The sequence below is a fragment of the Cyanistes caeruleus genome, chromosome 20 (assembly GCF_971803275.1).
Source record: "Cyanistes caeruleus chromosome 20, bCyaCae1.hap1.1, whole genome shotgun sequence".
Taxonomy (NCBI): domain Eukaryota; kingdom Metazoa; phylum Chordata; class Aves; order Passeriformes; family Paridae; genus Cyanistes; species Cyanistes caeruleus.
In genome coordinates this window covers 7,146,225-7,273,186 of record NC_141720.1, presented here as the reverse complement: position 1 = coordinate 7,273,186, position 126,962 = coordinate 7,146,225, and the positions used below count along the sequence as shown (strand labels likewise).

At 54.6% G+C, this 126,962-nt stretch overlaps 1 protein-coding gene and 3 long non-coding RNA genes across 5 annotated transcripts; 1 reads left to right on the top strand and 3 right to left on the bottom strand.

The window, feature by feature from the left end:
* Window positions 1–6,258: 6,258 nt before the first annotated feature.
* LOC147649719 (uncharacterized) lies at window positions 6,259–13,145 on the bottom strand. The gene is made up of 4 exons (XR_015278226.1): window positions 13,004–13,145; window positions 12,041–12,200; window positions 11,004–11,505; window positions 6,259–7,940 (listed from the first exon to the last, which is right to left on the bottom strand). It is a non-coding gene; the product is annotated as an uncharacterized LOC147649719 (long non-coding RNA).
* A 358-nt stretch (window positions 13,146–13,503) lies between these two features.
* Window positions 13,504–117,056, bottom strand: RXRA (retinoid X receptor alpha). 2 transcript variants are annotated; one of them, XR_015278122.1, is made up of 10 exons: window positions 116,639–117,004; window positions 48,634–48,899; window positions 43,614–43,764; window positions 42,659–42,838; window positions 32,366–32,535; window positions 27,946–28,075; window positions 23,890–24,683; window positions 23,435–23,526; window positions 21,746–21,851; window positions 13,504–18,477 (listed from the first exon to the last, which is right to left on the bottom strand). XR_015278122.1 is itself a non-coding variant. In XM_086857890.1 (10 exons), the coding sequence occupies exons 1-10, from the start codon at window positions 116,664–116,666 to the stop codon at window positions 18,330–18,332; spliced, it is 1,404 nt and encodes a 467-aa protein (XP_086714016.1). In that variant the 5' UTR covers window positions 116,667–117,056; the 3' UTR covers window positions 13,504–18,329. The 2 variants fall into 2 exon arrangements, 1 of the variants encoding a protein (XP_086714016.1); XM_086857890.1 differs by having other exon boundaries at window positions 24,551–24,683; window positions 116,639–117,056.
* Window positions 112,615–116,171, bottom strand: LOC147649718 (uncharacterized). The gene is made up of 2 exons (XR_015278123.1): window positions 113,305–116,171; window positions 112,615–113,175 (listed from the first exon to the last, which is right to left on the bottom strand). It is a non-coding gene; the product is annotated as an uncharacterized LOC147649718 (long non-coding RNA).
* Window positions 117,057–119,718: 2,662 nt separating the features above from the next.
* LOC147649717 (uncharacterized) lies at window positions 119,719–125,254 on the top strand. The gene is made up of 3 exons (XR_015278121.1): window positions 119,719–120,099; window positions 120,319–120,443; window positions 121,362–125,254. It is a non-coding gene; the product is annotated as an uncharacterized LOC147649717 (long non-coding RNA).
* The last annotated feature ends 1,708 nt before the right edge of the window (window positions 125,255–126,962 follow it).

Genomic DNA, 126,962 nt, shown 5'->3' with positions numbered 1-126,962 from the left:
ACCTTCTCTTCCCTTTTCCTCTCCCTTCCCTTTTCTCTTCCCCCCCATTTTAATGTTTCTCGCTCAGCTCCCAGATGTTTCCTGATGAGAAAAAGCAGAAGAAGCAGCAAAGCGAGGCCCAGAGTGAGATGCTGGAGTGGGAAAGGCCACGTGGCAGTGGGAGCTTCCCAGCCAAAGGAGGGAAGTGCTGGGAGGTGCAGCCTGAGGCTGTTGGGACACAGATCTGGCTGGACACTCACCCCCTTCACATCCCAATCCCATCCCAATCCCATCCCAATCCCATCCCAATCCCAATCCCAATCCCAATCCCAATCCCATCCCAATCCCATCCCAATCCCATCCCAATCCCAATCCCATCCCAATCCCACTGGGAGCTGCCCCAGCCTCTCGGTGCTCTGGAAAGGAGCAGAGCACAGACACGCCCTGGGCATAGCCAGCCTGCACTGCTGAGGAAATTCCAGAGCCAGGCAGGACCTTCTGCAGCCCCGTGGGATCGGGAATGTGGGATCCAGGATGGGGGATGCAGGGTGTGGGATATGGGATGGGAGATGCAGGGTGGGGAGTGTGGGATGAGGATTCAGGATGTGAGATAGAGAATGCAGATGCTGGGTGCGGGATGTGGGATATGAGATATGAGATAGATATGGGATGCGGGATGTGAGATCAGGGATGAGGGATGTGAGATATGAGATAGGTATGGGATGCAGGATATGAGATAAGGGATGCGGGATGTGAGATCAGGGATGTGGGATATGAGATATGGGATGTGGGATATGAGATAAGGGATGTGGGATATGAGATATGAGATCAGGGATGAGGGATATGAGATCAGGGATGAGGGATATGAGATCAGGGATGTGAGATATGAGATCAGGGATGCGGGATGTGAGATAAGGGATGCGGGATGTGAGATATGGGATGAGGGATATGAGATAGATATGGGATGTGGGATATGAGATAAGGGATGTGGGATATGAGATATGAGATCAGGGATGAGGGATATGAGATAAGGGATGTGGGATATGAGATATGAGATCAGGGATGAGGGATATGAGATCAGGGATGTGGGATATGAGATATGAGATCAGGGATGAGGGATATGAGATAAGGGATGTGGGATATGAGATATGAGATCAGGGATGAGGGATGTGAGATGAGGGATGTGGGATATGAGATATGAGATCAGAGATGAGGGATATGAGATCAGGGATGTGAGATATGAGATCAGGGATGAGGGATATGAGATAAGGGATGTGGGATATGAGATATGAGATCAGGGATGAGGGATGTGAGATGAGGGATGTGGGATATGAGATATGAGATCAGAGATGAGGGATATGAGATCAGGGATGTGAGATATGAGATCAGGGATGAGGGATATAAGATCAGGGATGCGGGATGTGAGATCAGGGATGCGGGTGTAGGGCCGGTACCCACGGCCGGCCGTTGCCATGGAGACGCCGGGGATGCGCGGGGTTCGGGCGCCACCCGGTGGGGGCGCGGGGACATCGCAGCCCCCAAAATCCCGATCCCCCGGGAATGGATCCACGGGATCCGCACAAAATCCCGAGGGGTTCCCGCACAAAATCCGAGGGGTTCCCGCACAAAATCCGAGGGGTTCCCGCACAATCCCAGACCTCAAGCTGGGCTTTCACGGCAGCCGCTTCCTCAGCCAGCGCAAGAGCAGAGCACCAGAACTGAGGAATTCTTTCGTCTCCTTGACCTTGCTGGAGCCAGTGGGAACCTGCAGAGGCAGTTTAAACTCTTCCTTCCTCGCGTGATCCCGCTTAACAAGCCTCAGCCTTCCTCTCCCCGCCCCAAAATCGCTTCAATAGGGCCAAGCTGGGACTTGCTGGCACAAGGAAGTGAAGGTGGTCAATGGGAACTTCCCGAGGCTTCCTGAGAAACCCGTCCATCCCACTGCCTGCTGATCCCAACGCTGCTTCCATCGCCTTATCCCTTTCAGATCATGCAAATCCCTGAACGCAGCGGGCCCAGGGAGACTCCCAAGTTGATGTGCTGGATTTTCCTTTCAGGTTGGATTTTTCCCATGGGAAAAAGGAAAATTATCTTTATTCAACATAGAAGCCCTGCACACACTCCTGGCACCAAGGATACTGGAACTAAAAGTGTGGGAGAGGGACTCTCCACAGCACCAGGCACTGAAATGAAGTCTCTCAGCAGAGCAGAGAGAATTTGGGCAGTTCAGAGCTGTTGTAGGCAAAAATCCACAGCTGGAATTGTGAAATCTCACTGGTGGGAAAGAACTGAATGTGCATTCATAGGAGAGGAATGGCAAATTTTGGAGCTCTCAAGCAAAAGCCAATCTGCAAACAGAGCAGGGGAGTTGTGTATTTTGATAAAATAAAGTGGAATATCCCAAGTGATGCAACTAAAAAAGAGCCAAGAGACAGAGCCATGGACTAGGAGACTGCTCACACACTGTGCTCCTGCAACACGGACTGTTCTGAGCAGGAAAAATGAGGTTTTACCTTTCTGGAGAACAGAATAAATGATTCTCGAACTGAAGATTTGGGAGAGTAGGAGGGGGGGTCTGGGGAAAGAGGAATTTCCTCATGGCTGGAGGAAACCTGCTGGGGTCGGTGAGGTCCTGGAGATGAGGGGAGGAGCAGGGGATGCTCCGGGAGCTGGGTGAGCGCACTGGGGGGAGACAGAGAGCCGGAGCGAGGGAAGGAGCCGGGAGCAGCTCGGGTGTGTGACACTCCAGAGAGCTGTCCTTTGCTCCGAGACAAGGGACATGTCACACCCCTGGGGCTCTCCCGTGCGCTCAGCTCCGGCCTCCAAAGCCCTCGTGATGTTTTCTGCTCGCACAGGGAGGTGAAAAGCTCCTCTCTCTGCCCTGCTCCTCCTCAGCCAGCCCTGGCTCCCAGCTCCCCGCTTTGTCCCGGCTCTCTGCTCAGCCCCTCACCCCAGGTGGCTGCCCGGGGGTCCTGCCTGTCCCCAGGGTCCCCAGGCTGAGCTCAGGGATGGAGAATTGCTCCAGTGGGACACACCTGCCCTGCCAGATCTGAGCTGTCACTGAGTTCATCTCTAGCCAGGCCTTGCTGTGCTGATGCTCGGGCAGGAGGAGTCCCCAGCCTCTTGGTTATCTCCTTAGGACCCAGATTTGGCTCTTCAGAAACCACTTTTCTAAAACTCTATAAATAAATCCCATTCTGCGTGCTTGAGTTAACATTAGCCTAAAAACCACCCTCCTTACAGCTCATGTCAGGCAAACAAGACAGGCTTGATAAGTGGAGAGAGTGATTTATAAAGGCACCATATGGGAGCTTGTCTAAGAATCATAATTGATTAGTGAGCTGCAGAAATATTCGGTGGTGCAGACACCAAATCCCTCACAGGTTCAGCTCCTCCTGAGGCCTGGCACCCATTCCAGCACGAAAATCACCCTGAGCCAAATTCCCTGAGGGGCTGCTCAGCCCTGTCCCACCTTTCAGGGGTTCTGGAAGCATCCTGAGAGCTGGAGGACACGATGCATCCGCGGGTGGGTGTGAGTGCTGCCATCCATCTGCCAAGTCCTGTGATTTTCTCTGTGCTCCAGGAAGAACTTCTGGCCTGGGATGTGTCTGGACCCTGCAGGCAGGTCCCAGGCCACGAGGATTCTCATGGCAAGAGCTCCCAGTGCTGACAGACAAGCAGGGAAACAGCCTGGGTTCCCTCTGCACCAGGGATTTGGGGCTCAGCGAGAGCCAAGAGGATCCCTCAGCACACAGAGTGCTCAGGACACTGAAACAAACATTGGGTTTGTTCCACACCAGCCTGCCCAGGGCTGCCCTGAGTCCCAGCATGGAGCTCTGGGGACTCTCAGAGCTCTCTGTGCATAAAAAGGGTCCTTACAGGCTCACGGCCTCTCTGTGTCACTGGGCATGAAGGGAGACATAAAATACTCCATTTAGAGCCTGAGCCAGAAATCCCTATTTCTAGCAGCAGGCAGCATCCAGTGCCCATTAGCCAAGAGTTGTTGAGTTAATTAGAAATGTATATTTGATACCGGGGCTCCGCACGCCGCTAAGGTTTAATAATTGATTTGTAATTTATTTGCCCATTAATTCTTCCTCTTTCAGAGCCAAGCCAGGAGCTGGTGCAGGCTCGTCCATCATCCCAGGCAGCAGCAGCAGCAGCGCAGCCCCTGCTCCCCCTGAGCTGTCGGGGGTGACAGACTGGAGCTCGTGCAGGCTGTAATTAGTTACTGACTTCAGAAGCTTTTTATAGGAGCTGCGTGTGCCTCTCGAGGAAGATTAACAAAGGGTTCCTTTCCCACGGACTCGGGCCGCGTGTCAGCACGAGCCAGGCTCCAGAAATTATTGATTCCCTTTCCATAAGGTTTGCATTTCCAAGGTAAGTGATTTGGCTCTCACAGGCGGCGGGTCCCAGGGCTCCATCCATCACGGCACAGCAACGGGGCTGACCCAAGCACCGGCAGCAGGTTCAGCCTTAAACAGAGCCTGCAACACTTCCCCTCCCTGCCACCATTTATTATGACAAGGAGAAGGGTTTCTGAGGTGCCCATTCCCAGTTAATCAGAGGGAAAACATAATTACAATCCCTGAGACCCCCTCTCATTTCTCCTGTCACAGGATCAGGGATCATTCCTGTCTGCTCATTCCTTTTATTTGCCGTGTGTTTTCTGAAATCTCACGGTTGTGTCTGACTTGGAGTTTTCAAAGCCACCAGAGGAAAACAGAGTTTCCCAAACTCCTGGAACATCCTGGAAACCATGAACAGTCTGGATGGACCAGAGGACACTGAGACACCCACGAGCAGCAGGGCAAGCAGGCAAAATCCCAGCAGGATGGGAAAGGGCCCTGACAACAACAGCTGGAAAGCAGGAAAATATTATGAGTAGTCAAGAAGAGCATTTCGCAGAGGTGAAAATCCCATTTTTAATCAAGAAAATCCAGCCCACACTCTTGCTAGGAAGGAGAGGCCTGTGCCTGCCCAGTGCTGACTCCCCTCTCATCTCAGCAATCCTCATCCTCTTCTGGAAACCTCTGGCTGTCAGAACATGCCCTGAGAGAGGAATAAGGATGGGAAAAGTGGGTTGGGATGAGGCAGGAATGCCAGCTCCCCACATGGGCAGGGCAGAGACAAGACAAAAGGCTCCAGGAAGGTTGGGAGGCCCAGGGATGATTTTGGCAGGAGGGAGGCCACAGAACAAGCCAATCTTCATGTGTGAAATCCCACATGGAGCTGCTGCTATAAATAAGGCTGACGGATTGATTGCCATAAATCATAACCCTGCTGACACCCCGGAGCTCTGGCAGGCAGCAGGGATGCTCGTGGGGCTGGTTCTGGTCCCTTGGCAGAGGCAGGAGAGAGATTACTCATTCCTGTGTTTCCTGAATCCACCTCCTCCCTCCCCCACTGGACGAGGGCTGGAACAGAAGGATGGATTGAATTTCCTTGGGAAGGAGTTGGTGACATCTCTTCATCATGGGGGTCCCCAGATTTGCAGGATCAAGTCCTTGTAGTCCCAGGGACAGTGATGCTTTCAGCACAGTCACAGCTTGTTTGGGGCAGAAAAAAAATAAGAATCCAAATCCTTTTCCTTTGAAGTTAAACCCCTGATTTACACGGAGCTGTGCGGGAGCCCTGAGCTCTGGAGCAGATCAGCTCTCACCACAGCCAGGTTTGCCCTCAGCCTCAGCCTGGCCTGCTCCAGAAATGCTCCAGAATGAAAGCCAAGGAGCAGGACCAGCCCAGGATCAGCTCACACATTCTTGCATGGGAATGATCCTCTGGGAGCACAGAGCACACCCAGGGCTCTCCCTAGAAATGGTTTAGGGCAGCACAAAACCACCTGCTTCCTTTGTCTGATCTGCCTGTAACTTCCCTGGCTCCAGCAGAATTCCTGATTTACACCCCTGGGAAGATACCAGAGTTTTCCCTGGATAAAGACCCCCAGCAAAACCCCACACCCCCAGCCAGCACCAGAGTCTGGAGCTTGTCCTTCTCATTCAACCCCTTTTCCACAAACATGCTTCCCTTAAAGTTCACAATGTTCTGGGCATAAATCCTTCCCCTCCCTTCCATGCTGCTGGAAGTTTGCTACCAGCTATATATTTTTAGATTTTAAAAATGTCACCCTCAAGTGCTCCGAGCGCACGTAACTACCGTAAGAAACAAACCCATATAGACTTGCTGTCAATAACCCGGCCTCAGATGGACTCCCTGCAGCCCTGGCACAGTAAATTACAGCCTTTCCCCCCCCCTCAAATGATGGCTGGCTGCTTATTATTGGCTTTCATCTTTATTGCCTCGTCAGGTGGAATGGTTGGAGTGACAACAGCAAATAGCCAGCCACAAATTGTGTCTGCTGCCAGCCTTGCTGCTGCTTGTCTGCAGGCTGGGAGCCTCCAGAATCCTGCTGGGATGGGCTGGCCACACAATACCGAGCAGTCCAGGTGGAATTCCCAAATCCCAGCATGAGGATGCCCTGGGCAGCTGGCCCTAATTCACCCTCTCATTTACCCCACTACAAATTTTTCTTCTCTGGGAACATCCCATATCAGACCCCAGTGAATCCACAGCTGGCTGGATGAACCAATGGCTCTGGAATTGGAGAATATTTCCTGGGGCTGATCCTTTCTCTGCCACAAATTGGCCCCCAAGTGTCTCTGCTGTCACCAGAACAGTCTGATTTGTGCCTGGAGACGTGGGGCTGTGTCAGGCCAGAGTTAAAACCGGCTGAACTGAGCTGTTGTGGCTTTGAAACTCGTGGGGAGCACTTCCATGGCCTGGCAGGACTCTCCTGTCAATGCTCCTCTTCCACAGGGCCAAGCAGAGAGTTGGGAAGGAGAGAAGGGGTGGGAATTGCCAGCAGAGGAAGGCGGCTCAGGCAGGTGCTCCCCTAAAAAGAAAGAAAGAAATCTATCAGCACATAAAGACCAGAGCCTTCCAGGCAGGGGTTAATCCAGGGGGGCCTTGGGAAGCCACCCCCACCCTGCAGACAGCAGGAAATTCTGTTCTTTGCCATAAGGAGGGGAACAATCCCGGAGCAGGAACAGACAGGCCAGAGCAAGCTTTTCCCAGCACACCGGAGGCTGACAGGAGGATCCAGTTTGGGGATCAGGCAACGCCCCGGGAGCGGCCAGGAACCCTCGGCCCGAGGGGTCTGCTCGGGAGGGGGCCCGAGGGTGATGGAGACTGGGAACAGCGGGAACAGCGGGAACAGCGGGAACAGCCTGCCCGGCCACTGCCCCATGGCCTGCAGGGGATGGGACAGGGATGGGACAGGGACAGGACAGGGACAGGACAGGGACAGGACAGGGATGGGATGGGACAGGGATGGGGATGGGGATGGGGCAGGTACAGGACAAGGATGGGGCAGGGATGGGGCAGGGACAGGACAGGGATGGGGCAGGGATGGGACAGGGACAGGACAGGGATGGGATGGGACAGGGATGGGACAGGGACAGGGATGGCACAAGGATGGGACAGGGACAGGACAGGGATGGGACAGGGACAGGACAGGGATGGCACAAAGATGGGACAGGAGTCAGGCAGTGCCGGAGCAGAACTAGGGACGACTCAGGCTTGGAGCAGGGATGGAATGAGGATGGGCCAGGGCTGGAACAGGGGTGGTGCACTCTGTCTGGTGGCTGATGGGGGCCAGGACCCCTGGGGCAACAGGACAGGGCCGTTCCTCTCTGCTCATCCTGTGGCATTTGGGATCAGAATTCATCTCAGCCCAGGGCTGAGGAAAGGCTTTTCCCTTGCTCTGGGCTGGTGGGACATTGCAGGGACAAAGGTTTCCTCTGTCTGCAGTGTGGTTTAACCCCTTCCCAGGCTCTTCCAGGGCACTGGAACCACTTCCCTGCCATGGAGATGAAGCTGCAGCTCCTCCAGCCCCTCCTGGTGACACAGAGCCCTGAGGGTCACCCACTCTCCAGTGATGTGCTGTATCCCTTCCCTGCTCCCTGGAAAGCAGGAAAATATTTAGCATAGTCAAGAAGAGCATTTCACAGAGGTGAAATTCCCATTTTCAATAAAGAAAATCCAGCCCACACTCTTGCTAGGAAGGAGAGCCTTGTGCCTGCCCAGTGCTGTCTCCCCTCATCCTCTTCCACCTCTGGAAACCTCTGACTGTCAGAGCATGCCCTGAGAGAGGAATAAGGATGGGAAAAGTGGGTTGGAATGGGGCAGGAATGGCAATTCTCCTCCCAGCACAACCAGGACGAGTGGACAGCAGCCCCTGAGTGGGCAGGAGGGAGCTGGGAGCCCCAAGAAGAGGCTCCAGCCTGCAAAGCTCACCAGCAGCAAAGCAGGAGCACACTCAGAGTCACAGAATCAGCCAGGCTGGAAAAGAACTTTGGGATCATGGAGTCCAACCCTTCCCAGCCTGTTCCTGACTCCATGGCCAGCCTTGAGCCAGGAAATTCCCCCTCCATCCCTCATCTCTCTCCAGTGAACTTACACAAGGATGGGGCTGCTCTTCTTACAAGCAGGCTGCTTTTATGTTATAAATTAAAAGACCCTGACAAAAGGAACCCCGAGAGCTGAGTCCTCAGGAGTCACAATGACTCAAACACCAGCTTTTCACAAGAAAATAAATTCAATGTCCTGGCTGCTTTAATCATCAGGCTTTTTCTACCTTTACCAGCACCCCAGCAAACACTTGTGCCTTCATTTAATGCTCTTCAGCCTAATACCCACCACAAAAGAAATCCAGCAGAAAGCCTGGCTGATAATTCCAGCAAATTTCCATTAGACCCTCCCCTTGGGTTTTGGGGTGAGTGTTGAGTGAATGAGCTTTAAAAGCATCTTTTCATTTAGCAGAGGCTCACCGAGCCAAGAATCATACCTCACCCTGACAGAAGAAAAACAAGATGTGGGCTTAGAGCAAGCGAGCAGCGCTGGAGCCCGGGATGGAAAATCTTGCCTCCAAAGCCAAACAAGGTTTCACTGCCAGTGTTGTAAGGCAGAGAGATGCAAAATTTTTGTGGCTGATATTTCTCGCCCGTGCCTTGGGATCTGGGGCTCTTTTGGAAATGAAAGGTTTAGGCGATGCTTTAAATGAGAATTTGTTAACCCTTGTTCAGGCTGCGAGGAAGAGCAGGCACGGGCAGCCCCTGAAGGGAAAATGAGTTAAAATGTGTCAAGATTCAGTGCTTGGGCTGCTGCTCTGTGCAACTCACCTCAGCAGGAAATTTCAGAGTCAGGACAGGAATTTTAGGGTCAGGACAGGAATTCCTGAGCTGGGGCAAGGAGGAGGGAAGGAGAGAGAATTGATTGAGAGCCAGGCATCTTTAGGGGACAGAAAACTGCTCAGGAGCTGATTTGGGGCACTGTGGAGTGAGAGAGGCAGAGCTTTGCTTCCTCCTCTCTGCAGCCTTGCAGGGTGAGGGCAAAAGAGAATAAACAAAAACAAAACAAAACAAAACTAAACTAAAAACCCCCCAAACAAACCCCGCTTTTTTTTTTTTTTTTTGCTTTTTTTTTTTTTTTCCTACAGATTGTTTTATTCCAGCCCCAGGGCTGCTCTGGGAGCTGGGTAGGGGAGGAGGGAGCCGGGAAAGGGAGTGAGCATCCCAGGAAGGGAATGGGATCCCGGGAAAGAAATGGGATCCCGGGAAGGGAATGGGATCCCAGGAAGGGAATGGGATCCCGGGCAGGGAATGGGATCCCGGGAAGGGAATGGGATCCCGGGAACAGAACGGGATCCCAGGAACAGAACGGGATCCCAGGAAGGGAATGGGATCCCGGGAAAGGGAACGGGATCCCAGGAACAGAATGGGATCCCGGGAACAGAACGGGATCCTGGGAAGGGAATGGGATCCCAGGAACAGAACGGGATCCCGGGAAGGGAATGGGATCCCAGGAACAGAATGGGATCCCGGGAAGGGAATGGGATCCCAGGAAGGGAATGGGATCCCAGGAACAGAATGGGGTCCCAGGAACAGAACGGGATCCCAGGAAGAGAATGGGATCCCAGGAACAGAACGGGATCCCGGGAAGGGAATGGGATCCCGGGAACAGAACGGGATCCCGGGAAGGGAATGGGATCCCGGGAACAGAACGGGATCCGGGCAGGGAATGGGATCCCAGGAACAGAACGGGATCCGGGCAGGGAATGGGATCCCAGGAACAGAACGGGATCCGGGCAGGGAATGGGATCCCAGGAAGGGAATGGGATCCCGGGCAGGGAATGGGATCCTGGGAACAGAACGGGATCCCGGGAAGGGAATGGGATCCCGGGAAAGGAACGGGATCCCGGGAAGGGAATGGGATCCCAGGAACAGAACGGGATCCCAGGAACAGAACGGGATCCCAGGAACAGAATGGGATCCCGGGAACAGAACGGGATCCCGGGCAGGGAATGGGATCCCAGGAAGGGAATGGGATCCCGGGAACAGAACGGGATCCGGGCAGGGAATGGGATCCCGGGAAGGGAATGGGATCCCGGGCAGGGAATGGGATCCCGGGAACAGAACGGATCCGGGCAGGGCTCGCTGTGGTCGGGAGATGGCAGCAGCACTTTGCTCTTTGCTCGGCCGGGCCGGGCCGGCCCCGGGGGCTCCCGGGCCGCTGTTCCCGATCCCGGTGGGATCAGCCCCGCTCCCGGAGCCTCTCGGCCCTGCTCAGGAGCGCTCACCCACGCTCGCTCCCAGGGAAAATCCGCCCAGAGTCCCGCCTGGAAACGCCTGGAGCGCTGTTCCCACCCCGGCCCGGGGAGCTGGGGACGGGACAGCATCGGCTGAACTCCCGAGTTTTATCTGAGACTGTGTGAACCTGAAATCCGGGTCCGCGGAGCTCTCCCATCTGCTCCCGGCTGCCGGCACTCGGGACGGGCCCGGGCTGGGTGTCTGTGGCTGCCTGGAGCCAGGGGACACCCATGGAAATGTCACTCGGACAATGCCCTGCGCAAGGCCAAGGTGCCCTCGGTGGCCCCGGGGCCAGCTGGGGTGAAAAGGCTGCTTGGGAGAGGTCAGGAGGAGAAAACCAACCTGCTTTTCTTCGGCAATTATGAAGTGACAAATTACCAGTGAAAGAGCTCATCTGTCTGGATTTGTTTGGAGAGTCCCCTCCTCGCCGCAAACCCGAGGCATGGACAGGGCCGGGATCACAACCTTTCTCCTAAGGATTTCCAAAGGCTCTGCTGACACCCCACTCCATCTCTGTCAGCATGGGAACGCTCAGAAATTCAAGCCGTGCCTTTCCGAGAGCCAGCCCCGCATCCCCAGCTCAGCATCTCCCCCTCCCCATTCCCCTCCGGAGCACAGCAAAGGCGTTTGGAGGGGGAGCTGGGGTCCCCCTGCCGATCCCAGCTCTCCAAGGGCTCGGGATTTGAGGGATTTGTTCCTGATAGAGAAGCCAACCCGGAGCTCTGTGTGTGCCGCCGCTCCCGGGGCGAGGGTGAATCCCCAGCCCGGAGACACAACAAAAGCCACGGCATGGCTGAGAGGTTTAATTGCATTATAATCATCTGCTGGTATCAAGGAATCGGGAGGAGAGTCAAAACAGGCTCTTTGATCCCTGCAGAAGCTGGAAAAACAGCAAGGACTTGGCCAAGGTGCAAACCTCCTCCTCTTCCTCCTCCTCCTCCTCTTCCTCCTCCTCCTCCTCCCTCGCAGAGGAGGGAGAGCAGAGCCCTCCCCCGGGTTTGGGGGTCTGGGAGTGCCCCCCAAGCAGAAAACACAGCAGGAACCAAACACAAGATTAAAAAAAAAAACCAAAAAAACACCAAAAATCAGTGGCCAGCTCAGCTCGGCTTTGCTTTCTGTTATTAGCATGGTTAAAAATAGAGGCAAACCCGATTTTCAAAGCGAAATGCGGTTTCGCAGCCAGCTGGCAGCCCACGGAGCATCCCATCCAGCGAGAAGGGGCACAGGAACCCTCGGGAGGGAGGTGAATATTTCCTCTCCAAACAGCAGGGGCTGCCCGGAGGTTAACGGGGCACACAAGCGCCCTGCTCAGCCGGAGATGCCAGCGTGGCCCCGGCTCCCGAAGAGGGGCAGGGAGTGGGAATGGGCAGCCTGGGGGAGCAGCAGGTAAATGACCCCCTGTGTCCTCCACAAACCTCCTGCCGGCGCTTCCCCAATGGAAAAAAACTCGTTTTTCCCCCAAGGAGAAAACACGGATGGGCGCTAACCGAATTCAGCCTCTGATTTTCCATCTCCCTCCGCCCGCCGGGGGAGGATTTATCCCTCCTGTAGAGCCGAGATCAGTCTCGTTTGTACCTGGCAACAAATCCAGGTTAAGCGCAGGCTGGAGGCTCCCGTTCCCCCACCCTCTGCTCCGGGGCCACTCAGGAGGGATCGGGGCTGCCCAACATCGCCCTCATCCCCGGCTGGAGGGGCTGGCAGCCCCCAGACCCCAAAGCCCAAAGCCCAAAGCCCAAAGCCCAAACCCCAGCCCCCAGCCCCCAAACCCCAGCCCCCAGCCCCAAACCCCAAACCCCAGACCCAAACCCCAAACACCAAACCCCAAACCCCAAATCCCAAACCCCAGACCCCAAACCCCAAACCCCAGACCCCAAACCCCAGCCCCCAGACCCCAAACCCCAGACCCCAAACCCCAAACACCAAACCCCAAACCCCAAATCCCAAACCCCAGACCCCAAACCCCAAACCCCAGACCCCAAACCCCAGCCCCCAGCCCCCAAACCCCAAACCCCAGACCCCAGACCCCAAACCCCAGCCCCCAAACCCCAAACCCCAGCCCCCAGACCCCAAAGCCCAGCCCCCAAACCCCAAACCCCAGCCCCCAAACCCCAGCCCCCAAACCCCAGACCCCAGACCCCAAACCCCGCTGTGCCCGCAGCCCCCAAACCCCAAACCCCAGCCCCCAGCCCCCAAACCCCAGACCCCAAACCCCAGCCCCCAGACCCCAAACCCCAGCCCCCAGACCCCAAACCCCAAACCCCAGCCCCCAGACCCCAAACCCCAGACCCCAAATCCCAAACCCCAGACCCCCAAACCCCAGCCCCCAAACCCCAAACCCCGCTGTGCCCGCAGCGCACCCAGGGATGAGCGCAGCTCACCGCGGTGCCACCCGGGCAGGACACGGCTCTGTCACCGCGGTGCCACCGGGGCAGGACACGGCTCTGTCACCGCGGTGCCACCCGGGCAGGACAGGCCGGCACGGCTGTGTCACCACCCGGGCAGGACAGGCTGGCACGGCTCTGTCACCACCCGGGCAGGACAGGCTGGCACGGCTCTGTCACCACCCGGGCAGGACAGGCTGGCACGGCTCTGTCACCACCCGGGCAGGACAGGCTGGCACGGCTCTGTCACCACCCGGGCAGGACAGGCTGGCACGGCTGTGTCACCACCCGGGCAGGACAGGATGGCACGGCTCTGTCACCCCTGCGGCTGCACAGGGACTGGGAAATGTCCCATGGAAAAGTCCTGGGGAGAGTTGGGGTTCGGTTTCTCCTCCCTCACATCCAGCCGGGATTTCCTTGGGTGCACCTGGGGACAGCCCCCCACCAATGAGTGACTCAAGACACACCAAAAAGAACAAACGAGGACTTGGACTGGGTTATATTTTAAAATGCTCATATATTTTCTTTTTTTTTTTTTTTTTTCTCCTTTTTTCTTTTTCTCTTTTTTTTTTTTCTTCTCGTTTTTTTTTTTCCCCACAATTCTAATACAATTGTTCTCAAAATACTGGCGTTTCCAGCAGCAGTTCTTTCTTTTTTTCTTTTTTCTTTTTTTTTCTTTTCTTTTTTTTTAACCTTTTCTGTTGTTTTTGAAGTGAATAATAATAATATACGGTAGTGATTTCACAGTAAAACAGACCTGCGGGAACGCCAGAGATACGTGACAAAAGACACCCCCAGACCAACCCTCCCCCTCCCTCCCACCCCTCTCCCATCCCCAAAAAGATTTTGGAAGTGGGGAAAAAAAAAAAAAAAATAAAAAGTTCATTCAAAAAAATTATTTCAAAAGAGATTTCATATAAAGCCTTTAAAACACGGTCAGAAGTTTCTCCCTCTTCTCCAGATCCCTGTGGCTGAACATTTACAGAGAGAAAGAGAGAAAAAATAGAGAGAGTTCATAACAATCTCTGTAGAAGAAACAAAACAATCCAGGAAAGAAAATATCCAAGGATACGGTAAGGGATAAAATTACATTTGTACAAAAATAGATTTTAACTTTATTGATGCTTTAGATATTTTTTTCCTTATCTTTTCTCTTTTTTTTTTTTTTTTTTTTTTGTCATTCTAAATTTTAATGTCTTTTTTTTTTTTTTTAATCTATGTATCCCATAGCCAAGGCATCCATCACTAAGTATTGGGAATTGCTAAAGCTATTCTTTTACTCCAAACCACCTGCTTAAAAGAATGAAAAAAACCCCAAAATAAAAGAAGAAAAACAAAACAAAACAAAAAAAACAAAACAAAAAGGCATCTTAAAATAGATGCAGTTCCTTTGTCTCGAGGAATAAAAATCCAGATTTGGCATCTGCCAATTTGGAAAGGGATTCAGATACAATGGAAGCAAAACAAGGGAAAAAAAAATGAAACAGAAAGCAAGGAGGAAAAACAAAAAACAAAAAACCAAACCAGGAAAAAGAATCGACTTAAACCACAAAAAGCCAGGAAAAGCCTGTAATTGCTACAGTTCTCTATGCGTATATGTGAGTGGGTATTATACAGTGTCGATATCTACAGTACATACACGGACACACGGACACCCCGAGTGATGATGGGCTGTCCCTGCACGGCTGGGGACAGCACAGCTCTCCAGCCTTTCTGTGGGATCAGCTCCCAGCCAGCTTTGGGATCAGCTCCCAGCCAGCTTTGGGATCAGCACCCAGCCAGCTTTGGGATCAGCAGCCCAAGCCAGGGTTTGGGATCAGCTCCCAGCCAGCTTTGGGATCAGCAGCCCAATTCTAGATTTGGGATCAGCAGCCCAAGCCAGGGTTTGGGATCAGCAGCCCAAGTCTAGATTTGGGATCAGCAGCCCAAGCCAGGCTTTGGGATCAGCCCCCAGCCAGGCTTTGGGATCAGCAGCCCAAGCCAGGCTTTGGGATCAGCCCCCAGCCAGGCTTTGGGATCAGCAGCCCAAGTCTAGATTTGGGATCAGCCCCCAGCCAGGCTTTGGGATCAGCAGCCCAAGCCAGGCTTTGGGATCAGCAGCCCAAGCCAGGCTTTGGGATCAGCAGCCCAAGCCAGGGTTTGGGATCAGCCCCCAGCCAGGCTTTGGGATCAGCCCCCAGCCAGGCTTTGGGATCAGCCCCCAGCCAGGCTTTGGGATCAGCAGCCCAAGCCAGGCTTTGGGATCAGCCCCCAGCCCAGGGCTGTCCCCGCTGCAGGGGAGGGGTCAGCAAGGCCAGGGGTCAGCTCTTCCCACACCCACCAGCCCCTAAAGCCCCCAGTGCCACTCCTGGACAATTCCAGCAGCAAGGGGAGCTCGGCATTCCCACGGAGGGGTTTGGGATGTGCTGGACTGGGTTCGGGGTGGCTGGAACACGCAGCGAGGGGCAGCGGGGTGGCTGAAAGGCTGATGCTTGTGCTATCTTTAGAAAATTAAAGATTGTCCCACCAACAAAAAGGAATTAAAATAACCATTACAAACAGATCACCTGAATCAAAGCAGATTTTTGCAGGAGTACTGAGAGCTGGTTAAATCCACATCCTACCTCTCTAGGGAATAATGTGCCTTTTGTTTTCCTTCAGCCACGGCTCACCTCTCCACACTCAGCCTCATCATGATGGGGACAACAACAACAACAACAAAAAGCCCAAAGTGGAAAGAACACAAAGACTCAAACTCATGCAAAGCTCGTTGCTTTAAGGCTGCTCTGGCTGTTCCCAACACACAAAAGCTTCTCCTTCCCACAGGAAGGCTGGGATGAGCATGGAGGGGCTGGGCTGGGCTTTGGGGGCTCAGGGAATCCCAACTCACTTCCACCAGCTGAGAAGTGAAATCACAGGACAAGGCTCAGCTTTTCCCAAAATCCCCTCCACCACAGGCATGGATTGAGGCTGTGCTGCTCCAGCAGGGAAACTGAGGCACAGGGATGATCCTGACAGGGAGTTTGGAGCCTGCAGAACCTTGGCCTTGTAAGGTGAGATGCTAACAGGGATGGGATGGGATGGGATGGGATGGGATGGGATGGGATGGGATGGGATGGGATGGGATGGGAGCTCCCCCTGTGCCACCCTGCAGCCACCACAGCACCCAAGAGCCCCTTCCCAGCCATTCACCAGGAAAAAAGCAGCTCCATCCACCACAGAGCAGCGGGTTTATCCTAGTGCAACATCCACCAACTTCTCCAAAGCTTTTCCTCTGTGGCAAGCAAGTCCCAGGCTCCTGGCTGCTGGGAGAGCCGGGCTGGGGCCTGGGGGCTGCCCAGGGGCTGGGTGGGCTCGGGGCTCTGGCTTCTGCCACCTCCCTGCACCCCCTGGGGCTGTGCCAGCCTCCCTCTGGCAGGGAACAGCCTGCTCGTGTTTCCTGGCACCCTTGCCAGATTTCATTTCTCCTGCCTCGTTTTCTTGGCAAATTCTTGCAGGGTGAAGCTGTTTAATAATATTTTCAGCGGCTTGCAGGCTGCTGGGGAAACAGAGCCAAGGCACTCTGCCTGCCTCTGCCGATTCGCCACTTTGGGCCAGCCCGAGGGGGAGCCATCACCTGAAATCCCCGGTGCTTTTGTGTTTTGGAGCTGCAGGGGATGGAGCTGGGCACTCCAGCTGGGATGACAGCAGCAGGGTGACAACGGTGTCCCCTCCAAAGCAGAGGTGGGAGTGAGGTGGTGGGTGCTGCTCCATCCCCCTCCAGGAACAAAGGAGGAGTTTTCAGCCAGCTGCAAACCATGGGGAGCAAGAAGAGGATCTTTGGGACCTCATCCTTTGCTTTTTAAAGCACAGAGCACATGGAAGTGGAGGGGAAGCCCTTGGGTGCCTCAGCACAGCTTGCTTGGGATCATCCATCCTGCCAAGGGGGGAGAACCCTTCCCAGCATCCCTCATCGTTCCCTCTGCTTTGTTTCTTCTCCAACCTGTGTTTTTGGTGGGGCACTGGAGACACCTCATGGGGTGAAACGGGGAGGTGAAGGGGGATCACTCCCTCTGGCCACACACTCCAGGAGAATCCCATCCCGTGGGCACATTCCTGGGACTGTGTCCCTAATCCCCAAAATCCTGTCCAGCTCTGCACTGCCACACCGAGACTCAAGGAAAGGGTTGTGCAAAAGCCAAGGTGCTTTTGGTGCTCTCAGAATCCTGGAGAGGACAGGGATCCACATCCCCCACCCAGCCAGCCGTGCCCTCCCAGCCCCCACAGCCCTGCCCCACGGGGGAGATCCAGGGGAGGGGGAGCCCAGTTCTTGCTTCACCACTAATTAACAGCTGCAATTAACCAGCCAGGCCGAGCACTCCCACTAATTGTTGCCTTGCAGTGTTCTGCAGGGCTGAAACAACCGGAGCAGCCTCCTGGGTGAGCCGAAACCCTGGCGTGGGGTCACGGCGGGATGCTGGGGCAGCACTGGGATATACTGGGACAGCACTGGGATATACTGGGATGCTGTGCTGAGGGCAGGGGTCCCAGCAAGCCCCCAGGAGCTGGGGAAGGGCGATGGGGAGTCCCTGGCAGCCTTAAAGCAAGTGCTGCAGCTGGCTCATGTCCACACCTCTGGGGTGGGCAGCGATGCCCGGCCGCGCTCTGGGGTGGCTGAAGGGCATTTCCAGCCATGCCAAGTGTTCTCGGGGGGATTCAGCTCCATCCCAAACCCTCTGCTTTCAAGTGGAAGGAGAAGGCTCTGTGCAGCCACGGGTGACTCATTCACGGGGCACGGCCTCTCCCTCCGCAAAGTAACTACCAAGACTACTAAGAATAGTTAGAAACCAAAAATAGAATTTTTTTCCTTTTTTTTTTTTTCTTTTTTTTTTTTTCCTTTTTTTCTTTTTTTTTTTTTTGTCTTCTTCTTCTCTTTTTCAAAAACTCCATCCTCTGAAAATAGCCCAGCTGCAATCCGGCAGAGTCCAACCACTCCCCTCGGCTGGTCCAAACCCCACTGGCCCGAGGGCTGGCACCGTCCTTGTCCCCAGGGGAGGGCTGGGGGTGACGCCAGCTGCGGTGGCTCATCCCAAACCTCATGGCACGGCGGGGGCAGGGGTTGGCAAAGCTCTCTCCGCTCCCACTTCTCTACAAGTAGCACAGGGAAGCAGCGGGCAGGCCTGGAGACGCAGCAGTGACAGCGAACGGACAGGGGGGCAGGAGGCCGGGACGGCCGGGGGTCCCCCGGATCAGACGGTGCCTCCAGGGCTGGGGGCAGCAGGGAGGGACGGGCTGGGGTGGAGGAAAGCAGAGGAAGGGCCCCGAGGGAGCCCGGCCGGGCGAGGGACTGACCCAGCAGAGTTCTCTAAGTCATTTGGTGCGGCGCTTCCAGCATTTCCATCAAGAAGGTGTCGATGGGTGTGTCGCCTATTAGCTTGAAGAAGAACAGGTGCTCCAGGCATTTCAGGCCGATGGACCGCAGGGCTGGGAGGCGGAGCAGGAGCTTGGCAAACCTGGGCAAAGGGAGACACGGCACGGTCAGACAGCCCCGGGTGCAGCCCTGCTTCGGCCCCGGCCCCCCGGTCTGGACAGACACGGCCTCTCGCTATCAAACCGTGGGGCTACACCCGGAGCTGGGCAGGGAAATCCGGAATTACAGCCCAGCCTGGGAGATCAGGCAGCCAGGGGGGAGATTGACAACAAACCCGTGCTGGGAACTGAGCTGGAAGAGTGAAAATCCAAATGCAGGGTCAGCCCTGGACTGGGGGACACCCCGAGATGTTGGTGGCACTGCAGCCGTGCAGAGGAGGCACCATGGGATCAGCCCTGGCACTGGCAGTGCTGCAGGCAGCCCCAGCAGCTCCGTGTTGGTCAGGGAAAAGGGCTGGAGGAGATGGCCAGTGGGGTGAGCTGGGTGATGCTGCTTTTCCTGCAGCTCTGGGCACCTCCTGAGCAGCTCCAGCCCTCTCTTGGGTTCTGAGCATCCCCAGCTGAGCCCTGGGGCTGCTGGCGAGGCAGGAACCCGGCTGGCAGCCAGGGGTGAAGCCCAGGCCTGTGACACAGAAGCTGCAAACAGCTGGGAAAGGGCTGCTCCCCTTCCCCAGGCACAGAGCTCTGGGGAGGACAAACCAGAAATCCCTTTCTCCACAGCCTGCCCTGCCTGCAGCAGATGGCTCCAGGTCACACAAGGCAGGAGGGCTGGGGAGAGCTGGCAGCTCTGCAGGGCCCAGCCAGGATGGAAATGAGCCACCCAGGCCAGGGAAAAGCTGCTGGCTGTTGGGCTCAGGGGGTGACAAGAGCCAGGAGAAAGCCACCAGCTCCTGCAAGGGTGCTCTGGGACACCCCAGGTGCCACTGGCTGCCACCTCCTTGTGTGAGTGCTCCCTACCCAGGGAAAAAGCCCTTTAATGGGCACAGCAGGGTTATCTGCTCTTCCTGCTGCCAAAAATCAGGGCTTGAACAGCAGCAAAGGGCCGTGGAGAACGGGACCTTGCAGAAAACACAGAGGCATGCACAAGCACACAGATATTCTACATGCATGCACATTTCCCTCTCCCTGGGTTTTTGTTGGGGTTTTTTTTTTGTTGGTTTTTTTTTTTTGTTTTGTTTTGTTTTTTAATTTTTTTTTCTGCTGAGCTGGCGAGAATGATGGGAGCAGAGCCAGGAAAAACAAATCAGTCCTACCATCCCATTCAGGAAGTTTCACTTTAAACCAAACCAGATGATGGCTCCAGCCCTGGGATATGTTTAACTGTGAGATAACCAGCCCAGAGCACAACGTGCCAGGGCTGGGAGGGGAGAAAAGAGCCCTGATTCCTGATTCCCTGCGGCTGCTGGGTGTCACGTAGGCACCCAGCCCTCCCTGGGGAGCAGCAGGGGCTGCAGGGGAGGGAGCAGGGCTGGCTTTTTCCTGGGAATGCCTCTCTCTGCAGAAAAATTCCCTTCTGGTGTTTCCAGGGTGCTCCCAAGCCGCTGCTGGAAGGGGATTTGGAGAAAGCCCCATGCTGAAGGGCACCTGAGAAGGTGGGAATTCCAGAAATCCCACAGCGTGGAGCAGGGGAAGGCCCCAGCCGTGGCTCCAGCAGGGCTTTGCTCAGCCACAGGAAGAACTTGTTTGCAGCCCCAGCTGGGGATCACGTTGTGCCACGAGGACAGGAGGATGCCCAGAATTTGGGAGAACTTTGGGGAGCTCTTGTGCAACCCTCCCTGCCCACGGGCTCACCCTCCTGAGGCACCTGGGGTGGTGGCACCACTGCCCTGCACCACTGAGGGAGGCAGGGAGGGCAGCAGGGCACAGCTCTCAGGACATCCCTGAGCGTGCAGAACCCCTCAGGTCAGTAAGGATGGGTGAGAGCATCACACAAGAAGGTTCCCAGCCTGAGATCATTCAAAACCAGTGAGAGATTAAATTCCAGAGCCCCTGGTGCAGCTTCTGGATGTCCAGCAGTCCCTCAAACACCCAGGCAGAGCCCTGGGGAACTGGTGTGGACTGGTGGCTCAGTGTCTGTGCTGTCAGGCACGGTGGCTTGGTGGGGTTTGGGGAGTGGGGCTGTCCCTGTGCCACCCCCTACCCACCCCTGTGTGTACCAGGCCTGCAGATCCTGCGAATGTGCACAGCTCAGCCCAGCAAGGGAACAGTGCAGGAGAGCTGCTGGCCAGGATTGCTAAGGCAGCTCTCCTGGTGCCAGGAACAGCTCTTCTGCAACACCATAACAGCCAAAGTCCAGGGTCTGCTCTGGATTTGCTCCAGAAATGCAATTTAATAAAGCATTCTGGAAGAGGAGGCAGCTTGAGAGTCGGCCTGGGGTGCACACAAACCCCCTGGGAGAGGAGAGGTGAGAGCCCTGCTCCGTGCCCTGCGCTCATCCCTCAATTCCCCTGCTCACTGCAAACCAAACACACCCCATGGCACCCTCATCCTCACTCTGCCTGCCTCAAGCCAACCAGAAGCATCCCAGAAATCCCTTAACAACACACCTTTCTTCATCTGCCAGCGCTCTGGGACCCAAAGTGGGGGAAAAACCAAATCCAGCATCACTTCTGAGGGCACGCTCTGCCCGCTGCACTCAGTGCTGTGAAAGCATCCTTTTTATTTCACCATCCACACAAGGCCAGGAATGCAGGTGAGATGCAAATCCCAGTTGCCTGGGCTGTTTTTCCCCAACATTCATGCAGCAGTAGCAGCTTCCAGTGCTTTGCTTGGTTTCTCAAGAAGCTGTCAGTAACTTAACTGGCAGTTGCCAGCTCCAGGCTGTAACTGGGAAAATGCGCCCACTCAGCTCCAGAGCGGTCCAGGAACGCATTCCTAATTCCCCCTCCCATTCCCAGCTGGATTGGGGGAGGCAGGGAGGGGAGAAAAAGAGCATCAATTGAGGCTTTCACTTCCCAGCAATGATGCTCATCTGCCACCGAAAATTAACTCCATGTGAGTCCTATTTTTGCTGCGGTTTCGCTCGCCGCGGTTTCCAAAAGGGAAATGATACCCCCTTCCCACATGTGCTCATCCCACTGCTGGGGCTGTGGGAGCTGGGGCTCCTCAGGTCTGCCCACCTTGCTGGATTTCCTGGCAGGGGAACAAGGAGCTCTGTGCACTGCACAGGGGAGGTTTTTTAGGGATGCTCACAGCTGGAACGGGTAGAAACGAGAAGTTTTTCTGCAGGGAACCACTGGAAATGGAGAGCCCAGAGCAGAAGGGACCCAAGGAGAGCCTGGGAGCTGCAGCACCCATTGCAGGGGGTTTGCAGGGGGGGAGGCTGCAGGAGGAGGGGCACAGGGAGCTCACCTGCCGGGCTGGTCGGGGTATTTGTGTTTGCAGTAAGCCTCTAGCGACGCGTACACCTTCTCCCTCAGCGCCTCCACCTCTGCCGGGTTCGAGAGGCCCTTGGAGTCTAAAAGGCAACACAAAAACCATCAGGCAAACACCTCCAGGCTTTCCAGGCAGGCAGGAACCCCTCTGTGCACTCTGGATCTGCCAGCCCCACCAAAGTGTGGATGCGGGCTCTGAGCTCCAGGGATCTGGGGAGCACTCAAAGGGGTCTACCCTGCAACTACAGATTTTTCCTCACCTCATACCCTAACCCTAAATGTTCTGGCTCATTCCAATGGTCCCACAGCCTCATTTAAAGGGGTTTCATTCCCCCTCCAGCCCTGGGCTTGTGGGATTTCTCCCCCCAGCACTGTGGTGGGGCTGAAGCAGAAGCCCCTGCTCTGGCACAGCCACCAGGACAGGACACAGCGAGGATCTGTTTTTAGCAGGGTGAAAGGGACAGTGCAGAAATCGATATCCCCAAGCACATGTACCACGGGAACCTCTCCAGATTCCCCTTCTTTGACCATATACGGCTAATCCCAAATTACAGACAATAAATTACTGCTGATTGCAAGGAGAGGGGGACTAAAAAAAACCCAAAAAACTGGTCAAGAAGAAAAACAAACCCAAGAAGCTGTAATAAACCCTGTTGGAACAGCCTGGCCTGCCTGTGGTGGGAAAATGCAGGCAAGGAGCTGTGCTTGGGCACAGAGTGTGCTTGGTGAGGGCAGGGAGGGAGTGGTGCTGGATGGGGAGGTTTGTCCTTGGCTGCCATCTGCTTCTGCTCTGGGCTGATCCACTCTGAAATCCAGAGACCCCTCCCAGAGAGCTCTGCAGGTATGTGCAGCCTGGCTCCTGCTGCACAGGGATTTGCTCCCTGGAATGCTGGAGGAAAACCCTGGCACTGAACCTTCTTCTTCCCTTGGGCAGCTGGGGCTGAGAGGGAAAAGGGAGCAGTGTGACCCTCCTGGAGCATGTGAAACTATGGTCAAAAAATTGAAGGTTTTGTGTATTTTATGAGCACATTTCATGTTTTTCTGCCTCTCCAGGTCTGCAAAGGGCTTTTCCACAAATGCAGTTAATAAAAGCCCTTGGATGATGAGGTTGGGAAGCAGAGACAATAATCTCTATACTCAGATGTTGCCCTAATCCATATTTTTCTCATCAACAACATTTAGATTCCACACTGTTCCAGTTCAGGGACAACTCCCTCAAGCACCTGAACTTTCTTTTTACAGTCACTCTAAAAGGGGGAGAGCTGATAGGACCAGGGGGAGTGTCTGTAAACTGAAAAGGAGTAAGGCTTAGGTTGGATTTTGGGAAGAAACTCTTCCCTTTGAGGGGGGAAGGCCCTGCACAGGGTGCCCAGAGCAGCTGTGGCTGCCCCTGCATCCCTGGAAGTGTCCAAGGCCAGGCTGGATGGGGCTTGGAGCAGCCAGGGGTGGTGGAAGGTGTCCCTGCCATGGCAGGGGGTTTGGAACAAGATGAGCTTTAAGTTCCTTTCAAACCAAACCAACTTTCACCCCTGCCTCCCTTCCTGCCCTATCCTCGGCATCTGGGTGCCCTCTGCTATTTCCAACAGGGCTTTTTTGGGGAAGAAAAGGAGCCAAAAGGACAGAAAAGCAGCCAAGGGGGGCCAGGAGAGCAGAGCCGGGCCCGTACCGGGGTTGAAGAGGACAATGGCTCGCAGGCAGCCCAGCTCTGTCTTGTCCATCAGCATGTCCCGCATTTTGGACACCAGCTCTGTCAGTACTCTGCAAAAGGACAGAGAAAGCACAGAGTCAGCATGAAAAACAAAGGGAATGAAGAGCCCCAGGTGTCAGAGCCAGAGTGAGAAGCTCCGGTCACGTTTAACGAAGGTGGGGATGGTGCTGGCCTGTACCAGCTGAGGATGTGGCCTCATTTTCCTCCTCCATCAAAAATAGCTCATTAGGAACATCAATAGTTCCTGTGAGACACAACAGGGACCATAAAAACCGCCTTCATACATTCACCAAGAGGCTCTGGCACCTGAGAAAGCTGCCTAAAAATAAAAAATAACAATAAAAACCCACCCCAACAGGTATCTAAAAGTAATTTCCTCTGCCGGTAATTTTTATTGCTCCCTTTGCTCTTACTGCAGGTGTCGGTCTTGAAATATTTTCCACTGATTGCCCAGTTTTTCATGTTAGATCCTGCAGCAAAGTCATGATCTTGCACTTATGACCTCACAGGAACAAATGATGTCACCCAGGTCCGAAGAACAATTTCCTCACAGAGCAGAGCAGCAAAGGTGATTTGGTTTCAACTCAAGATGAATCTCAGGGAGAGAAATCAGCATTTCAGCAGCGTCTGGAGTCACACTGTGGGTCAAAAACCCTGCAAGCCTGCCTTTAAAACACTTTCCCAAAGCCTGAGATTAAAGAGCCCTCGGGACACGCCTGTGGAACCTGCTGAGTATTGCTGGGGCCTTTTCATTGTGCAAATAAAATCGCGTCTTGGTCCAATTAAAGATGAAAAGGAACGAAGGAGTGGCCTCCTCGTAACATTGAAGGCATCTGGACCCCATGAAAGGGGCTTTGATTTGCAGGGGCAGGCTCCTCCCTGGCTGGGGCCGTTGGGTTTCTGCAGCTTTCAGAGGAGGGGTTTTCTTTCACGGACACCACGGGATGGACTCCCTCATCCCGGGCTCCTCCGGCCCCTCACGCAGGAATGGAGGCGGTTTGGGGTGGAGACAGGGTTGGGGATGTCCAGGCAAGGTGGTTTGAGATGCAATCCCATCCCTCCAGCCCTGCCCACCTGTCGAAGATGGCCCCGACGCCGGCGCTGTGGGCGCTGTTGCGGTGCACGTGCAGCCCCGTGGCCAGCAGGATCCCGTCCTTCACGGCTATGGAGCGGTGAGAGAAGGAGGCAATGAGGAGCTCGTTCCACCCTGAGGAGGAGAAAACCACCGAGGCTGCAGGTTAGAGCCATGGCATCCTCAGGAAGATCGGGAATGGGTGATGTCACCTCTCTAAAAGGAGAAGGACACTCTCCCTGTGGTTGGATATGGGAAGGAAAGGGGAGCCAGCTTTTCCTTGGATGTCATGGAAGGAAAAAACCATCAAGAACCCAAGGCACTAAAAATAAAGCTAATAAGGGGAGCAGTTTCCTCTATAAACCGTGCAGACACTGAGCAAACATCTCTGGCTGGAGCTCCCCGTGGCTGTGGAGCTCCCCTCTGCTCTCAGCCGCTGCCTCCCAGCAGCTCCAGCCCTGGCAGCTCTTGCTGCCGGCTCTGCAGGCTCCTCCTCACGCCACAAAAGTTCATTTGCCAGCCCTGAGCCCTGCCAAAGGGACCATGGAATCTCTGCCTTTATTTGTGAGTTTGTTGCTTCTGCCATGAGAGTACTGGCAGGGATTGGGTCTGTTCTCAGCCCCATGTCTGTGACTGCTTCCACAGCTGCTTGGAAAATAGATTTGAGTCTTACTAGCTGGACAGGCTGCTCTGGGATATGGGAAGGGCATCCTCTGAGCCCAGACCTACAGGGAAGGGGAAGGGAGATGTGACCTCCACGTCTTCCAGCTCCCCCTCCCAATCCAACACCTCTTCAGTTCCTAAAACCATCACAGGCTGAGCTCAAGGATTCCTGAAACAAAGCCCCAACGAGAGGAAATGCTGCCAAGCTCAAAGGGTGGAGATTTGGGTGACCTTCAGCCAGGAGCAGCATCTTCAGAAAGACAAGATGGGGTCTTTCTGCAACACCCCTGGCCTGTACATGTTCTGGAGTTCTGGCCCAAAAACTTCAGGATATTTGGATTTAGGGATTTTTTTCCCAGGCTGGAAAAGCAACACAACAATATCCTTCACCTCTCCTGCCACAAGAACACATCTCACTGCCTGGAACAAACACAAGGCCCATGTGTGCTGTGTTTACCTTCTGCTGCAGCCATGGGTTGTGCCATCAGAAATGTTGACAAGGAATAAAGTTCACTCTTTCCTAAGTGGCCACAGGATGTTTCCACCCCAGCCACGGGAACATTTCTTTGGCTATTTACTGGGTGAGGCCTGGCACTTTCACAGGGATTGCAACACTGTGAAACCCAAGGAGGAGAAGGAGCCTGCAGAAACCCTGTTCCCGTGAGGAAGAGGAACTCCCAGAGCCAGATCCACGGGAAGCTGTCCCACACAGCCCCACAGCAGCTCCACACGTAGCTCCAACCAACAGAAACCACAGCTGGCTCTCCACACCCACTCCAAGCTGGGCTTATTCCTGTGAAGGAGTGCTGGATTCATCAGCATCCTCCATCTGGATTATTCCCATGTAGAGTTGGGATGTTTCAGCTGAAATGGGTGAAGATTTTCCTACCTTGGCTTTCACCAGAACATCCCTGAAGAGCTGCCAAGACAGAGGCAAGCAGGGAAAATTCACTATAACCAGAGGCAGCAGACTGGAATTAGAGACCAACCAAGTCTACCCTGAGAGTTCTGCATTTCAGCCCAAGTTCTGGAGTGGCAGAGCAGAATCCTGCGATTCCTGGGACTCCTTTTCCACCAAGCAGGGTGGCTGCAGCCCCCAGGGATGCTCTGGCTCCTCTGGGGTAGGCAAGGCACTTTGGCAGAGCAGTGACCATCATGTCAATCCAACTCCCTGCCACATTTCCCCACCAGCCCTACAAAACCAGCTGCAGGGATCAGCAACCTCTGCCAGGCCGAGAAAACATCAGGTTATTCCTGTCTCAGCTTGGAAACAAGAAAACTGGTGGAAAATACGCTTAAAAAGTCAGGATTCCTTCCCTCCCAAACAGCTCAGAGAGGGAGTATTTTTAAATGATTCAGGATGTGAGGAAAGCTGCTGCCAGCCCATCCAGCACTGCTCCTCCAGAGCTGTGTGCTCCACTTGTTTTGCCTCCCAGGATGCCTGACTGAGGCTCTTAGCTGGATTTTAATGCTTCAATATTTCATGGGCAGCTGTTCTCAGCAGGCCACTCAATAATACATCGAGCCTCTGGTTAGAAGCTGGGGAAGGTTATCTGAGGCCCTGGCAGAGATCCTTGGAGCAGGGAGCTCCAGGGAGCTGCTCCAGGTGTTCAGCAGTCTCAGGGCTGGAGCCACCATGAAATCTGGGATGTGATGGGGTTTGCAGACCCTCTCCTGCTGCCCATGAGTGTGGAGTGAGTCACAAACAGAGAGCACAGTTCTGAATTCTCCAGTTCCAGTTTTAACCAGCTGCCTGATAAAGAGAGAGGAAAACCTGGAACTGCCATGGTGGGCTTGGGTTCCACTTCCCAAAAGGAAAAAGCAGAGCTTTGTCTGAATCCAGCTCTTTGCAGAAAGCCCTCAAAGATCTCTACAGAGAGGCTTCCCTGCTCATCCACTCCCACAAGAGGCTCTAGAAATCCTCTTCAAATCCACACTTTGGATGTTCCAAAGGGCCCAGAGCCAGCTCTGGAAAAATCCACAGAGCACCTTCACCTAAGGGCTGCAGGAGCCATCCTGGAAGGGTGCAGGACCTGGGCAAAAGTGAATTTGGGGGAAATAAAAGGAATTTAAAAGTACCAAAGACTTCAAAGTCCCTGGCTTCCAAAGAGCTTCATGCCTCAAACACCTCCTCCCCAAGCTCTGCTCCTGATTTCTTGCCCTCCACGAGCTTTGTACAGCAGCAGGAGCTCGAATTCACTCAACAGGGAAAGACCCTTCCCACAGCCAACTGCTTTCCACCTCCCAAATCCTGCTCCTGCAGCCCCCCTGCTGCACAAGGAAATATAAAATAAGCCCTCAGAGTTCTATTTTCATCTTGGTGGGTGGGAGAAGAAGTGAGATGTACTTTTCTCTCCTTTCTGGTTTTAATTATGATCAAACATTTCAGTTGGATGAAATTTCATGGGTGCTTGAGCCCGCTTGGTCTTTCAAGCCTCAGTTTGGGAGGAAGGCAGAGTTTAACTCCTTTGGTTTAAGTCACCCAGCACCCATCTCCGAATTCCTCATGGATCAGGGAGGAAGCTGGGCCATTTTTCAGCTGATTGGCCACATTTTGGATCCAATTCAGCAGCACATCCCATGGAAGGCTTTTAAAATCCTATTTAAAAACCAAACGATCAGAATCTATCAAGAATCAATTAAAGATTTTCAAGCTGCCAGGACCTACATCTGAGGGTACAACCTGTCCCAGGGGACACCCAGCTCTCCCCACATGGGGACAGATGTCACTCACCTGCTCTGAGCAAGATGACCTGGTCATCCAGGGGCAGCTCGGAGAAGTGGGGGATCCTCTTGGCCCACTCCACCAGGGTGAAGAGCTGTTTGTCTGCTGCCTGGCAGATGTTCGTCACCGGGTCATTGGGCTGCCAAAAAAAGGGAAAAAAAAAGGGATGGAAAAGCTTGGAAAGGACCAGAGAGGCTGGAGGAGCAGCCTGCCTGCCATCCCTGAGGTGGATGTTATCACTCACAGGCAAAGGAAGTGATTTGGCTGCTCCACCACAAGGGTTGTAATAGTTTTTAGCAAGCCCCAGAATGGGAACTGGGAGTGCTCAGACTCCATATCCATCACCCTGACTGATGCATCCAAGCAGCTCCAGCCTGGGGAAGGGCAGACTCCAGCATCTCCCAGCTCGAGAAACCAGCACCAGAGAGGGCATTACAGAAAAAAAGGAGAAAACCCCTTTCCTTTGAAATATTATCCACTAACAGAAACCATCTGCTCTCAAGGAGGACAGTCAGCCTAAACACACCAAATCCCTGTTTAAAGGAACTGCTCACAGCTCAAGTGGATTTGTGATTAGGAACTGGAAGAGCCTGTTTAACCCTGGGGAAGGCTGAGCTCGCTGGTCCAAGTGTGTCTGCAGGGTTTACCTGTCTGGACAGGGATGTATGATCCCATCCCATCTCCCTCTGTAATCCCTGCTGATATCCAGCAGCTTGGGTTGTACAATTAGCTTCTTTCCATGTCCTTAAAAGAGCAGTTTCCAAACTGGAGGAGAAGTGTTTACTTCACCCCTGGCTTGCAGGGGTAAGGGGTGTGAAGTCAGAGGAGGAGCAGACACGAATGTCAGCGTAACCCGTGGCAAAGCCAGGCTGGGCAGACCAGGACCACGCTGCCAAGTCACCCTCGTGCCCCTCAGGGCTGTGATCCACACCCCTGCCCAGTCCCCTGGCAGCTAACCCAGAGCTCTGTGCCTCAGTGGCCAACGTTTCTCATTCTCCAGGCTTAAAATAGCCAGGATTTGGCAAGCTCAGGGCACCTGCCTTGGAAGTATTTCCACCTGTCGCGTGCAGAGATGGATGGGCACAGGCTGGCACCACCACAGGGATGTGTCCCCTGTGTCCTGCCCCCTCCAGCAGCTCCCCCAGGGGTGCAAGGACAGGGCAGTCTCACTCCCAGGGAGTTGGGGCTCTTCCCTCAGGAAGGAGATGTGAGCAGGAGCTGGGCTTTTCCTGGGAGAAGAAGATCAGATGGGATTTGCTCTGGACAACGGGAAAACCCAGAAGTGCATGTGAGGAGGAGTGAACATTGATATTCAGATGAAGGAAGGGGGAGAAGGGTCACCAGAGGCCCTGAACATCCCCAGCCTCACGTTATCCCAGTTTGCTCAGCCAGGTGGAGGATCCTGGCATCCTGGCGAGGTGGGACAGGGACCACAACTTATGGGAGACCCCCAGCTCCAGCAGAACCCAAGCCCTGCAGCAACAAGTGCCTGCAAGGCCCCAGAAAACGGACAGTTTAGGTAAATTAGATGTTTTTTGCCAAAGCTTTCATCAGGGCTGGCTCCTGGGGCTGTCCCCATGTGCAGAGGCTCCAGGTGCCCCAGCCCTGGCTGTCCCTCCATGGGCAGCACAAGCTGTCCCCAACCTCTGCTGCTCCAGAACTTCATTCTCAGCCTCATTTTACACCTCAGATGGCAATTCCTGGAACCACCACAGCTCTTCCTGGCAGAACCTGATCACTGGAGTGTGAGAAGCAGCTAAAAGTGTCCAGAGGGCCCTGCCTGGCTCCAGGAGGGGAATGGCAGCACCGTGCATGGAAAGCAAATCCTGTTCTGCAGTAAATAGCAAGGGCACAGTGCCGGGGTGTGACAGAGCCAAAGGGCACCTGATCCTCCTGCAGAACTGGAGCTTGGAGGCATCTTCCAGAAAATGGTGACTTGAAACCAGACATTCACAGGCCAGTTAAGAGCTACTGGGGAGGACAGCTCTCAGTTACAGGCTTTGCCTTTCCGTGGCCAGGAGCCCATCCCAGGCTGTGCTTCCAGGGCAGGAGCCCAAATTCACAAGGCATGGGGCAGAGGCAAAGCCACCCCCTGGGACAGAGACAGGACAAGGGGGAATGGATTCCAACTAAAGGAGAGTGGGTTTAGAGCAGGTATTTGGGGGAAATTCCTCCCTGTGAGGGTGGGCAAGCCCTGGCACAGAGAAGCTGTGGCTGCCCCTGGATGCCTAGAAGTGTCCAAAGCCGAGCTGGATGGGGCTTGGAGCAACCTGGGATAGGGGGAGGTGCCCCTGCCCATGGAAGATGATTTTAAGGTCCCTTCTAACCCATTCTGTGTGGGAGACAAGGGTGCTAATCCCTAAATCACCCTGCCACCCCCACCTCGGCCTGGCACGGCCAGCTGGAAATGTCCCAGCAGCTGGCCTGAGGTGCAGAGGCACAAATCAAAGCACCCAACACACGAGGCCAACAGCAGACAGCTTGTGTTTCCCCCGTGTTTACCAGGGCCTCGATTTGTCTGCCTTTCCATCACCTGGGCTCTGGGGGAGGGCTGGGAGGGTGGCAGCTCCTCTGTCTTCCCTCTCCTCATCCGGTGGTGGTGGCCTCGTCACCGTCACCGGGAGCTGCTGATCTCATCCATCTGCTAAACCTGCTACAAATGTCACCTCGGTTTGACAATAATAGGGCATTTCAACAAGCCTCCTGCTTCTATTTAGATGCAACACACATCCTTGTTCACAGTAATGCCTGTTGAATTATGCAGGAACCGGCTTTCAATTTGCTACAAGAGGCTGAGGAGACGAGGTGCCAGACGAAGCCATTTATTTCAGCTCGCTCTCTGGGGTTTGTTTTCAAGTCAGCACAAGGCTGGCTCCAGCTCCCCTGAAGGATTTTTAATCCTGAGAGCAGTCAGAGCCTCTCTGAGCCCCTCACTAACTCCTCAAAAAAAAAGTCCTTCACACCCTCGTGGTGGTGGGATCCTTCTCTTAAATGCAGGTGAGGATTTGTACCTGATTCTGTACCTGATTCTGGAGAGTTTCACCGAGGGATTGGCTCTGGCCATACCATGAAGCCTAAGAGCCACCTAAGGAATCCTAGGAAAAGCTGTCTTTGCAAAAAGAGCATCCCAAAAAGCCAGTTAGACTTCTCCTGACTCCCAGATCCCTCACAGACTCACAGTGACCCTAAAGATGCCCTGTTTACAGCCCCCTGTATGGGAAGGGATTTCTGGCTCAAACCCTCCGAGCCTCATCTGAAGACAGAGATGGAAGTTTTGCTATAACAGAAAATAAACACTGCAGAGTCTTTGCACTTCTCAGAATAGCTGCATTTCATCTGCTCAGCCTCACAGCCACCCAACAGGAACTGCACAGGGACACTTCAGTGCATGAGCCTGCTCTCTTGGCTCAGCCAGCCCAAATGTTGGCAGAGTTCAGCCTCTGAGTTCCTCAAAGGACTTTGTGGCAACCAGGAGATGTTCCCCACTCCAGCCTCAGCTGTTTTTCAGAGGAATTCCTCTATTCCCACTGCTTTCACAGGGAAAGGGGCTATGGAGGAGTGGGGACTGAACCCTAAATACTGCCTAGGCTGCAGAGGGTCTGTCCTAGAGATGGAATTTCAGAGGAGGGTTTGGCTCTCACATTAAGGTTGCTGCTCTGCAGGGAGATTTCTCCCTTTTGATAAGGGAATCTCATAGGAAAGAGTCCAAAACACTTCTCCTCATTCTCCACAGAATCCCAGACTGGTTTGGGTTGGAAAGAACCTCAAGACCATCTCATTCCAACCCCCTGCCATGGGCAGGGACATCTTCCACCAGCCCAGACTGCTCCTGTCCCATTTCCCTGTCACCCCTCTCTTGTGCACACAACATCCTGATACAGCCCAGGTGCTCCAAGCAGGCCCAGTTATAATGCAAGTTTCTAACTGGGAAAAGAACTTGAAAGCCAACTTCTAGGCAAATTTCTCCAGGTTCTCCAAATTCCTCCAGGTTTTCTCTCCTCAGAGCCAAGCATAATTCTGCACCTGAGAAGTCACACCCCCATTCTCCATCTCTCTGCACTTCAGCCACACAATTCTGTTTATTGCCTCAACTGGACTCCAAGCTCTGCAGAGCATGGAGTGTCTTCCTGCCTTTTAGCACTGAGGGCTGTTATTTACAACAAAATCTTCTCTGTGAGCCCTTTTAATTATTCCTCACAGCATCTCTTACTTCCCTGCGGCTGTGGGACAGGAGAACCAAACACTGGTGGCTGCTGGCCCTGCTTTCCTGCTGCTGAGCTGACTCCCAGAACCAAGAATTGCTTTTCTGAGCTGGTTCTTTTGCACCCAGGACAAGCCCTCCCTGCCCCAGCTGTCCCCATGGTCACTCCTGATGTCCCAGACCACCCCTCGTGTCCCGAGTGCCCGGGCTGGGGCAGAGCTGTCTCACCGAGCTGGGTGTCAGGCCCATGTTTGCCTCGATGTACGTCTCTGTCTTTGGCTCCACGGCCAGCTCAGCCTCCAGGATCTTTTCCACGGGCATGTCCTCGTTGGCGCTGCTCGTGGACTCCACCTCGTTCTCGTTGCGGTCCTTCCCCCGCTGCCTCTCCTCCTGCACGGCTGGAGGGGACACAGAAGGGACAGTGCAGTGTCAGTGCCACCCCCAGACCCCTCAGGTGTCTATGAAACCCCAAAGCTTCCTGCAGCATCACCCCCCACTCTGTGTGGGCACACTGGGATATCCCAGGGAATGGGAGGTTTGGGGAAGGCAGGGAGCAGCCCCAGGCTGGGAAATCAGCTCTGTGTGTGTGTGTGTGTGTGTGTGTGCTGCCCTGGGAGCGTGTAGAGTGATGATCCTGCTTGGACAGGGCCTCTCCTGGAAAAGCCCCTTCTTCAGGTCCTGCAGATAAAAAGGGTTAAGGACAAATGATGGAAAGCACCACAAAGGAAGCAACTCCTTGAGTCTCTGCGGGAGAGGGAAAGGGGTGGGTGAAGGGACAAAATCAGGGAATCCTAAAGAAAAGAGAAACATCTCAGCTTGAAGCAGAAATCCAGAGTTCAGCCAGGTCTGAGGCTGGCAGTGCTGGATTTCCCTGGAGGCTGTGTCATGCCCTTCCCCAGCTCCCGTGGGACAGGAGCTCCATGCAAAACTCCATCCTGCCTTTGGCTTGGGGCAAGCCCCAGACAGACAGGAGAGACCTGTCCCGAATCCTGTGGGATGGGAATGATCTTGCCAGCAGCCTGTCACATGCTGCTGAGTTGTATCTGAGCAGCTCAAAGATGAAAAACACTTATTAGATGTTAAAAACATAATTATTTTTATTAATGACCTCCTAAATCCTACACTTTTCCACACACCACTGTTTCCCACAGCACATTTTATTAGCCCACTCTGCCTGAGAACAGCCCAAGCATCTCTGGCCATGAGACACAACTCTCTGAAGTCACCCTGCTCTTTGCTGAGGCACTCCAATAATGTAAAAACTCTGCTATTTATTGACAATTACCCCAGCACTCCCTCCCTGCTGCATTTGGAGCTGGTTGTGGGATGTTCAGGCAGAGCAGCAGGGGCACAGGTATTGTCGGGGGAAACCAGAGTTGTCTGTAACACAACGAGGCTTTTCAGACCATTGGTGGGACCAGCTCTATGCCAAGTGCAAAACCAAACCCTACAATACAAAACTCCAGGCAAATAAAATGAAATAAACCTCAGGAAATTGAGACACAGGCCAAAGGAGCCCTCTCTGGCCGTTGATCCCATTAACCCAGCTCCTGGGGCTGATTCCCAGTGCTCCCCCCTCTTCCCTCAGCACTGCTTTTTGCCGCACATCAGCAGAGCTCAGACTCCTCCACGTGAAAGCTGTTATGCAAAAAGGAAAGAGGTTCCTTTCTGCAAACTCCTCTGAGCTACAGAGGCTCCCCAGGCACACCAATATTGTCTGCTGGGTTGCCAGAGCCATGTAAACTCAGATTTGTGTCGTGGCTTTTGTCCATCTGGTGTGGATTCTTCTTTTTCAAGCCATCATAAACCCCTGCTTTAATTTCACCCCTCCAACCCCACTCCTGCTTCTCCAATCATCAGAATGAGGGAAGTTTTTGCTTAATGCCAATGCATCTTCAGCAGCACAGATGCACCAAGATTCCTCTGGGCACATCAGAGGAGATGAAACACCTACTGAACAACACAAAAGCCTGAGAGAAAGGCAAACCCTCAACAAATGGGATCTTAAAAAAAGACTTAAATGCCAAAGTGCTGACGGAGATTGGCAGCAGCTCTCAAGGATGAAGGTGCAAAGTTGGGATCACTGGGGTCACTCCACCATGGTGTTAACCCCAAAATCACATCCTCATGCTGGACACTGGGATTTGTGGTAAAGCATTGCCACAGTAGACAAAGTAGACAGGGGCTACTTAAAGCCTTCAATCTGCAAATCTCAACTTCATCAGTGCCACATTCCTGGCCTGAAGAGCCAGACAGATTTCAGGGGTTGTAGGAGAGGATCTTACAGCTCGACAGCACCTGCCTGTGATCAGGCTGAACCCAGCTGATGCAAGAGACAGATGGGCAGAGATCAGACACGTAAGGAGTTCTTTCTATTGATCTGAGCTCGGAGCTGCTGCAGCAGAAAATGGGTGCTGCAGCTCCCTGCAGAGCTGGTCAGGGGACAGCTGACTCATCCCAGCTCAGCCCCAGCACAGCCGGCACTCGGCCTGGCCCAGCTGGCTGCCAGCAGCAGCGACATCCTGGGCACAGCAGATGGCACAGGCCCAGCCAGCAGCCAAACATAAACCCAGCCCCCAGCAGGGAGTGTTACCTGCTCTGCTACACCCCTGCTGCCGAGCCCAGGCAGCCTCCTCCAATGGCAGGACAAGTGTAGAAGCATTTTCCTTCATCTCCATCCATCCATCCATCCATCCATCCATCCATCCATCCATCATCCATCCATCCATCCATCATCCACTCATCCATCATCCACTCATCCATCATCCATCCATCATCCATCCATCATCCATCCATCATCCATCCATCCATCCATCCATCATCCATCCCTCCATCCATCCATCCATCATCCATCATCCATCATCCATCCATCCATCCATCATCCATCCATCCATCATCCATCCCTCCATCATCCATCATCCATCATCCATCCATCCATCCATCATCCATCCATCCATCATCCATCCATCATCCATCCATCCATCCATCATCCATCCCTCCATCCATCCATCCACCATCCATCCATCCATCATCCATCCATCCATCCATCCATCCATCCATCATCCATCCATCCATCCATCCATCATCCATCCATCCATCCATCCATCATCCATCCATCCATCCATCATCCATCATCCATCCATCATCCATCATCCATCCATCCATCCATCCATCATCCATCCATCCATCCATCATCCATCCATCATCCATCCATCCATCATCCATCCATCCATCCATCCATCCATCCATCCATCCATCATCCATCCATCCATCATCCATCCCTCCATCCATCCATCCATCATCCATCATCCATCCATCCATCCATCCATCCATCATACATCCATCCATCATCCATCCCTCCATCCATCCATCCACCATCCATCCATCCATCCATCATCCATCCATCCATCCATCCATCCATCCATCATCCATCCATCCATCCATCCATCATCCATCCATCCATCCATCCATCCATCATCCATCCATCCATCATCCATCCATCCATCCATCATCCATCATCCATCCATCATCCATCATCCATCCATCCATCCATCCATCCATCCATCCATCCATCCATCCATCATCCATCCATCCATCCATCATCCATCATCCATCCATCCATCATCCATCCATCATCCATCCATCCATCATCCATCCATCCATCCATCCATCCATCCATCATCCATTTCCCAGTGCTGAACTTGGATCCCCATTATCCTCCCTTCTCCCTGGGATGATGCCTCATGCATAGGTCTTCCCCTCGGAGTGCAGCTGCAGGAGCAGGGGAAGCTCAGCTCCTTCTTGTTCTCTCCACACCACGTGGAGCTTGTGAACACAACCTGTCCCTCCCTTGGGAATGATGCAGGACACCTGCCCAGCCCTGGGATAGATGCAGCCTTTGGGAATGCCTGCTGATCCTATTTTCTGTCCCTATAGGCAGCTCCAGGAATGGAGAACACGTGGGAACAGCTTCATTCCTCACGTGTGCAACAGAACTGTCCTGCAGCAGCTCTTGGGGTACACAAGAACTCCCCTCCCATAATCATCTCCCTGGCACCTCATCCTTCCAGCTGTGGCACTCCCAAAGTCCCTCTGCAGGATCCACTGAGTTCCAACCTCGTGTCTCCCCTTTCCTAATTCCAGGTACACTCTGAAGCTCCCGAGAGCCCCAGGGCTGGAGAGCCCAACACAGTGTCCTGAAAGGTGCAGGGATTTGCAGCTGGAGCTCCAGATCCATGGATTCTGTGGGTTCCAAGACTTGGGCTTTCCTGCAGGTGCTGCCATCCCAGCTTCAGAAGCTCAGCAGAGCTGAGAAGACATCCAAGGAGCAGGGAGAAGTCAGAGCTGTCAGTCGTTCACAGTCACACGCTTTTATGAGTGTCCTCTACATCCCCAAACTCTACAGGCACAAGCCCAGTGGAAAACATCTGGATTTCCTGCCACCAGCATTCCCCTGGAGCTGATGAGGACCTGACAAGCTGTTGGTCCTTCTTAGCAGAGGTGCTGAAGAACACATCACCATCCTGGGAAAAAAATGGGGACTGTGTTCCTTGAGATGTAGGAAGAACACAACACATGGAATAGAGAGAAGGAAAGACGGACAAGTGGTTTTTTTTCCCCACAAATCTGAGAGAATCTCCAGCAGTGAGCAGACCCCTCACCACACAGACCTAGGACCTCATCCCTGGAGTCCACTCCCCACTCCCACTGGGGATTAGTCAAATAAACCACAGTGGAAATGATAAAAACACATTTTTCAAATGGATCTGGTTTGAGAACTGTTTTTCTTTGTGGGTATTATTTATGTTTTTAAGAAGAGAAACACCAAGGTGGCAGCTGCATGGCAGCTTGTCTGCTGACACCAAAATGGGAATAACATCATTCTTCTCAGCTTCCCAACAACTCTGATTTTCCTGGTCCTGAGGGTGACACAGATTTTGATCAACAGCGGGGGTCTATCCACCTCAAATGCAGGAGCTGAGCCAGGAATATGGCTTGCTGCATCCCAGAAAACCTTCTCCTGCAAGGCAGAGCCCTCCCAAGCCGTGGCCATCCCATGTTTCCAGAGCTGAGCTTCCCAGCCTTCTCCTCCACGCTGAGGGCTGTGCCAATGCTTTTATTTTTCTTCAAGGAGCCTCGGATGGCTGAGAGCTTTTTCCAGGCTGGTTTTCTGAACATAAGGGAAGCATTTGAACCTTGCAATCCACTTGAGGAGAAAAAAAGATGCAGTCAGAGAGCTCATAGAGGCAGCCCCACCTCCTCCAGCTATGTCTGAGCCGAGCCAAGGACAGAAGCCTGTGTTTTCCATGGCACCTGATGAAGAGCTTCTCCTGTTATTCTGCCTGATTTGGTCTGTACTTGCCTCAGGCCAGTTGCTGTCATGTTTCATCTTGAGCTTCTCCAGCCCATCTGCACTTCCCCAGGGCATGGTACAGCAAGACATGGAGCCCCATGTGCCCATGCCACTCCTTGGTGACCTCTTATGTCTTTAAAATCCAAAATGTCTCATCCTGTGGATTGCAGATGAGCCTCAGCTGTCCAAGCCCGAGGGCTGATGTGCCAAAATGCCAGATCCATCCTCTGCAGGTGTCCACCTCACACTGGACACCTTGGCTTAGCTCATGGGGGAGCATCTGATGGCTTAAAAAGCAGGTTTGGGTCCATTGCAAAGTGCCACCCAAGCCAGTTCTGGCGCCCAAACCAAGACCTGTGTGTGGCCACACTCATGGGCACTGCACTTCTGTGCCAAAGGAATGTCAGTGGAGGGAGGGAGAGGCCCAAAGGAAAGGATTTTCCACAGGGCAATGGTGTTTCTGAGAGGGCAGGAGCAGCACAGGTTTGTTTATTTGCTGGGAGAGACCTGGAGGCTGCAGCAGCCCCAGTGACACTCACCCATTGTCAATACAGAGCTTTTTGGGATGAAAACCCATCCCTCCAGGAGCAACAGGGTGGGGCTTGTTACTTTTCATGGGGAAAGGATCATTCACTCCCTGCAAAAATGAGATTTTCCCAGGGAAACAGACCCAGTGTGCTGAGAGCACAGGGGGAAGGCACCAAAACTCAGCCTGGAGAGCCCCAAACCTGCTCAGTTTTAGTTTTCCCCATCTGCAGGTGGGTGGCTGGTTATTTACAAGGAACTGGGTGGGGGTTATTGGGGATTTCTGTTTCTCTCACACTGGAATTTATTTGGCTCTGCTGCCTTTCATGAAGCCAGTCTTTGCTGTGTATCATCAGCATCTTGAAGCGTTTATGCCCCAGGTACCTGTTTATATCCAAAATGCCAAGACAGCTGAGAAAACGAATTCAGACAGTGTTTCTTCTGCTTTGCTTTCTCATGTCACCTTTTTTTTTTTTCTCTTTTTCAGAGGTGCAGCTTTCTGCTACTGTAAACAACCTCAAAAGCTGTGACACATGAAATAAACGGGTTTTTCTCCTCCAACATTTTCAACTGAACGCCGTAATTTTTTTAAGGGATGCAAAATACCATCGTGATAATTAAGTGTAACTTCAGAGTGTTAAAAAGTGGATTGAAATGTTTGCATGTAGTTAGTTCACAAGAGGAAAAACAACAGCAAAGAATCTCTAGCTCACTTCACTCTCTGGACACTGAAGTATAAACAAACAGCAACAAAAGTAGAGTAAACCATAAACCAAATCCATTTTCTCAACCTAAGAGCATCCTTTAAAACAAAAAAAACCCCAAACCCAGCATCATTTAACCAGCTGGTTCAAAGAGCAACACTTTAAAAGGATATAAGAAACAAACTCATTAAGCTGGAAGACATTTTCCATTCCAAAATTACTCCTAAAAATAACTGTGCTCTTGAACTCTGCCCCTTCACTAGGCTGTGGCCACTTTTCTGCTTTCACATTCACTCGGACAGTGGGTTGGAAACCTGAATTCCTGCTCTTTCTCCCCAGATTACTCGTGCTCCTGAGGGATGTTCCAACAGCTGGGATGACCAAAACTCCAGGGGATGCACAGCTATGGCAAGGGATCAGGCACTCCATGTGAGAATTTTCAGTCCCTCTGGAGTCTCTCAGCTCCCTGGAGACATGGGAAGCTCTCTGGGCTGTGGAGACGCTGCAAGTCCAACCCTTCCTGGGCTGAACCCCTCAGCTTGGCAAGTGAGAGGGGAAAAACCAATCCACAAACACGGGAAGAGGAAGAATTAACTCAGGCTGTGAAGTTTAATGAAGGCCTGAAGGCAGAGAGCAGGCATGCAGCTGGACAGATGTCCTGGATGCTCCGAGCACGGCTCCGGATCTGGCACAGCAGCTGTACCTGCACCTGGATTTAGGAACAACTTTGGGATCAGCCACGCAGCCTGAGCTGCAGGTGCTGCAGGGGAACAGCTCTCTGCTCTCCAGATGGGGTCCAGGATGCACCAACATCCACTTCACCCATCTGGCACCAAATCCCAGCCTGCAGCCCGGCACGTGCAAGCCCTGCTCCCAGGCTGGGCAGCCCAGCAGGGCCTGCAGAGCCGGCCTGGCTCTGCTGAGGAGCCCCTCAGATCCGGGGGCAGGCTCTGGGAGCCGGTTCCCAAGGGCTGCTCCCTGTGAGGCGGCCAAAGGAGCATGGGAAAGGGCTCCTCGCTGGTATTTCCTGCTCCCTGTGCGATCCCGAGGCGCTGCCAGTGCTGCCGGCGGCACCTCCTCACACGGGACAGCCCGAGCTGCACCACGGCCCTGTCACCTCTGCTGTCACCCCCTGCCACGCAGGACCCCCTCAAACCAAGCCCCTCGGTGTTCACTCCCACCTCTTCACAAGAGCTCCCTGATTCCAAGGCAGTTCCCAGTTTTTCCCTTCCGAGCCCAAGGCTGCTGTGCACAGACACCTCAGACCCCAGTGAGGAACAGATCCAGCAGGGAGAGTTCAGCTCCTGGATGCAAACAGCCACCCCCACAATAATAACCCCTGCATTAGTCAAGATCCCTGATGGTAATCTTAATTTTGTTGACTATCCGGTATTTAATGGGAGACAGAAGAGAAAAACCAAAGCCTTACACAGCTGGCAGAAATTCATAGGGGAAAAATGTTGCTTATTTATTATGGCTGCAGTATCTCAGGGAGCGTGAGGCCCATTCAGCATGAGCTTGGGATCTCTCTGACGTGTTTCTGACAGGGAACAGCGAGAAGAGATGCACTCAGCAGGAGGAATCCCCTGCTCCTGGAGGCTTTCCCCACTTTAAGCCAAGGGTTTGTGGCCCTGAAGGGTACGTGTCCCCCAGCAGGGTATGCACACCTCTGGCTCTGCTCTTGGCATGCTCACCTGGACACCCCTCTGCTCTTGGGATCAAACCCTTCCAAACCTCCAGCAGGTTGATTTTACTTCTCTAATCCAACTTCTCACCTAATAACCCCTTTCCTTTTACCCTCTTTAAACTGAGCACAAGCTTGGCTCTCACTCCTCCTCCCAGCATCACCCTGCAGGTCCCAGCACTGCTCCCCACCCCAGCCTGCCTCTCACTGCAGCTCCAGCACTCACTGCAGAGGCTTTTGCTGTGCTTCCACCACATCCCGGTACCTCAGGGCTACAGGAGAGATGCTTCCCAGCAGGAATCTATAAATTAGGTCTCCAGAGCAAGATGTTTTTTAGGGAAATGAGGCCTATAACCCAGGCTCTGTTACTTAAAAGATACAAGAGTTTATGCTAGAGGATAAAAACCCAGCTGTGTTGTATTTAGGCAAAAGGAATTAGCAACAGGAATTGAGCAAAAGGATTTAGCTCAAGACTCTGCCCCAAAATAGAGGTGGGAGCAGGAGTGGTGTAAGGACAATTCCAGTCAGCTGGGCTGGGTGCAACAGGAAGAGACCTTTTTTTGACAAATCAGGTGGATATCACATGTGAAACTCAAGAGGCTGCTCAAAACCAGAGCTCAGCGAGATCCAACTTCTGACTTTCAGCTTTAGGACAACTGAGACATTTCTGTGAGACACTGAGTTTTCAGGTTTATAACAGGAGACAGGGGAGCTATTCCAGCTTTCCCTACTTGGGGACTATGCCTAAATCATCTAATGATGACTGTCAAATCACCAGTTCCTGCCCTCACCAGATCCATCAGCACTGCCTGAGCACACTCCTGGAGTTACCACGATCCCATCTGTCACACTTTTAAATAATTGTCTGATCATTATGAATTCATTTGCTATTCATTGTGATAATGTTAATCAAGATGAATTAATAGAGTCCTCACACTGTACGTGCTCCCTGGGGACTTCCACCACCATTTAGAAATTAATTAATGGACCTGTAATTTTTAGCGGCGCTGCCCATGCAATCAGCACTAACGGCAGGCATGGAGCAGGTACCTGCTCACAGGGTGGCAGAGTTCCAGCATTCCTGCTGCTCTTCACAGCCCCACACACCTTGTTCTGGGGGGCTGGAAGGTAACTGGGTCTCCAGCTGCCTGGGGAAGGCTCTGGATGCAGTGCCACGGGAAGAGGATGCTCTGTATTTCTCCAGCTGAACACACAGGAGAATTCTTGCCTTCTTTTTGGTCATCTGAGTCTCCCATGGCTCAGGTTTTGGATCAGATTTTCCTCATCCTGCTGCACATCTCCCATGGAATCCAGGATTCCCCACTGCTCTGCATCCAGGGCAATGCCAGCCCCCACCCCTGCGCTGCCCTGAACGCCTCAGTCTCCCCATTTAATGTTCTGCTGGGGAAGGAACATTTGTTTTGAGCACCAAAGGGTTAAGCTCAGCAGGGCCAAGGAGGTCCCCTGGGTGCCCTGGCAATCCCCCCACACCTCCAGCACAGACAGCTGTGACACTTTGGTGACTCTGGTCCTTAGGTAACCCCACAAACTGAGCATGGCAGGGTTTGCCAAACACTCAGAGCAGCTCCAGCCCTGTTTCATCAACGCTCCAGACAGGGCTAAGTGCTCTTCAAAGGTTCCCAGGCTGGAGCTGTGGGCCAGGGCCAGAGCAGGGCTGGCTTTATCAGCCTGTCAGGGAGGCAAGTGTGGCTCTGAAGATGTAAGGGGAGAAAGCAGCACAGAACTGGGGTCACTTTCACGTCATGTCTGCTAAAAGCCTGCTCTGCCAGCAGATTAGAACAGACACAGTCAGCATTTCAAAGGATTGTTTAAAAGAGGCACTGCCAGGGACGTTTAGATCCTAAATTTAAATTCCAGTAAGGGAATCTTAAAGAGACTGAATTTCCTTCTTCTTCCCAATGAGAAAAAAAAAAAAAGCAGCACTGGATTAGGTGGTGAGGCTCTGGCACAGGATGCCCAGAGAAGCTGTGGCTGCCTCATCCCTGGAAGTGTCCAAGGCTAGGCTGGAGTGCAAAGTGTCCATACCCATCACCTAAGCCCTGCTCTGGGACCCAGTGCTGCTCCAGAAGAGGCTCTGGAGGCCACAAGATGCTCTGGCTGTGGCGCAAAACCAAAACACAAGCGCGATTTCTCTCAGCACGGTGGTGGCAGCCCTTGGCGAGGCTGACGCTGCCTCTGGCACCCACCAAGGCCCCTGCAGCACCCGTGGGTGCTCTGGCCAGGCCAGGCCTTACCTTCTCTCTTCATGCCCATGGCCAGACACTTCTGGTAGCGGCAGTACTGGCAGCGGTTGCGCTGGCGCTTGTCGATCAGGCAGTCCTTGTTGTCCCGGCACGTGTAGGTCAGGTCCTTCCGCACCGTGCGCTTGAAGAAGCCTTTGCAGCCCTCACAGCTGTAAACCCCGTAATGTTTACCTGTGGGAGGGATAAAACTCGCGTTTAAAGGCAGCCCTAGCTCCCTTCTTTGCCAGCAGCTCTTCCCAGGGTCTCTCCCAGCTGCGTTTGAGGGCAAGCAGAGGTTTCTTGGAGCTGGGGAATGGTGGCTTGGCTTCCACAGAATCAGGATGCCATCCGTGGGTCACATTCTGCCTCACATGCAGGGAAAGGCCATTTCTGAGCCATTCAGCAGGGCTGGGGCAGTGCAGCAGTGGAACAGGGTGACCCCCTGTAGCCCTGTGGGCTCTCTGAACCCCCCCCACAGCAGGCACACGAGCCAGCCTGCTCTGTACCCTGCTCCCACCCTCCACTGCCAGCCTGGAGCACAGGAGGGGTCCCAAAGAGCTCACAAACCAAGCAACCAGAGCTCTTCTGGAGCAGGAGGCTTTTAGAGAAGCAGGAGAATAAAGGGAATTAGCACATCTTCATCTCCCAGGAGTGGAGAAACTCGAGCATCATTTCAGGAGGCACTGTGTGACAGTACCAGTGCGGATCAAAGGATGGGGAGAGGGAGGACACCCGATGTCTGGTTTGCCAGGAGGGTGAGGATGTGACCCCACTGCTAAACAGGGGCCTGGGGTCTCCTGGCTCGTCTCTGCATCCCCTGCTGTGGGGCACAGGCAGGTCCTGTCCCAAAGCAGAGCTCCTGCTGGCACTCCCCGTGCTGCCAGGAGCCGGGGAGCCAATGCCAGCTCTCTGCCAGGGCACCCACACCCCAAGCCCGCTGCCCTCCCGGGCCAGCTGCCAGCCTCACCCGAAGATCTGTCCCCGCAGATGGCACATATGTGCTTGGTGAAGGAGGCCATCGTTCCTGAGGGATGAGCTGGCACTTTGAGGACTCCATTGAGCCCCAGGGGTGGCTTGATGTCTTCTGTGCTGGTGACGGAGTTCATGGGCGAGTTGAGCTGTGGAGGGACAAGCACAGGGCTCAGCTGGGACTGGGGACATGGGGCTGTGTCACTTGGACAAAGGACAGGACAGGACAAGCAGGGGACAAGCTCCCAGTGGAGACCAGCACTGCTGAACCAAGAGGATTTGGGCTCAGGAGCCCTCAGCCCAAAGGCTCATCTGCCCTGGCACGGGAGCTGGGGTGGCTCTGGGCTGGCAGCAGGGTGACACAAGGGGCAGGACACGGTCAGAACCAAAAGCACCATGCAGGTCTGACCCTGCCCTTTCAAGAAGGATGTTTTTCCATGATTTAATTGGAAAGCAAGTTCCTCCTGCACTGCCCCAGCACAGCCCCCAAGCCAGGGCTCAGTAGCCACCCCAGCTTCACACCAGCACAGGACACTGGGAAGATCTGCAGTGGTGGCTGTGGAAGAGCTGCTGGCTGGGATCAGCCCTTGCATGGATGATGAAGGCCAGGACACTCTTGTTTAGTTCTGCAATTTATAGATATCCCTTTAGCATTATCTCTCCAAAGGAAAGCTTCACGGCAAATAAACACATCCCAGATGCAACAGGGCCTGGATTCCAGAGCTGGAGTGGGTGGGACATGTCCCTGCAACTCCCAAACGTCTCTCCTTCCTTCCCTTGGCCCCCAACAAGCAGAGAATTGTGTGGAACTGGTGCTGGCACCATGGCACTGCTGTGCAATGAAGGGTTCCTGGTCTGAATCCCCCACTGGGCTGTTACAGCCTCATGTACAAAGAGAAACTGAGGCACAGAGCTGCAGCACTGACCCATCTTGGTAAGGGGACACCTCAACCCGCCCAGGAGGGACTGGGGGTGATGGGGGACCTGGACTTGGGCAGCTCTGGATGCAGAGCTGGCTGGGATCACTGTGGGTGTCCCCAAGGGAATCAGCCTGCCAGGGACTGTCACAGAGCCACCACCCCCGCCAGCCTCTAACCCCAGGATGGATACACAGGCCTGTGCCTCAGTTTGTCACCTTTCTCTGCTCTAATAGAGATCCTCAGCAACTGCATTTGTCACAAATTAATTCAGGGAAATCCCAGGGCTTGCGATCTGTCAATTAGAGTGGCGCAGCCGCTCCTCTGGCTTTCAAGTCTCCAGACTGGTGGGGAGTATTTGGCAGGCAGATGACTGACAGCCACACAACAGAGCCAGGTAAACCCACCCTGGAGAAACGGGATGGATCTGCCTCGCTCTGCTGCCCTGGCTGTGCCAGCTGATGAATCAGAGGCAGCTGGGACCGGGGGCACCCAGGGATGCACTCCTGGCTTTAGCTGCTGTTTGACAGAGCAGCGAGGGGAGCGAGGGGAGTCCCCAGGCTGGAGCATCTCTTTCTGAGTCCCACATGATCTCTGTGCTCCCCTGGGAGCAGGGGTTGCCAAGACAGGGTGAACTGCCTCAGGAATTCCTCCCAGAGCACTTTCTGGGTAGTGGAGCCAGTTCCCAGGTGCAGCTGGTGACGATGGCTCGTGTCACGCTGCATCCCTGGCTGTGGGAGCCAGGCCAGAGGCCACGGCTGCCTGATGAAGATAAAACCTTTTCCCCCAGCCCCAGCAGCCCCCTGAAAACACTGGGGAGATGATGGGCAGGGTGGGGGTCCCACAGCTCTCCTCAGCCTGGAGAATCAGCTGCTCAGAGCTGAGTCAGCTCCCGGCTGGGGAGGGGAAAGTCATCGGTTCCTCTCCCAGCACTGGCCCCAAACCTCAGCAGAGCCACGCCGGGGTTCCCACACCACCCTGGCGCCTGCCCCCGGAGCACGTGCAGGGAGGGGACAGAGGAGGGGACAGCAGCCCCTGGCCTTGGCACAGCACTTCTGCTCTGGGACAGCATGGCTGCAGCTCAGCAAGGAGCCCAGACACGGGAGGAACCAGGGCTCTGCTTCCCCAGTGGCACCAGCAACTCTCGGCTCCTGCCCCTCCCTCTCCAGCACCCTGGACCGAATCCTGGCCCTTCTGGCAAGCAGAACTTTATTTCTCCTCCTCCCGTCCCAAAAAACATGCCAGCCCTTTCCCAGTCCCCCAGGCACCCTTACAAAGAGCACTGTGCAAAGGCAGACGGCAGCTCTGGAAAAGCCTAATCCCAGGTCTGATCTCTCCCCACTCGCCCCCGGGCATCCTGAGCTGCTGCCAGCAATGCCTGGGGCTGCTGCTCCACACAGCCCTGCAAACTGCATGCAAAGTTCTCCCCTCCCAGCTCCTGCTGAAAATCCTGTGCTTTTTTCCCTGTTTTCCCATCATTTTTAGCTAAGAGTGTTTAAGCAACATGTTAAATTCCCCAATCTGCTGGGTGTAGCCCCTCAGTCTGGCTGGGACCCTGCTCACCACCGCAAGCTCCCCTCAGCTGGGCCAGCTGAGCACCAGCATTCCCCTCCCAGGGATGCTGGGATGCCATGGCAGGATCCCTGCCACATGCTCTGATTTTGGGGCAGCATTTGCAAACCCTGCAAGACCCTGGGAAACTCCCAGTGCTGGAGGGGGAGGTGTTGGGAACATTCTCCTGCACTGTCACTGACACACAGATGGGGTGGGTGAGCCACCCGTTTTTTGGGCAGCTCCTTCCCATCCCAGTGGAGCTGGGGTGGAGGGGACCCACCCTGGGGACCTCACACACCGCGTGCCCTTCTGCTCTGCTGCCTCTCCAGAGGCGACGAGGCATGGCCTGATGGCAAGTGGCATCTGCCATCTGATGCAAACCACCTTCCATCAGTGCCATCCCTGCCCGGCGACGGGGGCCACACGCCTCATTACCCCGGAGCTCTGCCGGCCGGGCCAGGGGGGCTGCACTCCCCTGAGCATCCGCCTTGCTGCCCCTCCTCCTCCTCCTCCTCCTCCTCCTCCTCTTCCTCCTCATCTGCTCCTCGTCCTCCCCCTGCACTCTGCCAGCCCAGGTAGGTGCCTCTGCCCACTGCAGGGACAGGGACAGGGACCTAATGTGGCCAGACAGGGAACAGATGGCAGGAGCCATTAGGCTGAAACCCTCCAAAGTGTCACCTCCAGGGACAACACTCAAGACAAGTCCCTGAACAAAGGACAGGCACTCTGAGGGCTGGAGCCAAGGGCTGGAGGGTTGGAGCCACCAGGGCTGGAGCCACCAGGGCTGGAGCCACCAGGGCTGGAGCCACCAGGGTTGGAGCCACCAGGGCTGGAGCCACCAGGGTTGGAGCCACCAGGGCTGGAGCCACCAGGGCTGGAGCCACCAGGGTTGGAGACACCAGGGTTGGAGCCATCAGGGTTGGAGCCACCAGGGCTGGAGCCACCAGGGTTGGAGCCATCAGGGTTGGAGCCACCAGGGTTGGAGCCACCAGGGCTGGAGCCACCAGGGCTGGAGCCACCAGGGCTGGAGCCACCAGGGTTGGAGCCATCAGGGCTGGAGCCACCAGGGCTGGAGCCACCAGGGTTGGAGCCACCAGGGCTGGAGACACCAGGGCTGGAGCCACCAGGGCTGGAGCCAGCTCCCTCCCAGCACCATCCCACCACACTCTCACTTCCCCTTCCGCCCTGGAGCTCTGCTTCGTTTCAGTTCTCCCGCTCACCGCTCCCAAACTGCGCCTTACAGTCGCCCCTTCCCTGCTGTCTCCCTGGCTTGTGGCTCCCCCCAGGGTTGCCTCACATCCCCCTTCCCACTCCTTCCCCACCATTTTGGTGCTGGGGGTGCTGATTCTGCTCTGGCTGCCCGTTCCCAGGCGCAGTTTCAGTTCCTCTTCCCTCGGCCCTGGGATGGGAGGGGACGTGTCCACCCTGCTGCTCTCCCACAGTGGAAGTGGGGTGCAGGTCCCTGCTCATCCAGGGGGTCACAGGCTGAATCCCACATGGCAGAAGCTCATCCAGATGCAAATCTTACTCCCCTCTGACCAGCACAGGGATGCTGGATCCTGGGGAAGCTGCCTGCAGGTCCCCAGGGATAACAGTCAGCAAAGTCCCACGTAGTAAAAAGCCCTGTAATCTCTGGGAATAAATCAGGCCAATATTTAAAAATAAAGGTGCTGGCAGGTGTTTGAGTCCCAGAGAGGGCCTGGAATAAATAAATCTGCAGCTAGTGGCAGGTGGTGGCCAATTCCTTAATCTGCCCTTTTACTAAACATATCCTGTGCGAGCAGCCAGCAACAGGTGGCAGAGGCTGGCCAGCACCCCGATCTGGCTATTTTTAAAAAGAGCTTATCTCGCCCTGCTTGGAGGGGTTTTTACATAATCTTCAGCCACTGAAGGCCAGTCCCTGCCCTGTGAGGAGAAAAGGGCAGCAGGTAGAGGACCCCTGGGTTTGTGCAAGTGACAGGATAAGGGAAACAGCCTCGGGTTGTGTCAGCAGAGGTTGAGACTGGCTGCTCGGGATAATTTCTTCATTGGAAGGGTTGTCAAGCTGTACAGGGAAGGGGGGAAATCACCACCCCTGGATGTGTTGAAGGTGTGTGGGTGTGGCACTTGGGGACATGGGTCTGTGGTGGACTTGGATGATCTTAGGAGGGTTTTTCCAACCAAAACAATTCCATGGCTCTGTGGGGTCTGCTGGGGGCCCTGGAGAGAGGGATGTGCTGCTTCCCAGCCAGAAGAATCCCAGACAGTCCTAGGGTGGCTCTGGCTCCTGCCACAGCTACACCAGCCCCCAGGTGAGCCAGGTGTGGTCACTACTCCCAGCCCAATCCTGAGGACAGCAGGTGATGGACAGCTGTGTTCCAGCTGTGCTGGCCTCTCACAGCCCACCCAGGGCAGCCCCCCAAAGGAGCTGGATGCCTCCAGCTTAGTTTCCCCCTTATGTTTCTGCTTTTTGCCTCCCCTTGGAGCCAGCCTGGATGAGGAACCCCCCAGAGGTAGCTCCTCCTTGCCCAAACAGGCAGCAGTGCCACCTCAGCACTGTCCCCTTACCTGCGGGCTGCTGGTGCCGAATCCCAGGCTGGGCGTGGAGGGGACAGACATCGAGTGCGGGCCCATGGGGGAGCTGATGACGGAGAACGGGGGGCCCATGCCATTGATGGGCGAGCTCAGGGTGCTGATGGGCGAGTGCAGCTGGCCCGGCGAGCCCAGCGAGGAGCCGATGCCCGGCCCGATGGACGGGTGCAAGGACGGGGTGGCCATGGGCCCCCGGCTGGTGGGGGAGTTCAGGGATGTGGAATTCACTTGGTTGGAGAAATCTGCAAGAGAAGGAGGAGAGGAAAGGTGTTGAGTCACCCACGTGGGACAGAGTCCTGAGCTGCAGGCCCCTGCTCCTCCCCCAAAATTCCCAGTGCAGCTCCATCTTTCCAAACCACCCTCTTCTGCAGTATCTATGCAGGCATTAAGGCACATGCTTTTCCACCTCGTTAAGAGCATTTCCACCTCAAGCCAGGCATCAGTGCCCTCCTCCACAGCTCTAAGCTCTGCCAGGGGCTCAGCATCCCTGCTCCAGCTGATTCCCTCCTGCCACAGGATAATTTGGATTTATCACCAGGAGCAAGGCGAGAAGCACCCACACGCTGTGGAGGTGGCTCAGTCTGTGCATCACACATGTCAGGTGTTTGTCCATCCACAGGGAACACCATGTGTTCAGAGGTTGGATTTGAGGATTTGGGAGGTGTCTTCCAGCCTAAATGACTCTGTGATTCTGGAACACTCCTGCTTGGTTGTGAGGGGAGCGGGAGCAGCTCTGCAGGCAGCAGGACGGGCTGTGTCTGCCTGTCCCAGGGGAGCAGAGGAGGGGGGCAGGAAGGGGGGCTTATAAATAGACTCCAGTTCTCCCAAGAGGAGACATGGAGCCATTCCTGGCACATTTCCTCCTCATCCTGTCACGCTGCTTGCAAAACAATCCCCAGCGAGGAAGGGGCTGGCTCTGGCCCCCAGGGAGGGGAGGGAGGAAGGCAGCAGGGCCAGGGGGTAGTGCAGGCAGGGCTCCCCACAAAACCCACCCAGTCCCCCCATCAGGGATCACCAGGTGATCACCACAGACACCAGGGACCCAGAGCCAGGGATGCTCCAGCACGGCCACTTGGGTGTTCATGGTGGGTTCATGGGGTCTGCCCTTGGCTGCAGACCCCAAAGTGAACTGAAGTCTGGGAAATTCTGTCTTCAGTCGCCTGCACCCATCAGGATCAGCTGTGTCCCCAGGATTTTGGAGCAATTAGCACATGAATGTCACACAGTGGGAAACACTGACAGCCCCAGCAACTTTCCCTGGAGATCCTTGATCCTGGTGGAGAAACCCCAGCAAGAGGAGGTTCAGCAAGGCAGCGACGCTGCTCTCGCCAAGATGTGGAACCAGCATCCCACTGCTGCTTCCAGAATCCCAGTGCTGCACCCAGAATCCCATCACTGTATCCAAGTCCCATTTATGCTTCCAGAATCCCATTGCTGTCCCCAGGATCCCATCGCTACCACCAGATTCCGCAGTATCCCAGGTGTGCCCCTAGCACCCAAAGGCCCCCCTGGGCCAAGAAGAGCACCCCTGGGCTGAAGGGAGCACCCCTGGGCTGAAGGGAGCACCCCTGGGCTGTGAGGAGCACCCCTGGATTGAGAGGAGCACCCCTGGATTGACGGGAGCACCCCTGAACTGAGGAGAGCACCCCTGGACTGTGGGGAGCACCCCTGGGCTGTGAGGAGCACCCCTGGGCCAAGGGGAGCACCCCTGGGCTAGGAGAGCACCCCTGGACTGAGGAGAGCACCCCTGGGCTAGGAGAGTACCCCTGGGCTGTGAGGAGCACCCCTGGACTGAGGGGAGCACCCCTGGGCTGAGAGGAGCACCCCTGGGCTAGGAGAGCACCCCTGGGCCAAGGGGAGCACCCTTGGATTGAGAGGAGCACCCCTGGGCCGAGGGGAGCCCCCCAGTCCCCGGGCCAGGCCAGGCTCTCACAGGATGTTGACACAAACCAAGCCCCGGCCACCACGTCACCCGTGGCTGAGTGACGTGAGGGAGGCGCAGGAGGAACCCCAGGAAATTCCTGGAGGATTCCAGGGCTGCTCCTGGGATTTAGCACAGCACTTCCCAGCCCTCTGGTTTTGGTGTCTTTAAAAGGCTGGGAGAGCAGTGGGGCCCTGGAGAGTCCCCAGCGCCAGGCAGGAGCTGGTTCTGCAGCAGGACCCCGCAAACACCCACGGGGAGATGGAGGGACACCTTCCAAGGATGCAGCAGATCCAGGGGAAACAGGCCCTTGACCTGTGCAAAGGGAAGACAGCAGAGCATAGTCCTTCCTTTGAAAAGATCCGGAATATTTAAGGCAGGAGAGGTCACAGGAGGGTCACTGGCGACCGGCCCACGCTGACTCGAGCACATCAGAAAGCAAAGCCCGTGTGGGGCCGGCACCTCTCCCAAAATCCCAATTCCTGGGCACCTCAGGAACTCCCTGCACATCCCGTGAGCAGATCAGCTGTCCTCACCCACCCTGCTCCACATTAATGCCATCCCCATCACCCAGAAAGGAACTGAGGCAAAAACAAGAAGGATGGGAGAGGAGAGGGATGATGGTGTGCGGAAGGGGAGATGTGGGCAGGCACAGCCACATTTGGCTGTGTTTACACCCAAACCCCTCAGCCACACACTGGGAAATCTGAACCAGACCAGGACTTCTGCAGAGCATCAGGACTCAAAAGTTCCAAGCAACTTCTTGGACACTGGGAGGTTTCCACTCCTCATCCGAACACTCCCTGCTCTAAAACCCCGCTGGGAGAGCGGCAGCAATGGGAAACATTTACATCCAGCAAGCAAATGTGGTTTTTTAAGCTTAGAAAAATCAAGAGTCCACCTGAGGCAACTCAGCCCAGATGCTGCTAGTCCCTGGCTGGAGGGAATTGGAGTTTGGGGAAAACAGAGCTTGAGGTGGAGAGATGGGCATAGGGAGTGGGATATGAGGAGTCTGCCCTCTTCCCTATCACAGGTATCCTTGTTCCTAAAGGAACTTAACTGCAAAAAGAATGCTACAAAAAAAGATAAATTTAAAAAAGAAAAAAGCCTAGATTGAGGAAATATCCTTAATAGACACAAATAAATTCCCAAGCTGATGAGCACCACTTGGACTGCAGCAGAGGAGGCATTTCCCCAAAGGCATTTTCAGCTCAAGCAGTGCGAGACTGTTCCTTCTCCTTGAGGAGTTCTGCCATTTAAAGCTGCTGTGTGTGACTATCTCTTGACCAAAATAAACTCTGTGCCTGTTTCTAAACTAAAAAAAAAATAGGGGAAAAAAAAGTTCTGAAAGCATTTCCCCTCTGTCACACCCATCAAGCACAGCTATTTTCTGTGTGTGTCCTTTGTTTTAGCACAACGACCTCTGTCTATCCCCAAAGATGCCCCATGGCAGTTCAGATCAGGAACCAGAGCTCAGCAGCAGCTGAAGAATTTGCAGTGAAGCTCTTTTTCTTCCTCCAAACTACAAGCCTGCCAGCCACAGAGTTTGGATGGGAATTTTGTTCCCAAGGAATATGACATTTAGGGCAGGGCCACATGATCCATGTGCAAGGGACGGCTGCAGGGAGCCCTGTGAGTGATCCCACCAGGAATCATCCCCTGGACACCAGACCCAACAGGGGAGCCTGAGTTCTGGCTTTCTGGTGCTCATCCCTTTCCTTCAGCAGATGCCCACCTTTCCAAGATCTCTTTGGGATGGATTCCCACCACACAGAGGTTTTAAGCAGCAGCAGCAGCCCCAAAAAACAGATACTGATGGCACAAGAAGGGCACAGACTGACATCACCTTCACCAAAGTCACACAGCAAACTGCAGCCAAAGCTGGGAACAGATCCTGGCAGTTCCAAAATCCAGGGTAGCATTCAACTGCTGGATCACCCTTCCCTCAGACAGCACTCTTCTGGCATTATCATAACCGTAATAATAATTAGAACAAGAATATTATCAATAATTTTCAATAAGGGAAAAAAAAATCTTCATAAAACATTTGTACCCAACACCCACTGGCAGCTCCACTGCTCTTTTCCATGCCCTTGGCATTCAGCACAAAGCTTGGACCAGCCAACATCCATGGCTGGATGCACCCCAGATGGGCAGGTCAGACCCTCCAGGAGCACCCGGAGTGCCACCAGCCCTCGCCACCCTTCCCTGTGGCACTTTGTCACCCAGTGTCACTCCAAGCTGCTGCCTGGCCAGGGCACGTCTGCAGCAGCTGCAGCAGCTTCTGCTGATCCAGCACCATCACCAAGGGCTGTGATTTTAACATTTCTAGACCACAAAATGTCCCAGAGCCGAAACAATTCCAGCAGTGCAGAGGCGCCTTTTTTTCCCAGGATAGCTCATTTGTACCAGAATGAAGTGTACCAGCATAAGCTTTCACCAGAATAATCTTCATTTATGCCTAAGAGGCTTTGCCAGTAAAACTACAGTGACCTAGCTCTGCTGGAAAACCTTTTCTGGCATATCCTGGGAGTTTACTCAGCAGCTCCGTGGCTCAGCACTTATATCTGAGAGAGGGGAAGTTAAAAAAAAAAACAAAACATATTCCAAGGCACAAACAGCCTCCTTGAGCTGTGTTTTTCTGCAGCTGAGGAGAGCTTCTCACGTAGGGTACAACCCACAGCCAATCCATTGGGATCAGAGGGGTTTGCAGCACCCCAGGCAGGGCTGGAGGAGTTGTCACTGCAGGACCAACCCAAGAGCCTGTCCCTGACACCAACTGAGACTTGGAAAGTCACAACCCCCTGCTTCTGCTTTGCTTTTTTTTTTCCCTCAGCACCTCTTCCTCCTTAATCAGAAAGCAAATCAACTCTGGGTATTAAACAGCAGGAAATTCTAAATTTGGGTTGCCACTCCCTTCCTCAAGTCAGCCCTTGGTGTCAGGGCTTTGCGGGGCCACGCTGGGAGGGGAGCAGGATCAGCAGCACGGATCAGGCTTCTGCAACATCCTCCTCTTCCTCCTCCTCTGCTCTCCAGCATCACTTTGGGGGTGCCCAGGTTCCAGATCCTCACCCCCAAATGTGGATCAGGTGAAGGCAGTGCCCCACATCCTTTCTTTGGTGACTCTACATCAAAACGAGCGCGGCAGTGAAAATCTGTGTCCTTGTGCTTTCATTCCTCAAAAGCAGTTTGGGAATCTCACATGCTTTCCAGACAAGGAACCTCAAATGCTGGAGGTTGCCCTTTGCTTTTCTCTCACCTTCTCCACAGCAAAGCAGGGATGAGTGGCAAACAGCAGGAGAACAACAGCATTTGGGCAGGACGGTGGTTTTCATGTGAGAATTGCCACGGTAATGCTGTGACCACAAGAGGTCAGGTCCTCACTTTTGTCCTGATCACAAACTCGGGGATGAATTTAAATAGCCCCTGGCCTACAATCTTGAGTAAGTTTGCTCTCAATTTATAGCAGCACAGCTGAGAACTGAAGGGAGGATGGAGCAAGAGCTGCCTCTTCCCCTTCCAGCAGTGGCTGTGGCCATGGGGCAGCAGTGCCTGGCCTGGGCACACTCAGGGGGTGTTATCCCAAAAACCCATCCACGGATCCAAGAAACAAGCAGCATCCTGTGGCAAATCCAAGCAAATTTAGCTGCATTTGAAGCACTTTGCCCAGTGAGGACAGGCAACTGATCCTCTCAAACCACCTGGGTTCTGAGCACACACGGAATCCCTGGGAACGGACACCCCAAGGTGTCAGAAGGGGCAGCTCTGTTTTATCCATAAATCCCTTCTGAGTATCTTTTCCACAGCTACAGGCAAAGGGATGTAGGACCATGGGAATGCAGCACGGTCAAGTGTGTTGAGTAGCTCGGATGTCACCAAAAAGTAACTGGAATTGCTTTTTCTTTTTGTATTTCTGAACTCAGGTACAAAGACAAAGCTGAGACCATCCCTCTGAGACCCCCCCAAACCCTGCACATGGGGCAGCACACAGAAGTCTGTCTTTCTGCAGGCATTTCAGAACCAGCACGTGCAGTTTTTATTCAGGAATCTGCTCTGAGATTCGGGAGAGTTTCTCCAGCCACACTCAGGATCTTCCCCAGGTGATGCCATGGTGTTCAAGCTGCTCTAGGACAGTGAGAAACTGAGTTTCAGCTGTAACCTGCACACGGTGGGTTCCTCCTCCCAGCAGGTTTCACTCTGACCAAATGAAAACCTCAAAGCCACAGAGCTTCTCACCTCTGGCCTCCCCGAAACCTTCTCGCGGCACCGCTCGGCACCTCCGCCGAGCCCAGCCAGCAGCAGAGCTGCTCTCTGGGGTTTCAGTGCAGCAGCAGGGGTTCTCTCTGGGGTTTCAGTGCAGCAGCAGGGGTTCTCTCTGGGGTTTCAGTGCAGCAGCAGGGGTTTTCCTTGGCTGGAGGAATTCCACAGCATCCCTCTGCGTGCTGCCAGGCATTGGTGCTGCCTCCTGCCAGCATTTCATTGATGGGCCCTGGTGTGAGATGACAGCACCCAGGAGCAGCTTTTCCCCTGCACTCTGAACGCCAGCCTCTCCCTCCCCAGCCAGAATTCCTGTTTGCCATTCAGGAAACCTCTGCTCTCTTCCCACAAGGTGAAGGGGAAAAAAGCATCCCACTGCTGAGCCATGGGGGATCCCCAAAGCAGGACCCACCCCAAACCTTGCAGCAGCATCCCTGTGCCACAGCTGGGTCACCTCTGTCCCTGCAGCTCCAACACCTGCTCTTCCTCTCTATCCTGTTTTGTTTTCACCTCTGAAGAAAATCCCACTTTTCAGCTCAAAGCACCACAGGGCGCTTTGGGGAGACACTCACCCCTAACTCACCCCATCACCTGCTGGACCCTGCGTGCCCAGGGCTCTGGGGACTCCCCACCACAGGGTCCACACCAAAAATGGGACAGCTGTTCCTGATGCTTCAGAGCTGCCATGGAGGAGGCGGCACACAGACGGCATGCCAGGGCTGACCAAGCGTGCTCAGCATCATCACAGGGGCTTATTTTGGATTTTTACCCTTAAAAACCCCATCCCACCCTCTCAGGAGCTCACTAAAATCACACCCTGCTCCTGGAAGAGCTGTAAGCCTGCAGGGGCTACCCTATCTCCAACGGGGAAGGACTGAAAAGGGGAATTCTCCAGAAGCTGCTGTCCCCACAAGCTGCCGAGGAAGCACCTGGAAAAGCCACACTGATCCCATCCCAAACCATCTCCCCACCACATGGAGGACCCCCAGACAGACAGGGCAGGCTCCAGGGGCAGGCAGAGAAGGGAAAAGCAGGAAGGGTGAGGAGCAGGAGCTGTGGGAAGAGCAGGGAAGCCCAGGGGGAGGGGAGCGGGCAGCTCTCCCCCACCCTGGCAGCGCTGGGTGGAGGGGGGGAGGGTGCACCCAGGCAAACAAGGATTCTGCTGATAAAGCAAATGTGACTCAATCACACGCTTGTGCAAAGATGTCACAACAGTGCTGAGAAATTACAGGCTCCTATTTCATCCCTCAAGGGCCGGCGCTGGCCCCGCTCTCACAATGCTCTCTGTTCTGCAGTCAGAGTGCCCCTAATTTACTGGCTGGGAACCCGCTGCAGGGCCAGCCCGTAAATGGGGCAGTGTGGGGCTGCTGCCAGGGCTCCTGGGCTGCCAGGGGCTGCCTGATGAAGGGCTCGACGTGGCAGCTCTTCAGAGCCCTTTGCAGAAGCAGCTCCGAGCAGGGCTGTCCCCTCCTGGCGCTTTTGGGGTGATGGGGACTGATGCCCCCAACCCAGCTCTCTGCCCCAGATCTGGCAGAGTTGGGACTTCCCAGGCAATCCCTGCTTGGGGTTGCACCTCTGCAGTTTCTTGGGTGTCTTCACACAGCCTAAAAGGGAAGTTTGGGGACTGCACTGCCAAGGGACAAGTGCTCAGCCACCAGGGCTGCAGCTGTCCCCTGCCACCAACCTTCCCCAAACACAGCCTGGAGCAGGCCATGCCTAGAGGTGACTGGACCTGCTGATCCCTTCCCAAGTGAAGCCAAACTAGCAGGAAATGATGCCAGAGGAGGAGAAGATTCTCCCTCTGCTCTGCAAAAACAGAGGGCTGCTCCCAGGCACTCTTTCCTGATGGGCACCACCAGCGTGGGGACGTGGTGATGGTGGCACCCAGGCACTTCCCAAAGTCTGCCCATCCTGCCCAGGGAGCTCTGCTGGGAGCTCCTCATCCTCCCTGCAGCTGCTGACCTTCACAGCCTCGCTGCCTCCATTCCAGTCCCCTAAAAGAGCACGGTGAGAGCTAAAGCACAGCGGTCCCGCAGGTTGCTGGAGTTCATTATGGCCTTTTAATTACATTCAATTGCAGTTTTATGGGCTTACGGGCAAATTGGAAGTGATCTAATTGCCCTTGAGGGGGTGCTGGGCTCTGAGCTATGAAAATCCAAGCAGGATCCAGTGAGAAGCACGGGGAGCTCAGAAGCTTTAGGCTCATTCCAGCAGGAAGAGGAGAAGCTCCCACTCACACTGGAGAATCCCCAGGACACCTCAGTACGGAGCCACACACATGGCATGTGCTGGGCCCACCAGAGAACCCCGAACAGGCACTGCCCCAGTTCATCCCAACCACTGTCCCCAACACCTGGGGACATCCCCGTGCTGGGCTCCAGGGAGGAGGGATGTGGAGAGTGGATGGGGCTCAGACCTGGAGCCGAGCTCTCCACCCCAGTGAAACCTGCTCCCTCGAGAACATCCCTCTGAAAAGCAGGCAGGGATGCTGAGTGCTCTGGGAAACAACAGGAGCTCCCAACCCTCAGCTCCCCAGAGCTGGGATGAGCCAAATCCTAAAGACCAAGATCAGAGCAGCCCAGCAGCTCTCCCAGCCACTGGCTTTGAGATCCATGGGCTAAAATGCGTTGCTCATTTGTTAACGAGCCCTGGAGGTGCAGGACATGCTGCATCCACCCTCACTCTGCTGATTTTGGGGACTGGCAGGAGGGACAGCACCTCCCCATGGCCTTCTGCTCCCACCTGAGGTCAGCACGGAGAGCAACCATCAGCCCACGTGGCTTTTAGATATCCTACAGGATGGGCCAGCAGCAGGGAGGTGAGAGGAGGAGGAGGAGGACGAGGAAGACCACCCAGCCATGAATTGCAGATCCCTGCCTCCGCCTGGCTCCCAGGAACAACGGCCCACAAAGCACCAGGCAGGAGGATTATATTACGGTGCTGTGCGTGCACATTAATCCAGATTTGAGATAATTACAGTCATTCGCTTGGCATAATGGGCTTTAATTGATCCAGCGGGGCCTGGGCTGGTGCTCAGTGCCTGTGTGCAGCTGGCAGCCCGAGACACCAAAGCTCTGCTGCCACTGACCAGCAAAACCAGTGCCACTTCGGTTTTCCAGAAAACCAGCTGTGGTGGTTTTCCTTAGGGGGTGCTGGAGGATGGCAAAGCCACGTGGACTTTTCAGTCTCTCAGTTGAGACCCAGCAAGCCTGGCATGGGCACGGAGGTGGCATCTGGTCAGGAGACATCTCATGGGCATCCGAGTGGGATGAGCCACCCCTCCGGGGGCTTTCACTGCTGGGAACCAGGCAAGGGCAGCCCATGGGAACGCTGTTTTCCAAGGCTCCTTGGAGAACTGCCCAGCTCTCAGAACCATGCCTGCTGGGAAGTTGGTCAACAGATCCCTAAAGGTCCCTTTCCAGCAGCTTCCATGGTCACAGAGCTGGAAACACAGATGGGGAAAGGAACCCAGACCCCAAAACAGCCATCCCTTCCCACCTCAGCTCCTCTTCCACATCTTCACCAATGTCTGGAGAACCCTCTGGAGTGAGCCAGTTCCCTCAAGGTGTAAAACCATCCTCTGACCCTCAGCTGCAGGCCCAGGAGGAAGAAGGAGCCTGAGAACTGGGTGCTACGCAGGAAGGTGTGTGACGAGACTGAAGGCAGGGTCAGATCCCCTCCCAAAAAAGCAAGTTCCCTCTGAAAACTAGATGTCATGCACTTTTTTCCAAGAGGAAGAAGCTGCCTTTGGCTATATGTGACCTGCTGGGGATCAGTAACACGTTTTGGGCAGGAGGGGAAGTTTAAGCCCCCTCAAGTCCAGTTGTGTGGCCAGAGGGATGGGCAGGCAGGCCAGGAGGGTTGTTCCCCCTTCCCAGGCCAGAGAGGAGGCTTGGGAAAGCTTTTCCCTCCCTCAGGCAGGCAGCAGCAAGGGATGGGCTGCCTGCAAGCTGCCTTTGGGTTTAAGTTTCTGGTTTGAGTCCAAAGCTAATTAGGCTGCTCCAAGTCCAATCAGATAGCCTCAGCTAATTGAGCCCGGCACGGACGGGTCAATGTCCAGCGGGGCTTGGCGTTCCAGGAGTTCTGGCAGCCCACAGATAACTGCCAGGGCCTGGGAAGGGGAAGGACCCCTCACAAAAATGTTCCCTTCATGTACAGGCAGCATTCCCCTGCCAGAGCTGAGCACAGCTCTGGGTTAACCCCTCGGGCACTGCCAGCATCAACCCCAATGGATGGAAAGGCCCCAAAGGCAATGCTGGGCAGGGATAAAAGGGACTGAGTGGGGCATGAAATAGGGTGACTTCAGCAGCCTTTGGTGTCACCTCTCCTGCTGTCACCCCAACAACAGGCTTGCTGAGCCACGGCACAGAGCACACAGCATGGAGCAGAACCCCCACACCACACAGCAAGGGGAAGCCATGGGAATTCCAGGCACACAGCTCCTGGAAATGTGGCACTACGGAGCCTGGAGCTGGGTGCTCTGTGCTCTCCACACGGCTCCCAGCGCTGACTCCAAAGCTGGGTTAGATGTGTCTGCACCAGACTGCAGCCTCCAGCCTGGGACACAGGGCTTTGTCCGAGCTCTGGGAGGCAGCAGGACTGTGGGATGGGGTCAGCAGCACTTCCCAGATGTCCCTGGGCATTGCAGCACTCAGGGGAGGGGAACAGCAGGGCAGCCAAGCACTGGGATCAGGGAAAGCATGAGGAAGATGAGGGAAATTGAGGAAGGTTCCAAGAAGCCCTTCCTCAGGTGGTTCCCGAGCAGCTCCCCCAGCTCCTGAGTTCTAGGGCAGATTCCAGCCAGGAAAACAACATCCAGCTTCCCAGAAAGCATAAACTTCCTTTTTCCCTCTAATCCTGCCTCGATTTCCAGGCTGAGCACCATCCGGGCGGGCAGGAGGATGGCAGCCTCGATCCCTGCGCTGGGAACACCGGGAGAATCTGCACATCCGCCCCCTCCACCTCCAGCTGCTGGGAAAAGCTGCTCCTTTTCAGCTGACAAATGGATGAGACGTTTCATTAATAAACCCCAGCTTCTCCTCACACTTCTGATTACAATCTCTCTGTTTGGATCTGTGCTCATGTTACGCGTTCGTCTCAATTATATATTCCCTTCTCCTTAAATCCCCACTTATCTTCTTTACCACGTAAATCACAGTGGGCTCTGGTGTGGTTGAGGGCTTTTTTGCCTGCCTAACTTTCCCTGCTCCAACAGCACTTAGAAAGTAAACAGGAATTTAAACTGCAGCATGTCCTGGTAGAATCTGAGCTCATCTTCCAGCAAACCCATCCAAGGAAGCTGATACTGGTCCTGCTCACCACCACTTGCTTCCAGCCCCACCGTGGTCACAAAGCACTTTTATTTATTTTTGGCCCAGCCAAATCCTTACTGGGGCATCCCTGGCAATATCTTCCCCCCACAAATCCCTTGTTCCAGCTGGAGCAGAACATGAGACACCGACCAAAGCAGCAGCACAGGGCCACGCCAGCCGGGCCCCCCCCGCACTGCCCCACATCCCTCTGGCAATTAAGGCAATTGCTTGCATGGAAACCTAATTATATTAGGGAAGTATTTAGTAATTTTTAACTGTTGGGCTGGTGGCTCAGCTCCCTCCCCCTCACACATTCCAGCAGCGCTGGCCAGGATCTCCCCCTCTTCCACCATGGCTTTAAAGAGCAAGGAAAAAGGAGCAAGATGTGTGATGTGCTCTCCTGGTGGCCCTGGAGACCCTGGATGAGCTGGAGAGTCTCCAGCAGTTTGCCTGCAAGGTTTGCATGGGATGGCTGGGAATGCCTAGCCCTGGCATATGGTGGCCTCTTGATGCCACCAAGATGCTCCAAGGTCCCCCTGCCACCGCACCCTGCTGCCCTCGGGCAGGGGCTCGGCCATCTCTGATGCAGATTCAACGCTCCAGCCACAAGGTTTTGGGTGCCCTGGATCTGTCTCCATCCTCCACTCCTGTACACAAAACCTGAGTAGGTGAGAGCGGAGCAGAGGCACCGCTACACCAAGCCCCACCAGGTACCCAAAAATACCAGCCCCAGCAGCACCTTGGCCCTGTTTGTCCACAGGCAGCAGAGCAGGAGCCCACCATGGATTGAGTTCCACCACGGATTGAGGATTGAGTTCCACCACGGATTATGGATTGAGTTCCACCATGGATTGAGTTCCACCACGGATTATGGATTGAGTTCCACCATGGATTGAGTTCCACCACGGATTATGGATTGAGTTCCACCATGGATTGAGTTCCACCACAGATTGTGGATTGAGTTCCACCATGGATTGTGGATTGAGTTCCACCATGGATTGTGGATTGAGTTCCACCACGGATTGTGGATTGAGTTCCACCACGGATTATGGATTGAGTTCCACCATGGATTGTGGATTGAGTTCCACCACGGATTGTGGATTGAGTTCCACCATGGATTGAGTTCCACCATGGATTATGGATTGAGTTCCACCATGGATTGTGGATTGAGTTCCACCACGGATTGTGGATTGAGTTCCACCATGGATTGAGTGCACCACGGGGAGCTGTGCACCATGGAGAGCATCACAGGGTCCAGCCCCATGGGCACACCCATCTCACTCAGGGGCCAGCAGGACCACGAGGCTCCCCCAGCCCAGCCCTGACCCCCCAGTTCCCTGTTCCCAGCCCAGGAAAGGCCGGCGGTGCCTTTAAGAGGCCGGAGGGGAATGTGATGGCCGCTTTTCCGAAGGCCCATTAATTTGCCAGCATCACATGCTCTGCAGCTGCAGCCTGGCAGTGATTTATACTCCTCTGAAGTTCATCAGAGGGAAAAGTACTTTCCAGGCACAGCCTATCCCCCTTCCCTTCTCTGCTCCTCTCTGGTGCGAGCTGCCCGTGTCCAGAGCCCGGCGAAAATCCTGCGTCCCCATCCATCACCCTGAGTGTCACCCCCTGCCCTCGCCACCCAGCCCAGGCACTCCCCTTCTCCCCAGCATCTGCCAGCAAAAGAAAACTTCCTCTGCCTTCCTTGCCTCCATGACCCACTGATGAGAAAGTCATTAATTAATAAGGGGCAGCGCTGCTCCGGCTCCTCTGCAGCCTGCAGAGCCCCCTCCTCCCCATCCCCAGGCCCTGTAGCCAAAATAAACGTCAGGGAGGAGGCGGGCGTCCCCTCCTCCTGCCGTCCTCCGGGGAGGTTCAAAAGTTCAAGATTTTCACATTTCCCTAACGTTATTTCAGGAAATTGCTGGAGAAAGGAAAGCCGGCGCTGCCGAAAAAGCGATCCGCGGGTGGATCCAATAACACACAGAATCCAGAGGCAGGGCTGGGTGTGTGCCAGCCCTGCTTCAGAGGGAGCCCCATCCCCACACGGACATTTGTTTTTTGGAGCTGCTGGGTTTCTCTGGGTTTCTCTGGGTTTTCCCTCGAGCAAACCCACAGTCACTCAAAAGCAGCCCCAGAGGTGGCAGACACCAGGGTAAGCTGCCACAAGGTCCTTGGGTCACTCCCCAGAACCAGGATGCTCAGAGCACCAGCACTTACCAAATTCTAGCAGCTGTTTTGGGGATGATGCTGCCAAGTTGGTTCAAAGCATCCCCAAGAGCATCCCTCAGTGTAGAGAATATGGGTGCCACAGCCCTGGGTCCCCAAGGAATGACAGCTTGGCCCCAGATGTGCACAGGGTTCCCTGCAAGCACTGCCCTGACGTGTGTTTGGGTTCCCTCCTTCCTTCCTCTCAAAACCCTTCGGATTTCACATCTGCACAAACCTCAAACACGACACGAGTCGCATCTGGGTTTGCATCAAAACCGGGCTCAACGACAGCTTTCACTGCAGGTTCGTGGGAAAGGTTCGTAAAACTACTGAAACTCCTGGCAAACCTGAATTTGGGGTTACAATGAAATATGAAACTTGGCTGCTTTCATGTGGTTTGGGGTTTTCTGTTGCAAAACATTCGGTGCAGCAGCTCCGGGCGAGAGCGCGACAGCCGAGCGCACCGCAGCGTGTCCACAGGAGCCAGGAATTCAAGAATCAGGATCCACCCCGGCAGCATTCCCCAGCAAACAATTAACTGGGATTGGGAGCCACCTCAGCAGCCTGGGGGATGGACCAGTGCCACCAGCACGGGGCAGAGCTCTCGGCACTGGCAGGGACCTGAGGCAGGGAGGTTGCCTCACACCGGAGCGGCTCCGAAGGATGTGTGGCTGTGGAAGAGCCCGGACGTGCCACAGCACATGGAACTGTGCCACAGCACATGGAACTGTGCCACAGCACATGGAAATGTGCCTCAGACACATGGAACTGTGCCACAGCACATGGAATTGTGCCACAGCACATGGAATTGTGCCTCAGGAAGGTGCCAGCAGCTCCCTGTGGGAGCAAGAGATCCCAGCCATGGTGCTCCTGAGGGCCATCCCATCCCAGCAGGACTCTGCACACCTTTTCCCTGCACAGCTGATGGCAAAGAGGGGTTGGAAATCCTTCACCCCCCAGCAGTGCTTTGCTCCATCCAGGCAGTGAGGGGTGGGATTGGTTTGCTCCGGGAATTTTTACATTTGAGGAGTTCTTGAGGTGTTTGGAGTCAGAGCTTCTGCTTTGAGCCCATTTTGTCCAACTGGCCCCACTAATTCCAACTGGAAAGTGGTGATGGAGACAAGTCCTTGAAAATAAGCAGTGTGAGTATCCCAGATCACTGATTTCCTTGGAAGAACTGGAGTTCTTCCCAGGTATCCATCACCTTCAGCCTCCATTAACCCCTTGCTCTCCAACCACTCCTCGAGGTCTGGGTGTCACCCAGGCTCCCGAAGGCGGGGAAGAGCCACAATGGATAAAAATCTGCATTTTGCCACCCATCCCTCAGGCTCTTCATGGCTGTGACAGAGCTCCAGGCACCGGGCATTGCCTCCAAGAGAAACCACATCCCACAGGAGGGAGTGGGACACCCAGCCAGGTCAACCAGCATCCAGAGCTGATTAAGGAAGTTTATATTAATTAGAGAAATATGTTAATACCCTGGGAAAGCCACCATCCCTGGAATGCTGTGCAGACACCTCCTGCTCCCCTGGAACAGCTCAGTTCCTTGTCACCCCAGCCTTCCCCTTCTTTCCCCCAGCCTTCCTCCCCTGCACTGACCTCTGCCAGGTATCACCACCCTCACTCCCACCTCTTATTTACACCCCTGGGCTACTCTTTTCCCCTCTCTCACACATTTTAAAGCTGCCCACCTTCAAGCACTGCTGCAAATTCCCAAGACATCCCAAATTAGGTTTATGGCTGCACAGAACCCAAGTGATCCCAGGGCCAAGAAGCAGCACTGGGATGTTGGGTCGCTTTCTGAACCCAGCCCAGGCTAGGAAGGGATTAAGCTCATTCATATCTACACTATAAATAATAATAATCATAATAATGTCATTTTTGCAGCGTGGTTCTTTCAATAGGGGATGATGAATGTATTTGTAACGAGCGGTGGTAAAGATTTTCAAGCCATCTAATTAGGCAGCCGTTTCCTTTCCAGACATGCCCAAGTCCCTTTGGAAAAGGAAACGTGGCCTCCAATGCTCCCTTCTCTGCTGTGAGAATGCTACCCTGTATCCTGAAGATTAAGCAGAAACTCAGCTTCCCTGGGGGCAGCGCTTGGAATCCCAAATTTCCCGTATCCCGGAGCTGCCTGGCGCTGAAGGAGCACCCAGAGGGAGCTGGGATCACACAAACTCTGCTCCCAGATGAACCAAAAATCCCAGGGAGGTGCTGGTGTGCAGAACCATCCTGCTGTGAATGGTGCCAAAGATGATGGGGAGGAGAAAGGGACGGGGCAGCCCATCCCAGCACCCACCACCCGTGTTGATGTGTTTTTCCGCTCGTGCCCAGCATTCCCAGAAAACACTAACTTCATTATTGATTTCTGCTTGTTTGTCATTTTTATAACCTGGCCAGCACTTCTCCTGAGGGCTGTGACTAATTCCACTTCCCAGGCTGGAAGGGGCAAGAGCTTTTAACTCCTTTGGGATGGGCTCTGGCAGGGCACCCACAGAAATCCCAAACATTCAGCACTCTATCTGTGGCAATGAGGACACCTGCCCTCCCCAGCTGAGCCACCAACCTGGGAAAACTTCCCCAGTGCTGGGAAGGCTGATGGAACCAGCAATCCTTCCCTCCTTCCAGGCACTTCCCAGCAAAGCCTTGGGATGGAACTCCCAGAGGAGAAGGTCCATTGAGTTAAAGGCAGCAGATGCTGCTTGCGAGGGGTGGGATACGGGGAGCACCGACCACGACATCTGCAATTACGGAAAGCCAGATAAAGAAAATCAAATCTCATGCTTCAGGGCATGGGCTGATGAGCCCAAGGGTCAGGAAGGAATTTCTCTCCCCTTACACAGCAGTGCACAATTGGGTCAGTGCATTACCGGGTGCCACAAGTCTGGGATTGTTTTTCCCTCTCCTTTTGGAAGCCCTTGGCACAAGACCTGTGTCTGAGGGAGAAGATGCCTCTCCCATCACTCACATTCCTAAAGCTCAGAATTCCTATTCCCAGCTGAAAGATGGCACAAGGACCTTGCTCCAGGCCACCCCTCTGCTCTGACACCACTCTGTGGTGCTTCCCACCCTTCTCAGCCTTAATTATCTCTACCACAATCACCTAAATTAGCACAATCCCCCCTGTGAGAAAGGTCCTTTTCTTCCCCAGGGTTTGAAAAACACTGTGTACACCTCTGGTGCTATTTAAACAATGAGCAGGGATAATAAAAACAGCAATGTTGGCTTAGGAAATAATGCACTGGAAAAGGGGATGAATGGAGAGGACAGAGCAAAAAACCCCCGATGGTTTTGTTCCCAGAGGTTGGGAAGTGTTTGTGGTAACAGTGGTTGCACTCACTTCAGGCCTCATCCAGCATCCCTTCCCTTCCTTGAGCAACTTCCCTGTGCTAAAGCTTGTTTAGCTGGGAGGATCTAACCACAGGGAAGAGGGTTCAGTTTCAAATTAAAACAAAGCGAGCAAACAAACACAAATTTGGTCTGGAACACGTGCCTATCTGCATTGGCCCTTGCTAAGCCAGGCTTGGCCAAGCCACGCGCTTCCTAATCCTGACAAACAGTTGTCAGCCTTTCCCACTGCCAAGCAGCTCTGAGCAGTGACTCCCTGTCACCCAGGGTGGCATTTCCCAGCGTGATCTGCACTGCTCACACTCGACACCTGCCAGAGCCAGCAGCTTTCCCCAGACCCCGTGAAACCACACTTCACAAATCCTGGCAGAGTGGGGTGATGGGTTTTTTATCCAACAACACCTGGGATCAGTGCAATGTGAAGTATGGAATTAATGCACCCAAGTGCCCTCACAGTGACCAGCTACCCAGCAGGGAATTTGGGGGTCTGTAGCTGCAGGCTGGGCCATGGCATCCCTGCCCTCCTGCTCTCAGGAAGCCAGGGATGAGCGCAGCACCTGCGTCAGGAGCCGGAGCCCCCTGGCCAGCATCACCTGCCCGGCTCTGCGCCCTCGCTGTCAAGCTCATTTTGGAATTCAGCGCAAGATGAGCCGTCCCAGGAAGGTGTAAATCAGCCAGAGGGTGCTTGTTGAGCTCCAAACCCACTGCACTCACAGCACCACGTGGGCACATCCACGGGCAGCGAGTCACGTCTGCACAGGGGGGGCTGGAAAGCTGGAATCAAAGGTATGAAATGGGATTTGGCGTGCCCAGACTTGGTCCCTACAACCCAGACACCCAGCCAAGACAAGAAAGGAGAGGTCTGGGATGGGGCCATGGGAGTGGAAGAATAGTTTGCAGGGGAATGTCTGAAGGAGCCTGTGGTGGCTTGCTTGGGGGAAGGGGAAAAAAATAAAAGAGGAATGAAACAAAAGAAAGAAAAGGAGAGAAAAGCAGCTGTGGGAGAGGTTGGGGCTGAGGGCTGCATGTGGGAGCATCTCCAGCAGCACGGAGAGCATTCCCTCCCCACTGGGCAGGGCTGGACATGTGGCCAAGGCTTGGAAAACCAAACCAAAGGGAGCAGTGGACTGTGCCAGGAGCCAGCAGAGGGGAAGGATCGGTGCAGAACGCCAGCACAGAGCTGGGGACAGTCCTGCAGCCCAGAGGAGAGGAGGGGGCTGCACTGGGAGCTGGTCTCTCTCCTCAGGTCTGGGATTTCAGTGCCCCAAGGGTTCCCCGAGGTGATGGGGACAGGAAGCCTCACCTGCCTGCATCCACCTCCCCATCCCACAGCTCCCCCATCCCCATCCAAAGCTCCAGGAACGCCCAAAACCCCCAACTCACACCACAACAGGAAATTCTGGCCACCTTGGAGACATCCTCCCCTAAAAACCGTCGTGTCCCAGAGCTGGTGTGGGAGCAGGGAGAGGGAAGCATCCCTTCCCCTCCAGCCCCATCCAGCAGAACAGCCTGGGGCAAGCTGGGAGCATCACCCATGCTGGGAACAAAGCACTGGTTGTATCCTGGGCACTGGCAGAGCTGGGAGGGAAGTTTCTCTTTTTAAGTAGAAAGGCTCTGGGGGGTTGTTTTTTCGTTTTGTTTTTTTTTTTCTTTTTGTGGGTTTGGTTATTTTCTGTGTTAACCAAAAATGTCAATGAAACCAGGGCTGTTCCCAGAAAAAGGACTTACACAGATGAATTAATTTCATGTTTGGGGGGAAGTAACAATGGAAATTCTCAAAAGATCCCATGTCGACAGCTGCTTTATTTAAAAAAAAAACAAGCTTTGTATTGAAACAATTTCTTGTTTCTGCTCCTTTGCAGTGATATGAATTTCTGCAAAGAAATCAAACCAAACAGACTTACAACAAATCTTGAGAGAACTTCATTAAACCCATCCAGCACCTTCCCAAACAGCCTAAGGCCTGTGTTCCCAATAAAGATTTGGTTCAATAGGATAAGGATGAGGTGACACATCCCCATGTCCCAGCAAGGCCACCTCAAGGGCAGGACCTGGCTCTAGGACCCCAAATCTGAGTGAGCCCAAAACATACCCTGACCCTGCAGGACACCAAAAGGTGACACTGGATTGCTGAGCTCCAGAACATCCAATAAATCCCCAAAAAGAGAAGGAAAAGCAGAGGCTGAATGATGAGTCAGGGCTGCAGCACCGTGAGGAGGTGTCCAGGGTCAGCCTGGGAGGATTTGGCTCCGGGGTTCCTCCCAGCATGGCAGGAATGGTGTTTTCCTTCATTCCCCAGTACCTCTCCTCCTCCATGCTAGGTCCTGCAAGAAGCCTCAGATCTGCCATTTTCCTCAATCTGCTTCAAATTACCCACAACAATGCTGGGCCCCGAGTGGACACATAAAGTGTCTCAAATTTATTGTAATTTTAAGCCGTCCCTAACACTGCACAGACATTGCTGGAATATTTCCTCCTCCTTTAAGACCCTCCACTGACTCCGCAAGGCAGAGAGGGAGCCGAGGCCAGGCAGCAGGAGATGAGTGGAGCCAGCTGGCTCTCTGGCTGTGCTGGGGGCATGGGAAGGGAGCACTGGGGGTCCCCGAGGTGATGCTGAGCTCGGGGCAATGTCCCCCGGGCCGTGCAGTGACCGATGGGGCCCAGCGGCTGCTGAACCCGGCTCCCGCTCCAGGGAGGGAACAGCCCTGGCCAGAGGGGCTTTGGCTGGGCCAGGACCACCCTGCACGGCTGAAAGCCCACCAAGAGCAGCCCCTCACTGCCCCTCAGCTCCCTGCATGGAGCTGGCTTTTCCCAGGGCAGGAACTGGGATGTGCTGGGGTGGCTGTGCTGGCAGGGTGACATCCCTGCCACCAGCATCTGCCGCCCTCCCCAGCACAGGATCTGGTTTGAGGTGGGAGGGAACTTAAAAGTTCATCCAGTCCCACCTCCTCCATGGGCAGGGAACACCTTCCACTATCCCAGCTTGCTCCGAGCCTCATCCAGCCTGGCCTTGGACATTTACAGGGATCCAGGGGCAGCCACAGCTTCTCTGGGCACCCTGTGCCCAACCTCTGAGTAAAGAATTCCTTCCTAATACCTCCACTAAACCTCTTCTCCTTCAGCTTCAAGCCATCCCAGCCAGAATTCCTGCTGGCAGCACCCGCTGCTCCCTGCATCCCTGCTGGCATCCCTGCAGCCAGGCAGGCCCTGAGCCTCTGCCTGCAGTCAGCCTCATGTTGTCACACAAATTGCACCTGGGAAACTGTTACAAGAATTAATTGATCATATAAGTACAGTAATTGGAACTTGCAAAGCATAGATAATTACCTTTTATTAGTTCCTGTAGATAATCCATTATGCACTGATTAGGCCTCAGTAAGGATCTTACAGCCCTGGTTTGATTAATGGCAGATTATGGATATTAAACTCAAGCAGGAATAGATAATTTACTATTTTCTTCCTTGCCCTAGGAGTACATCACCCTATGAGTTACGGCCAGGAGGTTTTTGAGGTGCTGGGGAAGTCAGGCATGTCTGCAATTCCCACCTGACCTGACCATGCTCCCTCTCCTACGGTGGGTACCAGCTCCTAACTTTTCCCAGTGGCTCAAGATCCCTCAATCCACATTTATCAACCTGCTTCCCAAGTGTCCTGCAAGGCCTGACCAGCTCCAAACCTGGAGAAATAATTGCCATCATTTTTTAACCCAAACCTCACCCCTATCTCAGATACTCTCATTCCCATGGATGCCTTCACCACGTATTTGTTTTCCACAATCCAGGGCAGAATATTGACCTGCATTTCCTGCCTACAACTGCTTGGCTGCTGCCTGAGGTCCTTCCTGCCCCACTGCCACATTCAGTGGGGCTGTCCCCACACCAAAACCACCTTTTTCCCTGCAAGAGGGATCCTCAGTGGGATCGGCTGTAGGACCGGGGTTCTGCTCCAAGGACCATCACTCCCTGTTTGCAGACTAAGCAGCACAGGACGGGGGCAACTGGACAAAATCTGCCTGCAGGCTACAGGAGGCTTTATTTAATAAAAAATAAGGCTGTGATTATCTCAGGCCACTCTCCAGCTGCCACCCAGGGACAGAACAGGGAGGGGGGGAGCGTTTTTCAAATGAATAAACAAACGCGAGCGGATGTGACATGCCGAGGCACAGGGACGGATTCCTCCTCTCTTCCTGGCCAGATAACCCCGTTATCACAGTGTTGGGGATTAGGAGAGAGGAGGAAAGGAGGAAAACAGCAAATATGGGGAAAGGGGGAGAAAACACCCCTTGGAGAAGCCATGGGAGCGAGCAGGCTGTGGCCAGCGCCAGCCTATTCATCCAGCACACTCCGCACTGCCAGGCCTGGGGATGAATGGGATTTACTGCCCATTAAAATAAAGCCCTTTCTGTAGTTTTATAAACAATGTCGCTGCTTGGTGGGAGGTTGGACATTTTAGTTCATTAAGCAGCAAATAATCTCTGTCACTTTTTTATTTTTAAGCTTATTTACATGTAGGGTTGGACTTTTTTTATCCTTTCCTCCTCCTCCTCTTCCTCCCCTCCTCAGCCAGGAGCCGAAATCTTCTCCAGGCTCCAAGCTCCCTCCTCCTGTGGCCTCTGGCCAATCCACGGAAATAATCCTGCTTATGTATCAAAAATGTTCCTTACAGGAAAAAGAAATCTGTATCTGTCTGAACCCCAGGCGTGGGTGAGGGGGGTGCCGGGGGCTGCTGGGCACAGAGGGAGGCTCAGCAGACATCCTGGGAATAGAACTGAGCCCTGGGGGAAAGCCAGAGACGTCAGCCGAGACTGCCAGGTCCCAGCATGGCCTGGGACACCGACAGGGACAGGGACACCATGACCAGAGCCCTTGTGCCAGGTGGGAATGGGAACAGACCCTTCCCTTGGCACCACAGTAACACTGCATGTCTGCCTGGGAATGCCACCCTGCCTGGGAGCCTCACCTTGCGCAGGGGACACCTGGCAGGGAGGGGAGGGTGACAGGGTGACACAGCCCCACTGAATCCCTCATGGCACCTCCAGCTTCGTGTGCCTGCGAGCGCTGGCCCTTTTCCAGAGGCTGGCGGAGCTGTTCCCAGCCAGAACTCCCCAGCCCCTGGCTCCACACCAAGGCTCTGCCAGCAAACTCCTCCGGCAGCAGAGCGAAACCTGCAGGACGCTGAGGATGCTGACACCAACTGCTCCTCGAGCCTACGGATGTCCTGCCCTAAAAACAGCCCTGGGATGGCACCGTGGAGCAGCCAGGGGCTGGCTGAGGGTCCGTGGTGCCCTCTCCACCTCAAGCACGGCTGTGAGGGAACAAGGACATGTGGCAGGGGAACACCTGGCTCAGCCTCCAGCAGCTGCCAAGATGCTCTGATGGACTTTCACAAGGGGATGTGAACTCCCTTCCCAGCCTGGGTTGGGGATGCCCTCCTGAACCGTGCTCCCACCACAACGCTAAGTGCTTCCCACATCCTTCCCTGCTTCCTCTGTCACCCCCCAGTGACTGAGCCCTGTCCCCGGTGGGCAGAAGGGATCCCTGCTCTCCTTATCTCACTCCTAAAGCACTTGAGCAGACGGCAGCCGTGCTAGCCATTATATCATTCACGCACTATCAAAAGCTCACACAGTGGCACTTAATTACAGCCCCGGAAGCGCAGGCTTCCTTAATAAATCAAAGAAATAAAGTCAGAGATGATGCACTGAACAGAGGGGGTGGGATGGGGGGAATAAAGAGCTTACAGTTTCCCTCTGTGTGTCCCCTTTAGATAACAGATGCTCTCTTCTTAACCTCTCACTTCATCAGATCAGCTCCAGCTGTGTTTGGATCAAGTGCACAGCCTGGCCCGCGTCCAGACCGCCTGCTTCCATCCAATGCCAGCTCCATCCCTGCAGCTCCGGGCTGGCAGAAGGAGGGGAGCCCCACCGAGCCAGGCCCTGTTTCATTAAACACATTTTCCTCCATTCCTGCTTTCCAGCCACCCAACTCCTTCACCAGAGCATCGCTGGGACTCTCGGAGGGCTGAACGCCAGCTCCATCAGCATCCTGAGGGTGTCCCTGGCCGGGCTCCCAGGAAGGGCAGGGGTAGCCCGGGAGCTGCTCGTGTCACCGCAGCGACACACGGGGCATGTTTGTCCTTGCGGCCCCCACGCCAGCGTGACAGCAAAGAGCTTCCAGAGGCTGAGCCGAGAGCTCTGCCCTGTCCCAGCCATAAATCACGGCAGGAGCCCCCCGGGATGCCCTCGGCTCCTGCCCCGGCGCTCACCACCCACCTCTCCCTGTTTATTTGGAAGTGTCACCTCCTCGCTCCGCTGGCACGCAGCCGGGAGCGCTGGGATGGATGGGGCTGTCCCAGCACTCACAGGAGATCCCTGCCAGCACAGCCTCTGCAGCAGCAGCAGCAGCAGCAGCAGCCCCCCGGGCCGGGCTCCCCATGCCTGCAGCCCGGAATGGGGATGCCCGGTGCTGGGAGTGCCCAGGTGCCCTTTACCCACCTGGTGCCGTGTGGTGCAGCGCAGGACCCGAGCGGAGATAAAGCCGTTGAGAAATCCCGCTGCTCCTAATCCCCCAATAGCACAAAAATAATGGAGCATTATCTCATCAGGCTTTAACCCACTAATTACACCGGGGATGGCTTAATAAGGAAGGGACACCCACCTGCCAGAGGCGGCCTAAGCCTGTCTGCTGGCCAGTTACACAACAGCACCTTGGGCATCCTTCAGCCCTCCTGGGACAACCCACGCTGGCACAAGGAAGCAGGAACAGCCCTGTTCCCGACCTGGGGGATGTCTGAGGGAGCCCAAACACCCACAACACACAACTGCTTCCCCAGAGCACAACATGTCACTGCCCTGAACATCCCCGTGGACCCAGCCAGGAGGAGGCAAGTGGCTGTCTGCTCCCAAACTCTTCAAAACAGCCCCAGAATCTCAGTGGCTCAGTGGAGGAAAGCACCTGCTCGCAGGCTCTCCACACCACCCTCTCCTCTCCAGCTCAGCTGACGAGAGATCATCCCACATCCCCCTTGGGCACATCCAAGGGACAGTGAGGGGAGCAGGCACTGAGATGTGCTTAAACCCTGTCCTGGCAGCTTGAGCTGCAGGTGCCAGGGGCTGTTCCTAACCCCTCCTGCAAGACCAACATCCCCTCAACAAGAAACCCCAAATCACGAGCAGCTTCAGCAAATCTTAGCCAGGGCTCCCCATGAGCCCACGTGTCCCGCTCGGTGAATGGAGCTGGAGCGTGAAAAGTGAGCCGGGTGGAGGGGAGCGCTTGGGTTACAGCTGGGAGCAGCCACGGTGGGGCTGCAGAGGGCTCTGACAGCTCCTGGCTGCTCCCTGGGCAGCGATATCTCCAGATCTCTTACAAATAAATATCATTGCTCATTATCTCGGCATTAAAGTTACATGCTGGGCGAGATGGGCACCGAGCTTTCTCTCGCTAATCTAAAACGGATGCCAGCGCTTCCATTATTAATCTCCCAGGTCCTGCTGCTCCCTCGCTGCCAGCTCTGCCACTGCCACCCCACGTCCCCACAGGACCGTGGGGCAGCTCAACAGCCTGTCTGTTCACACGTGGCCTGGCAGCTTCACACCCCAGCTCCTGGGAGGGGTAAAGCCTCCTCCAGTGCCAGGGCATGGAGTTTCCTGAGGTTTGGCTTTGCTGAACCCATTTCCACACGGTAAGATGAGCAAGGGCCAGTGGGGACAGGGCAGGTTCCCCACTCCATACCAGCACAGGGTGCAAGGATGCACAAGAGCATCCAGGAGAGCTCTCCTCAGACCTTCAGCTTGACAAGGCTGGTGCCTGCAGATCTACTAAGTGTGGAGGCCCAGGGAAGATCCCTGCAAGAAAACCTCCTGGCACAAACAAAACCGAGACCAAAACCCCTTGGTGGTTGTGTCCATGCCAGGAGCAGCATCCCAATGTGCCACAGAGCAGATCCTGAGCTGGGAGCACGTGCCTTGCCATGCACCAAGCAGGTTTGACGCCCACATCCTGCCCCATCCCAGGCTCCTGCTCCAGCCTGGCATGGAGCTGAGCTGCTGCAGGATGTGGCAGGGCACTGCCCTGCTGCCCACACACATCAGCGTGGCAGCAGCCGCTTCCTGCGACGCCAGGGGACCGTGAGTCACCGGCACAGAGCTGCCCAGCTCGTCCTGGCCCTCTGCAGCTGCAGGGACACGCTGCAGTCCAGGGCCCAGCAGCAGCTTCAGGGCAGGGATGGATGGCACAGCCACGGGAGATGGGCTTGTCCCTGCTGCAAACAGCACACGGCAGCCCCGATGCCCAGAGAGCTCACACTGGACTGCTGAACACCGGTCTGATATAGAGAGAGTGCCCCAAAGCCTCAATCCAGGAAGTTTCCCATCCCCTGACCACACACAGATGGGCCAGGAGAGAAACAGAAGCTGCTTTTCCCATTTCCCCAGGGTTAATGCCCAAAGCATCCAGCCAGTCCCTGCTCCCAGCACCATGAAGCCACCCACCAGAGCCCCAAGTCCCAGTGAGGTGACAGCACCCTTCACCCTGGCTGCTCCCTTCCCTTCACTTCTCCTTTTTAAGAGAACAATTAAACTTCAGCCCTTTCGTTATTTATACCTGACCTGGCATCCTCCTGGCTCCTGATTCTTCTCGTCACATCTTACCAGCCCCCAGGCACGCTCCCACCGTCCCCATGGGTGAGGGTTCTTTGTGCCAAGCCCTCTCTTGCCAAGGGGGACGTTTCCTGCCTGCCTTGACGTCAGGCAGCCGCGTCAGGGAAATGAATGTGGATTTCAACATCCTTTGGTTCATCAGCTGCTCCTTTCGACATCCTCATGGTAAACCCCCCCCAAAAAAAAGCACACCCCGTCACTCTCCCGCAATCCTCCGTCTGTTCACTTGGCTTCATGCAGGAGAGTGTTTGTCACCTTCAAATAAATATTTATTAACTGAGCTGCAGGTGTCTGGGGCTTCTCACCTCCTCTGCTCTCAGCTGCGCTGACACCGGAGCTGTGCTGAGCTCCCAGGTGTCAGCTGGGAGCATTCCTGCCACCTGCCTTGAGCCCAGCACCCAAAGAGCTGCTCCAACCTTCCCACTAAGCCCAGCAGGAATGCACTGGATAACAGTGCCAGGACGAGTGGATCCAGGGGATGAAAAGGCGGTGGTGGGAAGGAGCCCTCCTTGGGCTTTTCCTCCTGGCAGAATCGTGGGCAGAGTGAAGGAACACAGAGTCCAAACACAAGGGTCACTCCTGCAGGACTGACCCTCCCCAGCTCTGCTACTGCAGATGTGGGATAAAGGCTTTCCCAGCAACAGAGGAATGGGAGAAAAACGAGGGAAAAAGAGGAGAGAGTCCCAAGTAAACTGCCTGCAGCACAGGGCTGTGGGAGTGGAAACCTTCCCAAGCCACATCCCTGGGCATCCCTGATCCCCAGCCAATGGACAGCGGGAGCCACAAGAAAAGGGAAAGCAGGAACCCGAGATTTAGTGGTCCACCACAACGGGGGAGATGCTCATGCCAGGGACAGTGTGTAGAAGGGACACAGGGGTCCCTGTCCTCTCTGGGGAAAGTCCAAGGCCACCACACCGCCCTTGACGCACAAAGCAAAGGGATTTGGGCACCTCTAATGCCCTTGGGGACACCGCTGGGCTCCTGTCCAGCACAGCCTCCCAGCCCGGGGGATGATAAATCCGAGACTGGGAAACGCTCAGACGCTGCCACAGACGCAGGGAGCACTTTCACAGCCTGGCCTCTCCCCCTGCATGCCCTGTCACCGCTGTCACCGCTGTCACCGCGTCCCCTTGCTCCCTCCCACCCCTGTCGAATTAGCAGCCATCGACCTCCTCCCCCTGCGGAGCTGACATTAATCCGGCGATGTTTGTTTAACAACAGTTCCCATTGATCTGCAGCCTGATCCTCCGAGTCAATACAGGCTTTTGCCAGGGTCTGGAGTGCAGGATCTGGCTCTGGAGTGGCCCGTCAAGAGAAAGGCTGTGCAGGCTGATAGGATCAGATGCTGTCAGTGCTGCTCTGGGACCCATTAGGTTTAATTAGCTGATGATGCTGTAGAGGCCACATAAAACAATGAAGGGGATTGATCCCTCGTGTAACACTATTGACAGTGGAGCTGCAGCTGGGATCAGTTTGGTGCCGGATGCATCTGTAGGGTCTGTAAAGCCTAGGCCTGTTCTCTTTTTCTGGGGTTTCTTTTTTGGGTCTTTTTAAGCTTTAACTTTAAAATCCCATCATGGTAGGGTTGCCAGGTTAAAAGCAAGGGAGAAAAAAAAAGGGAAAAAAGGGAGCAGGTGAGCCCTCTCTGGTTAGGGCACTTCCACATCCCTGCCCACCACAGACCCTCCTGTGGATTGCACACGCTGGTCATTAGGTCATTAAGGCACTGCTTCCAGGTCACTGTCATTATCCCATCTGGAAAACAAGCCATCAGCTCTCCATGTCCTCTGCTCTGAAGGGCACATCAGTCCCTGAACCACCTGTGTTCTGCAAAGCCCTGTCCCTTTCCAGTGTCACCCACCACCACAGCAAATCCCTGTCCCTCTGCACAGTGTCACCCACCACCACAGCAAATCCCTGTCCCTCTGCACAGTGTCACCCACCACAGCAAATCCCTGTCCCTCTCCAGTGTCACCCACCACAGCAAATCCCTGTCCCTCTGCACAGTGTCACTCACCACAGCAAATCCCTGTCCCTCTCCAGTGTCACCCACCGCTGCAAATCCCTGTCCCCCTGCACAGTGTCACCCACCACAGCAAATCCCTGTCCCTCTGCACAGTGTCACCCACCGCTGCAAATCTCTGTCCCTCTCCAGTGTCACCCACCACAGCAAATCCCTGTCCCCCTGCACAGTGTCACCCACCACACCTGCAAATCCCTGTCCCTCTGCACAGTGTCACCCACCACCACAGCAAATCCCTGTCCCTCTCCAGTGTCACCCACCACAGCAAATCCCTGTCCCTCTCCAGTGTCACCCACCACAGCAAATCCCTGTCCCTCTCCAGTGTCACCCACCACCACTGCAAATCCCTGTCCCTCTCCAGTGTCACCCACCACAGCAAATCCCTGTCCCTCTCCAGTGTCACCCACCACAGCAAATCCCCGTCCCTCTGCACAGTGTCACCCACCACCACAGCAAATCCCTGTCCCTCTGCAGTGTCACCCACACCTGCAGCAAGGAACCAAGGTCCCCAAGGACCACAAAGGGGGCTTTAAAAGACCAGATGTCACAGGGAGCTCTTCCATTTTCAACTGCCCTGCTGCAATCAGAGCCACTGGTGGGAAAAGATCATCCATCTGGGCATCTCCATGTGCCCACACCACGTGGAGATTTCTCCTGGGGGCCTGAGATGCTGGCAGCCAAATGTCTTTATGCCCCAGGTACTCCCTAACAAATGAGGAAATCCCAGTGGGATGAGCCCACAGGCATTACAAGCAAGCAGAGTGCAGTGAGAACCTCCCCAGACACCTCCCAGAGCACTGGGGAATCACAGAGGCTTCACCTCCCACAAACTCCACCCTCAAGCCTCCAGCGTCCAGCAGATGCAGCACCACATTGATGCTGAGCTACAGCTTGGGGATGTCAGTCCAGAAACAAACCCAGGGGATGAAAACTCCCCTGAGCAGGCAGCAAGTTTTCCAAAAGGGCACCAAGAGGAGGATTTGAACAGGGAGCACAGGAGTACCACAGCAGAGCTGGGAACCACAGCAAAGCACCCCTGACCACAGGAAAGCATCTCTGATCACAGCAGAGCATCCCTGATCACAGGAAAGCATCCCTGACCACAGGAAAGCATCTCTGATCACAGCAGAGCATCCCTGATCACAGGAAAGCATCCCTGACAACAGGAAAGCATCCCTGATCACAGCAGAGCATCCCTGACCACAGCAGAGCATCCCTGATCACAGCAGAGCATCCCTGACCACAGCAGAGCATCCCTGCAGAAATCAGTCCTTGGAGGTCCCTAGAGCCCTCTCGCCCCGTAACATCTACAAGAACTCCCTCAAAACTCTCCAAAAAGGGGAGGCAGAAAAAACTCATCCCTTCAGCCCCCTGGGGCAGGCAGTTTGAAGCCTGAGAGCAGTGTCAGGACATGGAACAGGCAGGCAGGCGAGGCACAGAGCGGGCAGGGTGTCAGAGCCAGCGTGCCATAGCGGGGGGAGCGCATGCCAGCCAGCCCTGCCGGCTGACACCCCGGCCTAACACTTTCCAGATGTGGCTGCAGGAAGACAGAAGCAGAGCTGTTCCCTGCTGAGGAAGCTGGAAACGCTCAGAGATAATGTGGAATTCCTGAACGGGAGCCAGCGCCGGGCCGGGGCTGGGGCGCAGGGACAGCCAGGGAGAGGCAGCGCGCTGGGGCCGACACAAAACTCCTCTCTCTTTGTGTGTGTGTGTGTGTGTGTGTGTGTGTTTTATTTCGGGAACTCTGCATGTAAAAGCCCTTAATTTATACGCTGTGTGGGTTGCCGGCTGTACCCAACAAATGGAACATTTTCTCCATCCCCTTGTGAGTGTGATAAACAGCCGCTGCACAGAGAGGGAACAGAGCCTTTTTCTTCCCCACGATAAATACGCTCCCAGCAGCTCCCAGCTTCTTGGCTTGCAGATTATTATTTTTTCCTCTTCTCCAAGAGGGAGGCCTCGGCCCCCTGGGCAGGTAGCCAGCCCAGCACCAGGCAGGAGAGCAGTGCCTGCGCTGCCCAGCTCACCTTGTGGCATCTTCCTCCCCAGCTGCGATGAAGGTGACCCAAAACTGTGAGCAAATCCTGGCAGCTACATCGGGCAGAGATGGGCACCCATCCACTGCTCCCTCTCCAGGGTGTTACAGTGGAGGCACTCCCTGTCAAGTGCTGGCACAGTGGCACCCACGGCCACGCCAAGCAGCTCCTCCAGGAGCACCCATTTCCTGCCCAAACTCTGCCCAGATCCTGCCTGAAAGAAACTTCAGAGAGCTGAAGCCCAGGACAAGTAAATTTTCATCCAAAATCAGGGGGTTTTGTCATTTCTGACTGAGGCTGATATCTTGGACAAACACCATTTCCTGTGGTATTTCAACACTTTTTTCAAACCAATCTTTCCTCAGAGAGAGCAATCTCAGAATGGCTTCCAGGAACATGGATAGGCTTTGGAGCAGGCCCAGGAGGAGACAACCACAGGAATCAGGAGGGTCTCTTGGAGCATCACTGAGATCAGCTGGCATGAGGGGCCAGAACAGGGCACAGGGGACACGGGGCAGGCACAGGGACCACAGCAGCAAAGCACTCAAATTCAACCAGGAGCCCTACACATCCCCACGCTGGCAGCCCGTGGAAATTGGAGTACCCCAAGCAGGGTGATGGCTCTTCTCATTTGTAATCCAGCTGATGGGGAGCTCAGTCCATTGTTCTGGCAGCTTGGTTTATTTCATGTTTCCAAAAAAAAGATAATTGCTTGAGATAATTCTGGGTGCAGCACTGGGGAGATCTTGGCACTGTGGTTTTGCCACCCGTTTCCTGACAGCATTCCCTGGGCATCAGTGGGAATGGGATGGGTCAAGGACCATGCAGAGGTTGGGGCAATGTCAGCTCAAGGGATGCTCTGGGATCCTCCACACAGGCAGCAGGTAAAGCTCTGGTCCGAAACTCCTCCAGTGACTCCTGGGTGACAGCTCCTCCAAAACTCCTCCAGTGACTCCTGGCTGCTCCCACCCCGCTGGTGCCCTGTGACTCCAAGAAGATATTTCTGAGTGCTCCCCCCAGCCTGTCCCCCAGTGTGGCAGAAAATCACAACAGAACAGGTTAAAGAAGGCAATTCCCCCTCAAAACAGTCCCTTGGTGACCAGGAAGGGGCTTCAGTCAGAAACACCAAAACACCCCCAGGAGCCCTCTGGAGAGAGGGAGCTGAGCCAGAGGGGAGACCCTGAGGAGCAGTCTGGGAACAGGGACCATCCCCCAGCCTTCCCACCTGTGCATCCAGGGGTCTTTACACTGACACCTACATGGATCTAACCCCATCACCCCAAGGCTGAGCAGCACCCAGTGGCCAGACCACCCCAGCTCCAATTCCACATGGATTTTCCACACCAGGTACATCTTTATTTCCTCCAGGGCCAGTCCATGGGGAATGGCTGCTCCTCAGCTATGCCTCTCACCCTCCCCTTGGCCGTGTGATGTGAGTGGAGGCCAACCACAGCAGAGGTTCCCATCAATGATATTCCAAACAGATCCCATGGCTCACCTTTTAACCTCCTTGAATTATCCACCCCAGCACACCCCCACCTCCCTGCAGCTCTGCTGAGCCCCCAGAGCCCCCTTGGGAACCTCTGCCCAGCCTCCCAGCCCAGCCCTGCCAGCATCCCTGGATGTGGACAGGCAGCAGAGCTGATGCTGATGGGCATGAAGGTCAGTGGAGAGGGAAGGTCGGCTCTGGCAGCCTGGCGGGCAGCAGCGCCCGCTCCCTGCCCTGCCCGCGCCTCCCTGGCCCTTCCCAAACCCATCCCAGGGGCTGCTAGGGCACAGCTCAAACAAAATCCTTGGAAATGCATCGCTGGGGGGACGGGAGAGGAAAGCAAAGGCACGGCCGTGCTCAGTCCGAGCTGGTGCCACTGCTCCCTTCCCTGCTGTCGCTGCCATCGCAAAAGCCAGGTTGGCTGGTTGGCAGCTGCTCTCCCACCGCTCTCCAGGGAATGTCGGAGTCTCTGGCAAGCCCTTGGAGCAATGGGATGATCCAGGATGCTGTTTGCCACAGGGTGTTTGCAGGGTGTGATTCAGAATGATTTGATGCATCCAGCACGGGCAGTGACCTTCCAGCTAGCCACAGCTGTCCCATTGTGTATTTCCTCCCCTCAGGGGGAAACTGAGGCACGGAGGGACCGTACCAGGGACAACAACTCACACTGTCCATTCCCCCCACAGCAACCCCACCCCTGCGTGGCTGCAGCCCTCCCTCGGCAGCATGAGCCCAGTGAGAAGAGCCATGTCCCCAGTGCTGTCCCCAACCACTGTGGACCCCCAGAGCTGTGCCCGTGTCTCCTGTGCTCTCCCCCATGCTCCTGTCAGTGCCAGGCTCAGGAGTGTCCCACACCCCCATCCCTGCCTGCCTGGCTGCACGTGTGCACACACACGTGCAAAAGAGCCGCCCGTAATCCCCCTTACATCTGCTCCTCCCTGCACCCACCAAACACGGAAATTCCTCAGTTCCACACACAGCAAAACATGGGCTGCACACATTTCCACAGGGCATAGCTCATTCCCAGCCCAGCTCCTGCATTCCCGGCACCCCTGGCATTTGCAGAGAAGAAAACACCATGGCCAAGCTGGACATGGCTGGATGGAGAAGAGGAAAGCCACAAATCCATGGACACGGAGGTGGGAAGGAGCCTGCATCCAAGCAGGATGAAAATCCCAGCCTTACTGCTCTACCCTTCCATCTCCCCACTCTGAAACGTGGCTTTGGCTGCTCCCCTCACTCTGGAAGCAAAACACAGCCCTGAGGAGAAGGACAAAGCCACCACGTGTCCCATCCCTGCTCCGACACCTCCTCCAGCCCAGGCTGTCGCTTGTGATTTGTGGCGTTAATATTCCAGAGGAGGGGCACCAAGGGGTGACAAAGGCAGGGGACAGCCAGCTCTTGGAGGGTCACAGCTGAAGGCAAAGCACTAACACTGATGGATCCCAGGATCCGGGGCAGCAGAGGGTGGAGGAGGAGGAGGAGAGGAGAGAAGAGAGCAGGCGAGGAAAACAGCAAAACCACAAAACTCTGCCTTTGCAGAATCTTGGTACAGTTGAGGGATGGAGCATCAGCACCTCAGAGAGGGAGCAGGATGTCAGGAGAGCCGGGCAGCAGCGGGACGAGGCCTGGCTGCTCCCCAAGGGTTGCTCCCTAACCCTGGCAGCATTTCCCTGGCAGCAGCCGCTCAATCCGCACCGACCCAGCCCCAAGCATCACCTGCTGAGCCTGTCCTGGCTGCTCCCACCCCGCTGCTGCCTCGACAGCCGGAGCCCGTTTTAAGACCTGCAACCCTTGAGAGGCTTAAGGACAAGAATATCTCGATTATCCGTGCCTGCAGCGCTCCAGCAGCCCCAGCTTAAAGGCTGGGAATTACTGCCGGGGGCGCCCGGGACCCTTGGGTGGCATCGCCGGCCGTGCCTGTGCTTCCAGGGGATGACAGATCTCCACAAACCCCCCCAGTAATCAGCAGCCCATCCCATCCCCTCCCCAGCACTTTTCACACCTCCCATCAGCAGCCAGGCATGTGCTCCTGGCAGCCAGCCACAGCCAGGCCCGCCGCCGAGCCCGGAACATTTTGCTGGGAAAAGGGCAATTTAATTATCCTGTTCTTCTGTTTCATGACAACACAGGAACACGCTGCTCAGACACGGAAAGTGCCATGCGGGCAAACAGCAATCCCGCCTGGAGCTTCCCACAGGCGGCTCCTGGCTTCCCGCTGCCAAGGGCGACACGGAAATGATGGGGTTAAAATCAAGCCCCAAACATCCAGGTTTTTCAAGAGTCCAAAGAAGCAGGGAAAAATGTTTTTGTTGTCCAGCTGCAAAGCTTTTTCTGAGCTCAAAGAGAGCTCTGAGTGTCATCTGGGGGCTGTTTGGCCACACCAGTCTATTTTTACAGGGGAAAATGGTATTTTGAAGGGGAAGGTTGAACAGAAGAGGTATTAAAAATACTGCAGCCCTCTGTGGGGAGATCAAACTTCACTGAACTCAGCCGGACTTCACAAACCACGTCTGACCTTCCAAAACACCACTTAGCAGAAAATTTACTACTAAAATACATTAAATAACAGAAAATATACTCAAAACCACCCCTTAAACTCAGCCATGGGTGAGGGGTGAAGGCAGGAGTCTGGTGTCTGTCCCGGTGGGGGGGTTGTAGCTGGGACCATGCAAAGAGGCAGTGCTGGCCCTGTGCTGTCCCCAGGAGGGACACAGGGATGGAGAAGGCTGCCAGGAGCAGCTCCTGCTCCATGGTGTGGGCAGGAGAATCCCGGGATGCTGGCTGGGCTGGGTGAGGAGCGTGCACTGGGTGTTTGTTGTGACAGCAGCTCCATTAGCACCCAGGAGTCAAGCTGCCTTCCCAAGGACACTGGCACAGACACTCTAATTAGTGCTTTAACCCTAATTAGTACATTAATGAAACTCGTTGGCTGGGAGGGAGCAGGTGTGAGAGGATGGAGGGGGAGCTGCAGTATCCCCTGGCTGAGCCAGGTCTGTCCCAGCTCCCCAGATGCCTCTGCCACAAGAGCTGCAGGGACAGCAAATCCGTGGGAGAAGGAATAAAGGCAATTCTCAGGTAGGAAAGTCACGAAAGGACAAACAAGCTGGTGTGGGGCACAGCGATGTGCCAGCTCAATCCCAGCAGCCACCCAGAAGCCTGGCACTAGGAAGTTCCCACGCCCCACTGAAACTCTGTGACAATCCCAGCAATGAGCTGGCATGTCCTGGGCACAGGAAATTACCTGGCAGCCTCACAAACAGATGACAAACAGCCAGCTCTCTGCCCACCCAGGAGGGCTGGCAGTGGAATTTTGCGGACACCAGCTGTGGCCAGAGAGCCACAGAAATGTGGGGGAGCACCGAGAGCTTCCCTCCAGTGTTCCCTTAAAAATCTAAATCTGCACTCTCACGGCTCCTCTGGTTTAATGTTCCCTCCCTTTCCCCCCTCCAGCAGCAGAAGGCTCAGAAGCTGCCAGCCCTGCAGGTCAGGAGCAATGTCAGACAGCAGAGCCACTTGGGCAGCACCCAATGTGACAGAGGACACCCCATGGCCAACACCTGACACCAGGATGGGTGACAAAAGGCATTTCTCTGCTTGGAGAAATCTGTCCCCCTGCGCCATCCATCCTCCATCCATCATCCATCCATCCATCCATCATCCATCCATCCATCATCCATCCATCCATCATCCATCATCCATCCATCCATCCATCCATCCATCCATCCATCATCCATCCATCCATCATCCATCATCCATCCATCCATCCATCCATCCATCCATCATCCATCCATCCATCATCCATCCATCCATCATCCATCCATCCATCCATCCATCCATCCATCCATCCATCCATCATCCATCCATCCATCCATCCATCCATCATCCATCATCCATCCATCCATCCATCCACCCATCCATCATCCATCCATCCATCATCCATCCATCATCCATCATCCATCCATCCATCATCCATCCATCCATCCATCCATCCATCCATCCATCCATCCATCATCCATCCATCATCCATCCATCCATCATCCATCCATCCATCATCCATCATCCATCCATCCATCCATCATCCATCCATCATCCATCATCCATCCCTCCATCCATCATCCATCCATCATCCATCCATCCATCCATCCATCCATCCATCCATCATCCATCCCTCCATCCATCATCCATCCATCATCCATCCATCCATCCATCCATCATCCATCCATCCATCCATCCATCCATCCCTCCATCCATCAATCCATCCATCCATCCATCCATCCATCCATCCATCCATCCATCCATCCATCCATCATCCATCATCCATCCATCATCCATCATCCATCCATCCATCCATCCATCCATCCATCCATCATCCATCATCCATCCATCCATCCATCCATCCATCCATCATCCATCCATCCATCCATCCATCCATCCCTCCATCCATCATCCATCCATCATCCATCCATCCATCATCCATCCATCCATCCATCCATCCATCCATCCATCCATCATCCATCCATCCATCCATCCATCATCCATCCATCCATCCATCCATCCATCCCTCCATCCATCATCCATCCATCATCCATCCATCCATCATCCATCCATCCATCATCCATCATCCATCCATCCATCCATCCATCCATCCATCCATCCATCCATCATCCATCCATCCATCCATCCATCCATCCATCCATCATCCATCCATCCACCCACCCTCTCCTCTCCTCCTGCTGCTGGGGAAGGATGGGTTAAGCTGTCCCTGCACTGCCCCAGCCCCCAGCAGGTGCTCAGCAGGGAAGCCACAGGAGCCAGGGGCAGGTCAGCCCCTGGTGCCTCAGGGCCTGGGCTGGCTGGTGCACAGCTCACGTTAACCAGCTCTGATGGATGCTGGAACAGCTCTGATGGATCCTCAGGACAGCCACAGCAGGGAATGCCCTGCCTGGGCACACCTGCCCTCGCTGTGGCAGTGGGGACCATGAGGGGACAGGCCCTGTGACCGCCAGGTGACCCCCCCTGAGCTGGCTCAGGGTCAGAGTGTCCCCACACCTGAGCTGGTGGCCAGGGGCGCTGGCAGTGCAGCTCCAGCTGCTCCCTGCCCTGCACCCACAGGAGCCTTCCCCGGCCTCCCGACGGCTGCGGCGTCATCGGGGCCACCCCCACGCACAGGCTGAAGCAAAACCACTCCAAAGTGCAGCTCCCACCCCTCCACCTCCTCTCCCTCAGCATTTGCAGATGGGCTTTGCTCATCCCCCAACCCAGAGCTGGCTCTGCTGCACAACCACGGCCACGCTCGTCCCTAGGAGTGTCTGAATGGGAAGTGAGCAACAGGAGTCCAGACTCCAAGGCTGGCGGCTTTAGGTGTCATTTGGGGTGCTTTTTTCTTAATCAGATCCATTGTCAACCCACAAAAATGTGCCTGTGACACCCTGGGGATGCGTATTCCTGACACTGTCTCAGGAGCAGCAGAAATGCAGATGATTCAGCTCCAAAATTATCGGCAGTGGGATGCAAGCCTCCAAGCAGATCCCTGGCTATTCCTGGGCAAAAGCTCAAAGCCGCCCTTGCATCTCTCTCCTCCTCCTGAAATCAGAGCAGAGAATGTAATTCCATATTCCCTTATTTTTTCACTGTGAATACATTCTGGTCTCTTCCAGCCCTGCAGGAAAAGAACGGAGCTGGAGCTCCAGGGGTGGCTGCTCCTGGGCCATGGCTTTTCTGGCTGGCATCCCTGCGTGCCAGCAGTGCCAGGAAGGACAAAGACGACCCCAAACACGACCCCGTTGGCCTTTCCCATCTGCCAGGAGGGTTTGTCCCGACTCCTGCTGGGCTCGGGCGACGGCGCGGTGCTGCCGCTGCTATTTTCTCCTTGTTTTCCTAGACATTGACACTTCCTCCCTGCACCCACAGGATGGTTTCCAGGCTTCAATTCTCTTCCCTATGGCAACAAAAACCCAGCCAGGAAACCTCAACCCACTCTCTCAACTCTCTGGCAGGGGAGGGAGCTGGGGGAAGCTCCAGCCCCTCTGGGCTGGTCACTCCAGCTCGACACAAAACTATTTGAAAGCAGAACTCTGGTGACAATTATAAAGCAAACTCACTCCAGGTGTCACTCACCTGGATCCAAGGTGCCCAGGAGTGTCACCAAACCCCAGGCAAGCAGGAGGACACCAGGAGAAGGATGGGATTTGCAGAAATCCCTGTTGCACGTCCACACCAGCCTAGATTCTCTCAGATGCTGGGCTGGAGCACTGGACTGATCCAGCCTGCAGCTCCCCTGCTCCAACAGCATCCCAAGGATGCTGCTCCATGCACACACTGCTCCTAAAATACCCTCTGTTCATAAAATACCCTCTGTTCATCACCCTCCCCTGCTCCAACAGCATCCCAAGGATGTGCTCCATGCACACACCGCTCCTAAAATACCCTCTGTTCGTCAGGGAAAGGCCAGAGCAAGGAGTGGGTGTTGAAAAGGAAACGGGGAGGAAGGATGAGAGAGCAAACAAATTATATCAGCTCAAATCAAAGCAGGCCACAGAAATGATTACGCTTAAACTTTTCACGCCTGGTTAATTTTTTTATTATTCAAACAAATTCCGGGTTTTGTTTTGCCTCCTTGAAGGAAGAAGCAGAAGGGAGAGAGCTCCTCCAGCAATCCCAGATAGTAACCACTGGGAAAAAAGGCTTCCTGATCCAACAATGGGAGACAATTTTTATGGGGCTGAGGTGCAGGAGCATCTTTAACCTCCCCTGCCTTGTCAAAACAAAAACAGAAACACTCTGTGGGGTAAAGGGCTGAAATCAGGGATTTATTTCAGATGGGAAGGCAACACTCCCCAGCACTGCATCGTGCACTTTGCTGCCACAAAAAAAACAAACATAGTGGGATCTCCAGGGAAAACTGAGCCAGGGATGGGATCCAAGGATGCCCAGCGAGTCTGAGCAGTGAGGACAGCCTGCAGCAGGCAGGATGTGACCCTGAGGTGGCCGCTGGGCTCACAACCCCACTCCCATCTCTATTCTCAGTTGTGTCTCTGCTCGGGACTTTGGTGTCTTTGCTTTTTCCCAGCTCCCACAGAGCCTCCCACCAGCCTCAGCAGGATTTTCTCCCTCCAGGACAATGCTTCAAGGCCAAGAGAGGGATGAAGGCCTTCCAAACCCACCAAGCAGCAGCTGAGACGCTTTTCCAGCTGCTCAGCCCGAGGAGGAGCAGCCTCTCCCCCTCTCCAGCCGCTGCTCCTTTAACTGTCAGAGGCTCCGGGAGAAAACACCCGCGCTGCAAATCCAACTGTGCGTCATTCAGCTCTCATTTTGATTGTTAAAAATTCATTAATGAGAGCAGATTGGTATTATATCGCTGCCTTAATTAAAGAGGGCTACGGAACAGCATTTTAAATAGCAATGTCATTTTCTAATTGACACAGCTACATTATAAAGAAAAATACTTAAACAGAACTTGAAACCGAGCCGGTTTCTTCTGATGGCAGAGCTCATTTTGGCTTCAATTTTTAATCTGCTCGTAAAATATTTACGGGCAAGGGAAGGGATAATGTTTCTCCAGGTGTACAGTTCCCCTCCTTCGGCCCAGGCCCCTGGGAGGTGGCAAGGGAGGAAGGCTCCTGCATCCAGGGAAGCTGCTCCTCCATCCTCCTTCATGGCTGCATCCCTTCCCAAGCCCCAGGAGATTGGGAGACCCCAGGCCCTGCTCCACCTGCATCCTTGCAGTTAAATCCCACTGGAGTTGAGTGGAAAATGTGCTTTTTTTGCTGCTTTTCCTACCCCCAGCATTTCTTTCCCACCAAGGGCACAGGGATGACAGGGGTGAGCACATCTGTGCCTGAGGTGGGTTCCAGAACTGCCTGGGTCCTTGTGGGCTTGCTGGGGAGGCACAGGGATGTGGGATGGGGATGCAGGACAGCTCAAAAGCAGCATCCCATGTCAGGCCATGTTCAGACACCGGATCTCCCCCTCTCACATCAGACACTCAGCACTTTCCTCCTCTTTTTAATGTGTTTCATACACAAACTCCCTACATCCAACAGCTAATTCCACGCATTTAAGAGCACAGATTCCTCCTGTTTTCCTCTTAGGAGGAAGGAGTCACCATTTCAAGTAAATCAGGGAAGAAAACAGCTCCATACGCGTGGATGTGAATTCCTTCGCGAGGCAGCGCATCCCCCTCTCCCCACCCCGCACGCAGCAGGCTGGGAAAGCAGCCCTTGCTCACGCCATCAGATTTTTCCAGCAGCTTTAGTGGAAGTTAGTGGCATTAGTCCACGCCTGCGTTTCGCCAGCCAGCGGGAGTGAGCTCATGGCGATGCCGTGCGCACGCCAAGCCCATCGAGAGCGGTAGCACCGCGCTTTGGCCACCGCGCTCAGAACAAGCACGAGGGCAGGGTGAGCCAGAGGACAGGTTGCTCAGAGGCTTAAACTCTGGATCTAACTCTCACTAGCATTCCAGATGACCTTCCAGATCCTAGAGGCACCCTCCGCCCTGCCTCAGTTTCCCTTCTTGCCCGCTGCCTTTTTCCAAGTGCTTCTACAGAATCCCCAGCCTGAGGGTGCAGGGATGGGGTGGGGGGGGATGCTCCACCCAGCCCCGGGGGTTTGGAGCATCCCTCACCCCCTGCCTGGTCACAACAACTTCCAAAAGCAAAACAGCAGCAGCCCACAGGGTGGCTTGGCCTGGCTGTGCTGTTTTTCCAAGATTTGGAAAACCAACAAGAGGAGAAACATCGATTTCTCAGCGCCCCCTTCTCCCTCGCTCTCCGAGGGAGGGCTGCCCACCTCCGTACCCCATGGATGCCCATGGGAAGCAAAGAGCAGGAGCTGGCACCATACAGGACAAGACCAGGGAGGTGGGAACAGACCCACCCCACTGCTGGAGGCTCCAGTCCAATCCCCTCCCCATCCAAGCCTCCCTCTGCCACCATCCTTCCCCTGTTCCCATGGCTTCCCCTCCTGTCGCGAGAGGGTGAGGCTGTCCAGCTGGCCCGTGGAGGATCTGGCCAGGCTGTTTAATCAGGGAGAGTGATTCGGCCATAATTTCTTCTGATAAAGTATTACAGATGCTACATTTTGAGCCATCTGGCAGCAGCCCACGTTTCCTGCCTCTGCTTCTCGCGCTCTCAGGAGGAGAGGGGAGAGAGGGATCAGAAATTAAAGGCAGGACAGCAGGGAGGGCTGTACCGGGATGGGAAGGGGAGCAGGGAAGGAATTCCCAACGCCCACTCCTCCCAAAACCACCTGCCCATCCCACAGGTGCTGCTGGGCAAAGGATGAGACAAGACAAGAGCACATCGATGTCCCCAGGAAAGGCAGAGCAAGAGGGGCTGGGGCTGCTAAAAACCAGGGCATGGACAGACCCTTCAGAGCATCCTCCTCAGCTGGAAAACCCTCCTGGAAGGGTGAAAGCCCCTTCTCCCTGCCTGCCCCACGCTTCAGCCCCAGCACAGGCACCAATGAGGGTCCCCAAACCCTTGACTGCAGTCACAACATCAGGAAAATCAGCTGCCCCCGCGCTCATCAGAGCGAGGCATGCCCAAAACCAAACAGATCCGAGTCCGTGCAGTGAGTAATTTACCCTGAGCCGAGCAATCCGGCGGCGCAGGGGGAGGCTCTGCAAACAAGAGGCGGCTCCTTCGGATTTAGCCGAGCCTGAGCAGAGCCACATTAAAAATAACTGAAGGGAAGGGCTCGCACTTCATTACTCTCGACAGATCTGGGTCTTGGTCACGCCAAGGATCTGCTGGGGAGCCCTCACAGCCCTGCCTTGCACCGCTCAGGTGTGAGGCCAAAGTGATGGGGATGCAGGGGGCTTCATTTCCCACTTTTCCCTCACCTGCTGTGGTGAAATGTACAAATCCCTGGTGGCCAGCGCTCCCTGCACCCCTGCTCTGAGCAGCGTCTCTGCACACACATGCCGGGGAGGTGGGCATGCAGCACACAGAGGCAGCAGAGATGCTTCAGGCTCGCAGAAACACGGGAGATGCCTTGGCAGAGGGCTCCTGGGATGTGTGGGATCAACCCCCTGAAGTTTCTTTGTGAACCACAGAGAGTTAAAGGCTGGCCAAGGCCCCGCAGCACGAGCTTTATGCATATGTAATACAATTATACATTAATCTATAACTAACAGCCACGGTAATACAACATTACAGTAGGTAGATTATCCCATCTCCGTTAATTTATTATTGTTATTTGTAATCCATTAGTGTCCAGAGCTGGACTGGGGTCAGAGTGCAGTGTCCTGGCACGCTTTCACCAGCCCTGGGAAGAGCAAGAGGATGGAAGACCCTCCTGCTATGGGGCCAAATCCTGCCCCACAATGAGCCCTGGGCAGAGATTTGCCTCCCTGTTGGCACCAGGACAGTTTTCAGGGCTTGGGCTCCCAATGGGATACATCCACCAACACTGGATAAAATCACCATGGCTTTGCCCACCATTCCCTGTCCCAAATGCTGGGGCCAAAGGGGATGAGGGGCTCAGCAGGAATCTGGGAGCCCAGGGGCCAGACCATCACCATGGACCCGTTCCAGCTGCCTTTGAGGAGAGGGAAGAAAGCCCAACTGGTTCCAAACAGCCACCAATTAATCTTGATCGACACCACCCTCTGAAGTGAGTCATCCACCCGAAGTCAATTTACATTTTTATTAAATCACACAGGAAAATTAGGAGCGTTATTACTCCTCTCCGATTCAACACGAGTTCTGTGTTCCCCTACCGTTCGCCTTGTGGGAAAACATCCCGGCATCTCCGGTTTAACCGTTTCTTCCCGGCGCTCCCCATCCCAAAGCAGCCCTTTCTGCATAGCCTGGAACTAAATCAGGCTGGTCTTTATGGGAGGGAAACCAGATCCCTCGAGGCAAACTGACAGCTGGAGATGCTGCTGCCCAGGGAAGGACTGGGTGCATTCCTGGGCAGCCAGAGTGTGCCACGGGCAGCACCAGTGATCCTGACCCTGGAGGGACCCCCAGGGTTCAACCAGCTCTGTTTGTGTCATTCATGTCACTCATGTCACCGCTACAGCCCCTGCAGGGAGCTGGATCTACCTCAGGAAGTTCCCTGGGAGGGAAAGGCAGATCCATCTGCACCGCAGTGCTGGGGGATCAACGCACATTTCTGTCATCCTTCCACCCATCCCATCCTGCCGTGTCTGCTGCATGCAGGATTAGATCATCCTCACTGCTGCAACACAGGCAGCTAAATTCAACAGCCTTTTATTTATGGTTCCCACACGATGCAAGCGGATCTGTGGGAGAGCAGGGAAGGGATCTCTGGAGAAGGGATAAAACCCAGTGCACAAGCCAGACCAAAGGAGCAGCACGTGGATCCCGTGGCTGTTCAGTGGGCTAAAACAAGAGGAAGGGTCTCCTGACACTGTCCAAATTAATATTTGCTTGAAGGGAAAGTCCAAAAGCTCCCACTGGGATCACGACTCTGTCCTGCTGGGGACTCGGATGGAGAGTGCTTGCTCAGAAAAGCACTTAATGTGACTGGGTCAGAAAATTGTTTCCTAAGGATGAATGCCCCTATGATGGAGTATTTCCCAAGGATGAATGCTGATTGTTTGCAAAGTCCAATCAATTTGGGCCACATTTCCTGTGAAAGGAGCAAGAGGAAGGAGAGGAATTTCGATCTTGCAATTAAATTCCAAAAATCCTGTCTTTTTCTCCCAAACCCGCACAAAAGCACGGTTTGAAATCTCTGCGCTTCCTGCCAGTGGGGAAGACTCCAAGTTTCAACCACACTCTTTGCAATTCAATTAGCTGCATCCTAGGCAAGGACTGAAATCCCAAAATCCGAGTGATGTGCTCAGGGATACTCATGGCACAGAGATATGGTGGCACAGGGATGTCAGGGCACAGGGATCTTGTGGCACAGGGATCTCATGGCATGGGGATGCTCATGGCACTGGAATGTCAAGGTACAGGGATGCTCACGGCACAGGGATCTCATGACACAGGGATGCTCATGGCACAGGGATGCTCATGGCACAGGGATGCTCATGGCACAGGGATCTCATTGCACAGGGATGCTCATGGCACAGGGATCTCATGGCACAGGGATGCTCATGGCACAGGGATGCTCATGGCACAGGGATCTCATGGCACAGGGATGCTCGTGGCACAGGGATCTCATGGCACAGGGATGCTCATGGCACAGGGATGCTCATGGCACAGGGATCTCATTGCACAGGGATGCTCATGGCACAGGGATGCTCATGGCACAGGGATGCTCATGGCACAGGGATCTCATGGCACAGGGATCTCATGGCACAGGGATGCTCGTGGCACAGGGATGCTCATGGCACAGGGATGCTCATGGCACAGGGATGCTCGTGGCACAGGGATCTCATGGCACAGGGATGCTCATGGCACAGGGATGCTCGTGGCACAGGGATGCTCATGGCACAGGGATCTCGTGGCAAAGGGATTTCATGGCACAGGGATGCTCATGGCAGAGGGATGCTCATGGCACAGGGATCTCATGGCACAGGGATCTCATGGCACAGGGATCTCATGGCACAGGGATGCTCCTAGCACAGGGATGCTCCTGGCACAGGGATGCTCGTGGCACAGGGATGCTCGTGGCACAGGGATGCTCGTGGCACAGGGATCTCGTGGCAAAGGGATTTCATGGCACAGGGATGCTCATGGCAGAGGGATCTCATGGCACAGGGATGCTCATGGCACAGGGATGCTCATGGCACAGGGATGCTCCAAGCCAGCATAGCCCTTTGGGATCACGCTGCTGCTGAGCCCCAATCCCCAGCACAGCCTTTTCCGCCTCTGCGGGCGCTCCCCCGTCACCTCTGCAGGATGTGCTGGCTCAGCACGGCAGCGCCTGCCCCCACCCCACGGCTGAGGGAGCAGCCAGGAGCAGAGAGAGCGACCGGAGAGGGAAGGGAATCCCCTCTGCAGCGCCTGCCGAGCCCGCCGCATCCCCTCCCGCTGCTCCTCCTCGGGGGGCAGCCACGGTGCAACTCCGGATTTCCCAGGCTGCCTGCAAAGGGCCTTTCGCGCATTCCTGCCGTGCCTGCAGCGCTTCTCAACTCCTGTTTTTCCACTCCAGCAGCCCCCCCTTCCTTGTTTTCCTTCTCCGGCTGCTGACCCAGATTTCATAATGAATGAATCCATGCAGCTCTTCAGACTTTAATTATTTTTTTCGCTTTTTCTCATCATACATTATGCATCAATAATAAAACAAAAAGAAAAAAAAAAAACCACCAAAAAAATCCAACACATCCCAGCACAATTAATTTAAGGCCGAATGGTTCACTCCTGCCTATCGCTAATCGCAAACGGGCCTGGAAATTGCAGCACTTATTTTAGAGCTTGTGTTAATGTCAGAATGAAAACAAACAGGCTTTAGGAGGCTGCGGTGCCTCAGACAGCAGTGCCAACTCATGGATTTCTTCAGAAAAGAAACAAGCATAAAGAACCAACCACAAAAGTTGGGGGTTTAGGGTATTTACAGTCAGAACTTGCCACGTAGCTGCCTCTTCTTCCCCTGCTCCTGACCACAAGTGAGAACTGCACGGTTCGGGCGGGAGGGCAGGGGGATGCAGGAGGGAAATGGGAACCAGGAGGGCAGAGGGAACCAGGAGGGCAGGGGGATGCAGGAGGGCAGTGGGATGCAGGAGGGCAGGGGGATGCAGGAGGGCAGGGGGATGCAGGATGGCAGGGGGATGCAGGATGGCAGGGGGATGCAGGAGGGCAGGGGGATGCAGGATGGCAGGGGGATGCAGGACGGAGATGGGATGCAGGACAGAGATGGGATTCAGGATGGCAGGGGGATGCAGGACGGAGATGGGATGCAGGACAGAGATGGGATGCAGGATGGCAGGGGGATGCAGGACGGAGATGGGATGTAGGATGGCAGGGGGATGCAGGACGGAGATGGGATGCAGGACAGAGATGGGATGCAGGAGGGCAGGGGGATGCAGGAGGGCGGGGGGATGCAGGAGGGCAGGGGGATGCAGGAGGGCAGGGGGATGCAGGACGGAGATGGGATGCAGGACAGAGATGGGATGCAGGAGGGCAGTGGGATGCAGGAGGGCAGGGGGATGCAGGATGAACCATGACAATGGGATTCAGGACGGCAGTGGGACACAGAATAGCAATGGGATGCAGGATCCCCATGCTCTAGGAAGGCCCAAGGCTCTGGGGATGCTCCTGTCCTGCAGACACGGAGCTGATTAACACCCCAATAGCACAACAGCTGATTTCTGGCACAAACACAGCAATCTCCTCTCGGCAAAGAGGTCCCAGCAGATGAGGCACTAAACCACAAACCTAATTCCTGCCCTCCTCCCTGCTCCTCACGCCTGCTGCCAGCGGAAAGCTGGATTTCCCTGTGTCCCCTGGCTGCTCCTGCCGGCCCAGAGTGCAGCCAGAGCGATGCTGCCTGCAGGGAGCAGCTGCCCAAGGGACCAGGAGCTGGAAATTACACCAATGGCTGTTCATTGGATCAGTGGAAAACTGAGGGGGTGACACGAAACAGGCACAGAGGAGCACAGAGCAGGGCAGTCACGGCACAAGCAGACCAAAGGAAGCTCCCGTGGGATGCCACCTGGAGCTTGGGTGACACTGGGTGAGGGAGAACCCCAGCAGCTCCTCCCAGCAGAGCTGGGGCAATAGGGTGGCAACAAGAAAGTTTCCCCTTTCCCCAGGACTGCAGAGGCCTTGGTGGAAACCTCCCAGCTCACAATCAGCACGGTGACATTGCCTTTCCCAGGGGATAAAATTTTAATCCCTCCACCTCCCAGGCCTCAGGGAAGTCTTGGGGTGGGCTTGGGGAAACACCACAGGCCCAGGGGCTCTGCCAGCTGCACCCACACCTCTCCCTTCCAGGCACGGCCAGAAATACATCCCTGGTTGAAAACCAACTGGACCAATTGTGACCTTTCCAGCTGAAATTCCAGCCCTGCCACAGGCACAGGCACACTGTCCTGATTTATGGACAGACAGGATCTGCCCATCTCTGTGCCAAGCTCTTCCTGCAGCCCTGCTAAGCAAGTCCCTTCAGGAAAAAAAAAAAAAAAAAGACCAACACCAGCAAACACAAAAGGCCCTAATTTGATCATATTCCTCTGAACTAAAAGCACCTTTGACCTAAATTTCCACCACGGGTTGGAAGTGACCCTCAGCTGGCAGTGGATTACAGGAGCACTGAGAGCCGGGATCCTGCTGCCGGCCAGCCCCGGGGCTCTGCCTCCCTTCCCAGCACAGGGGAACGAGGGCAGGAACCCCCAGCGCCCTACCCAGGCCTAGAAGTGCCTGGGTGTCTCAATTTATGTAAAGTGGAGCTAATTTCACATTATCATATGATATTAGAGCAGCCTACCTCTCTCTTGCAGCCCATGTGCAAAATCCGCGAGCGGAGCTATGAGGAGCATATGGAAAAACATCTCCAAGCACAAACATCCACCTACGGCGTGAGCTGCTGAAAGTCACAGAGCCATCCAAGAGAGGGGGATCACAAAAGAGGTTTCAAGCAAAAGCAAACAGTCTTGTGTATGTTTTTTTTCCTCCCAAAAACAACCAGAGACTGAAGCTTTCCCTAAACACGTGCCTTGCATTTTTGCTCCTGCTGGCAGTTTAAAGGCAGCTCGCGGCGTTGGCTGGTTTTGTTATCAAGGTAACAGCCAGAATGATTCTTGCTCTGTCATTAGGAGGAGGTTTCCATCCCCTCCAAGCCAGCCAGGCTGCCAGAGGTGAGGAGAGGCTCTGACAGAGACAGGAGGGTTTGGTGGTTGCTCGGGGAGACAGAGCTGACCACGAGCTGCCCCTGCATCCTCTAACTTTGTCAACACCTTTGCAAGAAATTTCCTGGAGAGGAGGGAGACAGGAGATTACAAAGTGCTGACAAGCTCATGGGATGTTTCTGAGATGCCCCACAAGCTGTCAGGCTCTGATCAGCCTCCTCCAGGGGCTACATGGAGAGCAGGGATCCCATGGCACAGTCTGGGCTGTGGGGATGAGACCATCGGGTCACGCTGGAGTGAGTCACCTGAACCTACCCGTTCTCATCAATCATTCTGGCACGAGGAACAAGCAATCCTCAGGGAAAGCTGGTTTTGAAGGCTGCTGAATTGTTCTTGGGAGAGCTTCGATTCGCTGGAAAATCCCAAGCATTTTAATGTCACCAGAACACTTGCTCACAGGATGATGAGTCCCACCATGAAATGGGATCCGGCCTCTGGATCCCCCCATCACAGGGACACTTTGACCTGCACAGGGTGACGTGGCCATGGGGGCTGTGGACACAAGACCCACCTTGCCTGGCCAGGAGCTCCATCAGGAGCTGGACCAGCCCTGAGCCATCAGGGTGGGATGAGCAACCATGCCCACATGGGTCTCCAGCCTGGCCAAGCACCAGAACACCCTGGTGCCATCAGGCCAGGGGGGTGATCCTCACCTTGTCCCCACACCACTGAGCTGTGCCCTTTCCCAGTGCCAGCCAGGAGAAGCTCCAGCCACCTCCCAAAGTGTTGACTGTGTCTGTGGGCAGCCACACCACTTCCTTGGGGCCACCTCACAGCCTGTTTTTCCTTGGCCCAGGGAAAAACGCCTAATTATTGCTTTTTTAATGCCTCTCCTTTCTTCTATTTTAAGATCACAGGCCTAAAATTAGATCTGCTCGCACAATGGGGCTCTGAGATTTAATCCCTTCCCCAAAAGCTGACAAAATAAGTTGACATTTGAGTCATTTCTACAAACTCCTCAGCTGCCAAAAGAAGTAAATAAACAAACAAACAGAAAGTGCACGGGGGCCAAACCACTCTGTCCAGAGGGATTTAAAAATAGCTGCACCTGCACCAAACCACCTCCTGCAGCCAGTGAGGAGTGCCTGGAGGGCTCCTCTCTCCCTGCAAACCCTCCACCGTGCTGGGGGTACCAGAGATGCTGCTGAGATGCTGCTGCAGCTTCTGGGGAGCACAGGGAAGAGGCAGCAGACCCAGGACTGCCTGTGTGGGTGGTGGTTACCACCATGGTGGTAACATCATGGCTTTGGCTGCCTCCCCCTGAAACGCTCACGGGGACGGAGCAGGCAGAGAGATGCTCACGTTCCAAAGTCTGTGGATGCACAGAGCTTGCAAAGAAAAACAGAGAGGGATCTATGGTGGGATCTGATCCTGAGCCGTGCCTGCAGCCCCTGGTGACTGTTCACCACATCTACAGCAGCAGAATTAGCCCTGGCTGGAGTCACAGCGCTGGTGTTAACACACCTGCAGTGCAGGTGTCAGGCTCCTCCACACCTCAGTCGGTCAGGTGGGGCAATCGCCCAGACCGTGCTCACAGCAGAACAATTAGTTAGTATCTGCAAAGTGCCCTGGAGTTAATTAATTGCCATTAACTCATTAGCCAGATTTTGACCTGCTAAGCCCAGCTTTAAGCCCTGCCCCGCTAGGCAGGGGCTGGTGCGCTCAGCCAGCTCTGGGCGTGCAGAGCCTGTGCCCAGGCAGCAGCACCAGTGCCAGGGGTGTTCCTGCACAGCTGCATGAGCCCACCCAGCCCTGCCACCCTGCTCACCCTGCCAGGGGTGGCTTTGGGGCCATCCCTGCGGGGACACGGCCACCACACCGAGCACTGCCCGGCTGCTGCGTGTGCAGGAGCTGCACCGGGGGCCAGGGGAGCAAATTCCCATCTGGCACTGGATTAGCACCTGCCATATGCTTCCCACGTGTCTGCCTGCAGCTCGGCACAAAGGGGTGCTCACCTTCCTCTGCACCCCAGCCCTCCCTCCCTGCCCATCCTTGCTGTGCTGGTGCCCGCCTGAAAGCAGCAGGGTGACAATTTGACAACTTGACATCCATGTCCCCTCGCTGTGTGCACAGAGCCGTGGGCAAATCCCCCTCCCAGTAAGAGATGTCCCTTCCAGCATCACCTGAGGCTGCACGAGCACTGCTGGCAGGATGCACCACCCAAGGGCTGCAGCTGCATCACTTCCACGTCCCCTTCTCCACCCTCAGGACAACACTGGCTCAAAGCCCCTGGTGGGACTCTGGAGCCAGAGCTCCCCCCACCAGAGCCCACAAGCCCTGTCCATCCTGCCAGGTGCTCTGGCACTTCCAGACCCTGCAGGTCCCTCAGGGATGCTGCAGGCAACAACAACCAGCACGTGATGCTGGTCCCTGCTGGAAAATCATCTGCTACCCCTCTGCAGGAAACCCCAAAGATTTCACCCCAAAGAGATCCCTGCTGTGCCAGCAGCAAGTCCCACATGCAGCAAAAAGCCTTCCCTTCACAACAGCACCATGCACAGCCAACCTTTCCAACTGGCTTTCCACAGACAATCCCAGATGTGCTGTAGAGCAAGACCCACACCAGAAAGGTGGGCAGAGCCCAGCCCTGACCGCCCCTCACCAGCTCCCCAGGATGTCCAGGATGGACAGAGTCCCCCTGGCCACCCCACACCAGCTCCCCAGGATGTCCAGGATGGACAGAGTCCCTCTGGCCACCTCACACCAGCTCCCCAGGATGTCCAGGATGGACAGAGCCCAGCCCTGGCCACCCCACACCAGCTCCCCAGGATGTCCAGGATGGACAGAGCCCAGCCCTGGCCACCCCACACCAGCTCCCCAGGATGTCCAGGATGGACAGAGCCCAGCCCTGGCCACCCCACACCAGCTCCCCAGGATGTCCAGGATGGACAGAGTCCCCCTGGCCACCCCACACCAGCTCCCCAGGATGGACAGAGTCCCCCTGGCCACCCCACACCAGCTCCCCAGGAAGTCCAGGATGGACAGAGCCCATCCCTGGCCACCCCACACCAGCTCCCCAGGATGTCCAGGATGGACAGAGCTCAGCTCTGGCCACCCCATGCCAGCTCTCCAGGCCACCCGCTGCAGGCCGGCGGCAGCCCCGGCACGCGAGACCGCGGCCTCGGGAGCAGCCAACAACAACAAACTCGTGTGTGAGCCACAAAGGGAAAAACTCGGCGAGGAAACAATATTCAGCTCGACTCTTCCCGAGCCCGTATTGTAAATAACGCCGAGTATGGGTTTGTTTTATTTGTTTTAATTATGAAAACACAGCCCGGATTGTCCTGCTGGCTTGGGCAGGCTCTGTCCCCAAGCAGGGGAAGCGAGTGACACCCCGCAGAGCCACTGCGGCCGGCAACCCTACAATAAACAACGGGCCCACGGTGCCTCAGCCCTGCCCTGCAGAGCTGTGAGCCCAGCACAGCCCTCAGCTGAGCCTTATCACCCTGCCAGGCTGAGCCCAGCCCGTGGCCAAGGGCCAGCCCAGGTGGCACACAGAGGCCAGCGGTGCCAGGGTCCTGTGACAGCTCCACAGCTGGGAGGGAGGGAAACGAGCCCCCCGAGACAGGAACATTGCGCACTTCAATGGCTGTTTCCAAGGCAATGGTGCCTGGGTCCATCAGTCCTGCATGCTGGGGCTAAAAGCCTTTCCAAGATACGCATCCCTTCCTTGTTTTCCACAGCTATCTCAACACCAGACTGTCTCGCCCATGTTTCCATCCCTGCTGCCATTGTCCTGACACACCATTCCCATTGCTCCACACTTCTGCTGGGCGATTGGGCCAAGTAGGAGGAACCTTCTGAAATGGTTTTCTTGCATCAGAACAAACCTTTCCTTCCCTTGCTTCCTCCCCCTGGTCCAGTTGGGGATGGAGGGTCCAGCCCTCACCTCCCACCGAACCCATCTCAGTGAACGGCCAGACCAGGAGAAAGCCAAGCAGCCCAAAGCCGAGACAAGCTTCAGACACAACCAAGTTAAAAATACATATTTTTCAGACTAAAGTTCAGTCCCCAAATGGAAAGAGAATCCAGGAAAAATGCGGCAGGCCCAGCTGGTGGCCGGCTTCCAGCACGAGCACCTCCCTTCGGAGGAATCCAGCAAGGAGTCTCGACTAATCCACCCAGGACACACCAACATTTCTTCCTCATATTATTGGGTAGGGTGTTGAGTTTTTTTTCCTCTTTTTCATTTTTTCCGTCTGCTCAGCAGATTTGGCGTTCTCTGGGCAGGCACCACAGCCACAGGGACGGAGCTGGGCTGTCGTGTCAAGGGGGATGGAGGGACCCCCTGGAACGCTGCGTGCTGCTGGCACCAGCCCAGGGACTGCAGGTAGGAGTGGCTGCACAAGAAGGGCCCAGTGCAAGAGAACACAGCACACGTGCTCGGCGCTCCCACTGCACCAACACGCAGCATTAGCCCCGTGCCTCAGTTTCCCTGCCCTCACAGACATGCTGGGGGGCAGCACAGGCACTATAGGGGAACGAGGCCATCAAGGTGGCACAAGCAGCACTACCAGCACCCAGCAGGATGGGTCCCCAAGAGCTTCCTCCAAGCCCAGTGAGGATTTGGGTCTCCCATGCCAGACCATCCCACCCCACTGCTGCCTCCACAACCTGCTCCCTTGCAATTCCCAAACTGCACCCCAAGCCCCCCTCACCTCCCTCTCTCCCCAGCTCTGCCCCTGATAAGGTCCCACATGTTTCCCAGGAGGATTTCTGCCCAGGGCAGATCCAGCACCCCACTGAGCACCAGGCACACCCCGCAGCTCCACGCACGTGGTTCCTTCGTGCTGCCTGGAGCTGCAGGATGGGGACAGGACACGCATGGCCTTGCCATCCACATCAATTCCTTACTGCTGGAAAGGAGAGGAGCTGGGGGCTCTCATTTGGTCCTTGGGGGCTCAGCACCAGCCTCTCCCCAGCCCCTGGCGGGGAGGAGCTGCCACTCTCGGGTCAGCAGCAGGCACTGCTCTCCATCCCGGTAAGATGTCCCCTGAGGAATTTGCACCTCATTCCTTGACACCCGCTTTAATTATAGGTATCAAGTCGGCTTCTGTCTTTCACAAGAGCTGTGAGTTAATTTCCTGCTCCCCTTTCTCTGCAAGGGGTTTGTGAGTCACTGGATCCCTCCCTACACAAGCAGAGGGCGGTGGGCTCTGCCAAAGCCCCTCCAAAGGCTGGAGCAGAAACTCCCAGCACTGAAACTGTTGGCTGTGACATCCCAGGATGATCTTCACAATTTCAGCCCTGGTTTCCCAGTGCCACCAAGAAGAGTCTACAGGCAGCAGTGACAGTGAGATGTGATAGGTGCTGTCTCTAAAGCCATGTGGCTCAAGAACTCGCTGCACACAAGGGTGCTCCATGCTCACCCACCAGCCAGCACAAGCTCCTCCAACAGCCAAACACTGATGAGTGCCTCCAAAATCCTTCCCAAACAGCACATCCCAATGCTGCAGCACCCCTGTGACTGTGCCACTGTCCCCCAGGCTCTGCACAGAGCAGGTACACTCTAATGCCAGCCTGGTTTTCCTCCCCAGCTGCCCCATCCACCCATCCCTTCCTGATGGAGTTCCCTTTGCAGGGTTGTGGGTTTCAGTATTGTTTTTGTTGTAGTATTTTGAAACATAAACTCATTAATTTCAGCCTAATGAGCACTTTATTGGCCAGGGATTACCATTGTTCAGTTCAAGGAGATACAAATAAACATCCACAAGCTCTATAGTCTGTGAAAGGATCCTGATCCTTCTGATGGCTCCCACCCCAGCACACATCTCCCCATCCCCTCCTGGCCAGACAGGTCATTCCACTGCCATCCACCTTTTCCCTCCCATTTCCAGATTTCCCTGTCCCAGTCCACGGGCTGGGAACCCCACAGGGCTCAGGGAAGGGACCCTGGGCTCACAGCAGCTGCACCACATTACTCTGTTTGCTTTAATTTTTAATCAAGTCACAAGACAGAGTGGATGCTGCTGGAAATAAATCATCAACCACAACAGCAATAAAAGCACCCTGGCAGCCTCAGCTCGGACGTGGCGAGCACAGGACCAGCGGCTGAGCCACCACAGTCCCATCACTGACGGGATGGCAGAGCAGCTCCTGTGCCAGGCCTGGACACTGCAGCTGTCACTGAAGAAATGGTGACAGGGTTGGATGAGGAAAGGCAGAAGCTGCTGCAGCCAGTCAGGCCAGCTACACAGCCCCATATCACTGGGAAAAAGGGATCCAGGATTGCAGCAGTCCCTGGGATAGCTGCCCTGGGGACACACATCCCTCCTCACTCGGGGCTGCAGCTCCCCTTTCCAGCCTCCTCCAGTCCCAGAGCCAAGGGGAAAAGGGGAAAGAAAATCTGTGCAAGTCTCTCCCACGCAGGGCTCCAGCAGAGCTCCTCTGCAGGGATTGAGCAACGTGGGCATGAGCCAGCAGCATCTCCACACCACTGCCCTCACCCTGCACCACAGCAGCCAGCTCCCAGGAGCTCCTCCAAGCCCACCCAAATGGATTCCATGGAATAAAACTTCTCTCTGCTCCTGCCCAGAGCATTTCTCTCTGCACCAGGCAGGATCTGGCCAGGCAGGAGCACCGGGTTGCTGTCTCCACACCAGGGTCCCTCCAGCCCCCGCCCAGCTCAGCAGAGGGATGGATGTTCTCCCTTTCTTCTCTGTGAGGATTAGACACACTTCTTTTCTCTCACTGCTTTTCAAAAGAAAACCTTTTTATCACTGCTGATCCCTGGGGGAAATCTTTCTCTCTCGCTCTCTTTCTCTCTCTCATGCTTTCATAGCTGGGACAGTGGGAAAGGAAGTTTTCCTTCATCTCAATCTCCTCGCTGACAGGCACGGGCACCGTGCAGCCCCCCGGGACCCTGCCCTGACCCTGCCGGGGCTCCCCGGCAGCTCCCGGCGCCACAGCCTGGAGAACGCCCAGCAAAAACCCTCTGTGAGCCATTTCGAAACCCACACTTGCGAAATCCTCATAAAAACCCCGGGCAGAGCCCGCCAGCAAACCCAGCTCAAGGCAGCTACAGGTGCTCTGCCCTCGCCTACCTGCTCCCTGCTTTCTGGAGGCTCCCATTACATTTTCCAGAGTTTCTTAAATGAATTATTTTTTATTTTCCTCTTCTTCTTCTTCTTCCTCCTCCCTCTCCCTGACTGCTGCAGAACAGATCCAGCCAAGGAGAGGAAACTAAAGCTGGGAGCTGGCAGGGGTTTAGACACGCACGGAGCTTTTAATGGCGCGCTCGCATGTGGACGGGGAGAACATGCCCAAGTGTGCGTGGGATCACGGCTCGACAGCAAAACAAGCAAAGCCAGCGATCCCTGAAGTGCTGTCAAAAGCTACAAGTACCCAGAAAGCGAATTCATGTTTTTTTTCTACCCTCTGAGCTCTCTCCATTACCGAAATCAGGGCCCAGGCTGGTCACAGACAGGGCGTTTTTTTAATTATTGACCATGTTGCAATGTTTTTTATTTTTAGGAGGCCCTCTAAAACTATAGAGGAAATTATCCAAAAGAAGTTTGTTCAAACGGCCTGTCAGTTTGAGGAAGTGAAATTAAACCAGAAAAAAAAAAAAAAAGAAACCCCAGCTCTGAGTCCTAATAAATCACACATCCACACACAGAAAATCGGAGAACTCTGGGCATGCCTCCAAAGCCAAGTAAATGGATGATAAACAAAACAAACCTAGTTCTGCCCAGTAATAAAGGCTTCCACAGTGGGAATTTCTCACCTGGGAATCACTTCCAGTGAGGGCACAGCTGGTGGCACATGGGGAGCTTCCCCACTGCCCCAGCGAGCTGTGCCTGCAGGGACAGCCAGTGATGCCATCCCACACTGAGCTGCTCTCCACAGACAAAAATCCTACACTGCACACATTTCCCTCCATAAATCCCTCTGGAGCACGCCCTGGCTCTGTCTCCACCGAGAGTGGGTCAAACACCCCCTGACACAGAGAGGAGGCTGTTTGGCTGCGCTGCTGTCACCAGCTGGGCTGGCAGTGGGGACCTGCTCAGGGCTCACAGACCCACCCAGAGCAAACAAGACTCACACCTTGGAGGGGGGAAAAAGCTGCAAAACAAAATCAAGGGAAAGGGCAAATGGAAGAAGGATGAAGATGCTGAAATAAATCCCACCAGGCACTCAGGTGTCTAAAGCAGCAGGCAAAATCAGAGTGTGAGACAGCAAAACTGGCAGTGCCACGGTCTCTTTCAACCTCCAGATGCAGCTTCCCATAGGTGAGGATGCTGCAGAATGATGCCCATCCCTCCCCACCCCCAGGGCTCATCCTTTGAGGCCACACAGCAGCAGGGAGAGCAGGGGAGGGACACTGGCTGTGTCCTGAGGAGAACAGTCCAGTGACCCCAGAGCTGCCCCTACACGCCCAAAGCAGCATTTTGGGAGACCACAGCTGGGCCAAGAGCTGAGGCTACAAAACCAGTGCAGGGGTAGGGTGTGTGATGCAGTGGTGACCCCATGGCCACCTGGCACGGCCACCAGCAAGCCCTCGCTGCGGGGAGCTGACCCCAGCTGGGCAGTCCATCCTCTCCTCCATTCTCTCTTTACCTTCCAGCACAGATTGCCACGAAACAGTTAAAACTTTCTAAGCTGGGCTCTCCAGAGGACTCCAGTTAAAAGTCCACCAGGCATTTTCCCATGGTGGACTTTACCCCGGCGCGCGGCCGCGATAACGCACCCGGAGGTGCCAGCCTGAGAGGGACCAGCCACCCGCCCTGGCACAGCAAGGTGAGGTGGCAGCGAGGTGGGCGACCCCTGAAAAACCTGCACAGGACAGAAATCTGCAAACCAGCCCCGAGAGCAGCACTTTGGGGTTTGGCAGAGCGAGGTTGCGTGGAGCGTTCCAGGAGCGGTGCTGTGCTATCCCACCTCGTGTGGGAATGATGTGCCTGCCCCCAAGGAGCCCATTCTGGCATGTCCAGGCCAGAACAGGCTCAAATTCCTGCCTGGCAGAGCCCAGAGATTTCTCTCCCCATTCCTGAGGGAGAGGCAGAGACAAGTGGCACTGCTGTCCCTGCTGGGAACAGCCACCTGGCTCTCCTCTCCAAGGTTGTCTGCAAATCCTCTCACCAGGACGACACACACCATTTTTTAAAAGCAGGGTGATGTAACCAACCCGTATTTATAATGCTGAAAACATCCCAAAGCTCCATCTCTTCCAGCTCCCAAGCACAAAGTGTTCTCTTAATAAAATAATTGCAATGATGAATAGCTCCTTATAATGTTCTTCTGCAGCTACTGACAGGGCCAAGAGCTGGGATGGAAAGTCCTTCTCCTCAATGAACCCTTAAGGTACATTCAGGATTTTACCTCCTCAAAGCAAAAAGGGATGAAAAATTGGGGAAGTGCTGCCAGTGCTGTTCCAAGTCATCCCACCAGGCAGAGAACACCGAAATCCCTCTCCTCCAGCTCAGCCCCATCATTGCCTTACTAAAAAAGTCAGCAAATTACTGCAGGTCAATCCCAGTCCTTGGTTAAGCCAACACAATCTTGAAGCCACTTGATGAAATCAATGCTGAGCTCCAGATCCTGCCACAGGGGCCACAAAAATCCACCCTGACAAAAGCTCCTCTGCCCAAAGGTCCATGGGACCCCTAAAACCAGCGCTGGGAGCTCATTTCTTGCACTTTGGAAATCAGGCTGTGGATTTAATCCCTCGCTGCAAGTCCTCATGTGCCCGTGATTTCCACACTGACAATTACAGGGCAGCTCAATGCATTGGGGTTGGCTTTTGTAGAGTCACTTCTACCTTATTCATTTGCAAAGGTGCTTTGAATTAGGAGTGCACTGGCTCTGCCTTCCCTTCCCACGCAAAGCTGGCTTTTACTCCAGCCAGGGACAGGCTCTCTGGGTGTTTTCCCAGAGCCTGTGCTCTCAAAGACTTAAAATTGAGCAGCCAAGGAAAAGCCCTTGGAAGTGGTAGTAGAGACCTCATCCTGGGACCTCATCCCAGCCTCGACTGCAGCTCGAGGGACTTCCCAGAGCCTGGGAGAACTGGCAGGACCGGCTGTTCCCACCCTGTGGGCACATCCCTACACCCAGCTCCAGGCTCACCCCTTCCTACCCAGCACTCTTCCACCCCACTGTGTTCTGTCCTCCCTACAAAGGGCTGGTCCGGGGTCCCCAGATTTTGGGCAGGACTGGAGCATCTCTCTGCTCTCAGGGATGAGCCAGGATGAGCTTCACCCTCCATGACCCTGCTTCCCAGGCTGTATTCGAATGTTTGCCTGCTTGGGAAAGCCCTGAGAAGAGCTTTGGGGCTCCCCCAACACCATTCCTGGGGAGCTGCTGAGCTCCATCAAGCTGTGTCCCCAGGGCACGGTGCTGCACCATCCTGCTCCTTCCAGCATCTGAGGGCAAAAGCTCCAAGAAAGGGACCTGGAGGATTCCTGGAGCAGCCCCACATCCCCTGTGCTGCCCCAGGGTTTTTGGGAAGGCACTGGGAGAGGAGGAGCCTCCCCTGGTGTGCGTGGGCTCCAGATGGGCACCTTGCTGTTTGTTACCTGCTACAAGAAATCCCTGCCCTGCAACATTTCCTGCACACACCTAGAGGCCGTGAAACCTCGCCAGACGTGGTTTTCCTTGCCTGGCCAGCTTTCAGCTCCCATGGCTCAACACCGGGACAACCGGAGGAGCGCCCGGGTGCCCGCAGGGAGCGGCGCCCAGCACCCCTCAGCCACCCCAGGCAGGAAAACCTGGTGGGAAAAGCAAACGCCCGAGCCCAACAAAGCCCCATGGCCTCTGATTTCCACACAACAAACCTGCCCCACAGGTGAGGCACAAAGAGGGAGCAAGCTGCCAGAAGGGAATTGCTGGTGTTCCCCCTTGGAGAGGAGGGTGACACTCCAAGGTAAAGCACCAGGGCACGGCAGCACAGCTACCAAAACACAGCTCTAAGCACTGCCAAAAACCCCTCAGCCAATGAAACCTGTGTCTCCCAAACTTCCAAGCAGCAGAGGAATGTGCTGGCAGGGTGTAACTCGGGGTGCCAGCATCAGCCACCCCAAATGGGGTCCTGCTCCCAGCAAGTCCCGGCTCTGAAGCGCTGTTTAAAGTCTCCCACATTTGCACACAACAGGTACCCACTGGCCTGGGGCCAGGCTATCTCCAGCTGGGATCAGCTAAGCCTTCCTAAGTGCTTAAATAGGGGCCTGCAGGTGATTGTCCCAGGAGCCTTCCTGCAGCCCCTCTGATGTCTGGGCCCCCATGAGGAGCACAGTGTAGAAAACCAGCACGGATGGCAGTGGGGAGGATGTGGATTTAGGGCAGCACAGGTCACTGCATCCTGCCCTTCGAGCCCTATTCCCGACTGTGGTGCTTCCCAGGATCTGCCTGCACATCCTATAAATAAATCCCAGGGCAGGGGCTGGGGAGAGCAGCCTGTAAAGCACGAGGCATTAACACCCAGGCTGGCACAGCTGGCTCACAGCGTGCCCAAGCAGCCAACCACAGTTTGCTTAGGGGTGCAGAAAGTGTTGGTTTGCCCCGGCAGGAAGGGAGCTTGGGTGGCCTCTGTAGGTACAGGAAACCCCTTTCTATCACGCACATCGCTCTGCTTCCTCTGGATTTCTTTAACCTTTCACTCTTGGCCTGATTTATGCTTTCACACTGATTTTTGCACGCGTGCATTTCCCTCCTCCTCCTCCTCCTCACCGGTGCTGCGGAACCACACCAGCAAAAAAGCTGGCAGGGCTTTGGCATCCGGCTGCCCAGAGCCAGAATAATCCCTGCAGGGAAACCTCCTGCTCTGCCTCACTCCAGAGGAGCTGGGTTTTTGCAGGAGGAGGGGAAAATGCCGTGTCCTGTGTTGTTGTGCTCCGGGGCTGAGCAGCCAACACGCAGCTCCAGCCCACCCATGGGATCCACGCTGGGCTGCGTGTGATGGGCAGGCACTGGAGCAGCTAATCCGGGACCCCAGGGATACATCCCAGCAAAGTCAGAGATGCAGATTCTGCTGCAGAGGCATTGGGTGGTGAGCTGCAGGCTCCAGCACAGCCCAGGGCTGATCTTTCCTTGCAGACAAGGAAAAGGATCCACGAGCAGCTCAGTCCTGGGCCCCCCCAAAGCATCCAGGCAGGACTCAGCAGGCAGGACCCAATCCACAAAGGGCATTCCTGGCACCACAAGCACGTGGAGCAGTGCCCAGCGATGCCATCAGAGGCAGGAGGACGTGAGGACAGCAGGGACACAGCCTTAACATCACCTAAAGGGCCTCTTGGGTGGGAAGAGGAGCCGCTTGTTCCCAGTCTCCACGGGGATCCTGGCACAAAACGAGCAAAACACCGTGTTGGAAGCATCAGCTTCCTGGGAGTGGATGGGAAGCTGAGGCCAGCAACTCCAAGGCACTGTTGGAGCAGGGACAGCAGCACAGAGCCCAGGGGAAAGGCTGGGGAGGAATTGCAGCTGAAGTCAATTCTCCAAAACTGGGAGCACTTTAATCCATTCAGCTGGATAAATAGTGTGGGAGCAGGTGGCCCTGGTGTCACCAGCCAGCACCAGGAAAAAGGGATGACAGAGCCAGTTCCATCCCCGCTGTGGTGTCCTAAAAAACCAAACAACAGCCTGCCCGATCCCATCCTTGCATGGAAAAGGAGGAAAGTCCAGAGACAGAGCAGAGCAGGAAAGCATCTCCTCAGCCCATCTGCATGGGACGTGGGAGCCACCCTGAGAGCCACCAGCTCACAGGGCTCCCTCAGCCTGGCATGGCCAGCAGAAAGGAAATGAAGTCGCAAAGGTTATCGCTTTGCTGTTTGACTGAGCATAAAAATCCTGCTCTGAAAACAACAAGGAAGAGGGAGATGGGGAGAGCGGCAAGGGAGAAGAGGGGCAGGGATGTGCAGCCCAGAAATCAGGAGGGGGGTGCAGGAGCTCACCCCACACAAAGACACATCTCCATGGCAGGAGAGTTTCCTGAGAAAATAAATGCAAAGTCTGTTATAAAAGTTTATCAGCGAGGAAGAGCGAGTGCGCCTGACTACAGGATAGAGATGTCATTATTTTCATGCATCTGCCTTACCCAATTTTATTTAGTTGCTTTCTGCACCATTTCATGCTCATTCTGCTGCTGAGCTAGACAATTGCTTTATAACTCTAGGGTGCAATTTCACTGTCTGTGAGCCACACACACGCACGCGGGGGCTGCGCTGGGATGGAGCGGGGAGCTGCACCTCCCTCCCTTCTCCCCACACCCCAAGGTTTGGGAGCTCGCCTGGAGAGGAGTTTTCTTCATAAATTTGAGGGGAAAAAAAAAATAAATTAAAATGGTAAACCACTATCTTTAATGTATTCCAGGAGTGTGTGGGGAGAGCAGCCCCAGTAAGCAGCGGCTCCCCATTAAGGCTGAGCAGGATGAACTGGAGGGCAATCTGCTCTCTCACGCTACGTGAATGCAGAGAGACGGAGCCCGGCAGGCTGCAGGGCAGGAACGCTGTGAATCACGCCAGATTTTTATGATCAATTGAAAGTCACACTTGAACAAGTGCAGGTCAGCAGGGAGGCTTGGTCACGCAGGTGCAGAGCTCTGAGGCAGCGGCTTTCAGCTCGCTCAGGTCACCTGCTCCCTCACAGGCCTCGGGTACCCTCCTTGGTACCCCTATTTCCTGCTTCCCACTGAACATCCAGGACTGCTGTGGGGTCTGAGGGGTCTCCAGAAGGAGCCCCAACACTGATGGGATGCAGTGTGGGACCATGGATTTCCCCACCACAGAGTGCTCCGGCATCCCCAGCATGAGCCGGCACCTGCTCCATCTGCACTGTCAGAGATCACAGCTCCTCCACACCAGGCAGAGCCACGGCTCCCCAGGCCTGATAAAATCACCCATCCCACACAAATGGGGCAGGAAAAGAAAGGGTGGGGGCAGAAGGGGAGCCCAGTTGAGTCTGGTAAGGATGGCCAGTGCAGAAAGGGCATTTCTCATTCTTTGATCTCCCTTTTCCAAGAGCCCCCATGTGCACACAGGTCTTTGGGAGCAGGGCAGGGAAGCTGCAGAACTGGCAAACCACTCTCACCCATCTTTCCCAAGCCCAGGAGCAGCCAAACAGCTCATCCAGCTCGATGTGATGCCCCTGACTCTGCTCCTGCCTCTCTGATCCAATCCTTCTCCGCCACCACTCACCATCCAACCCGCTCAGCTCCTCCATCCCACCCCAACCTGTGCCACCTCCACGTCTCAGGCTGGATTTTGGCTGGAAGCTCACCCCCTCTCCTGCCATCTCTGTGCCTCAGGCTGGATTTTGGCTGGAAGCTCACCCCCTCCTGCACTTCTCCTTCCGCTCTTGCCTCACCACTGCCATTGCCTCACTGTGACTCTGGAACGGGCACGTAGGAGACAACGCTGCCCACAACAGAATTGTCTCGCAGCAGCCCACAGAGTTCACAGCAAAAAAAATTAAAAAAATTAAAAAGAAAAAATCCAGAAAGAAAGAAAACAACTCCTCTCCAGCACACACTTGTCAGCCAGAAATGGAAAAAACAATAATCAAATGTTTCTGCCTTCCCACCCAGCTAAAACGAGATGGGGCATCCCTCCCTAACCCAGCACAAAGGATCTGCTCCCAGAGCTGAAGGGGCTGTAAATCTCAGGAGCCTCCCTCAGCTCCCCCTCCCTGGATTTTTTTCCTTTTTTTCCCCCAAGTCTGTAGAGCTGAAGAAAGCCAACACAAAAGAGGAGCCCATGAAAAGTAACAACCAGCTGGGAATCCCATTACCATTTTATTGGTCCCCAATACTGCTATTGCTCCTTGGCTCTGCAGCCATCCTGCAGCTGATGGGATCCAGGGAAAGGCTCAGACAAGACCCAAACCCAAATACAGCACCAACCTCCACTCATGGCCCATACAAAAAAAACCAAATCTTTGACCAAAAAATCAAATCCCCCAGGGTTTGGAAGAAGGAGCAATGACCACAGTGCGAGGGATTATCTCTTGCTGGAACAGAAGGGGATGCCAGCCCTCATCCTGCTGCTTAATTACCTGAATCTTTAGGGTGTTTCTTCCTTGCCCTGTGCTTTGGGAGCACCTGGCTCGCCCACAAACCCCACCTGGGAGCTTTTCTTTGCTCCTGGGCCAAAAAGCAGCTTTGGGGGGGTGTGTTTTGGACCCTGCAAAGCCCAGGAGAGCTGTGCAGAGCTGCCATCCCAGAGTGTTTCCACAACCACCCCACACCCTCGCTCCGGGCCCCGTTCCCAGTTCAGACGCTCCCGCGTGCCTCAGTTTCTCATCCTGGATCTGTCTCATCTGGGCAGACGAGGAGTTTTGAAGGCAAGATCCATCCCCTCCTGCTGTGCAGAGGCAGGAGCTGGCACGGGCACAGCTGCAACCAGAATTACAGCCCAAAGGTGCAACCTTGGAACTTTTATTGTGGATCACAGTAAGAGACAAGGGGAAGGTGGGGGGGGAACAGCCCAAGCATTTCGTGCTTACCAATGGTCTATTTGAACAGGATTATTTTTTAACTCCACATTAAACAAAATTTCAAAGGAGAGGAGCTGCATTTGGGCTTAATTTGCGCCCTTTCTTCCCTTTCTCGAAAGGGAATTGTTGCCTGTTTATCTCAGAAAACACCCTCCATTTTGAAAAGCTCCCTCCCCTCTAAATAAAAACTCAGGTTGTTTCCCTGACTTTGCTTTGCTTTTTCTAAGCCAAACCTTGTCAGAAAAGGCAAGTTCTCACAGCCAGTTTCCATCTCAACAATAGAGCATTTTCCCAGGCTAAATTGCTTCTGTCTGAAAATCTTCTGGCAGTTTGAGCTGGCTGGCATGTGTGGGGATCCTTCTGTAGGGTTTTTTAAATCCTTATTTGCAATATTATTTCATCTGCTTCGCGCTGCCTTGATGTTTGAGCAGCCTTTGGAGAGACACAACTGCTCCTCCCTCCTCCTCCTCTGTCCTCCCTCCAGGCACACGCTTCCCTCTGAGGAGGAGGAGAGGGGAGAAATAAAATAAAAGACAAGCAAAGAGGAAAATGTCAGAAAGCTGCTTTTTGTGTGCGTGTCAAACGTTCAAAGTTATTCCAGAGTCTAGTCTTTAAATGTAATAAAATACAGCAACTCCTGACAAAATCAATTAAAATAAAACCACCCAGGCTGCCTCCCCTATTGCTTTGTAGCTCAACTGACTCGGAGAGCCCACCTGGGCCTTTTAGGAAGCAATTAGGGAAGTGCTGGGATGGATCCCGCGCCGGCTGCGCGCGCGTTCCACCGAGCATCCCTCCGGTGCTGAGCATCCCTGCACGGTGCTGGGCATCCCTGACACTTCTGAGCATCCCTGACACTTCTGAGCATCCCTCCAGACTGCCCAGATCCTTTTCAATCCCCCAGCACCCCTCTGAAATACCCAGATCCCTCCAAACCATAGGTCAGAGCGAGGAGAGCTCCAGCTCCTTCCCTCGCCACGGGAGGTGAAGGCGGCTCCGACACGACACGGGAATCAGAGCCAGAGAAAGATTAATTAGAGCCCAATTAGGTTGCCCAGCTCACAGAGAGGGTCCCTGCAGCACTTGGGCCGCAGGGGTTTGAGGGATCCCAGGCTTTAGGTCAGTGGAGGAGCCCAGCTGGGGCACAGGGACCCTTCAGTGTCCCCTCACCATCACCACACCCCTGTTGAGCCCCTCGCCAAGGGCCACCAGCTCTTGCTGTCTCACTGCTGGGATATTTATAGCAGGAATGATTCGGGGATTTCAGACAGCTGGGAGCCTCGGGGAATACTCTGAGCACACACAATCCCCAGGAAAAGGCACCAGGATGCTCACAGGAACACAGCCCATGGACAAGGCAGGACCAAAGCACACCCCACAGCCCTGCAGCACCCACAGCTCCTCTGCTTGTTTGTTTTCTTAACCACCCTGCAAAAAACCCAAAAAAGTCCAAAATTCAGCCTGGTGGCAGGGTTCTGGCATATGGCAACCCATCCCTGCTCCCAGAAAAAATACTCAACAAAAAAATTTTTAACCCATATCTTAATAAATATTTATTTTTGCCTTGAAGATGTGGGTGGGACAAAGCCAGGGTGTATTTTCCAGTGAAATGTTTTGATTCCCCCCTTGGTTTTTTTTTCCCTCAAGAGGAGCAAAACGCCAATAATAATATTTGCAATGAATAACTCAAATTCTGTGGCTTTCTCCCCCGCTCTCTTTTAAATAAATAAAATGCCCTAAATTTGAGAAACACAAACGCTTCCTCCAACACAGCAGGACGACGTGGAATAAACTCAGGGATGCTGCGAGGATTTATTTCACTGTCACAGCCCAGATTCTGGAAAAGACAAAAATTCCTTCCCAGCCTGTTTTGAATATGTCAGCAAGGGGAGGTCGAGCCCTACACGAGGCTCCAGCAAGAGAGACCAGGACACAACCAGACTGCATCTCCTGCTCCAGCCCAGCAGCCCCACAGAGCCAACCACACCTGGGGCAGAGGATTCCTCCTTCCTCACTGGGATGCTCAGACGCTTCCTATATCTCTCAGAAGTTCTCCTTCCTGAGGATTGTCACATCAGCTGCCAGTTTCTGAGGGTGTAAAGAGCAGGACTGAGTGGTGACCCAGAGGCTGCCACCGAGGAGCTCCACGCAGCGTCCAGGCTCATCCCAGCCACACGCCCAGGGGATGCGGGATGAAGGTGCCTGATGGATGCTCACCCTCCCACACGAAGCATCCCCCGGGCTGTCCCAGCTTGTTTTGATGTTTTCCTCGGAGGTGTTCCTGCTCCAGCCCCGGCAGGGCCCAGAACGGCACGGCCAGTCCTCACCCCACATCCTGAGCAGCTGCAGCCGGCCCTGGCACGGCTGCAGGGGTGGGAAGAGGGACACACAGAGGTTACAACCCGCTGCAGTGACCTCCGGAGGGAAGCGCCGGCCTCGGACACCCATTAACTGTTTCTTCCCCCACAAATCCTTGAGGGAGAGCTCTGAAAAAGAGCCACCCCTCTTTTCCTCCCCAGAGATACCCAGGGAACGGGCAAAGGGAAAACAAAGCGCTAAGAGGATTGTAAAAGTCAGAGAACAAGCAACCACCTGAAGAACCGAGTCCTTGGTTTGCACATCAGTGCCCAGTGCAAGCCTGACCTCAGCCCCTGCACCCCACCAGAGGTGATCACCACAGCCTCAAAAGCACTTGCACCACAGATTTTTCTACATTTTCCTCCTCCTGGAGACCTGGCACAACACAGAGGAGCAAAAGCTGGACAGCCCTGAGCAAGCTAAGCCTAGTAAAGGCAGGACTGTAACTCCAGACGGCTCTAAGGCAGTGTCTGCTGGTTCCTGAGGAGTGTTATCCTCAGCAGGGCTGTGGTGCCCACAGCCCCCGTGCCAGGCTGCAGGCTGTCCTGGCAGTGGGATGGCAGACGGGTGACAGCAGCCAGCCTGGGAGATGCCCAAGGACATGCTGTCCTCACGGGGAGCCTCTGGCTGGCATCTGCCAGCACCTCTCCAGAGAAGCAGGAAAATGAGATACTACTATTAAAAGTGCCCAGTGCTGGCCACACTTCCAGCCATGACATCAGCAGGGTTATCTAAGTCTAACCACGGGCAGGACTTGGCCAGGAACCACCACCAGGTTGGCCTTGTTGGGCCAAACTGAGCTGAGATTTTGATGGGGACGCAGTAACAGAGGCACAGCCTTCCCATCTCAGGCCTGTACTGGTGTGCAGGGAAACAAACCCCACAAGCTGGGCTGGTTTTCTCCCCTTCCCTTTTCCAACAGTAGCTCCCAAAAATGAGATACCATTGGTGAAACACTCTGGGACTCTGCAGAGTTGGGACCTGGTGGGTTTTGGACCATCCTACCTCTAAAGAGGCCCCTTGGCTCATTCAGCTCTGCTCTGGTTTCACTGGGAAGGTCTCAGTTCACATTCCCCTCAATCCTACAAACTGCTCACAAGCTTTTAGACACAGCCCTGCAGTCTGCACTGCTCAGAGCAGGACCAAGATCTCCCCCTCCAAAACCTGCAGCAACCACTGCCCTTGCAGCCAAAGGGATTTTCCCCAATAATCAATGACCCAAAACCAGCGCATAAAGTTTGGGAGTCTCTCCTGCAGCAGCACAATCTCAGACCACACACCCCAAATAGCTCCCACAGACAGATGGATTTTCTCCTGAGACAAGGATGAGGAGTTTTAAGCTCCTCAGTATGCCTGTCCTGGGGGGCTACCCTGTTTTCCCTGGGGATGCTCCTGGTGTGCTGCACAGTGTGTGGCACAGCCCTGCCACGCACGCATTTCTAAATGAGCAGATAAATCAGTTGTTTTCCACTTGCACCAGCGTGAAAACCCTTCCCCGAGTCAGCAGTCACACAGACTCTCCCCCTCCTACCCCCTCAAACCAACCTGACTAATAACACAACATATTTTTTTAGCATTTACAGCATAACAGGAGAGTTCAGGACTGACAGATAACACAGTTAACGTGCACAGAGGCCTGAGCCTGCCCAGATCAACAGAGATTTGAATTGTCTTCCACAAGAGCATCCAAGGAAATGTGAATCCCCCAAACAGCCACCCCTAAGGTTAAACCACTCCAGTGAGGCAAGAGAGGCATTTTCTGCTGGGATGCCCAAACAGCTGCTCTGGACCCAACCAAAAGAAGCTGGCTGGGTTTGGAATCAGGACCTGCTCCGGGACACACTGCAGGTGAGATGCTTTTGGCCCCAGCAGCATCTCCCACCTCCCAGCCCAGCCAACGAGGGGCACTGTGAAACTGGCATTTTTGGGGGCACGGGGATGCCACCTACAGCTCTGCCAGCCCACAGGGCCAGGGTCTCCCTGCCAAAGCTCCCAGACCATCACAGCCCCGGAAACCCTCTCAGCGGGCCGACCTTATGATGGTTGCTTGTATTTATTCTGCTCTTAGAAAGGAACAACTGAAATTGCAATTTGTAAACAAAACAAGCAAAAAAAAAAAAAAAAAAATAAGAGAGAGGAAGAAACAACCAAAACACACCACCGCAGGCTGGAGAGGCTGAGCACAGATTTAAAGCCCAGAGAAGGCAGAAGGGATGTTCTCGCTGGCCGTGGCTCGCTCGGCCGGGGGCTCGGAGCCACCGGGCTGAGCGGGGACAGGGATGGCAGCACTCACCCCTCTTCCCCCTCGCCCGGACTCGGCGCCAGGAGACTTCGCTCAAACTTTTCTTCCCCCCACCCCGAGCACTGAGCTCTGCAATATCACTTCTCCTGGAAGCGAGACGCAGGAGGCATTCGCCCTTACAAGCCAGGACTTGACTCAGTCACCGAAAGGATGGCAAACTCCGGCTGGAAATAGGTTTAAAAACGCAGCTAAAGCGGGCGGAGGGGGGGACGGGGGTGGTTGTAAAATAAGAACAGAAAGGCAGAAGGGTCCCGAGAGCGGCGGGTCTGGGAGCCGGCGATGGGGCCGCTGCCTTCCCCTGCCCGGCTGCGCGCCCCGGATGCCGCGGGGAGAGGGAAAACAAAACAAAACAAAACAGAAAAAAAAAAAAAAGGAGGAGGAAAGTCAAAAATTAAAGAAAAAAAATGAACGGAGGTGAAGGCAATAGGGGGAAGCACAGGCTGCGCGCTGCCGGGCCCCGGGCGGGGAGGGGGCTCTGCCGGCTGCCGCTGCCCCGTTCCAAAGCGCCGCTGGGGCCCCTGCCCGACCGGCCCGGCGGGGCTCGCTCCGGCCCAGCCCGGCTCGCCTCGGCTCCCCGCCCGGGGCCCGCCGTCCCCAGGGCTGCGCCACGGAAAAAACAACAGCAAACCAAAACAAAAATACCAACTCCAAGGCAGGGGCCGGGGGCCGGGGGCCGGGGCCGGGGCCGGCCCGCCCGCCCCGCGCTCGCCGCGGCGCTCCCCGGGGAAGGGGCGAGCGCATCCCCCGGCCGCCGCCCCCGGTGCGCGCTGCTGGAAGGGGCAGCGGGGCCGCCGCGGGGGGAAGGCGGCAGGACAGGCGCTGATTTTATCGTCCCGAAGCACCCCCCACCCCCCGCGGTAGGAACGGAGAATCTCTCGGAACAGAACTCACCCAGCGGCAGGAAGTGTTTGGTGTCCATGGCTGGTGCTTAACTCATGCCAAGGGGCTCGGCGAGCGCGGCGGCGAAAACACACAGGCAGGGCGGGCGGAGGGGAGGGAAATCAGCGCGGGGGGAGAGGGGAGGAGGGGAGAAAAAAAAAACACCCACGGGGAGGAGGAGGAGGAGGAGGAGGAGGGAGGAAGGGAGGAGGAGGCAGCGGGGAAGCTGCGGCCCCGCAGCGGCGGCCCCGCGCAGCCGAGGCCGCGGAGTTGTGGCAAACTCCAACAATGTAACTCCGCCGCTCGGCTCCGCCGGGCGCGCCCGGCTCCGCGCCGGGGCCCGCGCAGGGGAGCGGCAGCGCCGAGCCCAGCCGAGCCCGCCCGAGCCGAGCCGAGCGGAGCCGTGCCGAGCCCGCCCGAGCCGAGCCGAGCCGTGCCCGAGCCGTGCCGAACCCTCCCGAGCCCGCCCGAGCCGAGCCGAGCGGAGCCGTGCCGAGCCCGCCCGAGCCGAGCCGAGCCGTGCCCGAGCCGTGCCGAACCCTCCCGAGCCCGCCCGAGCCGAGCCGAGCAGCGCCGCCCCGCGCCCGCCCCGCCGGCCCGCGGAGAGCGCTGCGCTGGTGGCTGGGGGGGGGGTGTTTGATGGTTTTATTTGGGGTTTTTTTTGTTGTTGCTGTTGTTTTTGTTTCTTGAAGTGATGAGGAAAAGGGGAAGAAAATAGAGTGGGGATTGACGGGGAAAAAAATAAAAAAAAAGGAGAAAACGAAAGGGAGGAGGAAAAGGGGAAAAGATGGGGGGAAAAGGAGGGGGCAAGGAGGGGTAATTAGAGATGGGGAGGAAGATGAGGAAAGGAGAATGGGGAGAGAGGAAAGGAGAGAAGGGAGGGAGGGAGGGGAAAAAATGAGAGGGGAAAGAGAAGGAAAGAAAAGTGGAAAAAGAAGAAAAAAAGGGGAAGGAAAAGGAGAAGAAAAAAGATGGGGAAGAGCAGAAAGGGAAGGGGGAAAGAGAAAGAAGGGGAAAGAGGTGAGGAAAGAAGGGGGAAAGAGAAAAAAATAGGGGAAAGAGAGAAAAAACCGAGGTAGGTGTAGCTGTGCAGTGGCAGCCTTGGGAGGGGAAGAAGAGAGGGTGCTGGAGTGATGCTGAGCAATGGCAGCTGTGCCCAGCCCGGAGCAGCCAGCGAGCCCCTCCGCCTGTCCCCGGGCTGTGTCACACGGCGGGCAGCACTCAAAGCACCAGTCATTTCATTGCCCATCCGTGAGGCACAACAAATAACTCTGTGCGTGTGTTTGTGTGTGTGTGTGAGCACTGTGTGTGTGTGTGTGTGTGTCTGTGTGTGTGTGTGTCTGTGTGTCTGTGTGTGTGTGTGTGTGGGGGTGTCTGTGTGTGTGTCTGTGTGTCTGTGTGTGTCTGTGTGTGTCTGTGTGTGTGTGTGTGTGTCTGTGTGTGTGTGTGTGTCTGTGTGTGTGTGTGTCTGTGTGTGTGTGTGTGTGTGTGTGTGTGTCTGTGTGTCTGTGTGTGTGTGTGTGTGTGTCTGTGTGTGTGTGTGTGTCTGTGTGTGTGTGTCTGTGTGTGTGTCTGTGTGTCTGTGTCTGTGTGTCTGTGTGTCTGTGTGTGTGTGTGTCTGTGTGTGTGTGTGTCTGTGTCTGTCTGTGTGTCTGTCTGTGTGTCTGTCTGTGTGTATGTCTGTGTGTGTGTGTGTGTGTGTGTGTGTGTACCAGCTCCTCTCACCTCCCCAGCACCTCCTGTACCACCCCAGCCCACCTCTGGCTGCTTCCCAGAGCCCCGGCCCCCCTTCCCAGGCAGGCCTCTAGCTTTAATAAATGATACTCAGTCCTGGAAGAATGTGTATTAGTGGCTTGATGGACCAGAGCGACTCCACTATGCATGAAGCATATTAAACATCCTATCGACCCTCGCTTTCCAGGGCAGTAACATGCATAACAAACAGGCTGGGGCCACGCTGCAGCTGCTCACACACGCTGGGCACCCAGCGGGGCTGGAGTGACACCAGGGACAGCTGCTGGGGGGTTCTGCTGGCACAGGTAGAGCCCAGCTCTCCTGCAGTGAGTTGATCGGAGGAAATCGAAGGAGCTGGGACAATCAGGGTTGTCCCAGACGCTCTGCCATCACCTCGCTGTGTGGCAGATCTGTGGAACACTCCCCAGCCTTATCTGCCCTGATTTATTCTTTAATTGGCAAAGTGTCTCGTGCCATAAATATTAGCAAGCGAGCAGCTCCTCCTGGAAAAGTGAGGCCTCTTATCTGCCATCGCCATATCCCTGCGTGCCCTTATCGCTCCATCTCCTGCCTGTCACTGTGGCATCCTGAGCCAGGCAGGAGAGACTCTGGAAAGGCCCCAAAACCTGCATTTCTCCTACAGCTCTTCTGCTGGAGAACACAAGACTCTGTCCTTCCTGCAGGGCAGACCCACATGGGGATGGTTGGATGAGGGGTACACAGCTGGCAGCAGCCCAGGATCCCAGTTTGGCACCTCTTCACCAGATGCATCACAGTCCATTTGACTTGAAATAAAAAATTCAAATCTATTGCAATCCACCTGAAGAATAAAAACACCAAAAAGGACCCATCTTGTGTCAGGCAAGCGGCTGCAAACTGACATTCAGGTGGAGCTGTAGAAGTTAAAACAAAATAAAGCGTCTTGGATCCTTTTAATCCTCTGCTCCTGTAATTTCAGCATGTCCAAACAGATTTTGGTGTGTGTTTATAACTGGTAACTTCATTTGCTCCTGGGCTGGGACCTTAAATGCCAAGTTTCATCTCTAAGTCAGTTTTTAAGAGTGAGTTACATCAACTCCTGGGAGAAAAGGGGGCAAAAAGGAAATACCTAAGGATATAAGGAAAGTTGGGGGTTGTCAGAAAAAGCAGGTCCAAAGTATCTAAGAGTGCAAAAATCACAGATTTCATGGATGTCTGTGCACAGACTGACAGCTCAAAGGTAGAAATTAGTTTCCTGATAGACTAACTAAAGCTAATCTGTCTGATAAGAGCAAACACAGCTTGGGGCAGAGCTGGGCTCTCACCTGCCTGTCCCCACCCAGCTGGGTGCCCAAGGCCTTCAGGGCTTTGTGTCCATCACCAACACATGGGGTGGGGATCTGGCCCCAAACCCCCATCCCAAAGCAGTCTCAGCTCCGTGGCTGCAGCAGATCCCAGGGTTACCAGAGCCAGGGCTGCAAATCCACCTTTGCAGACTCCCAACACATGAAATTACCATAACCAGGACATTTCACGCTCCTCTCCCATAAAGCTGTTTAGAGCAAATTAAATTTCTCCCTAACCAGGCTGTAACAGTTCATGTTAGATGTGGATCTAAATGTTAATTGCAGCGACAATAACAGGTCTGATCCTGCAATCCTTATTTGAGTAAAACCTCCCACAGAAGCCAAAGGAATTTTGCCCCAGAGAAGGCAGCTGGATGCAGTCCCACATTTCCAGTCTCTTGAAGATGCCAGAAGGTAAGCCAGGATATTTCTGTGATGTTACAAACCTTCTCTTTCCCTTTCCCCTCCCTTCCACCTCCCCTGAATTCTTCAATGCACTATTAATTTAATAAGCTGCCCAGTGCTGTCCTCACCTTCAGCCTCACACTTCCCAGGAAGGACTTCAGTCATCGTAGAGGGGGCACATTCAGATAATTTTGGCAGCTGATTGCCTTGTACATCTGGTTGATGCAGGGGTGCTTGAAGGTCCTGTGCTGGCTGGGAGAACTGCCTGGAGAAACAGCTGCTCTTGTCCTCTGCACCCTTGGGTGATGCCACCACCCTTTAGCCCGGGCTCCTGAGGAAGGCAAGCTGATAAGGTGGGATAATTTGGGGGGTTCTGGGCAGCTCTCAGGCCCAGCACTCACTCCTGGCTGAATTTGGCAGAGAGAGATGCTGTGTTCATCAGATAAACAAGTCAATTAGGCAGAGGCTTCTCCTTCCATTCCCCACTCCCACCTCATTGCCATCCCTTTAGGGCAAAGGGCTCCAGGTGCACGTGGGCCTCAGGAGGAGACAGGCACTGAGATCTTCTGGGAGCTGGGACCACATTCAGAACTTGGCACTTGAGCCCAGTGAGTGAATTTGGAAATCACAGCCTCTGTGATTTTTTCTAAGTGTTCCAGCTTTTCTTGTCCATAACCCTGAATTATCTGACGGGACACAAAAGCAAAACCTGCTGTGCTTCCCCTGCTGTTTCATGTCCTCCTGCACAGCTAGAAAAAAAAAAAAAGAATCTATTTTCCTGCCTGGCTGCATTTTGTTACAAATTAAAGAGAGAATAAATGCAAAATCTGAGAGGAATAGAACAGAAGGAGCTCATGGGCTGTGTCTGGGCTCCATCTCCACCTGCACACGGAGCCTGTGACAGAGGTGCCATGGTGTGGGAGCAGGGGTGGCTGTGGCCACTGACCTGGGGCTTGTGGCCACACAGTCCCTCCCTCAGCAGGCAGTGTGGGACTCCAGAGATGTGAGAACCAAATCCAGCCAAGGAAAGACACCTTCCACTCCTGCAGAATTGGTGGGACTCTCTCAGGCTTGTCCCCACCTCCAGTAATCTCCCAAAGTCACTGCAGGTTCCAGGAGCAGGATCTGTATTCCCTGTGTCTCCCAGCAGAATTAGAGGAGAAAAGTTCCTCCCCTAAGCAGCTTCCTGCCTGGGTCTGTAGGTGCTCAGGACAGGACTCTCGTGTTCTCAGGGGCAAGAGGAGCTCACAGGTTGATTCCCTTCCCTCTAGGAAGGAGAGAGAGACACAACAAGATTTTGGGAGACAAGTCAGAGATCCTGGAGCCTGGAAGTGGAGTTAGTCCCTGAACAGAGCCTTGCCAAGACTCTCAGCATCCCTCAGACACATCCAAACCCCTCCAGCTGCTGAGAGGGGCTCCTGCTCCTTGGGGAGACCCTGCATGCAGGAACCAGCAAAGCTCCAGGACAAGCCACTTCTGCCAGTGCTGCAGATTCAAACTGCCTTGTTTTGTTTCCCAGCAGCATTTAACAGGCTGCTGATGTTTGTTTATGAAGTGAGATGCACATGATTTATTTGATCTGCTGGAGAGCTGCATTCCCACGCCAAGGACAGGCAGAGACGTTGCATTCTCCCCTCTTTTGGGGACTGCTTAGATCAAATCCTCCCTTGCACAGGCAGAGCTGCACTCTCAGCTGCTTCAAAACTGGACATTAAATGCTTATTAGAAACCTCCAAACTGTGAAGCTGCATTTGTTCTTGCCTGTCTCTGCATATAGAACAAGTGTTAATAGAGTGTTCAGGCTCTTAAAACAGGTTTGGGGAAAAGGTCTCAGGGCACCTGGGCTCTGGTCTGGATCCAGCTTGAATAATCCTAAGGGAGGTTTCATCCTCTCCTTGAGCTTTTCTGGTGGATGGGGTTTGGCATGTCTCACCTGGCTTGCAGGGACAGTGGTTTAATGAACTGCTTTGCAAAATGACTTTACAAATGGAGAGTCTACTCCTGCCTCTTTTAACACCTGGAGATCTCTTTATTCCAGCTCATCACCCAGAGCAGGGCCTGGCTGCCAAAGAAGGCAGCAAAGAAAGCATTAAGGGATGGAAGATGAAACGCAGCCCATGAGCTGTGAGATTTACAGCTCTCAGTGGAAAGCACGGGAAGCATCACCCATCCTGCCAGTGGGGCAGGAGCCAAACCCTCACCTGCTGGGAGCCAGAGCAGCACAGGAACCCGGGCAGCAGCTGAAGCTCACCCCACACTGCTCACCGTGGCACAGACACCACCTGATTTACACCAGGGCTGGAGGATTGTGACTCAGTCACTCAGAGACAGCTCTTCTGCTGGCCTTCCCCTGGTCCCTGCATACAAACCACTTTGCAAATGAAGTGTGAAGATAATATGCTTTATCATGGGCATTTATTACCCGTGATTGTGGTATAAATCTCCCTCCATTCACATACATATACATAAGGTGTATATAAATATGCAGTATCCGGCAGTACCCAGAGCCTTTCTGGTGATGTCAATGTAGCCCCCATAAAGATAGTGGGAAATGATTCATAATATTTATATGACAGACATGATATGAACTGTAATAGCCTGTTGGGATCGAGAATATCCATAGGTCTCTGTCAGCCACAAATGTGATTTAAATATTATATATGTGGCAACTGTAGCATTAGTAATATGATAGCTGTTATTGATAGTGGTCATAAAATGCAGTAGTTTTGCACTGAAGAATGTGAAAAATAATCTAGTGGTTTTCCTAATGGTCTTCCCAGCAATGCACTGAAAGGAAGTGTACTTTCAATGCCTCCTTTTTGCAATGCCTCCTCCTCTCCTCCCCCCACCCCAAATTACCATTGCATTCTCTCAGATTACTGCCAGGGCCATATTTTACTCTACTGATGTCAGGTTGTGGCATCTCATCCCCCTGGGGCTGTCTGGGGAGGGCAAAGGGTCCCTGCAGAGCCCTGGGCTGTTGTTGAGGCCGTGTGTGCTGGGAGGGTCCTGCTGGTGCTTCCTCTGAGAACACGGAGCAGGAGGAGGGCAAAAAGCAGCAGGAGAGGGGCTCAGGGGAGTCGTGCCACTCTGGGTGTGAAGTCTGGACCATGGCAAAGGCTCCTCAGCCAGAATAAATCAGCACAGCCCTTCAGAAACGATGCAGCCACACTAATTTGTGCTCACTGGGCTTCTTAAGGGGGGCTCTGGCAGAACCCAGGAGCAGGACTGGGGCATCTGAATCCTCTTCCTTCCCCTTTCTGGCCTTACACACCCAAAGCCTGCCCAGCCAGGGGTCTGCTGGAGGACTGGGACAGCAGCAGGAGGGTGGATAAAGGCACCTTTGAGCCTTCCATGTACACCAGTGTTTACCTGGGCTGGAGCACTGGGAGAACTGGGACTGACACCTCTGACCCCAAGGGATTTGCTCTTCGGCCACCACACACCTTAAAAGGCTCCTCAGGGCACAGCACAGGGGCTGGTGGGAGCTGAGGGACCCCTGGCCACAAAACCAGCCCCACATCTGGGCACAGGTGTCCTTCCATCACTTCCTAAGCAGCAAAGGTCACTTCCCTGCTATTTGCCAGCCTGCCTTGATCTCTCCATCTCTGTCCCTAGAACAGAAATAGAGGGGAAAACGCTTTCAATCCATGATACACCACTGGCTGCCACAGCCATGAATTACACCAGTCCCTGGATTTTCCCCATGAGCAGAACCAAGGGAAGGTGAGAGCTGCCAAAGTGGGCAACCCAGCTCAGGGTCCCTTGGGTGCCACAGCCTGATCTCACTCAGCAGGGCTTGGGGGGGCTTCAGGGGCCCAGATCACACCCAAAAATGATGTCTGGTGTCCATCCAGGGAGCCATCCTCTACCAGGGATCAGGTGCTGCTCCAAGGAGTTAACTCAGGATGCCGCACCTGGCGAGGTGCAGGAGCAGCCTGGGAGGCAGGAATTGGGATGCTGGCTCCATCCTTCCACATCACAGGGAATAAATCAAGGCAGTGATATGTGCTCCAAACACAGCAGACCTCGGGGCAAAACATTGATCAGTTCCCTCGTGTGTAGCCTTAAAAAATAAATTAATTAGAGTTCTGTTAGCGGGGCTTTGCAGAGGGCCCCGCGTGTGCTCGGCGCTAACGAGGGGTACGGGGCTGCAGGCTGACCTCTCCCACCCCTCTCCAAAGGGATTCCATTCCCCAGGATTGCATTTAAATATTTTAAAGCTAGCAGGATGCACACATTTTAATTTAATCCAAAGCACCGGGCTCTTGGTGGACAGAGCTGGGAGCAAGGGAGAGTTTGTGCACAAATGGGGCAGGGAAGGGATGCTGATTTTCCTCAAAAAAGTAGAGGGGAACAGCAACCCACCCTCCATCAACCACACATCCAGCCCTCTCTCCCAGATGATCTCTTCCCATGCCTTTCTAACTTTGACAATACAGGAAATTTTATAAAAGAAAGCAAAAGCCTGTTTGAAAGTAAGAGTCCAAGTGCAATTTAATGTCAGTTTTCAATTTAATGTCAGTTTTCTCCATCGTTTGCATTGCAAGGGACCTGATCTTCCTCTTCCCCACCCCGGTGTGAGCCAGGCATTGCTCCAGGGAAAGCTATGGGCCTATTTCTGCTGTCATTTCCACGAACATAAATCAGGAATTTACTCAGTTGAAATAAGTGGAGCTGCACCAGTGTAAAAGCAGTGTGAGCTCAGAGTTACAGTGCTATAAAAGCAGTGTGAGGCTAGAATCAGCCTCGGTATTTATGGAGACAGTTTGAGGAAAGCCTGAGGAAATTAGTAAAACTGGGAACAAACAAAGAGAGAAAAAAAAGGCATGTGATTTCCTGATGATTTGGCAAATCAAATCCTCAAGGCCAGCACTCATATTCCTTCCTCCACTGCGATGCCTGTTCTGGTGAGCGCTTCTGCCAGAAGAGCCTCTCTGTATTATTCCTCTTCTGGGTGACGCAGCTGCGAGATGCTCGCCATGGAAATGCCGTATAAAAATAAATTGAATCGAATTAGGGAAACAACTAAAGTAATTTCTTCTCTGTCCTCACATTAATCCATTTAGGTTGATTCTCTGGGTGCTCCAAAGGGGATTTGCATTACTATCCTGTCAGCAGCCACAGTCCCTTCCTCTCCACTCAAACAAGCCTCGGCACCTCCTAATTCGATGTCTTTTTATTATTCTCCCCCTCTGCCTGCCCCTGCATGGAGACTTCAAGGAGATTTTTTCCAGGGTGATTGGCTTTCCTGGCAGGTTGGATTAAGGCACGATTTGCTCTCAATTGCGACATTTTAATGAGATTCTTTTTTCTTTTTGGGGGGGGAAACACAAATTAAAAGAAGGGAAAACAAAAACCATCTTGTAAATGAAATAATGATGTGTGAGTCCCAAGATCTAATGAGAAGCATATCAGTGGCAATCAGAGTCACTAATGGAGCCTGTGCATTGATATCTGCTCCGAGGCAGCCACGGCAATTTCGGCATCACGGACAAGGCGGAGGCTGGGCCGACATCCCCACCCAGCACGGATCTCTGCTGCCCTAAAATTACACGTTGTGTTATTCCAAGAGGATGAATTCCAGAAAGTCCCAGGGCCTGGGCTGTAAGTAGGTCAGGCGAGATGTTCATCGCCACGGTCTCATATGGCCTCGCAGTCTCCGTGCCCTGCGGCGAGGATGCAGAGCAAGCAGTAAATAGCACAGGGTCGGGGGAAAAGGGCTCTGTGCTCCTGCCAGGATCAGCACAGAACCTGGGGATGGCCCTGGGGACACCCCAGAGCTCCTCCCCGTGCTGTCCCACATGCTGGTGTGGCACTCACTCCGCTGAGGGACGTTCCAGTCCATCCCTGCTTCGCTCCCGCTGAGTCAAGGTGTGCTTGGGTATTCCCATAAGTAAAAAAGGAGCTGCCTCTGCAAAATATTCCTTGTGTTATCCCAGAAAAATCACCAGCACTGCCACAAGGCATAAGTAATTCAGCCCTTGATGCTGGTGGGGAGCCCTGCTCACCTGAGCTCAGGGACAGCACTGCAGCATAGCCACCCCTCATGTCAGCTGCAGGGAGAGGCTGGGGGAAATGCTGATTTATTTTCCTCTTCTCAGTTGGTAAAAAACCCCAGGATTTGCCATGAAAAGGTGGGAAACTCCAGGATTACCCTCAGACCAGGATGGTCCCCAAGGTAGGAGGTCTTGAACTTGGCTCTCTCCCACTGCCCCAAACCCTGACCTCTGCACTGCACAATGCCCCATTTCCTCCTCCTCCAGAGCCCTGGAGGGTTTCTCTGCTCTGTTATTTCAGCTCTTTGGAATTCCCCTGCAAAAATGAAAGTCCACCAGAAAAGTTCCCCCTTGGCTGTGTCACACACCAAGAGGGGCAGGCACAGGGAGCCGTGGCAGCCCAGGATGCTGTGAGTGGATCTGGGGGCACAACCCCTGCTCCATTCTCCTCTCATCCTGCCCGGACAGCCCAAATCCTGTAACACCTCCAGAAGTGCCACAGCCACTTTAAAAAAGCAGTGTCTGGGTCATTGTCCTCCCCAGCTCTCGTGCCTCCCTCTCCCAGCACGGTGATTTCCAGGATGCATCCTGGAATCCCGACTGCCAGCTGCTGACGCCGCACGTTTCGGGGAGAGAGACTCAGCGCAGGGATTTCCAGTGTAAATCATGGGACAAGCCAACATAAATATTTCGGAGGAGATGGTAGGAGAGGGGATGGAGAGCAGCTTGGTGGGGGGGCAGATTCTGCTGCCATTTACACGATGGGAAGTCGGACGTCACTTCCCAGCCCGGAGTGACTTTGGCTGATTCTCTCAAGTTTTACTCGGATTTTGTGGCAGCGTCACTGAGAGCTGGCTCTGACCCCTGAGGTCT

Excerpts from the sequence above, each read along its gene's own strand:
- RXRA (XM_086857890.1), bottom strand. The coding sequence starts at position 116,666 with ATGGACACCAAACACTTCCTGCCGCTGG. Across the intron at positions 32,536-42,658 it reads CATGGGCATGAAGAGAGAAG|CCGTGCAGGAGGAGAGGCAG; the intron begins GTAAGGCCTGGC and ends TGTCCCCTCCAG. Across the intron at positions 24,684-27,945 it reads GGTCATCTTGCTCAGAGCAG|GGTGGAACGAGCTCCTCATT; the intron begins GTGAGTGACATC and ends TCTCCTCCTCAG.